The 144,179-nt window shown below is 38.0% G+C and overlaps 1 protein-coding gene across 1 annotated transcript; it reads right to left on the reverse strand.

Annotated features, from left to right (window-relative positions):
• Nucleotides 1–21,613: 21,613 nt before the first annotated feature.
• DHX15 (DEAH-box helicase 15) lies at nucleotides 21,614–91,899 on the reverse strand. The gene is made up of 14 exons (XM_037829511.1): nucleotides 91,667–91,899; nucleotides 85,169–85,595; nucleotides 80,083–80,276; nucleotides 65,665–65,824; nucleotides 55,888–56,106; nucleotides 50,927–51,094; nucleotides 34,806–34,892; nucleotides 33,566–33,715; nucleotides 32,913–33,021; nucleotides 32,169–32,360; nucleotides 29,217–29,339; nucleotides 25,673–25,863; nucleotides 23,298–23,467; nucleotides 21,614–22,181 (listed from the first exon to the last, which is right to left on the reverse strand). The coding sequence occupies exons 1-14, from the start codon at nucleotides 91,735–91,737 to the stop codon at nucleotides 22,064–22,066; spliced, it is 2,379 nt and encodes a 792-aa protein (XP_037685439.1). The 5' UTR covers nucleotides 91,738–91,899; the 3' UTR covers nucleotides 21,614–22,063.
• Between the last annotated feature and the right edge of the window lie 52,280 nt (nucleotides 91,900–144,179).

Consider the following 144,179-nt stretch of genomic DNA (forward strand, 5'->3'; position numbering starts at 1 on the left):
CACCCCATCAGGGGTAAGCTAACCTCCAAGCTGCAATGGCCTCATTGGTGGTCCAGAGAGTTATGGCATTTTTATGCTTTAGTTTATACCAGGGGAACTCTTTGCAAGGCCAAGGTCATTGAGAAAGGTCAAGGTGCAGTAGAGAGACTTGGATTTTTCCCCATTCAGTCCAGAATAAAAGGAAGTAACCCTTCAGCAAGTGAGTAGACCTACTTCTAGGTTTAAGCTGAAATTGGCACTTCATGTTAAAGGAGCATTTTGCAGCACTTAGCAGTCTAAAAATTTTTTTTCATCTGATATTAGCAGTGTCTCTATGACCTAATTTAATATCTCAGCCTTACTTTCTATATTGAGTAATAGAAATAATACCCAGGGTTCTTCCCAGGGTTGCTGTTAGGACTGAATGAGCTCTTCTGTGCCAATAAGTCCAGCACAGTGCCAGAAACAGAGGAGGGGCTCACTAAATATCAACTCTTTAACTTTCCTATGAATGTTATTAGTGGAAACAAGCCAAGACTCAAACATATCCTTGAGGGATCGTGGAGCTTTTTTCTTCTGAGAGTTCAAAAAGATTTGTTTTAAATACAATTTACAACTGTATCTCCACCATAAACCTTATTGATTAGGTTAGGCCTATGTGTCAAATAGCACAAGAGCACAAAAGACCTGTAGGTCAGGATGGGTTAAGTTATATTGTAATAGCAAAAAGCCCCGAAATTGCAGTGGCTTCTACAACGTAGATTTATTTTTCGCCCATCTCCATCTTGGGTCAGCAGGGGGCTCTACTCTGCACTGCCTCACTCTAGAACACGCCATGGTACAAAAGGAGAGAGAGCTCAAGGAACTGCATATTCACTGTGCTCTTAAGAGCTTCCACCCAGATGTGACCCTTGTCACTTCTGTTCAACCCCACTGGCTTCAGCCAATCACATGGCCCTACTTCAAAGGGGAAGTGCAATCCTACCGCGTGCCTGGAAACAGAACCAGAAATATTTGGAGAACGGCACTAATGACTTCCACAGGGGTCTCACAGTTCACAAAGCATGTGTCACAATGATTACCCAATTTAATTCTCATAATATTCAAGGAAGCAATTAATTAAATACAATAATTCAATTTATAAGGTATCAGCAAACACCAACAAAAACAGAAAACTAATATAAACACTTTGAGTAACTCTGTCCCCAATTTTGAGTGAAAGTGCCTCGGTGAATGAGTTGGAGGGTGTGACTCTGCTGGTGACTCATCTCAAGACTTGCCTACCACTGGAAGTACGTCTTCTATGAGCAGGATGCTCCTTTGGATAAAGATACTCTTTTTTGTACAGGTCTCTAAATGAAAACCAACTACATCAATTCTCAGCTTGAGAAACAGTGACTTTTCAATGAAAAACTGGCAAAATTTTTCTTCTCAAAACAGTCCAGGGGCAAGACGGCAGACTGGTGAGCTGTATGTTTTAGTTACTCCTCCAGGAAAGTAGGTAGAAAGCCAGGAACTGCGTGGACTGGACACCACAGAGCAATCTGACTTTGAGCATAATTCATACAACACTCATGAAAACGTGGAACTGCTGAGATCAGCAAAATCTGTAAGTTTTTGCGGCCAGGGGACCCGCGCCCCTCCCTGCTAGGCTCAGTCCCGTGGGAGGAGGGGCTGTCAGCTCCGGGAAGGAGAAGGGAGAACTGCAGTGGCAGCCCTTATCGGAATCTCATTCTACTGATCCAAACTCCAACCATAGATAGACTGAGACCAGACACCAGAGAATCTGAGAGCAGCCAGCCCAGCAGAGAGGAGACAGGCATAGAGAAAAAAAAACAACACGAAAAACTCCAAAATAAAAGCGGAGGATTTTTGGAGTTCTGGTGAACACAGAAAGGGGAAGGGCCCTGAGGCGCATATGCAAATCCCAAAGAAAAGCTGATCTCTCTGCCCTGTGGACCTTTCCTTAATGGCCCTGGTTGCTTTGTCTCTTAGCATTTCAATAACCCATTAGATCTCTGAGGAGGGCCCTTTTTTTTTTTTAACCCTTTTTTCTTTTTCTAAAACAATTACTCTAAGAAGCCCAATACAGAAAGCTTCAAAGACCTGCAATTTGGGCAGGTCAAGTCAAGAGCAGAACTAGGAGAGCTCTGAGACAAAACGCAATAATCCAGTGGCTGAGAAAATTCACTAAACACCACAACTTCCCAAGAAAAGGGGGGTGTCCGCTCACAGTCATCATCCTGGTGGACAGGAAACACTCCTGCCCATCGCCAGCCCCATAGCCCAGAACTGCCCCAGATAACCCAGTGTGACAGAAGTGCTTCAAATAACAGGCACACACCACAAAACTGGGCGTGGACATTAGCCTTCCCTGCAACCTCAGCTGATTGTCCCAGAGTTGGGAAGGTAGAGCAGTGTGAATTAACAAAGCCCCATTCAGCCATCATTTGAGCAGACTGGGAGCCTCCCTACACAGCCCAGCAGCCCAGAACTGCCCTGGGGGGACGGCACTCACCTGTGACATAGCACAGTCATCCCTCAACAGAGGACCTGGGGTGCACGGCCTGGAAGAGGGGCCCAATTGCAAGTCTCAGGAGCCATACGCCAATACCAAGGACTTGTGGGTCAGTGGCAGAGACAAACTGTGGCAGGACTGAACTGAAGGATTAGACTATTGCAGCAGCTTTAAAACTCTAGGATCACCAGGGAGATTTGATTGTTAGAGCCACCACTCCCCCATCCCTGACTGCCCAGAAACACGCCCCATATACAGGGCAGGCAACACCAACTACGCACGCAAGCTTGGTACACCAATTGGACCCCACAAGACTCACTCCCCCACTCACCAAAAAGGCTAAGCAGGGGAGAACTGGCTTGTGGAGAACAGGTGGCTCGTGGACGCCACCTGCTGGTTAGTTAGAGAAAGTGTACTCCACGAAGCTGTAGATCTGATAAATTAGAGATAAGGACTTCAATTGGTCTACAAATCCTAAAAGAACCCTATCAAGTTCAGCAAATGCCACGAGGCCAAAAACAACAGAAAATTATAAAGCATATGAAAAAACCAGACGATATGGATAACCCAAGCCCAAGCACCCAAATCAAAAGACCAGAAGAGACACAGCACCTAGAGCAGCCACTCAAAGAACTAAAGATGAACAATGAGACCATAGTACGGGAGACAAAGGAAATCAAGAAGACCCTAGAAGAGCATAAAGAAGACATTGCAAGACTAAATAAAAAAATGGATGATCTTATGGAAATTAAAGAAACTGTTGACCAAATTAAAAAGATTCTGGACACTCATAGTACAAGACTAGAGGAAGTTGAACAGCGAATCAGTGACCTCGAAGATGACAGAATGGAAAATGAAAGCATAAAAGAAAGAATGGGGAAAAAATTGAAAAAATCGAAATGGACCTCAGGGATATGATAGATAATATGAAACGTCCAAATATAAGACTCATTGGTGTCCCAGAAGGGGAAGAAAAGGGTAAAGGTCTAGGAAGAGTATTCAAAGAAATTGTTGGGGAAAACTTCCCAAATCTTCTAAACAACATAAATACACAAATCATAAATGCTCAGCGAACCCCAAATAGAATAAATCCAAATAAACCCACTCCGAGACATATACTGATCACACTGTCAAACACAGAAGAGAAGGAGCAAGTTCTGAAAGCAGCAAGAGAAAAGCAATTCACCACATACAAAGGAAACAGCATAAGACTAAGTAGTGACTACTCAGCAGCCACCATGGAGGCAAGAAGGCAGTGGCACGATATATTTAAAATTCTGAGTGTGACAAATTTCCAGCCAAGAATACTTTATCCAGCAAAGCTCTCCTTCAAATTTGAGGGAGAGCTTAAATTTTTCACAGACAAACAAATGCTGAGAGAATTTGCTAACAAGAGACCTGCCCTACTGCAGATACTAAAGGGAGCCCTACAGACAGAGAAACAAAGAAAGGACAGAGAGACTTGGAGAAAGGTTCAGTACTAAAGAGATTCGGTATGGGTACAATAAAGGATATTAATAGACAGAGGGGAAAAATATGACAAACATAAACCAAAGGATAAGATGGCTGATTCAAGAAATGCCTTCACGGTTATAACGTTGAATGTAAATGGATTAAACTCCCCGATTAAAAGATATAGATTCGCAGAATGGATCAAAAAAAATGAACCATCAATATGTTGCATACAAGAGACTCATCTTAGACACAGGGACACAAAGAAACTGAAAGTGAAAGGATGGAAAAAAATATTTCATGCAAGCTACAGCCAAAAGAAAGCAGGTGTAGCAATATTAATCTCAGATAAAATAGACTTCAAATGCAGGGATGTTTTGAGAGACAAAGAAGGCCACTACGTACTAATAAAAGGGGCAATTCAGCAAGAAGAAATAACAATTGTAAATGTCTATGCACCCAATCAAGGTGCCACAAAATACATGAGAGAAACACTGCAAAACTAAAGGAAGCAATTGATGTTTCCACAATAATTGTGGGAGACTTCAACACATCACTCTCTCCTATAGATAGATCAACCAGACAGAAGACCAATAAGGAAACTGAAAACCTAAACAATCTGATAAATGAATTAGATTTAACAGACATATACAGGACATTACATCTCAAATCACCAGGATACACATACTTTTCTAGTGCTCATGGAACTTTCTCCAGAATAGATCATATGCTGGGACATAAAACAAGCCTCAATAAATTTAAAAAGATTGAAATTATTCAAAGCACATTCTCTGACCACAATGGAACACAATTAGAAGTCAATAACCATCAGAGACTTAGAAAATTCACAAATACCTGGAGGTTAAACAACACACTCCTAAACAATCAGTGGGTTAAAGAAGAAATAGCAAGAGAAATTGCTAAATATATACAGACGAATGAAAATGAGAACACAACATACCAAAACCTATGGGATGCAGCAAAAGCAGTGCTAAGGGGGAAATTTATAGCACTAAATGCATATATTAAAAAGGAAGAAAGAGCCAAAATCAAAGAACTAATGGATCAACTGAAGAAGCTAGAAAATGAACAGCAAACCAATTGTAAACCAAGTAGAAGAAAAGAAATAACAAGGATTAAAGCAGAAATAAATGACATAGAGAACAAAAAAACAATAGAGAGGATAAATATCACCAAAAGTTGGTTCTTTGAGAAGATCAACAAGATTGACAAGCCCCTAGCTAGACTGACAAAATCAAAAAGAGAGAAGACCCATATAAACAAAATAATGAATGAAAAAGGTGACATAACTGCAGATCCTGAAGAAATTAAAAAAATTATAAGAGGATACTATGAACAACTGTATGGCAACAAACTGGATAATGTAGAGGAAATGGACAATTTCCTGGAAATATATGAACAACCTAGACTGACCAGAGAAGAAATAGAAGACCTCAACCAACCCATCACAAGCAAAGAGATCCAATCAGTCATCAAAAATCTTCCTACAAATAAATGCCCAGGGCCAGATGGCTTCACAGGGGAATTCTACCAAACTTTCCAGAAAGAACTGACACCAATCTTACTCAAACTCTTTCAAAACATTGAAGAAAATGGAACACTACCTAACTCATTTTATGAAGCTAACATCAATCTAATACCAAAACCAGGCAAAGATGCTACAAAAAAGGAAAACTACCGGCCAATCTCCCTAATGAATATAGATGTAAAAATACTCAAAAAAATACTTGCAAATCGAATCCAAAGACACATTAAAAAAATCATACACCATGACCAAGTGGGGTTTATTCCAGGCATGCAAGGATGGTTCAACATAAGAAAATCAATCAATGTATTACAACACATTAACAAGTCAAAAGGGAAAAATCAATTGATCATCTCAATAGATGCTGAAAAAGCATTTGACAAAATCCAACATCCCTTTTTGATAAAAACACTTCAAAAGGTAGGAATTCAAGGAAACTTCCTCAACATGATAAAGAGCATATATGAAAAACCCACAGCCAGCATAGTACTCAATGGTGAGAGACTGAAAGCCTTCCCTCTAAGATCAGGAACAAGACAAGGATGCCCGCTATCACCACTGTTATTCAACATTGTGCTGGAAGTGCTAGCCAGGGCAATCCGGCAAGACAAAGAAATAAAAGGCATCCAAATTGGAAAAGAAGAAGTAAAACTGTCATTGTTTGCAGATGATATGATCTTATATCTAGAAAACCCTGAGAAATCGACAATACAGCTACTAGAGCTAATAAACAAATTTAGCAAAGTAGCGGGATACAAGGTTAATGCACATAAGTCAGTAATGTTTCTATATGCTAGAAATGAACAAACTGAAGAGACACTCAAGAAAAAGATACCATTTTCAATAGCAACTAAAAAAATCAAGTACCTAGGAATAAACTTAACCAAAGATGTAAAAGACCTATACAAAGAAAACTACATAACTCTACTAAAAGAAATAGAAGGGGACCTTAAAAGATGGAAAAATATTCCATGTTCATGGATAGGAAGGCTAAATGTCATTAAGATGTCAATTCTACCCAAACTCATCTACAGATTCAATGCAATCCCAATCAAAATTCCAACAACCTACTTTGCAGACTTGGAAAAGCTAGTTATCAAATTTATTTGGAAAGGGAAGATGCCTCGAATTGCTAAAGACACTCTAAAAAAGAAAAACGAGGTGGGAGGACTTACACTCCCTGACTTTGAAGCTTATTATAAAGCCACAGTTGCCAAAACAGCATGGTACTGGCACAAAGATAGACATATAGATCAATGGAATCGAATTGAGAATTCAGAGATAGACCCTCAGATCTATGGCCGACTGATCTTTGATAAGGCCCCCAAAGTCACTGAACTGAGTCATAATGGTCTTTTCAACAAATGGGGCTGGGAGAGTTGGATATCCATATCCAAAAGAATGAAAGAGGACCCCTACCTCACCCCCTACACAAAAATTAACTCAAAATGGACCAAAGATCTCAATATAAGAGAAAGTACCATAAAACTCCTAGAAGATAATGTAGGAAAACATCTTCAAGACCTTGTATTAGGTGGCCACTTCCTAGACTTTACACCCAAAGCACAAGCAACAAAAGAGAAAATAGAAAAATGGGAACTCCTCAAGCTTAGAAGTTTCTGCACCTCAAAGGAATTTCTCAAAAAGGTAAAGAGGCAGCCAACTCAATGGGAAAAAATTTTTGGAAACCATGTATCTGACAAAAGACTGATATCTTGCATATATAAAGAAATCCTACAACTCAATGACAATAGTACAGTTGGCGCAATTATAAAATGGGCAAAAGATATGAAAAGACAGTTCTCTGAAGAGGAAATACAAATGGCCAAGAAACACATGAAAAAATGTTCAGCTTCACTAGCTATTAGAGAGATGCAAATTAAGACCACAATGAGATACCATCTAACACCGGTTAGAATGGCTGCCATTAAACAAACAGGAAACTACAAATGCTGGAGGGGATGTGGAGAAATTGGAACTCTTATTCACTGTTGGTGGGACTGTATAATGGTTCAGCCACTCTGGAAGTCAGTCTGGCAGCTCCTTAGAAAACTAGATATAGAGTTACCATTCGATCCAGCGATTGCACTTCTCGGTATATACCCGGAAGATCGGGAAGCAGTGAAACGAACAGATATCTGCACGCCAATGTTCATAGCAGCATTATTCACAATTGCCAAGAGATGGAAACAACCCAAATGTCCTTCAACAGATGAGTGGATAAATAAAATGTGGTATATACACACGATGGAATACTACGCGGCAGTAAGAAGGAACGATCTCATGAAACATATGACAACATGGATGAACCTTGAAGACATAATGCTGAGCGAAATAAGCCAGGCACAAAAAGAGAAATATTATATGCTACCACTAATGTGAACTTTGAAAAATGTAAAACAAATGGCTTATAATGTAGAATGTAGGGGAACTAACAATAGAGAGTAATTAAGGAAGGGGGAACAATAATCCAAGAAGAACAGATAAGCTATTTAACGTTCTGGGGATGCCGAGGAATGACTATGGTCTGTTAATTTCTGATGGATATAGTAGGAGCAAGTTCACAGAAATGTTGCTATATTAGGTAACTTTCTTGGGGTAAAGTAGGAACATGTTGGAAGTTAAGCAGTTATCTTAGGTTAGTTGTCTTTTTCTTACCCCCTTGTTATGGTCTCTTTGAAATGTTCTTTTATTGTATGTTTGTTTTCTTTTTAACTTTTTTTTCATACAGTTGATTTAAAAAAGAAGGGAAAGTTAAAAAAAAAAAAAAGAAAAACAAGGAAAAAAAAAAGATGTAGTGCCCCCTTGAGGAGCCTGTGGTGAATGCAGGGGTATTCGCCTACCCCACCTCCACGGTTGCTAACATGACCACATACATAGGGGACTGGTGGTTTGATGGGTTGAGCCCTCTACCACAGGTTTTACCCTTGGGAAGACGGTTGCTGCAAAGGAGAGGCTAGGCCTCCCTATGGTTGTGCCTAAGAGTCTCCTCCTGAATGCCTCTTTGTTGCTCAGATGTGGCCCTCTCTCTCTGGCTAAGCCAACTTGAAAGGTGAAATCACTGCCCTCCCCACTACGTGGGATCAGACACCCAGGGGAGTGAATCTCCCTGGCAACGTGGAATATGACTCCCGGGGAGGAATGTAGACCCGGCATCGTGGGACGGAGAACATCTTCTTGACCAAAAGGGGGATGTGAAAGGAAATGAAATAAGCTTCAGTGGCAGAGAAATACCAAAAGGAGCCGAGAGGTCACTCTGGTGGGCACTCTTACGCACACTTTAGACAACCCTTTTTAGGTTCCAAAGAATTGGGGTAGCTGGTGGTGGATACCTGAAACTATCAAACTACAACCCAGAACCCATGAATCTCGAAGACAGTTGTATAAAAATGTAGCTTATGAGGGTGACAATGGGATTGGTAAAGCCATAAGGACCACACTCCACTTTGTCTAGTTTATGGATGGATGAGTAGAAAAATAGGGGAAGGAAACAAACAGACAAAGGTACCCAGTGTTCTTTTTTACTTCAATTGCTCTTTTTCACTCTAATTATTATTCTTGTTATTTTTGTGTGTGTGCTAATGAAGGTGTCAGGGATTGATTTGGGTGATGAATGTACAACTATGTAATGGTACTGTGAACAATCGAAAGTACGATTTGTTTTGTATGACTGCGTGGTATATGAATATATCTCAATAAAATGAAGATATAAAAAAAGAAAAAAAAAACAAAAAAAAACATACACACATGCTTCCAATAAAATTTGAAATATGTAACTGCAAAAAAAAAAAAAAAAAAGGGAAGATTTTGAGAAACTTATTAATGTTTGTGCCAGTTTGAATATATTATGTCCCCCAAAACACCATAATCTTTGATGTAATCTTATGTGGGCACATGTATCGGTGTTGATTAGATTGTAATTCTTCGAGTGTTTCCATGGAGATGCAACCTCCCAACTGTAGGTGATAACTCTGAGTGGATAGTTTCTATGTAGGTGTGGCCCTGCACATTCAGCATGGGCCTTGATTAGTTTACTCAAGCACTATATAAGCTCAGACAGAAGGAGCGAGCTTGCTACAGCCAAGAGGGACACTTTGAAGAATGCACAGGAGCTGAGAGAGGAGCTGCAAATGAGAGACAGTTTGAAGGTGGCCATTGAAAGCAGACTCTTGCTCCAGAGAAGCGGAGCAAGGACAGAGACCCCAAGAGCAACTGAGAGTGACATTTTGAAGAGGAGCTGCAGCCTAGAGAGGAACATCCTGGGAAAAAGCCATTTTGAAACCAGAACTTGGAGCAGATGCCAGCCACGTGCCTTCGCAGCTAACAGAGGTTTTCCGGACGCCATTGGCCATCCTCCAGTGAAGGTACTCAATTGTTGATGCGTTACCTTGGACACTTTATGGCCTTAAGACTGTAACTGTGTATTCAAATAAACCCCCTTTTATAAAAGCCAAAAAAAAAAAAAAAAAGTAGTACAGGGTAACTTGAGGGACTGACAGCAGGGGTGGCCAGGTGGTTCTCTCTGATGAGGGGATAGTTGTGTGAAGACCCAAGCATGGTAAGGAGCTGGCCATGCAAAGATCTGGCAGAACATTCCAGGCAGAGGAGATGGCAAGAGCCAAGCCTTTGAGGTGGGAATGGGCTTGGTATTGGGGAAAAGCAGCACGAAGGTTCCAGACTCATGGGTGGTGGAGGTGAGGGGAGGCATGGGCAGGAGAGAGGGGGTAAGAGCAGGCTCCCAGGCTTGCTGCAAGCCTTCAGGTGAGGGAGCCCAGGGGCCAGGAAGTGACCAGAGGCCTCGCCATGGAGGGTCTGCCCGGGTGTGGAGAATGGAAGCCCACTTGGGCTCAGGCCTACCAGGTGGGGGGCAGGTACTCCGGGGGGCTTCCTGGGTCCCTGACTGAGACCCACCTTCCCCCTGGACACATGGATCCAGGCACAAAGTGGGGTGAGTCTGGAGCTGAACATGTCTCTCCCATCATCTCAACGTCCTTCCCAGCCATCAGTGGGGATCCCCCAGGTCTGAAACCAGGGGACCATAAGAAACCTATCCCTGCTCCCAGAAGGTGACTGAGAACAAAGAGGCCGGAGGCTCAATCCCCCAACACTGCTTCTGACAGATGGATTCCATCTGCAGGGGCTGCTGGTCTCTGGACTGGAGGGGGCAACCCTCAGAGTTGGGGTGAGGTGGGTCTGGAGGCTTGCCCAGCTGAGGCTTGCCTCTTGTTCCTGGTGTGTGTATGTGTGTGTGTGTTTGTGAGTGTGTGTAAAGGGGGCCTGGGTGGGTGTGGGTTGATGGGATTTATTCATTCTTTCAGCAAATATTTATTGGGCACCTGCTCTATGCTGGGGATTGTTCTAGGCCCTGGAGATACCATGGCAATGATGATAAATATATACATACCTAAGATAAGCTCGGGTTGTGATGAGTCCTCTGAAGAAAATAATACAAGATTCATGGAGCAAAATGATGGGGTGGGGTAAGGAGCATTTCAGATAAGGCGGTCAGGGAAGGCTTTACTTTGAGGAGGTGGCAGTTGAGAGCTGGGCTTGAGAGCTCACCAGCCATGTGACATCAGGAGGAAGAGTGTGCCAGAGGGGCTAGCAAAGGCACTGAGGTGGGAAAAGGCTGCGTGTTAAGCTGGGTGGCTGGAGCAGAGAAAATGGGGGTGGAGGTTGGGGTGGGGGGGAGAGGAGAGCAGATGAAGCGGGGCCTCTGTGCCAGTTTGGATGTACTATGTCTTCCCAAATGCCATGTTCTTTAAGGCAGTCTTGGGTGGGGGGGCTGACGTATTAGTGTTGATTAGGTTGGAATCTTTGGATTAGGCTGTTTCCATGGATATGTGACCCACCCAACTGTGGGTAATACCTTTGATTCGATTATTTCCATGGAGGTGTGGCCCTGCCCATTCAGTGTGGGTCTTGATTAGTTTACTGGAGCCCTATAAAAGCTCACAAACAGAAGGAACTCAGAGTGCTGCAGCCAAGATAGACGTTTTGGAGATGGCTGTTGAAAGCAGACTTTTGCTGATGCTTTGGAGGTACTAGCCCAGAGTTTGCCCTGAGAAGCTAAGCCCAGAGACATTTTGGAGAACGCCACTTTGAAATGCAACCTAGGAGCAAGGAGAAGGCACATGGCCTTCCCAGCTAACAGAGGTTTTCCGGACGCCAACGGCCTTTCTCCACTGAAGATATACTCATATTGGTGCCTTGGTTTGGACACTTTTATGGCTATAGAACTGTAAATTTGTAGCCAAATAAACCCCTTTTATAAAAGCCAAAAACAAACAAACAAACAAAAAAAACAGTCCAGAATGCATCTCTAAGACAACATCTTCTTAGAGAGATTTAATTAGGACTACATAAGATTTTTGCCTTAAAGGCTGTCTTTAAGAGTCTGAACCCTGGTTGAGACATCACTCCATGTTATCTTTCTCTAAAAGATGAGAGAATGAACAGATGCTCATGGTCAGGTAACAAGGACACTGGGCAAGGAAGGGGCTCAAAAGTAGGTCCTCTGAAAAACAAGGTGGGGATGGGGGGAGGGGGATAATACGGGTGTTCTTTTTAACTTTTATTTTTTATTCTTATTTTTAGTTTTTCTGGTACAAGGAAAATGTTCATAAAATTGATTGGGGTAATGAATGCACAACTCTGATGGTACTGTAAACAACTGATTGTACACTTTGGATGACTACATGGTATGTGAACATATCTCAATAAAATTGAATTTAAAAAAAAAAAAAGTAGGTCCTCTGGCTCAAAATCTTCATCTCCTCAAGACAAGTCCTACCCACTGTGAAGGGAGATGCAGCTCAAGAACTGTGTGGCTCTCCCTGTCTGGCCCTTGGCTCAGTATTTCAGCTACCTCTTCCACAGTGAAGATAAAAATAGTGTGAAGCAGGAAATAAAAAACAGTCTTCACTTTTCTCAGTTAACCCTGGGTGAAAATGTTTTGGTTTCGAAGCTTGACCACTGGTTGTCAGGTTTCAGGGGGAAAGAAAATAAAGAGAGTGTCTGTCAATCCCATTTCATTATGCCAATAGAACTTGTGAGATTTGCTAAACGATAGAAAATCCTTTGCCCTAAGTATGTCAGTATGTCAAGAAAAGCTTACTAAACTCTCACTGATCTGACTACATCAACAAATATTTACCTTTTCTACTTTTGTACATAGTTATTAGAAGGTACAGTGATATGACTTCAATTCTTTCTCTTAAAGATGAACAGGGAGGTGGGAAAGTGGTCACTTCTACATCCAGCCATTCTGGAGACAGATAACCTGAAAGCTTTCCTGCCACAAAACACGAGGAAATCCAGAAGAAAATACATCTCTAAATGTGTAACTGAGCTTGACAAGAAACAGGGGAAACCTCCAGAATAGAGATGGGAGGAGAACTGAAAGTTCAAACAGTACGGATGACATCACCAAGGGTGTGCTTTTAGATTGGCCAAACTTGGACAGGGGCAGAAGGATAGGGGAAAGGGGTAGAGCAGAACTGAAATTTCTAGATAAGGCCTGGGCCTTCAAAGGGCTCGCCCCAGGTGGTACAGGGATGTGACAACAAAATTAGTCCCTGTACTGGCTGGAAGGTCAGGGTGGGGTAGATTAAGGGAAATAACATGCTACGGAGAGAAAGTTAATGGGCTTTACAGCTTGCCCCCACCCCACACCTTGGACAGGGTTACACATCCTCACAGCACCTCATTTTCCTTTGCTGGGTTATGAAGAATTGATGAATTAATGTATGTCAAGTGCTTAGCACAGTACCTGGTACATAAAGTAAGAGTTTGAAAATGGCTGTGGTAAATCAAAACGGGAAATGTTTTTTTCCCTCGAGTTCAACCGATTTTTCCTTAAGAAAGCTAAGAAATGGTAGGTAGGCATCATCTTCAAATTCAATGAAAAAAGAAATAAACTTCACTTCTAGGTGTAAAAAACCAAAATTCCACAGCCTTATCAGATACTAATCAAGTGATTTTTAAAAATAATCTGAAATTAGCAAAGGTCTACATTTCCTCCAATTAAATGACTGAAATAACACTTAAAAATATTCTTTTGATAACCATCACCCATGTTTTATATCCTCATGCTCTTAAATGCCACAGGCATAAGTTCAAAATCAGTTTATTTGGGGAAAGCAGGAAATCCAGTGGAATTATAAACAGCCACCGGGTATATACTGCATGAGGGAAAAGTCCTCGCTTGGAATAAGGAGACAAAATAAACTGAACGATCATGAACAAAACCTGGGTTATCTCTAGGCCTTCGTTTTCTTTGAAAATGACTTCACAGGCCCCTTCCAGCACTTTCTCTGATTTTATGAGTTATTCCAATTGCATCAGAAACAACCCACTTGGCCTTCCCATTCCACATAAACAGAATACTGTATTATTTGAAGAGCTTCAAAGGGGCAAATTCTTGTTTTGAATTTTAACTGCTAAGGTTAACTCTTCTCTTTCAAAAATCAAAAAGGTTGAATCATCAGAGGATAAAACCCATCACCACTGCAAACCAAAGTGGATTTTCAACCTAGTAGAAAATCTGAGTTGACAAAGCATGAAAAAATTAGCTCAAATAGCTACTACCTTCCTCTACAGTGTCCTGGTAAATGCTTAGTGGTTTAAGTGCTTCTTGTTTATGCTGCAGGAACCAATGAGACTGGAAACACGAATGTGGTATCTCTGAAAACTAGAATCATCATCCGAAAGGGATGTGGTCTTCTTCAAAGAGAAATAACACAATCGAAAAATTACACATTCATAATCAGAATCGTTTAATTGTTTTAACGGGTTTCTTGTTTTTAATAAATCAACAACTGTCAATTAGGTGTTTGCAAATTTCTATTTTTTATCATCACTGGATTGATACACAATCTTAGGTGATATTTCTCCCTGTACACATACAGTTTAAAGACATTTTCCAAATAACTTTTGACATGTAGCAGAACATAGGGAAAAAATCACTTAAGAAATCAAATCCTATAGTAATGGAAACACTTTAACCACGGTATTCACATATGTGACTGTGGATCCCAAATGCTTATCTAAACAGAGGCAATGCAATTAAACCACCCTTCATTCAAAACTGTGTCAGAAGGCAACTATCCTATTTATTAGCCACTTATAAGTTATGAAAACACTATTTCATAGCCTGTCACTGTATTTCTTTTAACCCTCCAGCACTAGGATTCTGGATTTCCTTAACACTAAGGGCTTATCTCAAACGCTTTAGTGCAGAACAGCAAAAAAAACTCAGAAATTAGGTGATGACTTGGAAATAGGGTGGGAAAAAGCCACTTATCTGTTTTTCTAATTTTTCTATTTCCTAATAAAGAACAAAACTTTAAACACTAAGTACAAAAATAAATTTAATAGGTCTAGAAATCTCTCTGAAACTCAATGACCATGGATTCCTAAGTGGAAAAACTCTTAAGTCACTACTTAGATCTTTTTATTGTTTAGATAAATAATTCAATAATACAATGAAACCAATATTTATAACTAAGTAAACAAAAATTGGCGAAAGACATGCAATATTCCTTTTCATAATGAAAATGAGTTTAAAAGAAAAAGGATTCCCTAGATCTGAAACCTACAGAAAAGCCATCAGTATTACTTTTTAATGTAAATAGCATGTTAACTTCCTTACTTATACAATTTAAATGCTATTATTAAAAGAAACTATTGAAGAAAAACTAGTGTATGCCAAATAGTTCAAAAAGTTCTCTTAAGCCTAACCACCTGCTCCTGCTTGTCTAGCTGTGCCCAAACCCCCTCATGAGACTAAAAAGGAAGGTCAAAAAGAATAAAGATCTTCCCTAGGAACTTGAACTGGATCTTTAGTAGGTGTACAAGCTTACATTAATACAATTAAACTCAGGAAAATGATTACACAGACCAGTCAAATATAAAGCTTTAAGAATTTTTAGGTCAATAGTTTACAAAAAGAATCTTCAGCATGTTATTTTTATACTAAGCAGAACTATGACTATACGCTAAAAAGGAACTATACTGAAGTAATCTTTTACACTATGACAATTCAGAGATGAGATTCTACTCATTTCTTTTATAACTTACTGCCCAAATTTATTCCTTAAATTTAAAATGTTTCCCCTCTTAAGATTAGAACTGGTAAATTCTGTGTATTAAAGCCTAGGTTCTTTGATAAGGTACTAAATAGTGATAGTGACATAGAATATATGAAATACTTCCCAGCATTTAACCTTAGCGATTCTACCTCTTCATATAATCTCAAATAAGACAACATACCACTGTCATCATTAAAATCAACTTCCATTCATCAATGATTTTAAATAAGTCATTCTCTATTGATAGTATGCCTAATTTTACCCTGATCATGTGCTGGATTTGGTTAAGACCAAATTTCTACTTTGAATTGTGCAACAATTCCTTGTTTTGAATAGCAAACCTATAGGCTGAAATGAAGACACCTTTCAGCCAAGACATCAAAATGCAGAACATGTTCACCACTGCCAATAACCAAGAGTCACAGGGGCACAAGAAACTCCAGTTACTAAATGGGTTAATGGATACAGGTACTATCCAAATCCAAACACAGAGTACGTTAAACCCTAGGTTCAAATAAAGTAGTATTTGCTTTTAAACGGCATGATCTTAAAGACTGTACAACTATTCTCTGTGTCTACTATACCCACCTTCTGTTTTCAGTTCCCAGGTACAAAGCTGAAGAATCTGAGGTGACAGAATTACTAGCAAAATCCTATCTAAACATGCCCTTGATTTAAGGCAACCCCTTTGACAAACTCTTGCTTACTCACCATCAAGCCATTTTTCAGGCCTCCTTCATACATCACATTTCACTCAAGCCTGAACTTGATCCATGTCCCATTGATATCAACAGATACCACATACTTCCTCAGAGTAAGAAGGTCATTTAACTTGAGGTACCTTAAACCTTCCTTTTCCTTCCTCACTCTGCTCTTTGTAAGAGTTTGCTCTTTATTTCGAAAGTTAGCACAGTGCAAATCTTTCCTAAGACTGGTCTAAGTTCTGCCTAAACATCCCTTATCTTTAAAAAAAAAATGGTGTCCCTACTCTTGGTCTCATTCCTTAGAAAATGGCCATGACTGCGCCATGCTAAATAAACTTCAGATAGGCCTGCTCTGCCAGATACATGCAGATTTTGAAAATTTCATGTGAAATATCTCCATTTTTAAACACTGGCCCTAATTAGTTTGAAACACCATGTAAAGCACCAGGCACAGGCTGCACTGGGCCTTTGGCTACCTGCTTGAAGAAAAAATGGATTAAATTGGACTTCATCAAAATTTTAAAGTTCTGCTTTTTGAAAGACACTTAAGAAAATGAAAAGACAGACTAAAAAATTTGCAAAACACACATCGCATAAAGGATTTGGATCTAGAATACATAAAAAACAAACTCAACAATAAAACTAATTATAAAGACAGTGAAAGATGTGACTGGTCACATCATCAGAAAGATACAAATGGTAGAAGTTATCAGTGAAATGCACAATGAAACCACAATGAGATACAACTACTTACTAAAATCTAAAAACAAAAATAGATCACTATAAAGTGCTGGTGAGGATGCAGAGCAACTGAAACACCCACACATTGCTGATGGGACAGCAAATAGCCACTCTGAGAAACTGACTGGCAGTTTCTAATAAAGTTCAACATATACTTACTATACAACCTTGCAATCTCATCCCCCTAGGTATCTTACCCCAAAGAAATAAAAATATTATGTCCACATAAAGACCTGTATGAAAATAGCTGTATTCATGATAGCCAAAAGTTAGAAATAACCCAACTTTTTAGCAAGTGCTAAATACACAAAATGATACATACACAGAATGGGATACCACTTAGCAATAAAAAAGGAATATACTGATATATGCAGATGGATATATCTTAAAAGCATTATGCTGAGTGAAAGCTAGACACACATAGTGTGATTCCATTTATGACTTTCTGAAAAAGGCAGAACTAAAGAACACAAAACGTTCAGGGGTTGCCAAGCACTTGGGGTTTAGGGAAGGGGCAGGAGGTAGCTTTTGGGGGTTGATGAAAATGTTGTATATGACGATTTGGTGATGATTATACAACTGAACATATCTGTCAAACCTCAAATGGTAGACCTAAAAAGTAAAAATTACTTTCTGCAAAGTATACCTCAATAAAGTAGAAATTTAAAAGCTGTCACTGAACCTTGGCTCTTGACCTAAAATGCTGTTAATCTCAGACTGTTGTCGAAATCCTAATCGTTTAAAGCCTGACTGAATTACTACCTCCTCCACTGATTATTTTTCTGAATTTTCTTGATTATTTATTCTGAAGCTGCAAATGGCTGCCCAGAATCCAATGTGAAGAGTTTAAAAAAGAAAAAATTAAAATTTCAGTAGGGAGATTTCACTTATAAATTTGGAGTTCCAGTATTTTGAAATGCCATAGCCCTCACCATGTCCAATGTCTCACACTTGTCCACTTCAATTACCTGGCTTTTATTTACATCACTTTCCTGGCAGCTGTAGGGATGAGTTTTCAATACCTGCTAAATCTAACTGATCCTTCCTTTCTGGTTTCTAATAGCTGTTTATATCTTTCTTACAACATTCATCACATCTTGCTTTAAATTACAAATCTCTGTGTACGTTTTTTAACCCCAATCAGACCATAATTTGAGGACAAGTTCCCTAACTCGTCAATCACTTTTATAGCCCTACACAATGCCTCAAGTTGGTGCTTAATAAAATGAATAATGTTCAGAACACCTCCAAACAATTCATACAGAACTTCTAAGAAGGAATACCACTAACAAGTAAAATAAAACTGCTCATTGAAAAATGTTTAAAAAAAATATGAAGTTACATGAATGCAGTTTTTTGAGTTCTCAGTCAGGTTCAATTTAGCAGTCTACTATTAATTATAAATGAAGAACTTACAAGAAATAAGAAATAGCACCATTCAAACGGGATAAAATAAACCCAGATATTAATAAAAAAAATAAAAACTTCCAAACATATGTAGCTCTCAGGTTTGACGTAAACTGAGGCGATCATTAGAAACGGAGGTGGCTAGAGCTCCTTTTGTTAGGTTGAGTCCCCAAACCCCTAGATATCCAGATAAGCCAGAGAATTCAATGAGTAAATATGAAAGTATCCATGATCTAGGCAGTGCTATACCAACATAAGTAATTAAAAGTCACTGCAGTAACATGCAGCTCTCAATAAATACATTTTTGTTGTCAATAAGACAAGATGAACTAACTACTTGACCACTTGTGCAATGGTTACCTATGGAGCCATTTTATCCATAAGGCCCCATAAATACAATAGGGCATGAGACTTTTTTTTTAAGGACCAATAAAAATGTCTGAGACCAACTGCTTTCTCTAATACAAAGAAAAAAATGTAAAATTCAAATAGTTAAATAAATATCCACCAAACTACAGTCAACTTTATTGTTGAATATAACATTGAGATTAATGAGCCAAAAGTGTGATATGGTTGCCTGAAAGGTTTCAAAGACACATCAGATCCCCTGGGAAATACAAGTTTCACTGCAATCTGCCATTTAGATCATAGTACTGGCCACAAACTAGAGAACACCTGGACGAGGTTAAGGAGGAATGTTCAGGATAGCTAGAAACCATGCCAAACTGTAAGGTTGAGGGGGAAAGAAGGCAGTCTAACATATTCAGCCTACAGAGAAGTAGGGAAGATCTGACATTCAAATAGCTAAGTGACCATCAAACAGAAGAAGAAATATTTGGCCTTATCTAACAAACTTCACTCTAGAAGGAAGAAATAGAATCATTAAAGTCCCAAAGGAAAAAGATCTTAAGCGCAGCATTTTTATAAATAACTATAAAGCCACCTTCAGGAATTATTTTCCTTAAAGAATCTGGGCAGAAGTGAAGGCCATTAAAATTATCTAGGGGATGAATGTACAACTATGTGATGATACTGGGAACCACTGATTGTATACTTTGGATAGACTGTATGGTGTGAATATATATCTCAATAAAATTGCATTAAAGATTATTCATGAGAAACTCAAGTGTTTGCAGGTATCGTATAAACCTAAAATTATATGTGTAAGTCATATGCTACATTAAAAAGTTCAGCGCAGAATGCTTTGTTTTCTTGGAATTTTAGCTAAATGGGTTTATCATAGGGCATGGCATGCTTTATCCTGCCCCATTCCTCCTAAGTTGCATTCATTTCCTCACCCTTTGCAGGGTCAATGGTTCTAATTGCTAATGATGGTGTTCCATCTTTACCCCTTACTAAAAAACAAAAAACAGCTGAAGGCAGGTGTCCACTTCAGAAAATCTTCAAGAGCTTTTGAGTATTATCATTGAAGGGAATTTCAAACATTAATTTTCTCATTCTGTACCTAAAAAGTCTTATCTAGTCTTAGCCGCCTACATAAACAAGAGAAACTGTAACCATTCTGGCATTCAATACCCAAATCTATATAAAGAGGTTAAAAACATGAGTTCTAAAAGTCAGACCTTTGTCAATAACGCCGATAAGAAGCTTTGGTCAGATACTGCCAGCCTAACAAATCCGGAGATCCTTGGAGAAGGTATCATGATAGGGAATAAAAACTGGGCTTGTTCTACTAATTCCAAATGGCCACTCTCAATGCACACTTGTTACGTGCAAGACAGAAACTGCGCTCACCTTTCCTAGAAGCTGCCAAATACCACCCTGTGTTCTAGGTATCTAAAGTTCTACAAGTTAACAGCTGTTTTGCAAGAAAACCTAATGGCCTAACTTCAGACTTTTTTTAATTAACTTTATTAAAAAAAAAAAAAAAAAAGAAAATTAAAAAGAAAACATTTCCAGACAACTGGAAACTTCAGATTTAAAAAGGCACAACATCAAGCATTACATTACACTACAATGAGACCTATTTAAAATCAGATAGATGGTCAGATTATAAAGATATGCAATTGACTTATAAACTCTGTACATGTGTGGCATGAATTTTGACAGACAATATATTCCTTTGGCAAGAACTGCCTATGAAAACAGTCTGACCAACTGCTTCTATACTTTAACCAAAAAATATTCTAGTAGATATCTAGTAGATAATGTTTCCAATACTTAACATGGGAAATGTTTCCAATACTTAAAATGTTTCCAATACTTAACATGGGACATGTTTTTAAACAATTAAAATATAACCTGAAATAGTATTCTAATGGGTAAATTACTCTATAGAAACAAAATTAGGTACTTAAAGAAACTCATTTTTTCAAGCCACTAGGCATTATGAGTTAATTTGTTCAATTAACTCCTTAAGCCTCTGATCTGCCTCTCCATAAATTAGAAACTTATGCTTCAAAGTATTTAAATCTCAATGTACACGTAAAAATTTTATTTAACATTTTAATGAAAAAAGATGGGGGGAGCAAGAGGGATGAGGATAGTTCAAGCATTACAACAGGAGTCTTCAAAGTGAAAATAACTGATTTATGACATACTTTGCTGGTCACATCAAACACCCTCATTGTGGTTAAGAAAGTTTTTTTTTTTTTAATGCATAAAGGAAATGCAAGGTCAAATTCTCAAATTCACATTTAGTCACACTAAACTCCTTTATATATTGCACAAAACAACCTACACCGAAAATTTAGTAAAATCTATTAAGATCTATAATGTAATATCCTTCTCTCTCATATCTACTTAATACAAATCAACATTTGTTTCAGAGAGTGTTCAGAATGTTTATCTAGGTATACTGAAAGATCTGCCAAATTGTGGGAACAAGATAATAAATTATCAACCTTATAAAATGAACTTTAAGAAAGAGGAGGAGAAGATATCCTTTCTTCATTATTCTGTCTTTTGGGATCCAATTTCAAATGAAACTACATTAGATCATATCCTGATTAACCTAACAAAGGGCTAAGCTATGCTCTCATAAATGATGCTTTAATGACTACTTTATCCAAGAAGTAGAGTCCTTGTAGACAGATGTTAAATATGAAATCAGAATTACAATAACAATGAAAATAGAAAAAGTCCCACATTCAGGAAGAGACGATGCCATCCTTAAAGAGACTAGAAAAAAGAAACCAAAGTGCTTTGGCCGAAATTAGTATAAATAGACTTTATTGAAGTCAGTGCCTCTGTACTGAGACAGAAGATTGTGTCTACATAAGCACAAGTTGTAACATTTCACAACTTCTAAAAGGAATGTCAACAATTACAACGATCATGCATACCATGGTCGATAATCACATTTTAGAAGCATTTTCAACCATTTCTAAAGAAATGCTTATAACATCGTTATATATATAGAACTACTTTCAATAACTGCAAAACATTGATCGACTTTTCCAGTATGAGCTACAGTGTCAACACAAAAGGGAGGCATAAATGTTTAATTTATGAAATCAGAATGGAATATTTACTGTAAAGAAAAATTAAAAAGCTTTCAAATAAAGGCCATTATTGAACCAACGTGAAGAGCACAACTTGAACTTTTGAGTTCATTCATCTTTTAAAGCTGTCCTCTGAGTAACTTCAGTTCTAAGCATTGAATTCAGTACTGTGAATATTCCTTGGATTGAAGTTTGGCAATGATGCGGTCCAACTGTCTCTTTGCTTCACACTGTGGGAAATTGCTCATGTCATAATACTGAGGGGCAATTTTCACCAACCTGTCCAGAAGGGGGGAAAAATTACCAAATTAACATTTAATTAAAGTACTGGAGTTGCTAACTGGATAGGCATTATGCATTAATATACTGGTGAACAAAAGGCAAGCCTACAAATCCCTATCCATAATAAACTTAACAAATGTCTAATCCTTACAAACATCACTTTTAGAAATGTGTCATTTTGGTAGGTTGCAAATTATCTTTGAGGGTGGACATTTCATAGACTTAAAATAACAATGTCAACTGATTTTTTTTCACTCTAGCACACTATTTTGGCCTGCCTCTCCAAGGTTATAGTAAGAATACAAGTACTATAAAAAACAATTGATATTCAAATTAATTGATTCTTCTCATTTTCAATGTTTTAATAACTATAAATATAACCCAAAGAATACACAAAAGACTAAAATCTTTTATAAAATTTAGCCATACAATTTTTTCTCAACAAATCATTTAAGGTAAAATGGTTGTGTCCTACACAATCTAAGTGTCAAAGTCATAAATCAGTGTAGGAAAGAAGCCTTACAATATGCAGCAAGAGACACCACCTAAAATAAGCAATATCAGCTTTCAGTCCCACCATTCTTGGCTGGCATTTCCCATCATGTTATAGAACAGATTTAAACAAAAATAAACAAAAGGTCTTACTATGTTTTGTAAAAGCTAACTGAATTTCTATGAGAGCTGTAGTTTTTACACTTGCATAGCTCTTCAAAGCATGAACATACAAATGATAAATAACTGAAAAGTAATTGTGAATGGGACGGATAATATAAAAAGGCTGACTTCTGAAACCAGGGGACAATATTGACTTGAGTTAATCACAACAAGACAAGATTCCAAAGAAACTCTTGGTGCTAGTCAACTATAACTTTATATTCTGCTCCAAATCTTGCCCATGACCACACCAACGATCCCACTGTCCTCTTAGAAAAAGAAATATGATGCCAGGTCAACCATACCATCAGATCAACTCCCCATATCTATAGTAGAATGTATGTTCCCATTTAAGAAAACCAACAAGTTTGCCTATGAATGAAGGGAAAGACATGTCTCTTGCAATGGATTCAAATTCCACTCTGAGCAAAATGCTAACCAAACAAAAGGATTGCTTACCATTCTGGCTTGATATCTGTACACGTCCGGATGTAATTCTTTGTTGTAAGGACAAACTCATTATAAAGCACCCATTCAGGCTTGTGATCAAGAACAGTAGAGGGATGCAACTGAACCACCTGGTTGTCTTTCACAGTTAAGTAATGCCCTGTTCGTTCTAAATGTGCCACCTGAAACCAAAATCATGTAAATTAATACAATGGTTTTAATGTGGTAGTTACAAAACAAAAGCTACCTGTATCATTAGCAACTGGCAGGCTTCACTTTTGGCTTTTATTCTAAGGCTCCACTTATTTATCACTGCCTGACAAAAGTAGGGCTCAGCAAACTACGGCCCACGGGCCAAATCCAAACAGCCTGTATTTGTAAGGCCCCTGAGTGAAGAATGGCTTATGCATTTTTAAACGGGGAAAAAACAACTCAGAATAATATTTCACACACACAAAAAAAAAAAAAAAAAAAAAAATTAAAGAGTGCCCTAAGTGTCAATAATAGTGGGAGATAAAGGGTAAGGCACATGTTTTGGTGTTTTGTTTTGTTTTGTTTTCTGGAGTAATGAGTGTATTCTAAAATGGATTGCCCTGATGAACGTACAACTGTGTGATGATACCATGAACCAATGATTGTACACTTTGTATGGACTGTATGATACATGAATTAAAAACAAAATATTTTGTGACATTTATGAAATTCAAATTTTAATGAATTTGAAATGTCTTTTCAGTTAAATGAATTATTATTTTAAAAGATTTTAAGTACAGTTTTACTGGAACAGAGCTATGCCTCTGTGCCTATGGCTGCTTTTACACAACAGCAGGCAGAGTTGAATAGTTGCAGCAGGGGCCCTTATGGGCCTATATAGCCTAATATTTCCTTTCTGGACCTTCCAGCCTTAGATGATCCATAGTGAGCTCTTTAGCTCCAGATGTCAATTATGGAGCAGACAAACAATTAGAAGATTCATGTCTAAGGCAGAAAAATAAAGAGCCAAAAAGAGCAAAAAACAAAAGGCAACCTACACAGAAAAGAGAATGATACGAAAGAGAATGGGAGGGTGGGTGAAGGGGGGATGTGTATTTGCATCTTTCCCGTACAATCAAATGCCTAGATTGGTAGCCATCACAGAACAATTAACAATTACTGAAGCAGATGATCTGCCTTTTCCAATTCTTGAACTGTGCCTGTGAAGAATGTGTGTGACTAATAACAAAATGAACTCAATTTCATCCAGTAAATATTTATTAAGCACCTACTAGATGCCAGGTACTTTGCATGATCTGCTTCTTACAGAAATTTTAATCTCAAGAGAAAACTTGGGAGCTATAATGCTTGAATGCTACTTTTGTCAATATTTTTTTTGAACAATTAGAAACAAATTAATGAAAAAAAAAGTAAAAAAAATTTATGAACGTTATGTCAAAAGGAAGCTAACATATACTAGTATACAGTAAATAAATATTAAGAATATAATTAGGAGTCTGTGGAAAGAATTTTCATATCTAACTCAATTAAGCAAAAGAAGGTGTCAGAATTAACATTCTTACTGTTAAATTAAATTTCAAATACAGACACCACCACATCCCACCTCTGAACTGCTTTGATTTTGCCTTTCAAACTGAATGAAACTGAGGAGAGAATTAAAATCAATCCTATCCCAAATAATGAACCATTTGTTTTCAATTTTATTACCACCAATTTTTTCTTGAGCTTTTATCAAACCAAAACTCTTTAAAATTACTATTTATTTAACTGAAAAGACATTTCTGGCTTTTGCAGCACCCAACGAAGGGTCTTAGTTACAAATATCACTGATCACCCTATAGGACTGTAAATGAAGTCTAATTACTTGAGTATTTGAATTTTGGGGCACTAAAAGTATTTGAATTTTGGGGTATTTGAAGAGGAAAGTTAACTGTACTTGTAGATCCATCCAGACAATCACTTACTTTCAGTACTCTGTTTATGGTGATACATTTCCAATTAATATCCATATTCAGAGACACTCTTTAAGACAGCTCACCAAAGTCAAGGGTTGAAATTCATATTACTCAAGAAATAGATGCTATCATACCTAAAAAATGGCCACGAAATTCATTTGGTACACAAACACCATTAATAAAAGGTAATTCTAAAACCAATTCCTATACAACTGGACTACAAACTTTGCCATTTATTTAGTAATCTGTTACTCATCAGTCACACAGTTTCTTAGTTTATGAGTTCACTAGAGAAACCTCAAGTAACAGCATTTAGGATAATTTCCATAGGCGTTCTTAAACTCACTTTTGTATGTAAAGGGATTCAATGGACCATTAAGAGAAAGCAAACAATATCATGTAAACATGTAATTACATGTTCCTGTGTTATCCACATACCTGCATAAAATACCCAGTAACCAAAGCTTTTCTTATATTAATATAATAGTCCCTGCTTGTAAAGTCAGTACTTCGACGAGGCAAATTAAATCTGTCCATAATTCTTGATAGCTGCTGGCGTACATTGTCTGCAGACATCAGGGACCTGTAGTTAATGAAGTTGTCATAACACCACTGAACCGACTCATGATCTACAAAGTTAGAGGGAAAAAAAAGGGATCATGAACATCCAAATAGATACACTGTCTAATTATAAAGGAAAGAAAAGCGAGCCAAATAATCCAAAGAGGGGATTTACCCAACTCATTTTCTTTAAATGAACTGCAATATTAGGGTCAGGGTTACAACTTCTCTAAAAATCTGTAGTACGGCTCAAAGTCAAAATAAAACACTAAGGTTTTTGGCATAGAATGCCAAAACATTCATGATTTAGTGTAAATTATTTTTAGTGAAGCAAGTCATTTTATCCATTAACACATCTTTTCAGAGGGACAACAGAATAAATAAATTGTTACCAATTAAAAATGCATCCACATTTCAGAAACAGAGTGGGTAGAATCGAGTAAGAAATGCGGATCTTTAAGGAAACTCGGTAATTTACTGACATCTCCATTAAGACAGCATTAACTAATTAATCTAGAACTAAAAGATGTACATCTGAAGTTGTCGCCATTTAAAATAAAGCACTAGAGTATCTTCAGAGGAGAAAAAACCAAGGAAGCATGCTTAAGAGGTATTTTTGCTTATGCTGATGTTCTGTAATATGTTGAAAGGCAATAAAAGCTGTCCAAACAGAAATTAAAAGAGGGATTGTAGAAAATGGGTGTTGACTTACAGCTTCTAATCTAGGGTGACTTTTTTTTTTTTGAGGTTCTCAATTTTAAGAATTCATAAAGAGTAACAAAATGGCAATTATAAGTGGTTTGTCAGGATAAACAACTAATGTCTGATGGTTCTGTATTTCTAAATTTGTAAGAAATAATTTAAGAGTGAAGACAAAACCTAGAACTGGGAACATTTTATTAAAATACAAATTCTAGCTATTCTCACCAACAGTAAACCACTCTTAGATCTAACATACACACAGAGGCACTGCAAAATAGTTTACATTGAAGGTTTTCTCTGAAAAATGTAATTTACACAAATAGTATTAAGATGACATTTTAGCAACATGAATTTTTAACTATATTACACAATCACCCATTGTCTCTAACGAAATACCGATATCTGAAATATGTGACACTTGTCAAATACCTCTCTCTTTTGACTGAAGTGCATAGTTCTATTTAATGTCTTCATTTTGTTTCCTTTGACTTTATTTAAGACAAACGTATAGAGCAGAAGGTCCCAAACCAGTCAACAGTTTACCACCCCTCTGGCAGTGAAAAGCGTTTATTAGAAGATCATGCATTTTTAACTGATTAAGCTCCCTCTGACTGCTTATCCAATTCAGAAAGAGATGGGATACGATGTCTACTGCCCAATATTTTTACAGAGAGTTCCTAACTATTAAAGATGTGCATAAAGAATAAGCATCATTTAGTAACTTTGTTTTTAAAACCTCAGTTCCTCTATAGTATAAAATATATTAAATTTTTATTTAAAATTGAAAGACACCTCCACAATATATCAATCCTAAATTTCATTTTCAAAGCACAATTAAGAAATGCAAATAGTTACCAAATGCTTAAATGACAAAAAGAATACAATACCCTAATTTTAAAAGGATTAACTAAAATATCTTATGAGAGAAATAGGATTAAAAAACCCATGCTATTCCTTCAGATATCCTTATCAAGGACCTCCTCCCACTTACAGGAGTTGTGGCTGTTGGTCACCCTGGTATCACCCAGCATATCTGGCCCACAATAGAAATACAGTAGGCTTCTTGAATGGACCCATCCAACAGGGATAAAGGCTTTTAACATTACACATTACCAATATCTTGGACACAGGAGGGAGAAGAAAAATGTTCTCAAGTGAATCATGTACTGATTTCCGGCTCTTGGTTTCTCGACCACCTTTTCTTTTGGACTCCCATGTATGCCCATATTTGTTAGACCTAAGCAGAGAAGAGCTTTATCCTTTTCCTCCACTGATAATGCATCAATTCTATTTAAATCATACTAGGTTTCTGCGTAAGAAAGATACATGGAGCGCTTTAGCTTCTGTGCCCTTTGTTACGTGTACTGGCATTCTTGGACCCAGACAAATAAATTCATCTCATCTACACAGATGTCAAAGTCAAAAGGCACTGTTTAGAAGTGTTTAGAAGGACTGGCATGAGACAAAAATGAGTTACGAATAAAATAAGAGGAACAAAATTTGAATGTCAACTTTACAAATTAGGAAACTAGCTTCTCATTAGCAGAAACTACAAACTTAACAGAGAAACTCAGAAAGACACATTTTTAGCAAAGGGTGATCATATAGGGCTATCAATCTCTTTATATTAAGTGCCACCCATCAGCTTAGTCTACTAAAATGCAAGACACCTAACCTTTTCAGATTCTTTTCAATTATTTCAGCATTTTTTCCTGTTATTTAAAAGTTGTCTTCTCATTTCATTTTTATAAATGGTGCATTTCAACAACAGCATCTGGCAAGAACTTGATTGTTTCATCATTTTCAAATAATTGACAAAAATTTTTCATGTCACTAAATACTCTTAGAAAACAAGATTTAAAGCTAGAGTGATATTTTATCACGTGGCTATAGCATAATTCACTGAACCATCTTTCTACTAGTAGGTACTTCAGGTAGTTCCCATTTTTTTACTATCATAAATAATTCTGGGATGAAAATCTTCAAATACACCTGCATCCACCAAATTCTAAAAAGATAACTTCCTAGATTATTTCTGGGTCTAAGGTATGACATTGTTACTGTTCTTGTTAACATAAAATCTACTGTTCTTCATAAAGATCAGTCAATTTATATTCCAACGTCAGGTATAAATTGTTCCACTAAACTCACTCCCACACAACAATAGACTATTTTCCTTTCATCTCTGTCAATTTTATAGGTAACAAAATGGTACATCTCAATAATATACATTTCTTGGATTAACAGTAGGACTGAAATATTGCCCCCCCATGTTCACTGACCACTTGCAGCCTGAGAAGTGCCTGTTCAAATTTGTTGACCCCTTTTTTCTTTTGTTAGTTTTACTTTTTTGCAAGAGTCATTTACTAGTAAAAATAACGACAGTAATGATTCTATAAAGGACACAAAGCCATTCAGAAAAAATAAATATATGGAAATGAAAGTTAAAGAAGTATAGCAAAATTTGTATATTAGTGGTAAATTTTATGCAAATCTTTCATTTTTATAGTTTTGCATTTTCCCCCCTCTGATTATAAAAGTAAATGACTGAGAAAGATCGGCAATTTCTATTTTAAATGCCAAGTCAGTTTTCTGGAAGAAACTCTGGGTTTCTAATGTAAAGTAGACACAGATAATAAGTGAAAGTGAGATGAAGAAACATCTTATATGCTGCAAGTGACATTTAGACAAAAGTACCTTCAATCTAATTTACACTTACTTTGTTTAAAAGCGTGGTAGACATTCAGCAATGTCAGATGATCTCCATCTATGTGGGCAAACCTCATCTTGGCCTCATCTGCGGCTTTCTTGGCCTCCGTGGGGCGAACAAAACACTGTGGGACTAAACAAGGTTGGTATGGGCCCAACACAAACGCCCATATCGATGAGTCACGCATTCACAGATAGAGGAACAAGGCCTAGCTAGGTCAGTTCACAGAGCATAGGGCAGGGCAGGATGGCCTCCAACTGCATCTTGGACTGTTTACTACCTTGATTTGGTACATCAACACCTAACCACATCTGTAAGACAAGAGGGTTTCAAAGCTACAGAGTACCTGATTATTTTAACTAGATCTAAAAGTAGGCATGAAAACAGCTATTCTGAAGGCCATCAATATACTAGAAAATTCAACTTATTTCAAAAACCAGTGCTGATAGCTCTACCAATAACCAGAATTATGGTGTCAATAGCCTTTCAGTTAAATGTAATTTTTCAAAAGGCCACCCACTGAATCCACTGAATGGCTGTCAAAGTTATGAGGCTATACTTGCACACTGCAAGACTAAAAACAACTTGCAACCATTGTACTGCCAAAATTCGATTACAATTTTTCCCTAGTGCTATGGCTATTACCAACTGGTAGGTATCACTATTAGCACCGGTGAGCAGAAGCATATGTGAACATAAAAATATCAAGAAATCTCGGGTTTTGATGATAGCAGTAGTGGTGGAAGGTTAAACCGCCTTTGAATTAAGAAAATTCAAAAAGGCTGGGGATATTCAGCCTAGTGTTCCAGCATTTTCATAAAAAGATTAATAAATAAAGTCCCAAGTTTAAAAAGCTATTATTTGATCAAATTTCAATACAAAAGTAATCCAATATTTAAAAAGTTGACAATTAGTCATGAGATAGGCATTATTTCAAGGATCAAAATGTGCAACTACAGTATTTTAGAGCCTCAATATTAATCCACATAATTCTTTAAGTTGTTACAAAGTGTGCACTAAATTTTTTGCAATATAGCTTTCCTTAATTCACTACAGCAATTCCATAGTCATAAAAGCAATATGAGAATAAAAATACTTAACAGCTTGGGACTTTTCGACACATTTTTAAAGCTCTTAAAACCTTGTCAATGAAAAAATAAATTATCAGTGCAGATAGAAGAAAATGGGAATTGACAATGAGATCAAATACAATATAGTTACTCTTTCCCATACCACTTCCCCCTTTAAAAGATGTCAAAGTAGCCAAAAAGACAACAAAACACGATCACAGTAAATACTGTCTTGCTTAATGTAATCAAAGCAAGGCAATTCATAAAAATATGCAAACTTCTCATAACTATGAAAGTAGACGTGATCTAGCCTAGCCACCAAAGTTAACTGTGGGAATGAATAAAGAGCACTCCCTAAGGTCCCTAACATGCACTGCTTATCAGGACCTCAAAATTTCAGTAACTATTTAAATGGAAAACAAAGCATTACAAGCTCAGCCAAATTTTTTCCATCACTTCTTCCTCACTCTTTAATACTTCTTCCCACAAATGGCCTGCTTAAAAACCACTGCATATAAATGTTCATTCTCTTGATCTGCTAAAGAAGACCACCAGAAAGCCCCATTTTTTTTTTTTTGCTTAACTCCTATTACAAATAAGACTGAGAATTAGTTGGAACAGTTTCAACTGCACCACAATGACCAATTTTTTTCAAAGACTGTTTCTCTTAACTCCAACAATAGCAATTACATAGTACGTTCGATAAGAAACTTGGGGGCTAAAAACTGGGCAGATAACAAATACACAAATAATCTATTAACTTTTGCCCCACACCTTCTCTAAAAACAACTGGGAGAATCTAACGAAACACATAGGAAAGGCAGACAACAACCTACCACCACCTCCGCACATGAGACTACAATTTAATTAAAATAATTCGATACTGCCCTGCCCATCTGCTCTGAGTCTGATCAATCATAACTGCAAAAAAGAACATTTTAGCTAGTTCTTAAATAAAAAATTCACAACATTAGAAAATGCCATACATCTAATCTAAGCCATAATTTTTATATTTAGAATTTTTTCAATTTATCCTTTAATTCCATGAGATATTTGAATTATTTGAGACATTAATTAACAGCAACAAACCATTCCGCGATTGGAAGCCAGTTCTCCCCAGTACTAAAACTAATATGGCAAGAGTACTCTCATAGTCAGTAAAAACTCAAGATTAAAAAAAATTACCTATAAGGATCAGCATTCACTTGCTTGTTAACAATATTTCTTCTCTTTTTTGGAAAATCTAATTTCCAAGTTACTACTCATTTGTGAATTAAGTTTTATTGCTACTTAAAAACAGCACCATTTCTTTTTGCTTAATGTTCCCATTTTCATAATTAGCGATTTTATCTATTAGGTATATTTCTTTTATGAAGTGCTTCTGCCATTGTAAAAGAATACCATTATCAGATCAGATTTTGAGTCTAAAATCATACCTCATTATTTCTATTTATTTGATTACCACTGGAATACATATTTATACATGTAGAAAAGGTTCAATTTAGCTTGGGTTTGTCACAAGCTCACTTTAAAGTGCCAAGTACTAGAACAAAGTTCTTGTATTTTTAGAAATAAAGCAAAATGATAGCACCGATGAACCTACCAAATAAAATTACAACTGGGTTTGATCTTATTCTTTACTTATTAAATTCTTGTTTGCACTCAAGAGAGCCAACGTTTTTAACTATGTTTTTTGCACAAGGACTAATGTTTACTTTTGTAAATATTGCCTTTATGAAACTATTTACAAGATTAAACAAAATGAGTTCTTTGAGACCATCTATAAAATCTATCATATTAAATATTAAAATAAACAAAAACCATCAACAAAAGTGAAGTCCACCCAAACTTTGAAGAGTTGGGCTCTTTTTAGTTCCTTTCCCTCTATTACCTGACAACATAGCAGTAATAGATAGGACCTCATTAGAACAGTTGTAGTCACAACTTGCAATAACCATTTTAGCGAGCTGTGGATCCAGCGGAAACTCTGCCATCATGGATCCCAATTCAGTCAGATCTCCATCATCATTTAAAGCAGCCAGATAATTCAAAAGTTCTAGGGCTCTCATCAAAGTTTCAGGAGCTATAGGGAAAGAAGCACTCTTATTAGTCAAGCTGCCTTTAGCAAGCAAAAATGTGACAAAGTACAAACTATTATAAGCAATCTCATTTTTCATTCTGTAGTGGATGAACTCAAAACTCAAACTATCATCTAATTCAATTATGGAAATCTAGCAAACAACGAATCACATAAAAGTGCAAAATTTTCTTCAATAGTAGAGTTAAAATGGTCAACTTTCCAAATGAATTAAATAATTCATCAAAGTGTTTACCATTTTTTTCCAAAGAAAAATTAGGGAATTTAATTCTCTCATTTCCATACCTGGATGACAAGTCAATTAAACCCAATCTCCCAGAATAACCTGGTTATTCTGAAGAAAGAAAGAGTATTTATTTCCTCATGTAACTGTCACCATTTATTTCTAATTCTTATACAAACGACTTATCTTGATGCATACTAGAGGAAAAAGGCAAAATGTATTTAATACATGTATTGCATAAGTAGCAGAGAAAAAGTAAAGAGTCAATTTTGGTTGAAAGGTCTTATTAAAAATATGCTTTGATCAAGTCATACCTGGTGGATCCATAAAATCAAAATGCACCAAATCATCAATACCAAGTTTCTTCAACTGTAATACAACTGATCCTAAATTAGAACGTAAAATCTCAGGATAGGTGTTGTCCTAGCAAAAAAAAAAAAAAAACCAAAAATATTTGTTATGTTAAGCATTCCTTAATTCTCTTGCTCCAGAAAATTAAATACACCTGTTCCTTGCCACCTTAACTATTTACTTTGGCATTGTTACTAGATCACTGTCTCAGAGGAGAAAAATACTTGTAGACTAGATGAGAGAGATCAGCCCTGAAAATGAATTACCTTTATAATGTTATAATAAGGTACAATATCAAATTATTATATAAGCTAAAGGAATTACATCTGGTAAACAGCTAAAGGAAACTGTATCTGGTAAATAAACAAGTTTTTCTATTAAGTTACAACGTAATAACCCTCAAAGAATCCATCAAGTGCTACTGCTGCTGCCCACCTCAACTTTGAACTGTAACAGAGTTATATTGGTAGATTATACCATAAATGTGACTCAGGGAAAAACTAAGGAGCTTATGGTCCCAAAGGTAACATTAAAGTAAATGAAGCAATTTTCTTCTAGTAACAAATTCAATTTAACCTTCCAAACACATAGGAAGGCTACAGCAATACTCCTTTACCTGCATTTCTGTTTTATAAGCTTTCTCTGTGTAAAGTCTGAAGCATTTCCCAGGTCTAGTACGACCAGCTCGACCAGCCCTCTGTTGAGCTGACGCTTTACTGATTGCAGTCACCAAAAGGGACTCAACTCTGATTCGAGGATTGTACACCTATGGGAATGGAAATAACATTAAGAATCATTTCTTCATATATATATATAACACAAAACTGTGACCTAACAGAGGTACCCAAAGCCCACAGTAAAATAAAATAAACAAAGTAGTATTGATGACTAGCATAAATAAAGGATGCTGTCACAGTAACACAATTTACCACCCTTATGCCTTAGCTTGCTTTTAGGCATTCTGGCTCCATCATTACAAAGGATTCACGCTAACACGGAAAGGTGCTTATCTAATACACAGATGGCACACATCCTGGTTACTCTTCCTAATTTAAGATAATTTCAGTTCTACCAATTTTTACCTCATTTTTTGTACTGGATAGTGCTGAAAGATTTTGCCTGAACAGAGCAAACCTGTCAATTTCTACACTTGATGTCCACTTGTAATTTCAAAGTCCACATTAAGAAATATATTTTGAAATTAGTCCATATGAAGGCAGACACAGGCTTTAAGTTTAAAGGTAAAGTTTTCACTCAAAAACAAAAATACTTAGTGTACAATTAATTCTCCCAATTATACCTGTAAAAAGTAATTAACTTACCCCAAAAATCTTTGAAAAATAAGACAGAGTAAATACTGAGTAGACACTTCGATTTGGTAAAAGTGCTTAGTGTTTTGCACTGCACAACTAAAGGCACACAAAAACTTTTTCCAAATAATGTGCCAGGCACAATCCATAACCTTTACACTGTCAACTGTAATACTGAATAAGTCTGCAGGGATGGTAACCCAGTATTCTTTATTACTAGCTCCATATTCCTTAAATGAGCAAACAAGTGAAAACACCCAACATCACTTCAAAACAACCATTAAAAAAATAAATTAAAAAGCCTATGGTTCAAAAGTAAGCAAAGGCTTAATTTCTAAAAGCTATCTAGGACACAATGGGCTCCCATTAGGAATCTGATAATGAAACAAAAGAATATAGAAAAAAAATTCTAAAAAGTAAATTTTAGCCATCAAATAAGTAGGTAGCAAGTACTATTAAGGTAACACTAATTTATAAAGAATCCAACTGAACCACTAAAATAGTGCTTGTTATTTAACATAAATAGTGTGTTGGTGTATCTGGTACCTTTTGTTTTGCAAATCCAGGATCTATCACAAACACCACACCATCTATTGTCAATGATGTTTCTGCAATGTTAGTGGACACAACAACCTGTTGAAAAATAAACAGTATAAATTATATTCCACTTCAAGTAAACTGATATTAACAGTCACTAACAACAAATTTCAAACCAGTAAATAAACAAGACAGCATTTGATCTTCAACAACCAATGCTGTGAATAGACATTAATATTTAAGAATTCAAAATTTCACTTAGCTCACAACAGCAGCAACTTCTTTTCCCAACAAAGCTACTGCTTCAGGTTATTACTCAACAACATTTGAACGTTTTCATTTTTCAATAAATGGGCAGCATCAAAAGAAAAATACTGATGAAGCAATAAAGCATATGCTTTATATGTCTCCCCAATAGAACACCATTTGGTTAACATCCAAATGCCAATATATGTGTATAATCTCAAAGGGGATGGCATGTGGCACGCTACTGCATACAAAGCAACTGCCAAGACGCATTCTAGCAGGAAATAATGCTTAAAGCATACACATGCTAACATGATTTGTGTTTTACTGTATTTGAGCATTTTAGGAAATTGGTTGAGGCCTTGGGATTGACACAGTAAATGCAATTTTTCCCTCTTAAAACAACAGGAAAACAGGGTCCTCCTTAGTATTTTTACCCAAAACATCTGGTTTTCAGGACTGGATTACTGACATTAAGTGGGAGATGCCTGTATATGCAAGCAGATGACAAAGAAGAATCAGATACAGCGTCTGTTCTTACAACTTTTACAGCTTGTAAGGAAAAATTAGACATGGATAGAACAGAAAAGTAGAAGTGACATCAAAGATGTGCTGTGAGATTTAAAAAGGATTTACTTCCACAGCAAAAACATGGAAAGATTACTGAGAAAACTGTATTTAGGAGAGCCCTTGAAGGTAAGGTGGGATCTACAGAAGAGAGAAAAAGAATAGTACTACAGAGTTCAATTTAAACAAAGGAATGTAGATAAAGACCACGGAAATTAAAGCATTTGTATTTATCCCTATTATTTTATTTTCTACTTTTACAAAAACATTAAATCTTATAAATCAATTGGCTTAAAAAATTCATAGGCTTTTGTTCCATAACAATTTATTCAAAATATTATTAAACATCATTTTCTGAGTTCATAACTACTGGAAGAGAAAATACTGGCAGGGAAACTTAAAAGGTTTAAAATTCACTAACAAGAAAATATTTCAGACTAATTTACATATCTAAAAACAAAACGTTTCCTGTTTTCATTGTGCAGCTGAAAAGCTGACAACTAGCAACTGGTTCAAAAACTATAGGTAGTCTGATAGTGATACATTCTATAGGACTTGTAGAAAATACAGTACTCAGTAATGAGAACTGAAGCAAAAACGAACAATATATATAAGGTTAACAGATGGTAGTGAAAAAGCATAAACCGAGTTTAACATTCTTCTAGAAAGTGTGTCTTGGTGGGAGAAGCAATGAATTTAAATGTAGGTGGCAGAGCCGGGAATCAAACCTATGTACTAGGTTTAGTGGAAAAGTTTCAACATCCCCAATATTCAATCTCCTTTTGCGACTCTTGTGTATTATATGGTCTAGATAACACAGGGTTATAGAAAATAAAAAATAATGGATGTAGAAATGCCTTATAAACTACACAGAACCTTAAGAATGTATACATAATTTATTAGGACGTACAATTAAAGCAACTAAAAGCTTGTGATTATATAAGAGGTTCTGGTTTTCTGGAATCTGGGATAAAAGTTATTGTGGTTCCAAATACATAAGTTATCTTTAGGATAGGGGAGGAAATCATATTGGGGAGGAGGGGGTGGCAGCTATCCTGGGGAAAAATACATTTCACATATTTCTTCCATAACAGAATACAGTCAATGTGATAAACATGTCCTGATGTTATCAACTTTATTGGCTGCTGGGATAAGCACGACGCCACTTAGCATCTACTATGATGTGCTAGCAAGCTTTTAACTTTTATACTACATGGTCTCAGACTGCTTTTTAAGATCTTTTCTACCCATTCTACCAATTTTCACTAATATCTGAATAGGAGCTAACTATTCCACTTCTTATATTTCTCTTCTGTAAACTATTACAGACTTAACTAACAATTTCCAAGTACACTAATAATAAGAGCATTCTCCCAGGTGCCATCAGACTATCTTTTTTTCTATTCTGTTTCTTACCAAATTCAAGCCTAAACCCCTTAAACATAAGGCTTTACCAGAATCCATCTGTATTCAGAGAATATATGGTCACCCCCCCCTTTCAATAGAAATATTCTGTAATTTCAAATTGAATAGTTATATTACCAATTATTTGATTCATAACTCTGAAAACAGACAAGGATATTTATGAGAGCAAGGTGTTTCATCACGGTTTTGAAAGAAAAGGTGATCTCATTAAGTTTCTCTATGATCTTCCAAGACCACAGATGTTTCTAGGTGCCAAGATGAATGAAATATTCACCTTTTCTCTAGAAATAAAAAAAAAGTTCTGATGATCGATTAGTAATATATTGTGCTCTGAAGCAGCTTCAAACGTAGCCAATATGTAGAGAATTAAGTCACATGGATGGTATAGTTTTTTTTTCAATCCACTTAAATGCAGTATGTAGTGAGTTCAAACTAAAGTTATTAAAAAAAAATTGTAGTCCACAAAATAATTTCATTCGTGTGTTCATGTGTTTTTCCTGGGCGTGTATGACAAATTCTACAGGACTTAAGGAAGAACGGAGTTGTGATTTCAGAAATGTGTTTAAGAATCAGGTGATTGGAGGCGGGGCAAGATGGTGGAGTGGTGAGGAGCAGAATTTCGTCTCTCCCCTAGAGCAGCTGGCAATTACCCAAGAACTACATGAAACAGTGTTTTCGGGGTCTCCAGTAACCAGTCACACATTGGACACAAGTTTGGAATTGGAGGAAGAGCTGAGATCGCAGCGAACATTGCTAAGTTTCCCGGACCAGGGGTCTGGCGCCCCTCCCCACCCAGACCTCACAGACTGTCTTGCTGCCAGCTCCCTGAAAGGGGGGAGAAAAAAAAACAAAAAAAAACAGCAATCTGCTGAGGGCAAGAAGGGAGGCTCAACCCAGCCTCAACTGCAGAATTAATTAACAAATTAATTAACTAACTTTGGGAGCTGGGGTGCTAAAGAAGGGCTGGGCTCCGAGAAGTAGGGGCACGTAAAAGCGGGCACCCATTCCCAGACTCCAAAAAAGCCATTTTTTTTCCCCTACATTTTGTCCCTTCTGGCTTCTCACTGATCCATTATCTTTTTGCATTTCAATAGCCCCCAGCAGGGGTGGAACTGAAGCAACTGGAGAGTAATTATCAGACAATAGCCCAAAGCATATCTTTAAATACTCTATTCTGACACTGACAAAACTTGCAGGCTGGGGAAAGACTTTTAAAAGAGACTCTTTTTTTTTTTTCCCCTTTTTCCTTTTTCTTGATTTCTTTTCTACTTTTTTTTTTTTTTTTAATCTAAAAGTAATATATGTAGTTATTTTCTATCCGAAAGCCCAGGCTGAGGGACTAGGCGGGGCTTGGGGGAGACAGAGTAGCCAGTGTCTTTGAATTCCATATTCACTACTGAAGGCCTCCACCCCCGTCTTTAATTGGCAACTCAGGCTGACCAAGGAATCTACCTGGAGAGGCCCCAAAGAGGAGAGAGGAGAAGGGAATAGTGCCCCTGAGAGACAACTGGAGTTCTGAGGATTGGGAGAGTGGCAGGAGGCCCAGGTCAACTGGCAGTCCTCCTTCTGGGAATTCAGACCCCAGGGGCTGGAATTCAGATTCCAGCTTCAGTCAGCCACGCCCCTGACAGGATCACAGTCATCAGGAGAACTAAAGGCTCCATACCTCCTTTCACTGGTGGGGGAGCTGCGGGCTGGCCAGCGCCACCTGCTGGACAGGAGAGGAAAAGCACCAATTCTAAAGGCCTCATAGGAGGGTCTCATTCTCAGGAAAACTCCATACCCTCCCAATGAGACCTGGGCCTCACTAGACTGGGAAAATCTGACTAGGGTCGACCACATCTGAGGAGACCCACTCACAAAAAGGTTACATAGAGGCAGAGCAAGAAACAGAAAAAACAAGAGGGGAAAAATTCTGATCAACTAAATAGAACCTAAGTTAGAGGTCTAGAATAAGTTGAACTGAATAACAGAGGCCAGAAAACAAAGCCAACCAACAAGAAAACCACTAAGTAAAAGACAGAAAACAAGCTCCAAAATAAACTAATCAAGAGAATCAGATGCCTAGAAAACTTAAGATAACAAGCCATACCAGGAAACACGAAAACATGGACCAGTCAAAGGAACAAACTAATAGCTCAGCTGAGACACAGGAGTGGAGGCAACTAATGCTAAATAAATTTGATGAAATGAAGGAAGATATAGCAAAAGAGCTGAAGGATATAAAGAAGACACTGGCTGACCATAAAGAAGAATTCATAAACTTAAAAAAACAAATGGCAGAACTCATGGGAATGAAGGCCACAATGGAGGAGATGAAAAACACAATGGAGGGACACAACACTAGATTTGAACAGGCAGAAGAAACGATCAGTGAACTGGAAGACAGGTCATTCGAATTCATACGCACAAAAAAACAGATGGTGAAAAAAATGGAAAAATATGAGCAGGGTCTTAGGGAGCTGAGTGACAACATGAAACGCACAAATATACGTGTAATGGGTATCCCAGAAGGAGAAGAGAGGGGAAAAGGGGCAGAAAGAGTAATAGAAGACATATCCACTGAAAATTTCCCAACTCTTATAAAAGACAGAAAATTAGAGATTCAAGAAGTACAACGTACCCCAAATAGAATAGATCCCAATAGACCTACTCCAAGACACTTACTGGTCATATTGTCCAATCTCAAAGACAAAGAGAGGATTCTGAAAGCAGCAAGAGAAAAGCAATCCATCACGTACAAGGGAAAGTCAATAAGACTATGTACAGATTTCTCTGCAGAAACCATGGAGGCAAGAAGACAGTGGCATGATATATTTAAGATACTGAAAGAGAAAAACTGCCAACCAAGAATTCTATATCCAGCAAAACTTTCCTTCAAAAATGAGGGAGAGATTAAAACATTTTCAGACAAACAGACGCTGAGAGAGTTTGTGAATAAGAGACCGGCACTACAAGAAATACTAAAGGGAGTGCTACAGGCTGATAGGAAAAGACAGGAGAGAGAGAGTTGGAGAAGAGTACAGAAATGAAGATTATCAGGAAAGGTAAAAGGAGAGGAAAAAATAAGATATGACATATAAATTCCAAAAAAGAAAATGGTAGTAGAAAGTACTGCCCTTACAGTAATAACACTAAATGTAAATGGATTAAACTCCCCAATAAAAAGACACAGACTGGCAGAATGGATTAAAAAACAGGACCCATCTATATGCTGTCTACAAGAATCTCACTTTAGACACAAGGACAAACATAGACAGAAAGTGAAAGGTTGGAAAAAGATATTTCATGCAAACAACAACCAGAAAAAAGCAGGAGTAGCTATATTAATATCAGACAAGTTAGACTTCAAAAGCAAAACAATTAAAAGAGACAAAGAAGGACACCATATATTAATAAAAGGGTCAATTCATCAAGAAAACATAACAGTCATAAATATTTATGCACCAAACCAGAATGCCCCAAAATTCATGAGGCAAACACTGCGATCACTGAAAGGAGAAATAGATACCTCTACAATAATAGTTGGAGACTTCAATACACCACTCTCATCAATGGATAGAACATCTAGACAGAGGATCACTAAAGAAACAGAGATGTTGAATTGTATGATAAATGAACTAAAGTTGACAGACATTTATAGAACACTACATCCAACAACAGCAGGATACACTTTTTTCTCAAGTGCTCACTGAACATTCTCTAGGATAGACCACATGTTGGGTCACAAAGCAAGTCTCAACAAATTTAAAAATATTGATATTATACAAAACACTTTCTCAGACCACAATGGAATGAAGTTGGAAATAAATAAAAGGCAGAAGGTCATAAAATTCACAAACATATGGAGGCTAAACAACACCCTCTTAGAAAACCAGTGGGTAAAGGAAGAAATTACAAGAGAAATTAGTAAATACCTCGAGGCAAATGACAATGAAAACACAACTTATCAAAACTTATGGGATGCAGCAAAGGCGGTGCTGAGAGGGAAATTTATTGCCCTAAATGCCTATATTGAAAGAGAAGAGAGAGCAAAAATTGAAGAGTTAACTGCTCACCTGGAGGAATTAGAGAAAGAACAGCAAACTAACCCCAAAGCAAGCAGAAGGGAAGAAATAACAAAGATTAGAGCAGAAATAAATGCAACTGAGAACAGGAAAACAATAGAGAGAATCAACAAAACCAGAAGTTGGTTCTTTGAGAAAATCAATAAAATCGATGGACCACTGGCTAGGCTAACAAAAAAAGAGAGAGAGATGCAAACAAATGCAATCAGAAATGGGAAAGGAAATATAACTACCGACCCTGCAGAAATTAAGGAGATAATGAGAAGATACTATGAGCAACTATATGCTAATAAACTAGACAACTTAGATGAAATGGACAACTTCCTAGAAAAGCATAAACAACCAACATTAACTCAAGAAGAAATAGATGACCTCAACAAACCAATCACAAGTAAAGAGATTGAGTCAGTCATCCAAAAGCTCCCAAAAAGGAAAAGCCCAGGACCAGATGGTTTCACACGTGAATTCCACCAAGCATTCAAGAATGAATTAGTACCAATCCTGCTCAATCTCTTCAAAAAAATTGAAGAAAAGGGAAAACTACCTAACTCTTTCTATGAAGCCATCATCACCCTAATACCAAAACCAGGCAAAGATACTACAAAAAAAGAAAATTATAGACCAATTTCTTTAATGAACATAGATGCAAAAATCCTCAACAAAATACTCGCAAATCGAATCCAGCAGCACATTAAAAGAATTATACACCACGACCAGGTGGGATTTATTCCAGGTATGCAAGGCTGGTTCAACAGAAGAAAATCAATTAATGTAATACACCACATCAATAAATCAAAGCAGAAGAACCACATGATCATCTCGATTGATGCAGAAAAGGCATTTGACAAAATTCAACATCCTTTCCTGATGAAAACACTTCAAAGGATAGGAATAGAAGGGGACTTTTTCAATATGATAAAGGCAATATATGAAAAACCCACAGTTAACATCACACTCAATGGGGAGAGACTGAAAGCTTTTCCTCTAAGATCAGGAACAAGACAGGGATGCCCACTATCACCATTGCTATTCAACATTGTGCTGGAAGTTCTAGCTAGAGCAATTAGGCAAGAAAAAGAAATAAAAGGCATCCAAATTGGAGAGGAAGAAGTAAAACTTTCACTATTTGCAGATGACATGATTCTGTATGTAGGAAATCCAGAAAAATCTACAGCAAAGCTACTAGAACTAGTCAATGAATACAGCAAAGTAGCAGGCTACAAGATCAACACGCAAAAATCTGTAGTATTCCTATACACAAGTAATGTGCAACAAGAGGAGGAAATCAAGAAAAAAATCCCATTTACAATAGCAACCAAAAGAATCAAGTATTTAGGAATAAATGTAACCAAGGACACAAAAGACCTTTACATGGAAAACTAAAAGAAACTGCTAAAAGAAATTGAACAAGACCTGAAAAAATGGAAGAACATACCATGTTCATGGATTGGAAGACTAAATATAGTTAAGATGGCAATTTTACCTAAACTGATTTACAGATTCAATGCAATATCAATTCAAATCCCAACAACTTACTTTACAGAAATAGAAAAACCAATAACTAAATTTATTTGGAAGGGTAAGGTGCCCCGAATAGCCAAAAATGTCTTGAGAAAGAGGAATGAAGTGGGAGGTCTCACACTACCTGACTTTGAAGCATATTACAAAGCTACAGCACTCAAAACAGCATGGTATTGGCATAAGGACAGATATACTGATCAATGGAATCGAACTGAGTGTTCATAAGTAGACCCCTACATCTATGGACAACTGATCTTTGATAAGGCACTGAAACCGAAGCAACTGGGAAAGAGCAGCCTGTTCAATAAATGGTGTTTGGAGAACTGGATATCCATTTCCAAAAGAATGAAAGAGGATGTCCATCTCACACCTTATACCAAAATTAACTCAAAGTGGATCAAAGACCTAAACATTAGCACCAAGACCATAAAACTCTTAGAAGAAAATGTAGGGCAATATCTTAAAGATCTTGTGAAAGGAGGTGGTTTCTTAGACCTCACACCGAAGGCACGAGCAACCAAAGAACAAATAGACAAATGGGATCTCCTCAAAATTAAAGACTTTTGTACATCAAAGGACTGTCAGAAAAGTCAAAAGGCAACCTACACAATGGGAGATGATATTTGGAAACCACATATCAGATAAGGGTTTAATATCCCGAATATATAAAGGAATCTTCCATCTCAACAACAGAAAGAGAAACAATCCAATTAAAAAATGGGCAAAAGATATGAACAGACATTTTTCTGAAGAGGAAATACAAATGGCTCAAAAGCATATGAAAAAATGCTCAACTTCACTGGCTATTAAGGAAATGCAAATCAAAACCACAATGAGATATCATCTCACACCTACCAGAATGGCCATTATCCAAAAAACAGAAAATGACAAGTGCTGGAGAGGATGTGGAGAAAGAGGCACACTTATTCACTGTTGGTGGGAATGTAGAATGGTGCAACCACTCTGGAAGACAGTATGGAGGTTCCTCAGGAAGCTAAATATAGATGTGCCTATGACCCAGCTATTCCATTGCTGGGTATATACTCAGAGGAACTGAAACTTAAGACACAAACAGACATTTGTAAACCAATGTTTACTGCAGCATTATTCACAATTGCCAAGAGATGGAAACAGCCCAAATGTCCATCAAAGGACAAGTGAATAAACAAACTGTGGTATATACACATGATGGAGTATTATGCAGCTTTAAGACAGAACAAAGACATGGATCACGTAATAATGTGGATGAACCTTGAGGACATTCTGTTGAGTGAAGTTAGCCAGAAACAAACGAACAGATTCTGTATGGTCTCACTAATATGAACAGACATTAATGAACAAACTTTGGGAGTTAAAAGCTGACAACACAGGCGATGAGGAGATAGAAAGAGGGCAGAGATCAGCCATTTGATGCTGAAGGACTACAGAATGTTTAGGACTGATTGCATAGATCCAAAAATAGATAGCATAATACTGTGTGATGGTAGCAGGGTATTGTAAGTACACTGAACAAAGATGTCTGTGAGTAAAGCTGAAAGAGGTGGGATAGGAGAATGTATGACACCAGAGGTAAAGATAGATGATAAAGACTGGGACTGTATAACGTGGCAAAAACTGGAGTGGCCAATGACTGTTACTAAATATACAAATATAAAAATGTTTTTGCATGTGGGAAAGCAAATGAATGTCAACCATGTAGAAATTTGAAAAAGGGATGGTATTCAGGAAAAAACATAATCAAAGCAAACTGGAGTCTATGGTCAACAGTAACATTGTAATATACCTCCATTAAATGTAACAAAGGCAATACGCCAATGCTAAATGTATATGAGAAGGGGATATAGGGGAGTAATATGGGATTCTCGGTAGTGGTGTTATTTGCTGTCCTTAGTAGTATATTGTATTGTATGACATGTTATTTTTCTTTTTATCATTTTTTCTTATTGCTAAGAAAAAAAAAATTTTCTTGTAGTAATCAGCATGTTCAAGTGGTGATTGTGGTGATAAATGTACAACTTTATGATGATACCATGAACAACTGATTGTACACTGTGGATAAATGTATGGTATGTGAATATAACTCTGTAAAATTGTAGGAAAATATATATATAGGAGTAAAAGTGTTGGAGAAAACATGGTGAGAGGGATGATGCCTCACCAATATGGATTAACTACAATGTGTAAACTCAGAATTGTATCTTAGAACATAGCCTAATATGGACACAATAATTTTAATAGTCCCTAGATTGTAAGCTCTTACAGCAGTTAACTCTATCCCTGAATTGTAAGGCCTATCTCTAAACTTTGAGATGCTGATCCCCTAGCGTATAATCTGATTGGTCTCTTGAACAATGCATATCTCTGAGACACCTGAAACTCAGAGCTAGAGCTCGGCAGATATGAATGTCAGTATTAGTGCATACAGCCACTGTCAAAAAAAAAAAAAAAAAAAGCTGAAAAAGAGCCCAGACTTCAATTAGTGATATGAATGAAGCAGGTCTGGTTAAGACCAGGGCAAGCCAGGCCAAAGGATAAAGGTTGAAACTGATTGTGTTTTAAAACTTCAACTTTCATATGAGACCAAGGGAATAGATATCTATTTGGTACAGGATCTAAATTTTCTAAACGGTACAACTCTACAGTCGATTTGTTCAAACACCACAATTGCATGGAACTTTGAATAGGAAGTGAGATACGGTAGGTTAGTATAGGCTGGAGTGAAATAGTGACACATCCTAGAGTAATTTGGGCAGATAATAAAATATATTTACAGCCTCCCCCTCCCCAGCCCCGAGGATCTGGGGGAAGGTGCGGATGTGTTGGACATCCTCACCTGGACTGGTGTTGATGTTGTCACAAACGTTGGGACTGGCGGTTTGATGTGCTGAGCCCTCGAGCATGGGACTTGCCCTTATGAAGCTCATTACCACAAAGGAAAGTCTAAAGTTGTATGTAATGGTGCCTAAGAGTCTCCCTCTGAGTACCTCTTTGTTGCTCAGATGTGGCCCTCTCTCTCTCTAACTGAGCCATCTCGACAGGTGAACTTGCTGCCCTCCCACCTACGTGGGACCCGATTCCCAGGGGTGTAAATCTCCCTGGCAATGCAGAGTATGACTCCCGGGGATGAATGTGGACCCGGCATCGTGGGACTGAGAGTATCTTCTTGACCAAAAGGGGGATGCAAAATGAGACGAAACAGTTTCAGTGGCTGAGAGATTTCAAATGGAGATGAGAGGTCACTCTGGTGGACATTCTTATGCACTATATAGATAACACCTCTTAGGCTTTAATGTATTGGAATAGCTAGAAGTAAATACCTGAAACTACCAAACTCCAACCCAGCAGTCTGGACGCCTGAAGACAATTATATAATAATGTAGATTACAAGGGGTGACAGTGTGATTGTGAAGACCTTGTGGATCACACCCCCTTTATCTATAGTATGGATGAGTGGAGGAATGGGGATAAAAACTAAAGGACAACAGGGGTGGGATGGGGGGATGATTTGGGTGTTCTTTTTTCACTTTTATTTTTTATTCTTGTTCTGGTTCTTTCTGATGTAAGGAAAATGTTCAGAGATAGACTGTGGTGATGAACGCATAACTATGTTATCATACTGTGGACAGTGGATTGTATATCATGGATGATTGTATGGTGTGTGAATGTAGTTCAATAAAACTGAATTTAATAAAAAAAAAAAAAAACTGAACCTAAAAAAAAAAAAAAAAACACAAAACAAAAGAATCAGGTGATTATGCCAACTTTGCAAGCCCCATTTCATTACTGATGAAGTCTACTGCCAATCCAAAAAGTCAAAACCTAAAACACAAGTGTTTTCAAACCCTGAAATAAGAGTGTTATAAAAAAAGACCTTAAAAAAACCATTATTTAGGGGCTTTTCCAAACATTAAAAATAAAAAGGTAAAAAGTTACAAAAACTATATATATTTTTTGAGTGGGACCGATCTACCACATGGATTCAATGAAGTGTCTATAAGCATGAAGAAAACAGCAGGGATCTAAAACCATGAGGGTTAGGTTTTGGGGCAAAAAAGGGAAAAATTAATAGAATATTTCTACTGACTCTACCACGAGAGCTGAAGACATTAATACTAGCTAAGGTGAAATGAAACACACACACATAAATAATGCAAAAGATTGAACAAATACAGTTAAATAATAAAAGGTGTCTAGCTGCCTTGGAGCCTCAGCAATGGAATGAGGCAAACTCAAAAGAATATTCTAGATGCAAATGTCAAACCACCTCATTGGGAACTGGTCAAGAGATATAAGTGATTCTGTTTGTCAAGGGACATACACACGACTGATGTGAGACTATGTATCTCGTACAAGCTTGCTATACTTTAACTTGGCAGTCCGTGTTCAAAGAGCCTTAAAAAGTTATGTGAACCCCACTGAACAAGTAGATATTTTGGTAAATCACAAATGTAGAAAAAAACCCATTAATAAAAAAGTTTGACATCATTGCCACTTTTTATCTCTTTTTATATTAAATGTGCTATGGGTAAACAATTTGCATCTAGATTTGTCCCCTTCCTCTTCAATAACCTGCCTTCTAATGGAACCTCCACTTTGATTTACTTCAATAATTCACTTCAAAGTAGTCAAACTCAGAGTACTGGGGCTGCCTTACTTGACTACTCCTTGGACACAATAGTGTGTTTAGGTTTAACTAGTTTGGAGTTTTACTCCCCAGGGAACTCTACGGAGGTCTCCAATTCAGTAAGGAGATTAACTTATTTGCTTGTAAATGTCCCAGCAGCAGCACCTGAGCTATCTTCAGATTAGATCCTGGATCATTAAGTCCCTGTTTAAAACTACAGAACCACCTCTACAAGGGCCACTTCCCCTTTTTCTTGAGTAATGTACTTGAGCTGTATCAATTAGTAAACTGTAGGATAAGCTACAGAAAAACCAGGTATTTACATGGACAAAATTAACAAACACTAAGTATTCTACGTTAAAAATGGTTGCTAGGTTTTTATAACACCAAATCTATATACAGAAATTATGTCTTAGTTAAAACACACATAGTAATTTATTGAATAGTAAATGTTAATGCATGTTAAAAAACAAACATCCTACTGTAGCTATTAGCTTGAAGACAAATACTTGAAGAAATTTCAAAGGATTAAAACAGTAAAAATATCCAACACATAAATACATGTATTACATTCTCAATCTTCCTTGCTTGCTAAAAACTTCAAATGTTCACCATCAGTGCTCTATTATACGTCTACATATAAGGAAGTCATTGTAAAAGGAATGCCAGTTAAGTTCCCAGATGCCCATGAAACTTAACCTCTAATATAATATGCATTTTATAACTTTAATACTAAAAAGGTCTTCTGTTAACTTTAATACTAAAAAGCTGTTCTATTAATTTTACCACAATCAAGTTATAAAATCTATGTTGCACAGGATAATAAAATGAAAAGTAAAAAATAAGAGACCACTTTACAAAAAGGTACTCAAATATAAAATTTTATAAAATTATAATTATTGTTGTAGAAATTAAAAATTGTATTAAATATTCTATTTGTTCAAAAACTTCCAATACCTACTGTATGTCCACTATATGCTAGCTACTATCCTCATGAGAACAAAATAAACAATCGCTTTACCAAAAATGAATCAAACTGTATATTGTTTTAACATAATTAGAAGCAGACAGTAAATCCACTCCTGTGTAGCATTAAATTAATTGTCAATATCATAATCAGTGGCAATTAACACTCTTGAATGAACGCTCCATTCTAGTAACTGGCACAGTAATTGTTTAATTAGTGAATTAATGAGAGCAGAAATCAAGCCTTGGCCATCAGGCCTTACTTTCTAACATAAACTGGAAATTATAAAAGTTGGTGACATTTTCTTAAAAAAGAGAATAGGAAAACAGCAACTGAATACAGAGCTTTCCTGTTCCAGTACCACTTAATTTCCCTGTGCATACCTTAATTCTTATACTTCCTCACAATTCACCAGTCCTTTCTTTCTCCTGTTCTAACTGGGCCTAATGGCCACCTGCCTATCTTGCCAGTGAGGAAGTGTTGGCAGGACTTCAGTTCTCCCAGGTTTTCAGGAGGCACCTCCACTCCAGTCCAGGCAGCTACCCTACCCAGCATCAAAGACAGATGACTTGAAGTACTGACCCTCCTCTTAACAGCTAGCCTTCCAGCTAAAACTTTTAATTTTCCCTTACACATTCTGGGCTTCAGAGTGTTTTTTCCTCATAATGAAAATGATGTACTGATTGCCAAAGAAATCCTCCTTCACTATCCCTGGCATCATCCAGGGGAGGCTATAACAGTGTTCTTTTCGACCTTTGAGATAAAGGTGACTCATATCAAGAGATAACAAGACTTCCCAGCAAGAATTCCTAAAGCTTTAGCTTGAAGAATCACCACCAATAGAAGGTGAAGTGGCATTTCTTAATGTTTACTATGAATTAAAAACCCAGAATGGACTCAAGCCCTGGGGTCACCTCATTAGCCAATGCTTTCATCACATCACCACAGCATCACATCCACCTGCTGTGGAGTCACTTTTCAGTAAGACATCTCTTCAATATCCTTAGGAATTACAAGAGCACAGAAAACAAGAGATAAAAATGAACTAATAATTCTACTCCATGGACTTCAGTTGTAAATTCTACAAAATGCTGGAATGGCACCAGATTGAACCTAAATTTCTAACACTAATAGTAACAGTAAAGAAGAGCTCAGAAATGAAATAAATTTTAATAAGTGTGGGCCAATACTTTCCCAAAGTAATTCAAAATGGAATAAGGAGAACTACATGAAAACATGGAGAAGTTAAACATAATGAAGCTATGGCTTCATCAAAGATGATGGGACCTTTCTAAAAAGTTCAAATTCACTACAATTGCTGATCTGTGAAAAGCTCAGAAGCTGACTTTTGTTCCTAAAAATCCCCTGTTAATTTATATTCCACTAGGCTGGCACTGCATAACCATTCAAAAAATTCTTTCAATATGAAAAGCATGTTTGGCTAATTTAACTTTTACATACCCAAGTAAAGAAATAATTAGATATGATATAGTTAAATATTTCTTTATAATTTGTAATTTTTCAGTAGTCATTGAAAATTTTGAGAACTGAAAAACTAAAGCTGAAAAAAAAGATATGAAGCTGTTAGTCTTGAATATAGAAACAAGAAACTGATATTCCAAATTAATTGACAAGTAAATTATAAGTGAGGTATACTTCATGTAACTCTTTCTTCCTACATGAATAAACCTGAGGAAATTTATAGCAGCTACCATGAGGGCCTAGTTTATTCTAGACATGTTGGTACCTTTTAACATTTTATACATCAAGTATAGTCCATGACAATCACCTTCCAAGGTGATGAAAATAATAAATTATAACCACTTTAAAAGATGAAAAAAAAGATGAAGAATCTTAGCAAAAGTCATATGAAGCTTTTTACATAACCTAGTAGGTAGCTGGGGTTGGCTATAAAAAAATCAAGTCGACTCCACTGTTCTAGCGGTTTTTAAACCTTTTACAAGAATGCAACCTTATTTTTGGAGAAACCATGAGAACACCCATATCTTAAAAAAATAAAAACTTAAGTGCTCTGTTTCAAACTGGGACTCAGACTCTGTTCTCCCCAAAAAAGGAACTCTAAGACGGTGCTGGAAAAACCTTGCTCCCTCCCTATACTGACAACTACTCTTTGTCAAGCACCCACCCATCCCAAGAGGATCCAGCCATAGGTTCCACCCTCAAGGAACTCACATATATGTGCAGCGTGACTAGTGTTACTGTCATTAGAGATCTGTGCAAAGTGAACATTTCACACTTACAGACATGACATTTAGTTAGGTCGTGAAGAAAATAAGAGGAAGAAGCCAAGGTACTACATCAAGAAATACTTCACTTATTTTTGCCAAATGACTTAATGGGGAGGGGGGAGGTGATGGGATGCAGCACTTTTGCCAGCTTCCTCTGTTTTTTACCGGCACTAACCAATCTTTCATTTCTAAGGAGGAACTTGGGGGTGTGAGAAGGAGAACAACTATACAATACGGTGATAATGGTCAAATGGCACAAGCTCTAATTTACTCTAGGGACAAAGTTTTTGCATAATTCCACCTAAATATTTTTGTTTAATCTGAAATGCTGTTTATTTTGCTGTGTTCAATCCAGATCACCATCACCCATAACTTAGTCCTTTATAATTAAATTCAGTTTGATATCTCACAAACAATTCTTCCAGTGTTAACAGAATGTTTATAGAGAATGTTTCTAAAATTACCTTTCTTCCAATTGCCCCATTCTGTTTTTTTGGAGGTGGAGGCTCAAAAATTCTTTGCTGCTGCTGAGGTGGGAGTGTAGAGTACAATGGAATGATTTTAATGTCACCAACTTCAGGACCCAAATCATCAACCTCACGCTTTATTCTCTTACAGGCTTCATCAATTTCCTACAAAATAAAAGTTTGAATCTGAAGACAAAACAAATATATACTGGAACGTTTTAAGTTTTATTTTATGTATACAAACTGCTTTCATTTCATGGATACCCTATTTAGAATTTAGTAACCAAAACAGTCCTAGAAACTTTGATTTCTGCATTGAAGTGAACACGTAACTGCTTATTTGCATTCTACACCCTTTTTCCTAGATTCAAATTTCCTAATTAATTCTCAACAAATTGTACTAAAATTGAAATTTCTCACCCAGGAATATTAAACTGCACTCATGACCTTTTCAATTTTCACAATCTAAAAGAAATTGATGTGCTAGATATTTTAAATAAGCCAATTAGGCTTTAATGTCACGTATCACTAATGCAATTATATGGCAGATTTGCTTCATTGTGCCTAATGAGAACAAACACCTTTACAGTACCAACATATTTAAAAACTAGGCTAACCCAAATATCTTAGATCATCTTCAAAAATTTCCTTACCACAGAAAACTATTCCAATGCATTTACATCCAAATGAAAGTTTAAAAGGAGGAGATATAATGAATATTGAGTGAGAGGGTGGGTGATTGGGTGGTGGTGGTGGTGGTGGTCCTAGGGGTAACAAAAGGACTTAAAAATGGGAGAGGGACAAATGTATTCTAAATTTTACTGGTACATTAATTCAATTAAACCCAGGATATGTTACACACATGCTTAAGTAGCCTGTTCAATGAACAACCCAATCAAAAGCTATCCTTATCAACAATTTATCTTGTATTATTCAAAACACAGAAAGATATAAAAAACAGGAAAAAAATGTTCTCAGGTAAAATAATTTTATATTTTTATTATATGAAAATAAAATAATTTTCTTTGAAATGATTTTAAATCGAAGTACTAATTTGTTTCCAAATTAAAGAATACAAAGTACTTGAGTACAATTTCAAACATACTCGTTTTCTTAAATAACAGATCAGGTCTTGAAAATTTTAACAGACAATGACTATTCAGGATTCAATATTAACAGTTCCCTTTGTGATTTCAAGTTCTAAAAGAAAATGGAAGGAGAATGCTTCTATTTATTGCAGGCAAAAAAAATATAACAATGGAAACAATATTTTTAGAAAAAACTGCTTTCAAATATCTAGATTAGAATGCCCCCTGCTGGCATGCAAATACAAAATTGTTTTAACAGCTCTTTTTAATTAAAAAATTTTAATATAAATATTAAACATTTTTCTTTAAAAACTGTATATAGGGGAAAACTGACACCAATAACCAGTTATTTGCAATTTTGTTAGTATTACCATATATATTTGTTAAATAAACGGCCAGAAAACACCAAATGTCTACTGATTTTACATATTTGAAAATTAAGTGCCCAAACCATACACTTGCTTTCCATTTGTTTAAAGCAAATGACTTTAAACAATATGACTTCCTTATATGTACCCAATGAGTATTTTGAGAAGAAAATAATTCCAACTTTACTGGGATCAGATCACCGAATCCGCTTAAATCAAACAAATATTCACGGGATATGAAGACATCTCTGAAGTGTGTGGAGTGTGGGGTAGAGGAACACCACAGAACACTCTTGGTTTCACAAAAGTGTGGTTTTAAACACTAAGTTTTTAAAACTCCAAGATAAATATTCTCACTTAAGATTAAAAGTTCCATAGAATTCCATAAAGTCCGTTTAGAATGCTATAAAACTCATCGACATACATCAGAAAAATAAACATAAGCAGGTAGAACTCCAGAAGGAAACACAAGGTTCACTTTCAAAAAGCAACCATGAATTTAGTCAACAGTACCGAGAAGTAATTTAGACAGATGCCCCCGAGTTTCTCATTTCAAGAAAGAATTTCAACTCTGAAAAGTAACAATAAGTTAGCAAATTAATGTGGACCCTACTAATTTAAAGGGCTGAACTTACTGCATGCTGAAAAAACATTTTTGCTAAGCAAAATTAAAGATAAAGCAAGAATTTGAGCATCTTCAAGTACCCACTTACAAACAACTGATATTGGAATTACAATCACTTCTATCTAATTCAGTAGTGTAGCTCCCCTAAGGACTTTACAAGGCAACACTTAATTTTAAGCAAAGGTCCAGATACTTTGCATAACATAAAATACATTAATTAAGTTCTAGAATTCAAATGTTTCCCAACCTTTGTTTGATTTAAACAGGTCTCCCTCCCTCACAAATTAGCCCAGAAGACTATAGAAGCACTACTGTTTAAGAAAAGTGGTCAAAATGGTAATATGGTCTTAAAAATCAGTTTTAAAATTTCATGAGATTATTAAATCCCATGGAGACTGACTACTCCAATTTATGAAGACAGAAATACTGCTTTTCCAGAATCTACCATTTAACTGATTAAGTACAAATAACAAAGGTACACAGAAATGAAGAACAGTAAACCATATACAATATTTTATATATCATTTAAATCAGCTCTACTAAATGCAATCAATGAAATCCATACAAAAATACATTACTCTGTCACCTTCTCCCCAAGTCTTCAAATTCCAGACCTGTTGTAATCTAAAGGAAACTTTAAAATGTATTGGGGAAAAAAAGAATGTAATGGGACACAAGTAATCTATTTAATAAAAAGCATATACTTCCACACACATGTGAAAACCTTGGGACTCCCTACCTTTCCTGATCTATGGGGTTGATTCTCAGTTGAGAAAATATCAACTGCATGAAGCTAACTCACAGAAAAGCTTCTCAGGTCCTCACCATGAGGCCACCTGTATTTCTGATAGAACTCTAAAATGCTTGATTATCTGAGCATAATGACTATTTACAACAACCTCAATACAGCATTACAGGATAACTGTTATTTATATATGCCATCAAAACCCATTTGGTACCAATGCTTACAAAATATAGAAATTCTTCTATTCAAAATGCATAAAAAGGAGACTAGTACACCAAGAGATAGCAACTTGGCTCATCTGGAAAACTGAATTCGCAATACATCTTATTTCCCAAAAAAACAACTATGGTTCTCTACCACAGATGATTTGCGCCCCCCCCCCCCCCATCTCAGAGGACATGTGGCAATTTTGGAGACATATTTGGTAGTTACAACTGGGGGAGGCGGTCCTACTGGCATCCAGTTGGTAGAGGCCAAGGATGCTGATAAATGTTCTACAATGCAGAGGGCTTCCCACAACATAAATAACACCAAGGTTGAGAAATGCTGTTCTACAGAAAGGACATGGCCAATAGGGCACAACAGTAATTAAATCCTAAAGAAATCCAAGGATAAAAAAATTACTCAGTGTCTATAATCTTGAACTCAATAGCAGTAAAATACTATATACCAAGCACCCTCAGAGAGTATGAACACAAGTAAAATAGTTTACATTCTAGAGGAGGGAGGCAGATGATACAACATCTGGGAAAGACTAGGGCAATTTCCCACAACACTGCTCAGGGTGTCACTAATAGGTGTACCACAGGCATTATACTGACCCATAAACCTGAGAAAATAGAAAAATCGCCTGAAGAACTTATTAAGAATGCAGATGCCTATATTTTCACTCCCAAATTACACATATTTCAGCAGAACTGAGACAGGACCCTGGAACCTGCAATGTTTTAACAAACTCTCCTCCCCCAAGCAGGCAATCCACTAGCCATACTTACCATATTTTTTACTGTAAAACAAGGCAAAATATTTTAGACTGCATCCATATACCATCTCAACTGTCTATTTTTGTTTTTATTTACAAATCTTTAAAAATGTAAAAACTAATCTTGAATAGCAGGCCATATAAAAACAAGAGGTGGCCATCCCATGTAGCTACTTAATTAAAATTAAGTAAATTAAAATTACAGTTCCTCATCACACTAGCCACATTTCAAATGCTGAAATGCTGTATGTTGCTAGTGGTTAACAGCAGAGTTAGAGAGCATTCTCAGCACTGCAGAAAGTACTACTGGTCAACACTGCACTAAAACCTTGTTACTCAACCACTAGAGGAGGAGCATCAGCATTACCTGCAAGTTTGCTAGAAATGTACAATCTCAGGTCCTGCCTAGACTAATTCAATGAAATTCTGCATTTTAACAGATTTTCTAAGTGATGTGCATACAAATTTCAGTTTGAGAAGCAACAATCTAGAAAATTCACAGAGCCCATAAGAGCAAATGAAAAGCTTTAAGATGCCCTTTAGTAAAAGGCTTTCTAAACCTGTTTTATCCAGATACTTTCCTGAATTTATTTTCAAGAATTTCACAGCATATCTATAAACATCCTGTTGGAAACAAGTTTAGAAAATGCTGTACCTGAGAATGAAATTCAAATCTAAAAAAGAGGTAAAGTCTAACACTTCCACCGAGCTCATGGAAACAGACAAGACAGAATAGATGTGTTTTGGTGGTGAATGGGCACCCAAGATCATGCACAAGCCAAATAAATGACTACAGTAAACCAACTGCAAAAGTGACGTGATTCAAATTCATGCTTCAGCAAAATTACAAAGTATCACAATACCACACAGCCATCTCCAGAAGCTGAAGTTACAACTGTTAAATCTTGAAATTCTTAAAGCATTGAACAGTTTTAACATATCTAACTATAACACAAACACTAGTGGTATAAAAAGGTATATAGATAAAAGAGTTCTATAGTCTATGTACAAATGCAATCATGTTGAAGAAAAACTTTAAACACTGGGATAAGAAAAACGTTTAATCTATGTCAAGTTCTTAAGTTTAATGGTATTGCATAATACATGTAATATACCAAAAGTTTCATAACAAATCAAATAATGACAATACCTCTTGCCCAGTTAAGAAAAGTAGAAGATCTCCCTCCTCCTCTTCACACATATGAATTTGGATCACCGTTCGGATCGCTGCTTCAAGATAATCTCTCTCTGGCTCCGGAGTATAAAAGATCTCAACAGGATGTGTACGCCCAGGAATAGTTAAGAGAGGACAATTATCAAAGTAAATCTGGAATTTTCCTGCATCTAGAGTAGCACTCATAACTATAACCTGAAACAAAAAAGTAAATCATTTGAAGCTGTCTTCTTGGGTTCTCATGTGGTCTTACACATAGAGCATAGTAATATTTACTGCTCTAAATATCAGTTATAAAGAAATCTATGAACGAGTCTTCAAACAAATAAACTGTGATTGAAAAATCAAATACAGAAAGGCTAAGTTGAGTAAGAGCTGAGTTACTTAACACTTAAACAATGAGAAATAAATAAGTAAATCACAACATATCTTCATGAAATACCTTAAAAAACCAAGGTTTACTTGTGGCTCACACACCCCTTACCCAGTGTATGGACAGATGATTAGAAAGATGTGGACAAAAAGCAAACGAAAAATAGGGTGGGATGGAACACTTGGGTGTTGTTTTTGTTTGTTTGTTTGTTTGTTTTTGGAGTAAGGAAAATATTGAAAAATTGATTGTGGTGATGAATGTACAACTATATGATGGTACTGTGAACTGATGGTATATCATGGATGACAGTATGGTATGTGAATATATCTCAATAAAACTGAATTTAAAAAAAACCACCACCAAGGATTACATAATATGTGTGAAAGGCTGGGGAAAACACATTAAAACCTAGTATGATAACTGTTACATTTACTAAAACAAAATACAACAACCTTACACATGGGAAAAACAGGAAGGAAATGCAAAAATCAATGGACCAGGAGGCGGGGCAAGATGGCAGACTGGTGAGCTGTAAGTTTTAGCTACTCCTCCAAGAAAGTAGGTAAAAAACCAGGAACTGCGTGGACTGGACACCACAGAGCAATCTGACGTTGGGCATACTTCATACAACACTCATGAAAACGTGGAACTGCTGAGATCAGCGAAATCTGTAAGTTTTTGCGGCCAGGGGACCCACGCCCCTCCCTGCCAGGCTCAGTCCCCGGGGAGGAGGGGCTGTCAGCTCCAGGAAGGAGAAGGGAGAATTGCAGTGGCTGCTCTTATCGGAAACTCATTCTACTGATTCAAACTCCAACCATAGATAGACTGAGACCAGACACCAGAGACTCTGAGAGCAGCCAGCCCAGCAGAGAGGAGACAGGCATAGAAAAAAAAACAACACGAAAAACTCCAAAATAAAAGCGGAGGATTTTTGGAGTTCTGGTGAACGCAGAGGGGGGAAGGGCGGAGCTCAGGCCTTGAGGCGCATATGCAAATCCCGAAGCAAAGCTGATCTCTCTGCCCTGTGCACCTTTCCTTAATGGCCCTGGTTGCTTTGTCTATTAGCATTTCAATAACCCATTAGATCTCTGAGGAGGGCCGTTTTTTTTTTTTTTTTTTTTAATCCTTTTTGCTTTTTCTAAAACAATTACTCTAAGAAGCTCAATACAGAAAGCTTCAAAGAATTGCAATTTGGGCACGGCAAGTCAAGAGCAGAACTAAGAGAGCTCTGAGACAAAAGGCAATAATCCAGTGGCTGAGAAAATTCACTAAACAACACAACTTCCCAAGAAAAGGGGGGTGTCTGCTCACAGCCACCATCCTGGGGGACAGGAAACACTCCTGCCCATCGCCAGCCCCATAGCCCAGAGCTGCCCCAGACAACCCAGTGTGACGGAAGTGCTTCAAATAACAGGCACACACCACAAAACTGGGCGTGGACATTAGCCTTCCCTGCAACCTCAGCTGAATGTCCCAGAGCTGGGAAGGTGGAGCAGTGTGAATTAACAAAGCCCCATTCAGCCATCATTTGAGCAGACTGGGAGCCTCCCTACACAGCCCAGCAGCCCAGAACTGCCCTGGGGGGACGGCACTCACCTGTGACATAGCACAGTCATCCCTCAACAGAGGACCCGGGGTGCACGGCCTGGAAGAGGGGCCCACTTGCAAGTCTCAGGAGCCATACGCCAATACCAAAGACTTGTGGGTCAGTGGCAGAGACAAACTGTGGCAGGACTGAACTGAAGGATTAGACTATTGCAGCAGCTTTAAAACTCTAGGATCATCAGGGAGATTTGATTGTTAGGGCCACCCCCCCTCCCCGACTGCCCAGAAACACGCCCCACATACAGAGCAGGCAACACCAACTACACACGCAAGCTTGGTACACCAATTGGGCCCCACAAGACTCACTCCCCCACTCACCAAAAAGGCTAAGCAGGGGAGATCTGGCTTGTGGAGAACAGGTGGCTCGTGGACGCCACCTGCTGGTTAGTTAGAGAAAGTGTACTCCACGAAGCTGTAGATCTGATAAATTAGAGATAAGGACTTCAACTGGTCTACAAACCCTTAAAGAACGCTATCAAGTTCAGCAAATGCCACAAGGCCAAAAACAACAGAAAATTATAAAGCATATGAAAAAACCAGACGATATGGATAACCCAAGCCCAAGCACCCAAATCAAAAGACCAGAAGAGACACAGCACCTAGAGCAGCTACTCAAAGAACTAAAGATGAACAATGAGACCATAGTACGGGATATGAAGGAAATCAAGAAGACCCTAGAAGAGCATAAAGAAGACATTGCAAGACTAAATAAAAAAATGGATGATCTTATGGAAATTAAAGAAACTGTTGACCAAATTAAAAAGATTCTGGACACTCATAGTACAAGACTAGAGGAAGTTGAACAACGAATCAGTGACCTGGAAGATGACAGAATGGAAAATGAAAGCATAAAAGAAAGAATGGGGAAAAAAATTGAAAAACTCGAAATGGACCTCAGGGATATGATAGATAATATGAAACGTCCGAATATAAGACTCATTGGTGTCCCAGAAGGGGAAGAAAAGGGTAAAGGTCTAGGAAGAGTATTCAAAGAAATTGTTGGGGAAAACTTCCCAAATCTTCTAAACAACATAAATACACAAATCATAAATGCACAGCGAACTCCAAATAGAACAAATCCAAAAAAACCCACTCCGAGACATATACTGATCACACTGTCAAACACAGAAGAGAAGGAGCAAGTTCTGAAAGCAGCAAGAGAAAAGCAATTCACCACATACAAAGGAAACAGCATAAGACTAAGTAGTGACTACTCAGCAGCCACCATGGAGGCAAGAAGGCAGTGGCACGATATATTTAAAATTCTGAGTGAGAGGAATTTCCAGCCAAGAATACTTTATCCAGCAAAGCTCTCCTTCAAATTTGAGGGAGAGCTTAAATTTTTCACAGACAAAGAAATGCTGAGAGAATTTGCTAACAAGAGACCTGCCCTACTGGAGATACTAAAGGGAGCCCTACAGACAGAGAAACAAAGACAGGACAGAGAGACTTGGAGAAAGGTTCAGTACTAAAGAGATTCGGTATGGGTACAATAAAGGATATTAATAGAGAGAGGGAAAAATATGGCAAACATAATCCAAAGGATAAGATGGCCGATTCAAGAAATGCCTTCACGGTTTTAACGTTGAATGTAAATGGATTAAACTCCCCAATTAAAAGATATAGATTTGCAGAATGGATCAAAAAAAATGAACCATCAATATGTTGCATACAAGAGACTCATCTTAGACACAGGGACACAAAGAAACTGAAAGTGAAAAGGATGGAAAAAAATATTTCATGCAAGCTACAGCCAAAAGAAAGCAGGTGTAGCAATATTAATCTCAGATAAAATAGACTTCAAATGCAGGGATGTTTTGAGAGACAAAGAAGGCCACTACATACTAATAAAAGGGGCAATTCAGCAAGAAGAAATAACAATTGTAAATGTCTATGCACCCAATCAAGGTGCCACAAAATACATGAGAGAAACACTGGCAAAACTAAAGGAAGCAACTGATGTTTCCACAATAATTGTGGGAGACTTCAACACATCACTCTCTCCTATAGATAGATCAACCAGACAGAAGACCAATAAGGAAAATGAAAACCTAAACAATCTGATAAATGAATTAGATTTAACAGACATATACAGGACATTACATCCCAAATCACCAGGATACACATACTTTTCTAGTGCTCATGGAACTTTCTCCAGAATAGATCATATGCTGGGACATAAAACAAGCCTCAATAAATTTAAAAAGATTGAAATTATTCAAAGCACATTCTCTGACCACAATGGAATACAATTAGAAGTCAATAACCATCAGAGACTTAGAAAATTCACAAATACCTGGAGGTTAAACAACACACTCCTAAACAATCAGTGGGTTAAAGAAGAAATAGCAAGAGAAATTGCTAAATATATAGAGACGAATGAAAATGAGAACACAACATACCAAAACCTATGGGATGCAGCAAAAGCAGTGCTGAGGGGGAAATTTATAGCACTAAACGCATATATTAAAAAGGAAGAAAGAGCCAAAATCAAAGAACTAATGGATCAACTGAAGAAGCTAGAAAATGAACAGCAAACCAATCCTAAACCAAGTAGAAGAAAAGAAATAACAAGGATTAAAGCAGAAATAAATGACATAGAGAACAAAAAAACAATAGAAAGGATAAATATCACCAAAAGTTGGTTCTTTGAGAAGATCAACAAGATTGACAAGCCCCTAGCTAGACTGACAAAATCAAAAAGAGAGAAGACCCATATAAACAAAATAATGAATGAAAAAGGTGACATAACTGCAGATCCTGAAGAAATTAAAAAAATTATAAGAGGATATTATGAACAACTGTATGGCAACAAACTGGATAATGTAGAAGAAATGGACAATTTCCTGGAAACATATGAACAACCTAGACTGACCAGAGAAGAAATAGAAGACCTCAACCAACCCATCACAAGCAAAGAGATCCAATCAGTCATCAAAAATCTTCCCACAAATAAATGCCCAGGGCCAGATGGCTTCACAGGGGAATTCTACCAAACTTTCCAGAAAGAACTGACACCAATCTTACTCAAACTCTTTCAAAACATTGAAGAAAATGGAACACTACCTAACTCATTTTATGAAGCTAACATCAATCTAATACCAAAACCAGGCAAAGATGCTACAAAAAAGGAAAACTACCGGCCAATCTCCCTAATGAATATAGATGCAAAAATCCTCAACAAAATACTTGCAAATCGAATCCAAAGACACATTAAAAAAATCATACACCATGACCAAGTGGGGTTCATTCCAGGCATGCAAGGATGGTTCAACATAAGAAAAACAATCAATGTATTACAACACATTAAAAACTCGAAAGGGAAAAATCAATTGATCATCTCAATAGATGCTGAAAAAGCATTTGACAAAATCCAACATCCCTTTTTGATAAAAACACTTCAAAAGGTAGGAATTGAAGGAAACTTCCTCAACATGATAAAGAGCATATATGAAAAACCCACAGCCAGCATAGTACTCAATGGTGAGAGACTGAAAGCCTTCCCTCTAAGATCAGTTACAAGACAAGGATGCCCGCTGTCACCACTGTTATTCAACATTGTGCTGGAAGTGCTAGCCAGGGCAATCCGGCAAGACAAAGAAATAAAAGGCATCCAAATTGGAAAAGAAGAAGTAAAACTGTCATTGTTTGCAGATGATATGATCTTATATCTAGAAAACCCTGAGAAATCAACAATACAGCTACTAGAGCTAATAAACAAATTTAGCAAAGTAGCGGGATACAAGGTTAATGCACATAAGTCAGTAATGTTTCTATACGCTAGAAATGAACAAACTGAAGAGACACTCAAGAAAAAGATACCATTTTCAATAGCAACTAAAAAAATCAAGTACCTAGGAATCAACTTAACCAAAGATGTAAAAGACCTATACAAAGAAAACTACATAACTCTACTAAAAGAAATAGAAGGGGACCTTAAAAGATGGAAAAATATTCCATGTTCATGGATAGGAAGGCTAAATGTCATTAAGATGTCAATTCTACCCAAACTCATCTACAGATTCAATGCAATCCCAATCAAAATTCCAACAACCTACTTTGCAGACTTGGAAAAGCTAGTGATCAAATTTATTTGGAAAGGGAAGATGCCTCGAATTGCTAAAGATACTCTAAAAAAGAAAAACGAAGTGGGAGGACTTACACTCCCTGACTTTGAAGCTTATTATAAAGCCACAGTTGCCAAAACAGCATGGTACTGGCACAAAGATAGACATATAGATCAATGGAATCGAATTGAGAATTCAGAGATAGACCCTCAGATCTATGGCCAACTGATCTTTGATAAGGCCCCCAAAGTCACCGAACTGAGTCATAATGGTCTTTTCAACAAATGGGGCTGGGAGAGTTGGATATCCATATCCAAAAGAATGAAAGAGGACCCCTACCTCACCCCCTACACAAAAATTAACTCAAAATGGACCAAAGATCTCAATATAAAAGAAAGTACCATAAAACTCCTAGAAGATAATGTAGGAAAACATCTTCAAGACCTTGTATTAGGCGGCCACTTCCTAGACTTTACACCCAAAGCACAAGCAACAAAAGAGAAAATAGATAAATGGGAACTCCTCAAGCTTAGAAGTTTCTGCACCTCAAAGGAATTTCTCAAAAAGGTAAAGAGGCAGCCAACTCAATGGGAAAAAATTTTTGGAAACCATGTATCTGACAAAAGACTGATATCTTGCATATACAAAGAAATCCTACAACTCAATGACAATTGTACAGACAGCCCAATTATAAAATGGGCAAAAGATATGAAAAGACAGTTCTCTGAAGAGGAAATACAAATGGCCAAGAAACACATGAAAAAATGTTCAGCTTCACTAGCTATTCGAGAGATGCAAATGAAGACCACAATGAGATACCATCTAACACCGATTAGAATGGCTGCCATTAAACAAACAGGAAACTACAAATGCTGGAGGGGATGTGGAGAAACTGGAACTCTTATTCATTGTTGGTGGGACTGTATAATGGTTCAGCCACTCTGGAAGTCAGTCTGGCAGTTCCTTAGAAAACTAGATATAGAGCTACCATTCGATCCAGCGATTGCACTTCTCGGTATATACCCGGAAGATCGGAAAGCAGTGACACGAACAGATATCTGCACGCCAATGTTCATAGCAGCATTATTCACAATTGCCAAGAGATGGAAACAACCCAAATGTCCTTCAACAGATGAGTGGATAAATAAAATGTGGTATATACACACGATGGAATACTACGCGGCAGTAAGAAGGAACGATCTGGTGAAACATATGACAACATGGATGAACCTTGAAGACATAATGCTGAGTGAAATAAGCCAGGCACAAAAAGAGAAATATTATATGCTACCACTAATGTGAACTTTGAAAAATGTAAAACAAATGGTTTATAATGTAGAATGTAGGGGAACTAGCAGTAGAGAGCAATTAAGGAAGGGGGAACAATAATCCAAGAAGAACAGATAAGCTATTTAACGTTCTGGGGATGCCCAGAAATGACTATGGTCTGTTAATTTCTGATGGATGTAGTAGGAACAAGTTCACTGAAATGTTGCTATATTATGTAACTTTCTTGGGGTAAAGTAGGAACATGTTGGAAGTTAAGCAGTTATCTTAGGTTAGTTGTCTTTTTCTTACTCCCTTGTTTTGGTCTCTTTGAAATGTTCTTTTATTGTATGTTTGTTTTCTTTTTAACTTTTTTTTTCATACAGTTGATTTAAAAAAGAAGGGAAAGTTAAAAAAAAAAAAAAAAGAAAAAAGACAAACAAGGAAAAAAAAAAAAAAAAGATGTAGTGCCCCCTTGAGGAGCCTGTGGAGAATGCAGGGGTATTCGCCTACCCCACCTCCATGGTTGCTAACATGACCACAGACATAGGGGACTGGTGGTTTGATGGGTTGAGCCCTCTACCATAAGTTTTACCCTTGGGAAGACGGTTGCTGCAAAGGAGAGGCTAGGCCTCCCTGTATTTGTGCCTAAGAGTCTCCTCCTGAATGCCTCTTTGTTGCTCAGATGTGGCCCTGTCTCTCTGGCTAAGCCAACTTGAAAGGTGAAATCACTGCCCTCCCCCCTACGTGGGATCAGACACCCAGGGAAGTGAATCTCCCTGGCAACGTGGAATATGACTCCCGGGGAGGAATGTAGACCCGGCATCGTGGTATGGAGAACATCTTCTTGACCAAAAGGGGGATGTGAAAGGAAATGAAATAAGCTTCAGTGGCAGAGATATTCCAAAACGAGCCGAGAGATCACTCTGGTGGGCACTCTTATGCACACTTTAGACAACCTTTTTTAGGTTCTAAAGAATTGGGGTAGCTGGTGGTGGATACCTGAAACTTTTAAACTACAACCCAGAACCCATGAATCTCGAAGACAGTTGTATAAAAATGTAGCTTATGAGGGGTGACAGTGGGATTGGGAATGCCATAAGGACCAAACTCCACTTTGTCTAGTTTATGGATGGATGTGTAGAAAAGTAGGGGAAGCAAACAAACAGATAAAGGTACCCAGTGTTCTTTTTTACTTCAATTGCTCTTTTTCACTCTAATTATTATTCTTGTTATTTTCGTGTGTGTGCTAATGAAGGTGTCAGGGATTGATTTAGGTGATGAATGTACAACTATGTAATGGTACTGTAAACAATCGAAAGTACGATTTGTTTTGTATGACTGCGTGGTATGTGAATATATCTCAATAAAATGATGATTAAAAAAAAAAAAAAAAAAAAAAAAATCAATGGACCAGATATAAATTTTCTTGCTTTAACAGGCAAGACTTCTTTTGAAAAAATTCCTGAAATTGAGCAGGAGTCATTCATACTGTTGTAAAAGTCATAGTAATAAAAGATGCAAAGGTCTGCAAGACTGTAATTAACCCATTAAAATTTACTTCAGTAGAAGACTTTCTTATAAAACTTTCTAAAAGTTTACAACTTCAGGTTTAAATTGAGTTTCTCCCTAAAACCTTAATAATTCATATAAGTGTAATCAATGGTAGCACTCATAGTTCTTCACATACATTCTTCAAAATCATAAATTTAATTTTTATAAACAAACACTCTTATACATACACAGACCTCAATTTTTTTTGTTAAGGTCAAGAAGCTTTCTGCCCAGTCAGGAAGGATAAGAAATTTAAAGTCACAACAAATGTTAAAAACACAGACAATACACTAAACATTGTAAAAATGGGAATTTCATAAATTTTGGGGGACAGAAATTTTAGAAAATATTCAGTCAGGTTTAAGCCCTTATCAACACAGTAACACAGGCCAGTGTTCAAAGAACAGGAAGAAAGCAAGGAACTACAGCAAGCAAATGCATTTCAGGAGCTGCCAGCTCTGGGTATAGTTACTCCCACTCTTCGGCATTATAACTTATAATGGATGTGTATGTGTTGGGACAAGGACATAAATCTGAAGGACAAAGATTTAATCCTTAAAGAAGGAGGCTTCTGGACTTACTAAAGGGTACAGTGAGCACTGAGTTTACAAAAATACTGTGCTACTAGATTAAAAAAACTGGATGAGTTAAAAATTCAAAAGATATGGCTTTAAAATACATTATTAAAAAGTGGGAGAAGGATACTTACTGTCTAAAATGAAGACATAAAAGTAAAGAATATATCACCTTAGGTATATGTTAGTTGCTTCTTTTACAATTGAAAAGATTAACTATAAAGGTCCATGATTAGAGTAACTGGTCTGTGTTCCTATATATTTACATATAAATCTATTTTATTAACTAAATGGGTGAAAGAAATTACTTCACCTTTAAATCTGATCGCTGTCTTACAACTTCCTTCAGAACACCCATGAGAATATCTGTAGCCAATGTCCTTTCATGAGCCTCATCAAGAATTATTACACCATAACGTTCCAGCAGGGGATCATTCATAGCTTCACGAAGTAACATTCCGTCAGTCATATACCTATATTCACAAAGAACACCTCAGTCAACGTTCATTTAGGCAGTTTTAAAACTAAACATCATGACATAAAGACGTTCGGTAAGCCAAAATTATCTAACATGTTAGGTAAGCCAAATTAAACTTTTGCTCATAACAAATCTGCAATGATTTCAAAATCAGTTGCAAAATTAGAAAACTTTGTAGTATACATCAACCAAGTTATGTACATCATCAAGTCTTGCCAAGAGAGGCTGTTAATACTGAAATGTGTTGAGAAGATAAGCTTGATTATGGAATATAATGATTACACGGTTTCACAGAAATGCCAAAATAAAAATCATTTTTAAAAAATGGATTTCTTAAAAAAACTTTTTTAATATTCAATCTGCAAAAGAAAACCAAAACATCATTTAAAGTTATTTTATGACATCATACCAATAAAATGCCAATGTACATTTTTTTAAAGCCCTAATAATTCCTCATTTAATAACTAACAACAGGCTCCTAGGCTCCCAGAGCATGTGGGTCTACCAGCTCTCCTTTCATCCACCCTAACAATTCAATGAGATGACCATAAAGAAGCACAAAAAGGAATACGTTCATAAAGTCGCTGGGAACAAGAGGGAAGATTTCAGTACTCCAGAAATGTTTAGTACTGGAAGATACTCAGCATTTAGAAGAAAAAAGGTGAAGGGCATCAGATTGATGAATGAACCAAAAAGAGATGGAAACCAGGCTTGCAGATGGCTCAAGAAAAAGCACAGCACAGAAGAGGGAGAGGCACCCTGCAGATTCAGACAAGAATCCAGGCAATCAGTTGAAGGATAGTTTGCAGAATGGCTATGTAGTCTGCCGTCTTCTCTCCATTCCACTCTGGCCACTACTGTCAATACAAAAGAACTATCCTTCGTTTGGCACCTGAACAAAGCAGCCTGCCTTTAAATGTGAAGACTTAGCTCAGATTTTACTTACAGATCTAAAAGCTTTATAAAAATCAGAAGTCAACATTTATGACTTCATCAGCTTGGCTCTCTTCTTTATGAATTAATATAATCTAATCTTTCATGGATGAACTTGGTATTTTTAGCTAACGCCATCTGTTGGAACAATAAGTTTAGCAAACAGCCTACAATATAAGTAAATCCTTCTCTGTATTTCACCTAAACTTAATTCTAAATTTAAGAAGACTTTTGGCAAACAAATTCATCTTTACTTAATTTATGTTTTATGCTTTTCCTCTTTAGCCATATTTTTTAAAATAAACTACCATATTTCTGGAACTGAAAACAGCATTAGCTCCAAGATTATTTTAAATAAGACTATGAAAGAAAAAACACTGTCAATTAAACTATGACTAAATGCCTTAACGACAGTCCAGCATAGTACATGAATCAGCTACACTTTAGCCTCTAAGTGCTTTGATTTAGCCTCTAGGTGTTTTGAAATTTCTCTATCTGTTTGGGGCCTTTGGTAATTTCTTCTACCTTCATATCCACTACCTACAAGTGACAGGTAATTCTCTTTTACACATTACTTCAGTAACAAAACATAATTGTTTCATCCACTTACTGGTAACTTCCTTTGACTAACAAGGTACTTTGCTGCTTTGCAAGAAAAAAGATTGAACTGTTCATTCTTCTAAAGTCAAAGATTCTCTTAACTACTATCAAATTTACATGCTGCTACTCAGTTTCCAGGCCTTTCTGGATACTCAATAACTATTCATTTCAACATGGAATCCTAGTGTAATCTCTTGAAGGCATTTTAATTAGCAAACTTTAAAATGTCAATATATGTAGTTTCAACAACGCCGAATGACTTACCTGAGATAACAATATGTACAGCTACATCAAATTCAAGCATGTACAGGCAATGGCAATGACCAAACTGCCATCAATTACAAGTCCTTGCATATGCTGCAAGAAGCATCCCAATTTCAGATCTTAAAAATGTGAGAAAAGTCACAGACCTATTGAAATAATCAGACCTCAACTTGAAAATTCCTTAAAACTCATTAAAAAGATTGCTTTCTTCACTTTGACCTTTTCTCTTTGCACTTTCCTCAAGCCTGGATAGCCACAACAGTATGAAGGCATTCAAAAGAATGACTGACCCAAAAAGCCCTTCTTTTATATTTTTCTGAGAAGAGCGGAAACATTACAAATGGCAGATTATAAAAATCATGAATTAAATTAATGGAATTATTTGTCATGCTTTGACAACACTGCATATTACGTTAAATGGTCAACAAAACCTGAACATCTGTCTTCCGGGTTCTTAATAGTGCCTCAATATTAATTGGATCAACACCCAGTGATCCAATTCCATTAGAATGCTACAGTTAAGTATCTCCTGCATCATCAGTTAATGTGGGAAGTTGGCCATTTGTACCAAAGAGCTTTTGCAAGTTGGATGGTCTCTTAAAAATATAGCCAAATCTGCTTCTCTTTCAGCTGAAGAAAACTAATTACTGGCAGTTTAATGACTCTTCTAGGGTCTCAAAACAAGTTAGCTTACCAAGACTAGGTATCAGGTATACTGACCCCTGGGCAACTCCTACACTAACACATGCTCTTCTTTAAAGTTCCAGATAAAAGAATAATTGTATGTACAGATAAAATAGCAAAAAGACCCCTAATGATTTGCTGAATAGTTCTGCTATAAATCCAAGGTGATCTGACAAAGAGCAGAGGAAATACAGAACCATGTTCTAGTGTCCTATAAAAACCACAGACCCTTTTCCTTTATCTAACTCAAGTTTTACTAACTTTCAAAGTAGTAATGAAATATCAACCTAGACTAAAGAGTGAGTCATGAGAACAGGGAGTCAGAATAATAAAATTGCTATTACATAGTTTTAACGGTTCAATAACAAATAAGTAAAATGTCAAGAGAGCCAACTCTACATTTTACTGAGTGCCCTCTTATCTGGTTTTTCTGTTTCAGTGAAGAGACTCATTTTTCAAAACCATCAGCATCACCAAGCAACTTGTTACCAAAAAAATAAAAAATAAATAAATAAAAAATTCGTGTTAGAAATACAAATCTCAGACCTACCTGAATCAGAAATTTGGGGGGTGAGGCACAGCAATATTCTAACAAGCTTTCACATGTTTCTAGTGCTTACTAAAGTTTGAGAAGCACTAGTCTACATCAAGTTAAATGAGAGGCAGAATAAGCAATGTCGATGTGCAAAGCAGTAAAAACAACCTTGGAATAAGTTAGAAACAGTTCAAGTTCCCAACCGTAACTTTAACAGGGGGAATAGTGCTGTTGAGTATTAATAAAATAAAACAAAAAATCCAGTGTGCTAAGTAGTGCTAACCTAGCTTGCAAGTATGTTTTGCAATGAGCACACGCAGATGGCATAGCACGACAACCAACCAACCAATCACTAACTCTTGACCCCAGCCAGCGGACATCACCTGATGCCACCACTTCTCATCTGAACAAAGAACAGTAATACATTACATACAAAATGTGTTATTTATAATTTTTTAAACATGCAAGTTGTCTGGCTCAAAGAAAAATCACAAAGACAGGAAAAAAGGAGAACTACACAAAGGTGAACAATGTTTTCCCAAAATTAAAGTCATTTTAAAAAATTTGAATAAGATAAACTATATATCTGTTATTCCTAGCTTTAATGAATGTCAATGACTAGTGTTCATTACGAATGATGAAAAAACAATATACGTGGGGAAGCAATCACCGATAACTTAATGTCATGTTACTTGGCACAGGTGGAGGAGTTGTGAGAGAAACTTCCTGAATCCCTACCTCAAACCTTCCATGCATGCCCCCTCCCCAATTCAAGACTGATCAAAAATTTAAAATGAAAATGAAATATTAGAAAAACATGGATAAAATATTTAAAATAATCTTGGCCAGGGGATGCAAAACTTAGACCAAAGTTAAGTGGTTAATTCAAGTACTCATACAAAATTCAAATTTCCACATGGCAGGAAGTATCGCAAACAAAAGCAAGAAACAATAACAAACTAGGCAAAAAACTGCTATTTATAGCCAAAGTGCTAATTTTGTTGAGCTCCTATAAATCAAATAAGAAAAAAGGTCAATCAACCATAGAAAGATGAGCAAAGATTATGAACAGATATCAGATTTCATCAATTCTATCACTGTACATTTTTTTCATATTTTACTTCCCTGAAATTGGGATGCATTTTAAAATAGAACCTTACAGATGGCTGTCAACCAGGTAGCAGTAATCCTTCTGGAAAGATGAGGAAAGCACCAGTCCCAGATTCCAAACAGAAATACAAACAGCTCATAAATTACACTCAATCCCATACAAAAGAAATGCAAATTAAAACCATGAGATTCCATTTTTCCCTTACAAGACTGACAAAGATAAAAAAAATTTCACAATGCAGTGTTGGCAGGGGTAAGAGAAACAATGCTCGCTTATTCCTTACTTGTGGGAGTAAATAAAATCCCTATGGAGGGCAATCTGACAACCGCTGAACAAAATTTAAAAATACCCTTTGTGCCGGTTTGAGTGTACTGTGTCCCCCAAATGCCATTATCTTTGTGGTCTTGTGTGGGGCAGAAGTTTTTGGTGCTGGTTGGATTTGCTTGGAGTGTGCCCCACCCAGCTGTGGGAGATAATTTTGATGAGATGTTCCCATGGAGGTGTGGCCCCACCCATTCGGGGTGGGCCTTGATTGGTGGAGCTATATAAATGAGCTGACTCAAAGAGAGAAAAGAGAGTGCAGCTGGGAGTGATGTTTTGAAGAGAAGCAAGCTTGCTAGAGAGGAACGTCCTGGGAGAAAGCTGTTTTGAGGCCGGAGCTTTGGAGCAGACGCCGGCTGCCTTCCTAGCTAGCAGAGGTTTTCTGGACGTCATTGGCCATCCTCCGGTGAGGGTACCCGATTGCTGATGTGTTACCTTGGATGCTTTGTGGCCTTAAGACTGTAACTGCATAGTGAAATAAACCCCCGTTTTACAAAAGCCTATCCATCTCTGGTGTTTTGCATTCTGCGGCATTAGCAAACTAGAACACCCTTTGACCCAACCAATTTCATTTGTAAAGATTTCAAAGATATACACCTGCATGTGTGAAAAAATGTGTGCACAAAGCTGTATGAAGGTACTCAGAACAGCAACTGTTTCTAATAGTAGAAATGGCAAATGTGGATGTCCATCAATAAAATTAGTCATATAAACCAGTGTACAACCATAAAGTGCTTCCCAGTCATTAAAAAGGAGGCTGCTTTATATTTACTCTTCTGGAACAACCTCCAAGATACAATGCAAGTAAAAGCAATAAAGTGCTGAATACTGTTTTCATACTAACTAGTATGGGGGGGAGGGGAGGTCCCATATATATAAATATGTTAACTGTACATATTCTAGAGATTTTCTAAATATCTCTAAGGAATTGGTTAACAAAGACCACAGCCAGGAGGGTAACTCGATGGTTAAGAGAAAAGAGAAGCAGAGAAACTTATTGTGTAACATTTTTATCTTTTTAATTTTCTATCAGACATATGTCTGAAAGAACTGTTTTAGTAGGCAAAATCTGAAGTTAAAATCAAGCAATAAATCCGTATTTTGAATCTGAATTATTTTTAAAGGAAATACACACGTATCTCCACTCCCTAAAAACAAAGGGTGAATAATGCTAGGAATATATTTAAATGGGAACCAAATTCAGTGTACCAGTTGCACCATGTGCCTTTTATAAGCCCTAATTTATACCCTGAAGAACTTAAATCTGTTGTGAAAATCCTGGTTATATGGTGCTATTTCAATACTGTTAGAGTTTGGTTATCTTTCAAAGTATAGGTTTTATTTTGCCATAACTAAATATGCAGATAGTTCAAAACTGTGTTTCTAAAGATTCAACATGACCCAAAGAAATTCTATCTTCTTCAAAGGTTATCTTATAAATGATTTGCTCTGTTCACACTGAATAATTAAGCTTACTGTTTTCCATATCCTCTAAAAAGCCTTTATAAGTACTTAGAGATCAAGAAGTACAGGAGATGAAGAACAAGGATGGAGGAAAGGAATAATTAAACACATAGTGCTTAAGGACACACACTTGTGCATATGACATAATGGCTAGCACTATATTTTCCAGTCTATGCAGTTCTATGAAGTTATGTCAAGTGGATTTTAAGCAAACCTGATTTCCCATGTCAACACAGCAGCTTAAAAAAGCAAGACATTTTATTCTTCAATATTAAGGTTTCCTGTGTGTAATCCCATAGCCATTGTATAAGCATTCAAACAGTCCAAGTTTAGATTACTTTATAACCTTAACTTCTATGTGTACAGCCAACAGAAGAATAAACTACTTACTTTGTATAAACAGGTCACTCGAGATGGTACAGTAAATTGCTGGTTCAACCTGTTAAATGATACCTATTTCCAAGGCAAAGTAAATATGTACTCGCCTTTTTCAAAACAAATTTATATTATTGTTTTCCATACTCAACATGCAGAACATTACAGAACTATGAGCTTGAAGAGGGTGTTTCAACAGCTTACACTACATTCCTTTTGATGTCATCTTTGAGAAGCTGAATTTTTGGTAGTTGCTGTGATAAAACATATAAGACAAAATCACTGAAGAACAGAAAATAAGGGTGGCAGTGTCCAATCTAATTCCAGTGTTTGAGAAATTGAACAATGGTCAACAGGCACATACGTCACATTATCAAATAATGGTGGTTATTGAAGAATGACATAAAAATATTTTTTCTTTAAATGTATGCGTATTTTTTTAAAGGTTAAGCTGTCAGGACATAAATACAATGTTGTTTGGACTTAACTACTTAATTAAATAGAATTCCAAGGTATCTATTTTGGCCTGTGGTACAATGAAAACATTACCGAGACATTAAAGTATCAACAACTGAGACAACATGGGAACTTCTGCCCTACTTAAAACCTAGTTCATCCACCTAAAGTACCCAGAAATGATTTATACTATTTGCTACTACCCTTCTAGTCAGAAGAAATACCCCCTTCTGTGTGAAATTATACATACCATTCACATAACACTCAAACTACCTTCTTGTTTCACATCTTACCTCCCCAACCACATCAGGGAAGAGCCAGTGATACTATATTAGAACAGCCCTTTATACACTTATTGTTCCTTTTATTAGTAAAGGAATGAAGTTCAATTTAATTATATTCTCAGCACCAATATCACACACAGTATTAACTCCAATCTTGTTACAGTCACAATGGAATTATATATATAGCATAATATTAGTCACAATGACAACAAAATACTAGATGTAAATAGTCACATGGAAAGGCAATATAGTATTTTGAATAAACTGGAATCTACAATGCTTTAATGCATGTCTAATTCAACAAACTGGGTAAAAATAAAGGAAAAAGAAAATATTAAAACCACATCTGTCATACGTACAGCGTCATCGTTCTTATGACAACCAAAATACTTAAGACCAGCAGCCAAAACACACAGCTTTGTTTTGGTTAAAGGGCTAATACATTTGCTGTGTTTCAAACTTAAGATATCTAATCAAGTAAAAGAAATGAGAACAGAAGAATAAACTACTTCCTTGGTATAAACAGGTCACTCAAGATGGTACAATAAAGTGAAAACAAAATACTAGAAAACATGGATAAAATATTTAAAACAATCTTGGCCAGGGGGTGCAAAACTTGGACCAAAAGAAAGGGGTTAATTCAAACTTGTATGAGTACTTGAATTAAATGGCTAGGAAACTAACAATGAAAAATAAAGTAAACCAAATCAGTTCTTTTTCAAAACACTGCCCATTCTTCAAATTTTCAGAAGTTTTGAAGGAAATGTTCTTCCATCCTCACAATGGAATTCATAGGAAGCTAGGATGAATGTGCAGGTTCTATTTAATGAATAGAAATGATCATTTTTTTAAGATGCTGACACTGTAAACAAAGAGCCTTCTATAGCTAATCTCTTGCATATATGCAAGGATAAGAAGGTAAAATATATTTAAAATATAAATAAAATATAAAACTAAATTTTGAAAATCAAGTTAGTGTTTATAAAAGCCAATAGAATTCCACTTCCAAAAAGGGCAACTACAGTGATTTATAAGTCTCTCTGGTAAGACCCTTTCAAAGGGTCCAGTAAAATTACCTGAATTGGAATGAAGCCTTCCACATAATAGATGTTCAATAAATTAGTTTATAATTACTGTTTGCATAACTAATGTTCTTCAAAATACCACAGCCTGTTTCCATCTTTACCCTGGGCCTTAAACGAGTATCTGGATTCATTCATTTCATAGTGACAAGTAATGTCAAGGTTTAATTCAAGTTAAAACCCCAAAATTGTAATCCAATTATTATTGTGTTAAAAGGAACTTTATTAAAATGGTTTTACAAGTCTCCTTTTAATTGGGTTAACTGGTGAATAAGATTCAATAAATTCTTTCTCAAACTGAGAACCTACCATTCCCACCAGCAGCAGCATGAGTAGCAAGTTTAGTGAGCACTGGCTGGGTACCAGGAATTACTCCACAGGTTACACATGCATTAAAGCATTTGCTCTTGGAACCCTAGAAAGTAGCTACTATTATCAGACCCATCTTCTGAAAAGTTAAGAAGCACAGGAAAGTTAATTTACGCAGCCAAAATCACAACTAATAAGTGGCAAAGCCAGGAGATTCAGGCACTAGGATCTGAGAGCTTGTGACCTAGAATCCACTTTCTTTTGGTTCTCTCTCCAAGTCATCTGTCAAAACCGAGGATGACTTACAAGAAAACCTACTCTGGAATCTGATTGGTTCTTAGGCACTTAGTGTTTCAGTCTGTGCCCAGAGAGTCCAAGGAATCTGGTATGGCAGGGCCTGTTTACCCTCCCCAGGGTCAACCTTAAACTTTATGTACCATACTGCTCTGTGATGCAGCCATGTTATTAGGCTCTTACACCTGTTTAAATACTTTTGGATTCCCTTTCATCTTCTTGCCTACATTCCTCTTTAAAAATCAAACAATTCTACAAGTTTGTTATCCAGGGTGGGTGGAGCAGCACTTCTTTTGCTGGTTTGTTCAAAACTTCTCTCCCTCAAGCTTTACAAGGGACAGTTCATCACACCCTAAAATCAAAGACTGCACATTCATTCCTGTCACTCAATTACAGATTTCAGCCATGCCCTCTTTGCCTTTACCTCTTCCAAATGAATTCCAACTGATTTTAATGTAACTCTCACTAGCCTCCTTCAGCCCTATCATTTTAATTGACCTCCAGACAAATTTCACTTTGAGAGGGTTGAAAATCAGAAACACACTATTTTACACTAGGGTAAAGAATTTGTTTAATTTTGTTTCCAATGTCATTCTTGCTGGTAGGTCACAGCAATAAATTGGGCCAATGTACTAAAAAAATAATCTATGACTCCTGTATAATTTCTTCACTTTGAGTTCATAACTCCTCACTGGAGGTATGAAATTTTTATTTAATTCCAAAAATTGTTAAAGAAAGCAAAATGAAACAACCACTTACCCATTGCAATACCTATGCAATACTTCTAAAACTTCCTACAGGCTTAGCTCTCTAGCTAGAAAAGTTTCATGTCACTTACTGTGCTTGATTCAAAAGTATAAAGATGTTTCTAACATTTATCACCAAGGAGCCTCACTCTCTATACTTTGCCATCCAGAAAACATCTCAATTTACTGTTAGCCTTTTTTTCTTGTCTCCAATTCAATTTTCATCTATTTCTAACATCACCCCTAATCTCTCAGTGACATTACCCTTAACAGTGTCACACAGTAAGTGAAGGTAACATGAAATAGTTCTCTTCTTCATATATACGTGGCCCATTTATACCTCTAAATTCAGGGCATTAAGCCAAACATTCACTGTTTTTTTTTCTGAAAACCAACTATTACATCCAAGTGAAAATTTAGGTTGAGAAGCTCTTCATTTTATTACAAACTAAATAAATTTGCTCAGACAAAATTTAACTTACTAACGTGTAAACTGCCAAGAAAACCCCTGCCCTATAAATATAAATCACATTTGCAATCTGCAGTCCACCAGAACTCTACCACATTTTGAGTATGTCTGAAATATAATTACTTTAAAAGTTTCATGTTTTGACTTTCTTGTAGCTTCCCCTGAAATTATATGTAATATAAGCATTTCAAGAAAGTGCTGGGTCTCACAGAGCTACCAGACACATGTTCTCTAAAGACAGCTAAATATTTTCTCTGTTTCATAAATATTACCCAGATTGGGTCCTCAGCCTTGTGACAGATTCCAAAAGTAAGGTGGATTTGATACCCGTAAGTGAAAGATTTGGAGTAAATGAATAATTATGAACATCAACTTACCCTATCACTGTACTCTCTCTACCAAGAAGTTTCAACAAAACCAGGAAAAATGCCTTTTCAGGGAAAATCCACCCTTTCTTCAACATTATGCTGAGGAATACATGCTCATCCATGCTCTAAACTGTCATGGCAGAAAAATTCCACACTTCTGCTGCTCCTTCCATCTCCTTCACTTTAAAAAAATGCAGGTTCTGTGTGCAAGACAACTGCACAGGTAGACACACAAACACTTTTTCCAAAGAGTGTATGGTCAGTTAGGCAATAGACACAAAGAAACCAAACTTTCATCATCCATACTGTCTATAAATCAGTCCTTTAACATCTCACAAGATTGTGGTATGGAAATGACGACTTCTTTTAAAAGTCAAATGCCAGATGAGTAACAAAATAATGACAAAAATATATAATAGAAGGGTAAGAGATGTGGGATGATTTGAGTGTTCTTTTTTATTTTTTTATATATATTTTTCCTTTATTTTGGAGTAATGAAAATGTTTGAAAATTTATTGTGGGAATGAATGCACAACTATATGACGACACTGTGAGCCAGATTGTATACTTTGGATGGATTATATGGTGTGTGAGTATATCTCAATAAAATTGCATTAAAAAAACTCAACTGCCAAATCAGCTGGAGGCTTAAGGAATATACAGACAACTGAGCCTTCTCAAGTAAAAAGGATTTTTCCCTTCAGAAAAGAAAGCTGACAACAAAAAAATGCTGTTCCCTCTGCCTGAGAAGCTCTTCTCCCTGTGCCCCAAATTCCCTATTTTGCCTAAACATTACTTTCGACTCAGGCCTTGACTAAACGCCACTTCTCTAAAAGTTGTTTTCTCTGACTTTTTTTTCCAATTTAAACTGAATTCTCAAATCACACTTTCATGTAAACCCGAGTGTTCTAAGAAGTCCAATCACAATTTGAAACTTTATGTTTTCATTTGCTATACAAGGACGGTAGTATTTTTTAAAATTATACCTAGCACTGTCCAATATACAGAAAGCACTCAACTATTGGATACTGAATGATTAAGCATTACTAGTATTAAAAATTAGATTCCTTCAATATCAAATTATCTCTGTAATTTTGAAGATTGGGAAAAAACAAAAGGGGGATCATACCGCCTAAAACAACTGTGAAATTAGCTACCAATTTAACAATTTCAAATTGCACAGGTACAAGACTATCAAATTGTTTTCATCCCTAGGAAACATTTAGCTTCCTCAAAAAAACTGAGGAAAAGAACAATTTTAAAAAATTTGTTACAGCTCCAACCATAGACAAAGTAGTTCTTAAAACCCATTGCAAAAGTTTTATGCTAAGAGTCATCAGCTGCTTCTTCCTTGTATCAAAATGATTTCAGATATTTTTTACTGCCTAACTTGTCTGTCAACTACCCTACTTTTTTCATGATTTCCACTCCAAGATAACAATAGGAACATACACTGCAAAAGGAATGCTTCACACAAAAAAAAGGGGGTGGGTGGGGAGGAGGACCAGTAAACATGCAACAAACAAACATAAAAACCATTTTAGCAGTGGCTCTGTAAACCAACTTGTCCACTGGAAGGGGGTGGCTATTTAATGCTGTCAAAGAGTGTTGCACTACCTTATACTACATCCAGTTTCTGTGTAAATAGCATATTAGTCCTAGAAACTAGAATTTATGCAATAAATCAGAACTTCTGAAGCAGGATGTATGCCCCAAATACGGAAGAAATTACCTTTGGTCCCCTAACTTCTACAGAGACGATTTAAAGACACACTAATTTAGCTAAAATACTCTTAAACTTCTTTAATTAGTAAATAATCCCTATTTACTGCCAAGAGCATACCAAGCAGGATATGGTTAAATTATGTGTACCTTATGCAGAATCTTTGAAAGTAAATCCTTATTACCATATGTCTGTGGTAAATATTACAGAACAGACGCATAACCATTTTATATGAATATATGAAACATCTAATGAAGGGTACTGATAGTGTCTGCTATGTTCACTCTTCCTAATCAGCAAGGCTTTAGCTGTTTTTAACATCTGGGATCTCAAAAGAATGTGTTGAGAAATGACTATACAAAATGTATCTAGGGTGTAATAAAACACTAAACTCTCATCAGTTAAAACTACCACTGGCCCCCTACTATTAAATGGAAAACAGAGTCAGCCTTGAAAATATGCCCTTTTTCTAGAAGAAACCCCAATAAGCTTAACCTGTCCGGCAGATGTTTAAAAAAAAAAGTTTAGTTTTAACCTCTGGGAACCATTCCACAAGAAAACATCACGCTGCCAAAAATACTATCACTCTGAACTATAAAAGCTATTTATATATAAGCCACTTTTCACTCCCCAAAACTGAACCAAAATCTTTCACAAGATACATCTTTTGAAAACCTAACCTCTTCCTATTTTCTACTATACAATTACTCTATCCCAGTATCTCATACAACTCTTTCATCTTCCAATTCCCAAACTCTGTTCACCTTATTCTGCTGTGGCCTACCAAGAGAAATTTCAATACACAGTGAATCAAATGTCGGAATAGTGAAATTACTCCTCCTAAAGATGAGTAAAATCTGCCCTCTATTATCCTCAAGTACATAACTGCTTTTTATAAAATCATGAGCTGTGGAATAACTTTTGCCAATTATACTATAATTACAAGTGATCAATAATGTGTTATAAACTACAAGATTTATTCAATGAAAAGATGAAGGTTAAGCCAAAAATTATGTCCCATTAAGTCAAAGACAAGCTGACTTACATATTTTAAAGTTCAACAGCTATTATAAATGTTACTGAATTCCTTAATATGAAGTTCTAATAAGACCTATATCCAAAAAAAAAAACCCAGAAAAAGTTGTCATGAAACCTGAAGTGACTGCTAATTGAAGTTGTGATATCAGTTATATTTTAATATATTTTAAAGCGTATCTTTTACAGATAAGCAGCAAAATATTTACAAATGAAATTATGTGACATCCAGGATTTGCTTCAAAATATGGGACAGTGGAAAAGGTTGGTGTATACATGAAAGTTTGGCCACAGGTAAAGATGGGTGATAAATATATGGAGTTTCATTATACTATTCTACTCCTGTATCATTTGAAATTGTCTATAAAACAGTTAAAAATCAAATGACAAATGAAACTTTTGTCTCTTTTATCTTGTACCTCTGCATTTATCTCTGCCAAAGATTCATGTTACTACCTATATAATGTTTGGTTCTAACGTTATCTTTTAAAAACTCAGGGAGAAGATTGCATAGTGATAAAGAAATCATTCTCAAAATGATTTAGTTGTCAAATACAGAATAAGCAGAGACAAGAGGGAAGTAAGATTTTCAAAAGAATTACCATCAGGTTACATGTATCACAACTTAGGCAAAATATAAGTGTTAAGATGAAGAATAAAAATTAATAAATTAAAAGAGCTCAATGCTACAACTAGAATGAAGAGGAATGAAGATCTTGAGAGGAGTCTGCAACAATATCTTACAGAACAAACGATGCCTCCTTTTAGCTAATAATGACTGTATAATCATAGCTGATTAAAATTAACATTAAAAGCCCTCTCTTCCCTAAATAAATCATATATCGTCCCACACATCATTCTTTTTAAAAGTAGCTGTCTTTATCACTTTTCTAACACATTTAATTGGTATATCAAAGTGCTTCTACTAAAAATCACACTTTTACATTATCCATAATTTTTCACCTAAGATACGGTACTAAGTTACTAAAATCTGAACTTTGGATTTCAATTTCTACTCAATAGTGATATATATTTCTACCAAAAAAAAATAATAATTCATGTTTAAAGTCATCTGGTAAGTGTAAAAAGGTTGTACTATGGATGATGCTAAATTTAGATAACTTGAGGTTCTACCTAGTGGCAGGAAACTAAAAGCAGAGAAAGAAAAGTGTCCATTTTTAAACACAGTATAGTACTTACTTAAGAATGGTTTTTGCACTACTGCAGTCTTCAAATCGAATGGAGTAACCAACTTCCTGGCCCAACATCACATCCATTTCATCAGCAACTCTCTGAGCCACACTCATTGCAGCCACTCTCCTGGGTTGGGTACAGGCAACTCCTCTCTTGGGTCCTGGTAATGATCGCATGTACTCCACACACCACTGTGGAATCTATCAAATAATTTCACATTTACATTAATTCTGCCCTGCCTGCATATCAAATATATTTAACATAAAGTGTGTTATCTCATTCCAAAATGTTTAATAAGATTCAGTTAGGCACATGACAGAATTATTTGTGTCTCATATTTATAATATGAGCCTAGGAAAGGTAACATGAGTGGGCTAGGTCCACTGAGGCTTTGCTGAGTATGTTCTACAGTAGGAACTAAACAATCATCAAGCATTTCTCTATGCATTAAAGAAAAATGTCCAATTTCTAACAAATTCTACTTTATAATAAATGTTAAGTTTCCAAAAACATTCTAAGAAATTATAACCTTAAACATTTCTATACAATTTGAGTAACACAAATGCAGGTAAAAATAGAAATCATACCCTCCCCCCCTTGTAGTTAGAGCTGTATCTTTTAATTCAATTCACATTTGGTTAAACCAGCAGAATAAACTCCTAGAACCTAGCCCTTATATTCCCATTCTTCTCTCAGGAGAGGGACACACAATGGCAACAGCTTAGATACCATTTTAGAAGTCAGTAAGTGCCAATCTCAAAATTCAACAAGACCTAGAAGAGTAGAAGTACCAACAACACTTCCTTAAAAAGAGGAGGTCAGGCAGGAGGGAGGAGCACAAATTGGCTGCCATGATGACAGTGCATTTCCTCCCTGTTCCAGGATCAAAAGCTAACAGATACTCTCTTTCATGGCTCTTCTCCAGTCTCCTAACTGGAAAACACCCACGAAAACTACTAGGTCCACCACATTAAGAACAGGAATCCACTGTTACAGGAAGTTAAGACTGAGTATTCATCAGTCTCCAAAAGCCAATCAGACTCTAATGCTACAGAAAACATGGCTTATCCTATACAGTGTTTTTACAACACCTGATAATGAATATCAGCTACTGCACTACTATGACTATCTTTTATTCAGTTCACTTCTGCAATTTTGGGATAAGCAGTTGTTACTGACAAAGAAGGAAGGGAAAGATCATTACGCTGTCTCTCTACAAACCCAACAATACCTATCTACAGTGGATTGACTAGTCCCCTCCAAAAATTCTACCAAGAACCTCAGAACATGGCCTTATACAGAAACAGGGTCTTTACAAACATAGCCAAGATGAGGTCTTACTAGATTATTGTGGGCCCTAAATCCAATGATCAGTATTCTTAGAAGAGAAGACACACACAGGGGAGACACAACAGGAAGAAAGGCCATGTAAAGACAGAGGCAAAGAGTGGAGTTATGATGTCACAAGCCAAGGAATGCCAGGAGCCAACAAGAGCTGAAGAAAGCAAGGATTCTTCCTTAGGGCCTTCAGAGGGAGCACGGCATTGCCAACACCTTGATTTTGGACTGCTAGCCTCCAGGGCTGTGAGAAAATAAATTCTGTTGTTTTAAGACACCCAGTTTGCAGTGCTTTGTTACAGCAGTCTTTGGAAATTAACACAATACCTTTAATGGGTTCAAAGCCTTCAATGAACAAAAATACTAAACTAAAATAGCATTATCTCCCTGGGTCTATAGAGTCACAGATACAGGTTATATGGTTTTCCAGCAAAGCTTTATACATTCCATTTCAGCAACCCTCTTATAAGGCCGAAGCAAAACGAAATTCAAAAAACATTCATTTTGAATTTGATCCAGTACAATGGATAGCTTACCCCCATTCTAGAAACAAGACATACACAGTTTTGGTTAAGGCAGCAGTTCTCCAACTTTTGATTTCAGAATCTCTTTACATTCTTAAAATAACCAAGGACACCAAATAGCTAATAAATTTACCACATTAAAAATTAAAACCAAAAAACTGCTAAAATATGTATTAATTCATAACTAACCCCCCTTCCAAGTTAACATAAAAAATATTATATGAAAAAAAATTTCCAAAGCCCCACCAAAAAAAAAAAAAAAATTTTAGTAAGAAGAGTGCACTGTTTTACAGTATTGTAGATCTCTAATGTACCTATTTCTACATTCAATGTTATTACAATAAATTGTTTTGGTTAAAGCACATAAAGAAAATCCTAGGACCTTATGGACCCATGAAAAGGTTTCAGGAACCTTCAAGAGTTCTCAGACAGTATCTGGAGAACTGCTGACTTATTGCATCTATTCACATTTCTAAGGAGAATAGCAATGAAGAAGGTAAAAGGTTTCTGAAATATGCAATATCCTTTTTCAAGCCAGGAATCAGTTGTAAAGCTCTTCTTCCCTTCTTCCACTTGAGGCCACCTTCCTAAATACTGATCTGCAGCCCTCTAGCTCTCTTGTTTTACACATTATCCTGACAGGTCTTACTTATTTCCCTCACTTCTAATACAATCCATACATCAATGCCAATCCTAACTCTAGTTTTCATCCCCGAATTAGTGATCGTCTCTACCCAAAGAACAAATTTTATTAGTATGCCAAATTCAACAAGTCCAAAAACAACCATTTTATACCTTCCCTCAAATAGCTGTAACTCCTCCTGTGTTCCCTTACTCTGTAATAGTGATTATTTTCTCTAATCCAGTCCTATCAGCCTTTTCAGAGTCAAAAACTTTTGTTTTGACTTTCTAAATGGTCTATCATCAACGTCCTCACTATATATAGGACATGCTTTTAAAAATCCCTATCACTCTCCTCCAATTAAAAAGCTCTGATGACTCCTGGATCCATAGTAAAATATATTAAGGTCTAACACATTAGTACAGTCTCACCAGCGCCCCCCCCCCGCCCTTCACAGGCACTCTACACTCTGGTCAGGGCATATGATACTTGCCTCTCCAAACTCCCTTGCTCATGCTGTCCCTTTGCCTGAACTACCTTCAATTTCATAGACATATGCCTAATACGTGCCTACAAAGTTGTACCGCAAAATATCTTTTATATATATATATATATACATGTCTAAGTCAAAAAACACTTAGATTGTGCTCTGAGGGTTTTGTTTTGATAGACAAAAACAGATACCCAAAAATCTGGCTGATTATTCTTAATGGTTCTGAGTCAAAGCCTTAAGAGTATGACAGAAAGCATTTAGATAAAATTCACTATATTCAGCTGCTGTTTCCCTTCAACGCCCCCCCCCCTCCAAAGTATCCAAGCATCCCAAGCATCCAAAAATGCCAAACATTAATCCATATCATCACAAACCTCTCATTTTCAGTTGACTTGACCTCCTTCTACAGTTAATAAACAAACTCATCTTAGAAATAAGGTTAACCATATCAGACCAGAGTAGCAGCATGAATAAAAGTTTGTGTGACAAAGGCACAAAGTTTTAAATGGTGAACCCACCAAAATCCATAAAATTGTATAATCCAAACCAATCTTCTAAATCTAAGATCTTTATAAATTTAAACTTTATTTTGCTCATCTGTAATATCGTGATTAACATCTTTGCAGAGTTGTCTGAAAAGCTTAAATAAGATAATACATATAAAATACACAGTGTCTGGCTTTACCCAAGTGCTAATTCAATAGGTTCTGTCAATACCATGCACAGTGGTTAAACCATTTGAAATAATTATCAAAAATACTATGATAATAGTAAGTTTAGAATTGTGTCCTTTCAAGTATTTCTTTAATTCCTTAAATTTCAATAAAGTGATAAAAATAAACCAACAGTTTCAGATCCTAATAGCAACACTAAATTTTTCCTCATTTATAAAGAAAAATTGTACTCACTAAGCCTCAGTCTTTAATAAGAGCCTCCTATTTTGGCTGCTATGGTAGCCTTCAAAATATCTTCATAAATACTCAAATTGATAAAATTTATGGCAAATGTAACTAGAAAAATGGATAAATTGTATAATTTATAATAATCATGTATCATGGGTACCTTACCATGGAAAAACAGGGCAAAAGGAAACACAACATATTAATAATTATCTCTGTATTGCAAGATGAGTAGTTATTAAATGCATTTCGACACTCCTTTATATTCCAAATTTTCAACAATGGCCAGGGATTATTACTTTTGTAATAAAAAGAAAATTTAATCTGCTCAGATTCAAGCATATGAAAAGATAGTTAACCTTACTCACAGCCAAGAAAATGGAAATTAAAAATTACAGATATCTTTCTTCTATCCGATTTGTAAAAATCCAAGTGTGACTATTGAACACAAGTGTGCTCATGCATGCTCATGGGAGAATAAACTGATACACTATCTACGGATGGCTATTTGGCCATTTATGTATCACAGTTATAAATGATCCCTACAGAAAAACTCACCCATTAAAATAACCATTAGAAATAGCATTCATGTCCATTAACAGGGACCCAGTAAATAATGGCCCATGCATGTTTAAACAATTTCCTAGATATATTACAGACAGGACATTAGTTCTATATGTGTGGGGATATAACTAGATGGATAAAGGTATGAGTAATGAAGGTACATGTAATGAGGGTTTACTATATGGCTTTTAGCTCGCTCATTTTTTGAAAAGTAATATTCACATGGTTAAAAAAATTTTCTAAAAATGAAACAAAAAAACCCAAAAGATAAAACAACCACAAAAAATACTCCAATGGTTCAGATCTCTCCACACAAGCATGGAAAACAAACCTTACAACCCTAAATCTACAGTGTCCCACAGCCAAAAGTGGGCGGCCATGCATCACTCTGCCATACTTGAGGTAACAAAATGGGGGATGGGGGAGAACTCAGCAATATCATTCTTCACTACAGACTCAAGGAAACTAGGTATTCCCTATAAGACACCTACTACGGATGTCATTAAAAAGTGATAAACATCAAAGCAACTATTCTTCAAGGTGTTCTACAAAGCAGATAATGGGAATGACCACCAAGATCAAATAGTAACATCTGGTAAACTTAAAATGTCTAACATTAATAAAATATGTACAGTGGTATACAATAACTCACCTGTGTTGTCTTACCAGAACCAGTCTCACCAACCAGCACAAAGGACTGATGTCTAACTAGAATATCTGTAAATCTATCTTTGTATTCCCAAACAGGGAGCTGAAGCCGTTTCTTTAGAATTTCATAGTATCGAGGAGTATGCGGTAAGTTGGTGAATGGATTAATGCATTGTGGAAGTGATGTGTGTCCTGCATGTCCAGTGTGTGCTGAATGAGCAGAATGTGTTGAATGTGCAGAGTGGGTTGAGTGAGCTGAATGAGAAGCTTTTAAAGGCGGTAATCCAGCACTGATAAGCATAGCATTAGTTGAAGCTCGCAATTCCTTCTCCTTCTCCTTCTCTCTCTCTCGCTCTCTATCTCCTCTATCACGTTCTCGGTCTCGGTCTTTAGACCGATCTTCACGATCCCGGTCACGATCTCGATCCTTCCTAAAAATAAAAATTTAGAATTCAGATTTTAAATTTTATGCAAAACTTTCATGGCAGCACTACAATCATAAAAAACAACCTAAATATCTGACAACTGAAAAAAAAACTGTTATAAAACACAATGAAGCACACATAGCTATCAGAAATAATGCAAAAGAACTTATAATGATGGATTCCCTAGGTCCCACCCATAAATATCTTTCCCTTCCTTAATGATGCCTGATTCTTTAACAGTCTCTTTCCACAACCTTTAACTTCCAACTGAGATAACTTAAGAATTCAGTTTCCTGTAAGTGAAGTTCCTTCCTAAGACAGCAGAAGTTAGACTGAGGGTGGGGTGGGGAAAAGGAAGGCCTAAATCTGGCAAAGAAGAATGACATCACAATTTTTCTCAGATTCTCCTTTGAGTTTTGTGGGGAGGTATTTTTTTTGGTACTGAAAGTATGTTTAAAATTTAGCAGAAACACTGCTATTGGACACAAACACCTTACACTAGTTATAGCAAATAGCGGTATTGCCAAATACTTTCTATTACAATCTACTTCTCATAAATTACTTTCATATTCCTTTGCCAAGGGAAAATGTATTGTTGTAATGCTATGTGGAAAAAGCATATTACAATATTTTACATATATCAGTACCTCAACTATGTAATATAAATGTAAGTTAGAGAACTGTTGGCGGGTTTTTCCTTCCTTAGTTACACTTTCCACATTTTGCTCAATAAGCATATATTGCTTTATGATCAGAAAAACTAAAATTAAAACTTTCATTCTTTTCTTTTCACTTCTCTTTCTTGCATTTAACCATTATCACTTCAAACCTAAGTACCTTGGTCAAGTATAAAATGAAATACAGTCAAATCAAAAACAAGCTTCACTGAACATTGTTTAAAATGTTAAAATTATACAGATAGCCACAATATTAAACTCAGTTGAGGTAATTTTAAATGGTCAATTCTGATATCTACTTCCAATTACTAGAGATGGCAACTAAACACAATCACGTGAGAGTGGTCTATGTTCATTCTACTCATCTGGTTTATTTCAGATCCAGTCCTGTAGTTGACAAACTTGCCACAATGTATTTGAACCCAAACTTGAATTAGGCAACATGGTAGCTATGACAGAGCCCCTAAACATGTCATTGTTCCTTATCCATAGCACACAAAAGGAGTAATTTCCTTTGCCCCCAGTATCACTAGCAGAGCATGAAAGAACAATCATTCTCTATAATGGACATCAAATGGGCAACAGTTAACTTCCCTTGGTGAGGTACAGCTAAATTGCTAGACCCAACATGAGTGAGGATGGCTCCCCAATTACAGAAATGGTAAACTGAACATATCCTTGCCAAACTGTATAATTACAGAAATAACTGCAGTTACATAAATAAATAAAAATATATAAAGTGATTCTCCCTTCTACCGTTCCAGTGTTCACCTTCTACAGAATCACAGAACATACAAGCTAGAACCCAAAAAATAACCTAAGAAATACAAAATTAACTCTCACAACCAAAACTTGAGGGCTGTCCTCTATCTTTGAAATATGTGGTCAGAAAAAATTAACAATCTTTGTTTCTCTCATTCTGTCTGATTTAAGGTGCTTATTAATTAAATAACCATTCATATTGCCCAATAATGCAAACAAGGAATAGCTTATAATAGGGCACACAGAAATGTGTCCAGCAAAGCAAGAAGCACCGTAGCCACAAATGGTTCCAAGACTAGGCATCTTAAAAGATCACAGAACACAGAGCTAAAAAAGAACTATTAAAGAACATCTGGTCCAAATAAAAATGAAGGCCAAAATGATGTCACAGGGTTTAAGCTCACACAGCTGGAAAAAAGAATTCGTGATATTCCACCATGGGGGGAAGGGGGAAGAGAGCATGAAAACAAAAGTTTAAAGAACTCATGCTTTACTTCTAAGCACAGTACCAGGACCTAAGATATGGGCCTAACCTTTCCAGAGTGTACCTAACTGGTGGTGGAGGGGGACAACAACGATCAATTGTATTGCCTTGCTTTTTATAGTAATACCTCTATTAAAGATTTTTTAAAGACCCACTTTATCAGAAACCCATTAGCAAAAATAGCTACAGCATAGGAAGCACAGAGTATCTTCTGAAGACACAAAGCATAGCTGCTGACCAACAAACATGGGTAGCTATGATGTAACGATAAACTGAGCACTGGGATCACAGTTGTATAATCATGGGCAAGCCATTGCCTCAATTTACTAATCTTTAAAGTGGAACGTATTAATTAAATAAGTCTCTTAGGTTAAAATAAGAAAGCCAACAGAGAGAATGCATAAGACAAACTTCAATCACCTAGAATTGCTGTCTATGGTTCAAACCGTCTACCTTCAGTGTGGTCAGATATACAAAAATAGTTCCATTAAATGGGGCTCACCCCCCATTTCAAAAACATGCATTCACTATTGTGAGTATGCATTTCTTCTTTTTTTAAATCGGCACTATAAAAGTTGTGTTCTTAAAAGATTTACTAAATGAGGTGTAATGCTTAAAAAAAAAAAAAAAAAACTAATATCAAACAGTGTTTTATAATCACTTAGCCACACTAAGCCACACCATCGCCAGGAGTAGAAACACAGTGACAGTTGTCAAGCACATAGTCCTGTTTTCTATCTCATTTCAATCCTGGCTCAGCACTTAAATTAGCTGTAAAAAAGACATTATCCAATTTCTTATGCCTGTTTCCTCGTCTATAAAATGTGGCTATTAACATTTGCCTTTGGGGGTATAGCAAAGATTAAATGAGTTAATATATGTTACATGGTACCTAGCACATAGTGAATACCCAATACACATTAACCATCATGAATAACTTTTTAAAACTTACAATACTATGTTAAGATGCTATGCATAATAATAAGCAATGCTGATGAATTAATAAATTGGTCAACAAACTCAGTTTATTTTAAATAAGCATTTCTTTCCATCTGGCAATCCCACTTGTAAGTTTACTCCTAACCATATAAATTGTGCAAATATGTATGTTAGTAAGAAGTTCACCACTCTTTTTCATTTAAAATAATGAAGCCTGGGAAATTACCTCAACACCAACAAAGAGGAAATAAATAAGTTATGATGTATCTTTACAACTGGAATACTACACGGCCAATGAAAATGATAATGTATACCTACAGTTCATGACATTTCGGAGAGGAAAAAAAATGAACCAAAAACGACTCATTAAGATCGCACTGATGTCAGATATTTGTGAGTAAATAGGTAGAGATCTAAAAAAAAACACTGATCAAAGGATTAATAATAGAGATGAGATCTCGGGGAATTTTTTTGCCTTTTTCTTTATACCTCTGGGTATGGACAGTTCTTGTGTTGCCTAGGACACGTTACTTAACCTCAGCGATGTAGAGAACTGTGGGGAAAATGTGTTTGTACCTATAAAGTACTTAAAAACAGGGCCAAGTGGGGAAAAGTCCCCATTCTGAAAAACCATTTTTCCCTACTTAAACAGTGAATTGTCTTTTTAGTAATAATTCTATATAGAAGATTTTACGGAATGATGGAGAGGAACAAGGTCAGAGTATGTAACATAAACCTGCAACTTCTCTGACCTCAAGGTTAAAATATGCTGGAAGAAAGTTACATACAGTTTGGAAGCATGAATATGAGCATTATCTACCACCAAACTACACCCCCCTTCCCAGCATTGGGGGAGTGGGACAGTCCTGTTGGTTAGTGTGCTCACAAAATTGACAAGCCTATGCTCTCAGATACAACCACTTGTGCTAACAGGGCTTTTAAAAAATTGCAGGATTGCATATGGAAAGGCAGTCGATAAAAGTGACTTTTTAAAAACTTACCAAGTCTGAAAAAACCCTGAGCACTAAAAACACTGTAAAACCATTACTAAAGAAAACCAGTTCCTTAAGAAATTATTTATTTAAATGAGAAAAATGAGTATAAAAACTGCCCTCCAGAATTTGTTTCTTAGAACTCCGACATTATTTCAAAGTTGAATTCTTTTTCAACTACAGGTAGATATCAAACACTATACAGGGGGATCATAAGGTCACCACCATAGGCCCAAATAGTAGGAATTTTTATTAAAGATATTTGTTTTGTAAGAGAAAGGGTACAACCACATTAGACAAACTATGGGACCACTAACCCCCAGGAAAGCATCTTAAACGGTGCACATACACACAAATATACCTAAATGAATCCGTTTCCTCCCAGTATAAATGTTTTGCTCCAATGTGAAATCTTGTGAGACACAAGCCAGATGACAAGCAATTTATTTTTGCTTCACAGGAATCAGGAACCAAGTGTCCCCTACTCTACCAACCCATTATAAATGTCATTAGAATAAACTGTAATGACTAAACTATAACCATAGGCTGTGTGCTGTAATGAAAAAAGCAACAGGTTAAGAATTAAAATGAAAAGGCTAAGGTCCTGGATACAGCTGTTGTAAACTTGCAAAAGCCACCTTTACTCTGGGTCTCCACTTCTCATCCATTGAGTAGAGGAGATTACATGTCTCTCAAGTCACACTGAGGTCTAAGGGTCTGTGAACTTATAGCTCAAATATGCTCAAGTTTTGGTGTGTGTGTTTTGCCGGGTGGGGCAGGAGTGTAGCCTAGGGGGAGAGAAAACTAATGCCTAATGCCGTCAACTGAAGAATACACAAAATTAAAATAGACATACCTCTGCTTTCGAAATTAAATATATGGAAAGACACCAAAAAGTACACTCTTACCTGGCTTATCACCACACTGACACTACAGATATCTGGAAATCAATCCAGGTCAAGGACTTCGGATTAAAAAAATTCACAAAACTATATAAATAACCTGACAATAATTCCATACACATACACAAAATTATAAAATTATGCAAAGTATTTGAATATCCAGGCTTTCCTGTTGTTGCCTCAATTATCTAAATACATCTTTGTACTTCAGGTATGAACACACACTGGGTAGAAATAGCTCTGATGCAATTACTCAAGTTAACTGTTAAATTCCTCTGTAGCTTTAGAAAACGCGAAGGGAAAGGAAAGTAAGCTGAAACACCAAGACTCTGTATATAAGTATTTAAACCCCAAACAATCTCCCCACAATCGATATTTTGCCATAATAAAAAAATCATTTTTTGAAAAGAGTCTCCGGATTACAAAAGTGTCGTATGAAAGGAGGGAAAGAAAACAATTAGAATTCATAGGATAAAAGAATGCCTTCTAATTCCCACCCCTGAGATGCCCAATAACCAAGATTTTAGCCAAAGCAGGAAATAAAGGAGATGGCGGGAGGGTTAGCAGACAGCGGAAGTTTGCTTAGTATCTTCTTTGAAGTGTTTGAATGGACCGAAGCACGCTCTCTCCCGCCAAACTGTGAACTGCAGCCTTCTCCATCCCACAAGCTTTACAAGCCCGCCAGGTATACTCCACGTTTTCCTTTCTCCCGACAGGCCCTCCACTCTCCCTTCCCCTGAGAACTCCTCTTCTACACGCCTCACACACAACTCCCGCCACCCCCATCCCAGCCTACACGAGAACCCACGCGCTTCTCTCACCCACCCTCCTCTCCTCTCCCCTGCCTTAGCACTCAGCTGCCCCCAAGGCCCTCTCCCCGACCCTTCCGCCTGAGAATGACCAAATGCCCTTGGAAGGGAATTCTCCCGCCGCGCCCTCCCCCCACCCCTCCAGCTCCAGGCCCTACCCAGGAACCGAGGCCACGAGGTCCGCGGTTCCCTCCCGCCCCCCTCGAACTGACTCGCTCGGCTCGGTCCCGCGGAGGAGGTGCCCTCGTAACCCCGAAAGGCCTCTATCACCCACCCGAGAGGGCCGGGCGGCGGCCCAGACACACATACATCGTCTCGCGCCCTTGCCGGGCCGAACTCTGGGAGTGGCGCCGATCTCCCTGACCCGCCGCTGGTGAGCCAAGCTCAGAGGGAAACAAAGACTGGGGCTCCAAGGCCCGCTCGGTCAGCTTGGCCCTCGCCGGCTCCCCCGCCGGCCCGCCGCTACCCCAACAAAGCCCGAACCGCTGCCTCGCGCCCCGGGCCTGACTTACCCATCGGTCCCCGCACGCTTCTTGCCGGAGGGGTAATCCTCCCCCAGGTCCAACCGGTGCCGCTTGGACATCTTCGCACTCTGAGCGGGCGGTTATGAAGGAAGAGAAAAAAGAGAAGCTGGCGGCTGTAGCGGCGCAGTCGAGGACAGCTACTTAACTCTCGAGGACCCCCACCCCTCCCGCTACAACAGCTTACACCGTGCGGCCGGAACCAGGAGCTAAAATGGCGGCGGCGACGAGGGCTGGGCCTTGCGGGCGCGCTTCCGCAGCGAGCGTGCTGTGCGTATGTGCGTGGTGTGCGCGCACGCCGCCCTGAGGCGGCAACCCAAACTCCGCCCGCCGTTTCTCTGGCTTTCCTTTTCCCTCCCTCTTCTCCCGCCTTGACTATATTCCCTAGGCTTTTTCTCTTCTGTTCTGCTGCAAGGAGGTTAAGCCTTTACTCTCCACTTCGCACTCACCTTTCTCCTCCACATTAGGAAAGTCTAGATCTAGTTGGGAAATCCTGCACATTTAAATTTTCTGGCTTGGGAATCTGAGACCTGGAGAAGTTGAGAAACTAACCAAGATCACACAGCTAAGTGGCAGACTCGACATTGGAACCCAACTCTTTATAAATCCAAAGCTCGAGCTTGCAGCCACTGCCCACATACCCTTAATTGCAGTGAGGAAATTGAGGTAAGAAAATGCCAGGGCTTGCTATGGTCCATTTTTCCCATTCTTTACCCAGAACATGCAACATGTATTTGACCTATAGACATTTTGCTAGAATAGAGAAAATTGGCAGTAAGGGAAGAATTAGCATCTTTTACCTACATGGCTATTCTGTGCTTGCCACAGTATTAATCCTACCTCTATCTCTATTCTTACAGTAATCCTGCCAGGTAAGTGTTATTTTATAGATGCAGAAGCTAAGGCCTGGGGGGTTAAGAAGCATGCCCAAAATCACACAGTCATTTCAGCCATACCTAAAGGGATAGCAAATTGGTGGCACAAGATAACTCACCTTTTGTGTTTATCAGAGAGGGAGAGACAGGCATTAAACAACTAAGCACATAAATGACTATGTCCTTAGAGCTGTGATGAATGGTAAGAAGGCCAACTACAGATGACAAGTGTTGTGAAAGCATGTGACAAGTGTCCCTCATCTAGATTGAGAAGATTAAGGAAGACCTTTCTAAGAAAGGGACATTTACAAAAAAGACCTAAAAATGGGTATGAATTAGCTAAAGAGGGAGAAATGTGTTCCAGGCTGAGGAAACAGCCTGATCATGCCAGAGTGAAAACAGTTAATAAGGCCAGAAAACCCAGCAGATGAATATATTGCAGAAAAGAGTTCAAAGGATACACCGTTTACCAAATCAATACGGAATGCTCTGGTTAGTAAGCCATCAGCACCACTCAGAAATTCGGTGGCAGCTTTCTCAGTAGTCCGAGGCTGATGGTAGAAGATCCCATTACAGAACCAGGCTCCCTGAGAGCAAAAGGGATGATAGGATGTGTAACTTAGAGGTCATGTGGTGGCATTTAGACATAAGAAGCCCAGGTGGGTGCTACAAGGTAGGAGTGACAGACAAGGGGGCCTGAACCACAGAGATGATAGAGACAATAAATAGAGCAAGGCATCCCAAAGGCAAATAGGTGGGCAACCATAAAAGAAAGTCCTCAGTCTGTACAACCAAAATAAATCAAGAGTGGATGATCAGGAGATTGATGGAAGTTGCCCCAATAAAAAGTCATGATCCCTTGCTCTGTTTCTGAACCTGAACCAATGTTTGGATCTGGAATACATTGACTGAAGGAGAGGCCAGGTCCCCAGGAGAAAGGACACTGCAACACCGTAACAAGTGTACACAGGAACAATTTCACCGATCCTTTCCTAAAGGCTGCTTAATTAGGTAGCCATCCACCGGGGAAAGGAAACACCCAAAGATTTCAGGGGCAGTTGGATAGAGAATCAGAATCAACACTGATATACTGTGAGACCCGAAGTGTTATTGTGGGCATATGGTAATGTGGACATATAGGAGTCCTGCATGGAGCTCTGTCTCAGGCCCAGCTCGCAGTAGGTCCACTGTGTCCTCAAACCCACCCAGTTTTCATGTACCCACTCTCCAAATGTATGCTTCGAATAGGCATCCTTGGTAGTTTGTACAACCCACATACTGAATTCTTGACCTGTAAGGAATAAGAGCTATCACAGTGGGGAAGATCAAGTGGATGCTTATGAAACTGTTCCTCCTCCATCCCAGCCAAGATATGAAATCAGAAAAAACCTGGGGAGGGAGTTCTGGTTTCAGCTCCAATTGTTTAGAGCTTTAAGTCATCACTCCTGTCTTTACCAGAAGAAAAAGCTGAACAAACCAAAAATCAATGATTTTTCTTGAACTCATTAGAAATTGAGGTTACAGGGTAGACCGCCACCCTGAAATCTGGAGGGATGGGCAAAGCCTAGATCCATTTACCTAGAGTAGAAGCTGCGGGAACCATTAAATGTAGAAACACTTAAATGACAATTTTCGAAAATTGTAGAGGTTGAGTGTGGACTAGCTTGAGAGTGAGAAATTCCTGAAGACTTCATTCTTAGGGCGGTCCCACACTTCTGTAGGTTTTATCTCTGGAAACATCCTAGGTTGTCACAATGAAGATCCAAGAAACATGCCCTTGTGACTCTGGCAGGGTCAGAGAAGAATAACCATGGTGAAATATACCCAGAGCATTCTCCATAACAAAGGCCTACTCTCCATGGACAAGACTTTACCAGAGCTTTATCCCAGCTGGAGTAGGGCACTTCTCCCTCTGTTTACCTAAGGGGGGAAGGGAGCTAAGAAGCACATTTTAAGGTCACAGCTCAAGAATACAGTCTTACTAAAAAACAGATTTAATCATAATATTATAGAATGCTCCACCTTCACCATTCCTTACCACCACATCTGCATGGTTTACAAGAGTGAGTTACAACTGAAAAGGCTGCAAGATGCAAATTCTACCTGAGAAAGAGTTGCTGGGTGTACTGGTTTGGATGTATTATGGCCCCCAAAATGCCATTATCTTTGATGCACTCTTCTGGAGGCAGACGTATTGGTGTTGATTAAGTTGGAACCTTTGGATTAGGTTGTTTCCATGGAGATGTGACCCACCCAACTGTAGGTGGTAACTCTAATTAGATAATTTCCATGGAGGTATGGCCCCACCCATTCAGCATGAGCCTTGATTAGTTTACTAGAGCCCTAATAAGAGCTCAGACAGAAGAGCAGCTGCAGCTTACAGAGACATTTTGAAGATGGGCTTGAAAGCTGACACCTTGGAGAATGCCATTGTGAAACACAACCTGGGAGCAAGCAGATGCCAGCCACAAGCCTTCCCAGCTAACAGAGATTTTCCAGACATCATTGGCCATCCTCCAGTGAAGGTACCCAATTGTTGATGCTTACCTTGGACTCTTTATGGCTTTAAGACTGTAACTGTGTAACTAGATAAACTCCCTTTATAAAAGCCAAACCATTTCTGGTATTTTGCATAATGGCAGCATTAGCAATAAGAACACTGGGTGTGCCAGTTTGAATGTATTATGTCCCCCCAAACACCATTATCTTTGATGTAATCTTGTGTGGGCAGACCTATCAGTGTTAGTTAGATTGTAATTCTTTGAGTGTTTCCATGGAGATGCACCCCACCCAACTGTGGATGATGACTCTGATTGGATAATTTCCATGGAGGTGTTGGCCCTCCCATTCAGGGTGGGTCTGAATTAAATTACTGGAGCCACATAAATGAGCTAGCAAACAGAAAGAACTCAGTGCAGCCGAGAGTGACATTTTGAAGAGAGGAGATACAGCAAAGAAGGACACTCTGAAGAAAGCACAGGAGCTGCAGTTGAGAGACAGTTTGAAGATGGCCGTTGAAAGCAGACTCTTGCTTTGGAGAAGCTGAGAGAGGACAGATATCCCAAGTGCAACTAAGAGTGACATTTTTGAGGAGCTGAAGCCTAGAGAGGAACGTCCCTGGAGAAAGCCATTTTGAAACCAGAACTTTGGAGCAGACGCCAGCCACATGCCTTCCCAGCTAACAGAGGTTTTCCGGACACCACTGGCCATCCTCCAGTGAAGGTACCCTAATGTTGATGACTTACCTTTTACACTTTATGGCCTTCAGACTGTAATTGTGTAACCAAATAAACCCCCTTTTATAAAAGCCAATCCATCTCTGGTGTTTTCCATTCTGGCAGCATTAGCAAACTAAAACACTGGTAAGATCAAAAGTCAACAGGGGAGACTAAACAAGGACACTTGAAGCCTCTGGCACCTACAGCTACAGCAAACATTAAACACAGGCCAGCACATAGCCAGATTAACATAAAACCTCACACTTTAACTTGAGGCCTTTTTACCTCAGTTTCTATTACTTAATACATTATGCTGGTTTTTCAACAAAAAATTACAAGGCATGCCATAAGGCAAGGAAACAAACACAGTCTGAAGAGACAAAGCAAGCATCACAAGCAGACTCAGGAATTTAGAATTATCAGGCAAGAAATTTAAAACTACTATGAATATGACAAGGGCTCTAATGGAAAAAGTAGGCAACATGCAAGGAAGGACGGATAATATAAGTAGAATGTTGGAAACTCTGGGAGAGAATCTAAAGGAAATGCTAGAAAAACAAAAACAGAAATGAAGAATGCCTTTGATGGGCTCATTGGTAGACTGGACATGCTTGAGGAAGGAATCAGTGAACTTGAAAATAGGTCAATAGAAAACCCCAAAACTGAAATGCAAAGAGAAAAAAGAATAAGTAAGACAGAACAAAAAAGAATGAGTAAGACAGAGTTGTCCCAAGAACTGGGGGACAATTTCAAAGTGGGATAGATGCATAATGGGAATCCCAGAAGGAGAAGAAAGAGAAAGGAAAAGAAAAAGCTATAATGACTGAGAATTTTCCAGAATTAATGACAAACACCAAATTGCAAAATCAAGAAGCTCAGAAAACATCACCTAGGCATAGCATATTCAAACTGCAGAAAACCAAAGACAAAGAAAAATTCTTGAAAGAAGTCAGAGGAAAAAAAATTCACATATAGAGAAACAAAGACTAGATTACAGCAGATTTCTCTTCAGAAACTAGGCAAGCAAGAAGAGAGTGGAATGAAATAGTGTTGACAGAAAAAAACACAGCCTATATTTAGCAAAAGTATCCTTCAAAATAGAGGAGATATAAAGATTTTCTTAATCAAACAAAAACTGAGGGAATTCATTTCTAACAGACTTGCCTTGCAAAAATATACTAAAAGAAGTTCTTCTGGGAGAAGGAAAATTATAGCGGTAATAAACTCAGATCTACATAATGAAAGGAAGAACATCAAAAAAGAGTTATGAAGGTAAAATAAAATCTTTTATTTTTCCTATTCTTAATTGATCTAAACAATAACAGTTTTTAGAAGAATAATAGTAAAAATACATTGAGTGATTGTAGGATATGGATAAGTGAAATGAATGACAGCAATGTTATCAGGAATTGAAGATATTCTCTTTCAAGGTACCTGCACTACCCATTAAGCAGCACAGTGTTATTTGAAGGTGGACTTAAAATAGTTTATAATGTTTCTTGAGAATTTAAGGGCAACCACTAAACAAATTGAGAAAGATGTATAATTGACATGCTAAGAGAGGGGATAAAATACAGTCACATAAAGTGCTCAATTAAAACAAGAAAAGGCAGAAAAGGAGGGGAGAGTGAGAATGCAATGAATACAAAAGTTATAAAAACAACCTGGATAAAAATAGTAAAAATGAATGCCTCCCTTGAAGACCTAAAAGATAGATGGGTGGTGCTCCCTCGCATACCACGATTGATTTACCAATTTGGTCTCTGTAAAAACCAGACAGATCCTGGAGAATGAGATCACAAACCTAACCAAACAGTATCCCCAATTGCAGCTGCTGTGCCAAGAGCGGTATCTTTGCTACAGCGGATTAATGTGGACTTGGGTATATGATATGTGACCATTGATCTGGAAAATCCACTCTTTCTATCCCTATCACAAAGAGTATCAGAAACAATTCACTTCCCTTGGAATGTGCAGTAGCATACATTTAAAGTCTTGCCGAGGGCTATGTTAACTCTGCTACCCTCTGTCATAATCTAGTCTGAAGAGATAGACCAGCCGAACATGCTGCAATATCACGCTGGTCCAATAAATTGATGACATCCTGCTGGTTGGGCCAAATGAAGAAGTAGTTAGGAGATTGGATGTCTCACTAATTCACAGCACTCTATTTTTTTTTTTTTTTTTTTTAATTTTCACATGCACTTTTGAGGAGATAAACCTTAAACTGGAGCCTGTTTATATTATATAATAATATTTTAGAATACAGGAATCTGGGGCATGCTGGGAATCTTGTAGCTCCCATCATGAGCAAGACAGCATGGTGCTTGCCAGGTAGATCTCTTTAGATTCTGGAGGCAACATATTCTTTCTCAAAGGTACTGCTCCACCACATGGGACCTGATACCCAGGTTTGTAAATCTCCCTGGCAATGCAGGATATGACTCCTGAGGATGAATCTGGACCCGACATCATGGGATTGAGAACATCTTCTTGACCAAGAGGGGGATGTGAAATGAAACAAAGTTTCAGTGATTGAGAGATCCCAAATGGAGTAGAGAGATCATTCTGGTAGGCACTCTTACACACTATATAGATAACCCTTTTTAGGTTTTAATATTTGGAATAACTAGAAGTAAATACCTGAAACTGTCTAACTGCAACCCAGTGGCCTTGATTCTTGAAGACAATTGTGTAACAATGTAGCTTACAAGGGGTGACTGTGATTGTGAAAGCCTTGTGGATCACACTCCCTTTATCCAGTGTATGGATGGATGAGCAGAAAAATGGGGACAAAAACTAAATGAAAAATAGGGGGGTGGGATAATTTGGGTGTTCCTTTTTTACTTTTATTTCTTATTCTTAGTTTTACTTTCTCTGGTATAAGGAAAATGTTCAAAAAATAGATTGGGGTGATGAATGCACACCTATATGATGGTACTGTGAACAGTTGCTTATAAACCACTGATGATTGTATAATATGTGAATATATCTCAATAATACTGAATTTTTTAAAAAAAGTACTGCTCTAACACACATACCAAGTGACATAGAAGGAAGCCTATTCAGGTTGCAGCAGATTCAGCTTGTAAAGCAAGCAGCTGGCCTCTGGGACCACACAATCCAGCAGACCTTATGGTATTAGGGGTATTAGCAGGCCTTAATGGGGTAATCACAATATATAGCATTAGGGTTCTGTATCAAAGCCATGCCAACTGCAGCAGAGAATTATATACCTTTCAAAAAAAGCTCTCAGTGGGATACCAGGCGTGATAGAGACAAGTGCCTCCCCATGGAACATAAAGTGACCATGAAACAGAACCGCCTATCATGAACTAGGTTCTATCAGACCCACCAAGTCATAAGATGAGGTGGACCTTAGCTGCAATCCATCATAAGATGGAAGTCATATATCTAGGAAGAATAAAACCAGAGGGCACCAACAAGCTATATGAGCAGGTAGCCCATATCACAGCACCTCTTCCTCAGCTCCAGTGGTGTGCTGGAGCCAGTTTGTACCAGCTTATGAGAGCCAACTGTTAAATTTTCAGGTGTCTTGCAAACTAGTTGATGTCATGGTGATAGCTTGAAGTCTACCCTGGCATAAGTATGTACACCATAGGAATTAGAAATTCTACAAATCAGGGTTTTTTTTCCCTTTTCAGAAAGCTGGTTGTTAAATATTCAACAATGGCTGCATAGAAGAGTCCTTGATGATCAGTTGATGTAGGAGGGAAAAGCACGAAGTTGATTCACAAATGGCTCAGCTAGGTATGTGGGTGCAAGATAGAAATAGACAGTGGCTGCCCTGCAGCTCTGCTCAGGATGGCTTTGAAAGATAGTGGTGAGGGAAAATTCTCCCAGGGGTAAAATTTCAGACAGTGCACCTGGTCATCCATTTTGTGTAGAAAAGGGAAGTGGCCAGAAGTTAGAATACACATGGACTTGTGGGCAGTGCCAAGTAACTTGACCATCTAGTCAGAGGCCTAAAAAGAGAAAGCTTGGAAAATTGGGGGACAACAGGTCTAGGGTAGAGGCATGTGGATGAACATATGGAAGTGGGAACAAAGTGTGAAATATTTGTTTCACATGTTCGTGTCCATCAAAGAACATCCACCATAGAAGAGGCACTAAAAAATCTGACAGAATGACTTAGCCAGTTAATATCAGTTAACCTCTGTCATCACTGCTTCAGAGCTTGCATGATGGGCACTTGAATGGAGTTGCCATGGTAGCAGGGATCAAGGCTATATATGTACACAACAGTATAGGGTCCCACTTAAAGGCTGATCTGGCCACTGCCACCACGGAAAGCCTAACCTGCTAGCAACAGATGCCAATGCTGAGTGACTGATAAGACACCATCCTTCCAAGGAACCAAGCAACCACTTGATAAGTTATCTTCACTGGGCCCCTTCTGCCGTGGCAGCCATTAATATTGACAAGCGTAGATACGTATTCTGGGTATGGATTTGCCTTTCCTGCCCACAAAGCCCCAGCCAGTATATTATCCAAGAGTTATAGAATGTTTAATCCTCCAGCATGAGATTCCACATACAATTGGATCAGACAAAGGTACACAGTGTTAAGGAGGTGTGGGATTAGGCACATGACCATGAGATCCATTTGTGCTTCCCATTCCTGCAACTCTGCATCCTGAAAAGTTAAGAGTCTTAGGTCCCAAAGAAGAATACTTCCACCATGGCTGCCACCTGGGCACTTTAAGCTCCTCTTTCCAGGAGTTAAGAGGGCAAGAAGAGGAGTCACTGTCCTGGCTGAAGTAATTGGCCCTGATCACCAGGAGGAGATAAGGCTGCTGTTGCACAAAGAGGGCAGAAAGGAATATGTTTTCCACCCAGGTTATCCCTGTGAGCACATTCTGGTAATCTCTTGCCCAATGTTGACAGTAAATAGACAAATGTAGCAGCTACAGCCTGAGAAGAGCACAGTGACTAGAACTCAAGCCCTTTGGAGTTGAGGGTCTGGATCATACTACTAGGCAGATGCCAGATGAGGGTGAGGGTAAAATAAATGACTAATAGAAGAGGAAAATTATGAGTCTTGGTTGCACTACTAAGACTTTCTGCAGTGGTAGGGTCTGAAGGACATCCCACTCACCTTTGTACTCTGAGCTTTCTGCATGAAAAAAAAGGTGATCCAGACTCCTTGAAGACCTGTTCCTAGAACTTATATGAAGTGGATCTAAACAGTGCAAGCAGTGGACTGTAGTAGATCCTGGGATGCACCACCCAGTTCCCCCTTCAGGAGTGAAGGACTTACTCCCCCAGCAGCTGCAAAGAGTGCCACCAGCAGATAACCCTCATCCCTTAGCCCTCTTTAGGAATTTCCTTGGCTGAAGAGAGTCACCTCACTCAAGGTCACACTCCCTTCTCAGGGCAGTGACTGGTCATTGTGGGAATTTAAAGGCCAGGCCCCTCTTATCATCATCTGGGGCAAACTTGAAAGGCCATCCCAGCTTCCCAGTTTCCTTGGGGATCAGCTTAGGGCATTGTTTGTGACTAATAGCCAAACTCTTCCTTCTACCCAATCTTGCTTTCTTCCCTTCCACTGATGTTGATCCCAAGAGTTAATAAACTTCCTGCATGCTAGCCTCAGTTTCAGAGTCTGATATCTAGGAAACCCAGTTTAAGATACTAGAGTTGGTTCCTTTGTTTTCAGTTTAAACAAACTAAAAATTCCAGATAAATTGTCTGAAAGTTTGAAAACCATATATATTCATACATTCATTCATTCAGCAAATATTTATATAACACATACCATAGATCAGTACTATTCTAGGTGCTAAGGATATAGTGATGAATAAGAGAGACAAGGTTCCTATCCTTGTAGCACTTGTATTCTAATGGAGAGTAACAAACAATAAGCAAATAAAAAACAAGGTAATTTCAGATACATGATGAGTGCTCTGAAGAAAACAATACAGGGTAATGTGATGAGAATGACTGGAGGTGTGAGGGGCTGCTTTTTGTGGTTTTAAAAGTGACTATTCTGGTAACATACATGCAACCTAAAATTTCCCATTTTAACCATTTTGAATGATATAATTCAGTTGTGTTAATTATATTCAAAATGTTGTGCTGACATCACCAACATCCAATACCAAAACTTTTTCATCGCCCCAAACAGAAATTCTGATTCAGTTAAGCATTATCTCCCCATTTCCTACCCCAGCTCCTACAAACCTATATTCTGGTTTCTGACTCTCTGAATTTGTATATTCGAGTTATTTCATATCGGTGAGAGCATACAATATGTGTTCTTCTGTGCCTGATTTATTTCACTCAACATGATGTCTTCAGCATTCAACCATGTTGTACCATGTATCAGAACTTCATTCCTTTTCACAACTGAATAATATTCCATTGTGTGTACACACCACATTTTGTTTACCTATTCATCCATTGATGGACACTGGGTTGCTTCCATCTTTTGACAATTGTGAATAATGCTGCTATGAACATTGGTATGTAAATGTCTGTTTGAGTCCCTGCTTTCAATTCTTTAGGGTATATACCTAGAAGTGGGATTGCTGAGTCATATGGTAATTATTAACTCTCTGAGGAACTGCCTAAATGTTTTCAACAGCGGCTGAACCATCTTACATTCCCACCAAAAATGAACAGATATTCCTGTTTCTCAACATTCTCTCCAACATTTATTTTCCATTTTTTTTAACATTAGCCATTCTAGTGGGTATGAGATGATATTTCATTGTGGTTTTGATTTGAATTTCCCTAATGGATAATATTGTTGAGCATCTTTTCATGTGCTTATTGGCCATTGTGTATCTTCTTGGGAGATATGTCTATTCAAGTCTTTTGCCCATTTTTAAATTAGGTTTTTTGTCTTTTTGTTGTTAAGTTGTAGGATTTCTTTGTATATTCTGGATATTAAACTCTTATCAGATATGTGGTTTCCAAATGTTTTCTCCCATCCTGTAGGTTGCTTTTTACTTTCATGGTCAAGTCCTTTGATGTTAGTTAGTGTTTTCTTAGACTTCACACCAAAAGCATAAGCAACAAAAGAAAAAATACCTAGATGGGATTTCATCAAAATTGTAAACTTTTGTGAGGGGCTACTTTTTTTTTTTTAATTGAGTTTGTTCACATACCATACAATCATCCAAAGGTCCAAAGTGCACAATCAATTGCCCATGGTACTATCATACAGCTGTGCATCCATCACCACAATAATTTTTTTTTCAATTTTTAGAACATTTTCATTACCCCAGGAAAGAAATAAAGACAAAAATCTCAAATCCTCCAATACCCCTAACCACCCCCCCTCCATTATTGACTCATAGTATTGGTATAGTACATTTGTTACTGTTGATGAAAGAATGTTAAAATACTACTAACTGTAGTACATAGTTTGCAATAGGTATATTTTTTCCCTATATACCCCCTCTATTATTAACTTCTAGTTTCAGTGTCATACATTTGTTCTAGTTCATGGAAGAGATTTCTAATATTTCTACAGTTAATCGCAGACATTGTCCACCAAAAGATTCACTGTTTTACACATTTCCATATTTTAACCTCTAATTCTTCTTCTGGTGATGTACGTGATCCTAAGCTTCCCCTTTCTACCACATTCGCAGAGTATTCAGCACTGTTAGTTATTCTCACAATAATGTGCTACCGTCTCCTCAGTCTGTTTCCAAACACTCAAGTTCAGCCTAGTTAAAATTCTGCTCATAATAATCAATCGCTCTGCATTCTTTAGCCTCATTCTTTATCCTGGTAACTTATATTTCATGTTTATGAGTTTACATATTATAATTAGTTCGTTTCGGTGAGACCATACACTATTTATGTTTATGTGTCTGACTTATTTCACTCAATATAGTGCCCTCAGGCTTTCTTCATCAGCCTGTTTTTTTTTTGGAAGACAGTTTGTTCACCCACCATACATTCTGACCTAAGTAAACAACTGATGGTTCCCTGTATAATCACATATTTATGCATTCACCACCATCTCCACTATCTATATAAGGACATCTCCATTTCTTCCACAAAGAAGGAGGAAAAGTCAAAGCACATAGAGAGACAAAAGAAAAATAAAAAGAAAGAAAAAATGACAGCTAAAAAGCAACAAAAGGAAAGATAGAATTAAACTAAAGTAGAATAAAAGAGTCAGACAACAACACCTATGCCAAGAGTCCCACAACCCTCCCTTATGTCTCCCTCTTACAGCATTTAGTTTTGGTATATTGCCTTTGTTACATTAAAGGCAGCATAATACAATGTTTCTGTTAACTATAGTCTCTAGTTTGCATTGATTGTATTTTTCTCCCAATACCACCCCATTTTTTAAAAATTCAGTTTTCTTGAGATATATTCACATACCATACAATTATCCATGGTGTACAATCAACCATCAATAGTACCATCTTATAGTTGTTCTTTCATCACCCCAATCTATTTTTAAAAATTTTCCTTATATCAGAAAGAATCAGAATAAGAATAAAAAATAAAAATAAAAAAAGAACACCCAAACCACCCCTCCCATCCCACCCTGTTTCTCATTTAGGTTTTGTCCCCATATTTCTACTCATCCATCCATACACTGGACTGCGATCCACAAGGTTTTTTCACAATAACACTGCCACCCCTTGTAAGCTACATTGTTATACAATCATCTTCAAGAATCAAGGCTACTGGATTGGAGTTTAGTAGTTTCAGGTATTTACTTCTAGCTATTCCAGTATATTAAAACCTAAAAAGTGTTATCTATATAGTGCATAAGAATGTCCACCAGAGTGACTTCTCGACTCCATTTGAAATCTCTCAGCCACTGAAGCTTTATTTTGTTTCATTTTGCATTCCCCTTTTAGTCAAGAAGATGTTCTCAATCCCACAATGCTGGGTCCAGATTCATCCCTGAGAGTCATATCCTGTGTTGCCAGGGAGATTTACACCCCTGGGAGTCAGGTCTCATGTAGGGGGGAGGGCAGCGAGATCACCTGAAAAGGTGACTTAGAGAGAGAGGGCCACATCTGAGCAACAAAGAGTCACTCGGTGGGGAGACTCTTAGGCACAATTATAAGCAGGTTTAGCCTCTCCTTGCAGCAACAAACTTCATATGGGCCAGCCCCAAGACACAGGGTTCAGCATATCAAGCCGTCAGTCCCCAGTGTTTGTGAGAACATCAGCAACAATCCAGGTGAGGAAGTCCAACACCTCTGCATCCTCCCCCAGCTCTTCAGGGGGGCCCCAAATATATATTTTTATTCTCCACCCAAATTACTTTAGGATGTGTTGCTATTTCATTCTAATCTATACAGACCTACCACAGCTCACTTCCTATTCAAAGTTCCATGTAACTGCATTGTTTGAACAAACTGACTGTAGAAGTTATATTGTTTAGAAAATATAGATCCTACACCAGATAAACATCTCTTCTCTTGGTCTCACATGGAAGTTGAAGTTTTAACACACAGTCAGTTTCAACCTTTGCCCTTTGGCCCGATTTGCTCTAGTCTTAACCAGATCTGCTTTATTCATGTTTCTAATTGAAGTCTGGGCTCTATTTCAGCTTTTTTTTTTTCTAACAGTTGCTTTATGCATTAATACTGATATTCATATCTGCTGAGCTCTAGCTCTGAGTTTCAGGTATAACACAGATACCCAATGTTCCAGAGACCAATCAGCTTATACACTAAGGGATCAACATCTCTGAGTTTGGAGACAGCCATTACAATTCAGGAATAGATTTGACTGCTATAAGAGCTTACAATCTAGGGACCATTACAGTAATCATTTCCCTATTAGGCTGTGCTCTAAGATTCAATTCTCAGTTTACACATTGTAGTTAGTCCATATTGGTGAGACATTACAGTGTTTGCCTTTGTTTCTGGCGTACTTCACTCAACATGCCATCTACAGGATCCATTCCCTTTGTTGCATGTCTCACAGCTTCACTCCTTCTCATAGTTGCTCAATATTCCATTGCATGCATACACCACAGTTCACCATTCTGTTCCTCAGTCAGTGTACCCTTAGGTCACCTCTACCCATTGCAAATCATGAATACTGCCTCCATAAACACCAATGTGCAAATGTCCATTCATGTCTCTGCTCTCAGATCTTCCAAATACATACCCCATAATGAGGTTGTAGGACCTTATGGCCCCACATACTTAGCTTCTTGTGGAGCCACCACAGTGACCTCCAGAAAGGCTACACCATTCTGCCTCCTCATCAACAGTAAATAGGTATATCCCTCTCTCCATGTTTTCTCCAGCACTTTTACTTCTATTTATATCTTTTTCCTACAATCTTATAGAGATATAGCCACATAACATACAACCATTCGCAGTGTACAATCAGTTGTTCATGGCATCATCACATGGTTGTACATTTATCACCACAGTTAGCGCTTGAACATATTGATTATTATGAAAATGTATTTTTTTACCACCCCATTTTTAACACCTTTCAAGGTTGACATTCATTTGTTCTCCCTCATGTAAAAACATATATGTTCATTTTATCACAATTGTTGAACATTCTAGGTTTCACTGAGTTATACAGTCCCAGTCTTTAACTTTCCTCTTTCCTTCTGGTGTCCCACATGTTCCTAACCTTCCTCTTTCAACCATACTCACAGTCATTTTTGTTCAGTGTACTTATATTGTTGTGCTACCATCACACAAAATTGTGTTCCAAACCTCTCACTCCTGTCTTTTCCTATATGTCTGCAGTGCTCCCTTTAGTATTTCCTGTAAAGCAGGTATCTTGTTCACAAATTCTGTCATTGTCTGTTTGTCAGAGAATATTTTAAACTCTCCTTCATATTTGAAGGACAGTCTTGCCAGATATAGGATTCTTGGTTGGTGGTTTTTCTCTTTCAGTAATGTAAATATATCACAACACTTCCTTCTTGCTGCCATGGTTTCTACTGAGAAATTCACACATAGTCTTATCAAACTTCCTTTGTATGTGATGGATCACTTTTCTCTTGCTGCTTTCAGGATTCTCTCTTTGTTTTTGGCATTTGATAATCTGATTATTGAGTGTCTTGGCATAGGTCTATTCAGATCTATTCTGTTTGGGGTATGCTGAACTTCCTGGATCTGTAATTTTATGTGTTTCATAAGAGATGGGAAATTTTTGTTGATTATTTCCTCTATTATTGCTTCTACCCCTTTTCCCTTTTCTTCTCCTTCTAGGACACCCATGACATGTACATTCATGTGCTTCATGTTGTCATTCAATTCCCTGAGATGTTGCTCGTATTTTTCCACTCTTTTCCCTATGTGTTCTTTTGTGTGTAGGATTTCAGGTGTCTTGTTCTCCAGTTCCTGAGTGTTTTCTTCTACCTCTTGAGATCTAATGTTGTATGTTTCCATTGTGTTTTTCATCTCTTGTGTTGTGCCTTTCATTTCCATAGATTCTGCCAGTTGTTTTTTCAAACTTTAATTTCTACCTTATGTTCACCCAGTGTTTTCTCTATATCCTTGGTCTCTTTTGCTATATCTTCTCTGAACTGGTTGATTTGGTTTTTGATTTGATTTAGCATATTTCTTTGAAAATCTTTAATTGATTGTTTCATTAAAATGAAATAATATTTCAACTCTATCTTAATTGAGGTATAAGTTTATTCCTTTGACTGGGCCATATCTTTGTTTTTCCTAGTGTAATTTGTAGTTTTCTATTGTCTAGGCATCTGGTTTCCTTAGTTACCCCAATCAGATTTTCCCAGACCAGCACAGGTTCAGGTCTCAGAATGGGGTTATATTCAGGGTGTATCTTAGAAGAATGACAGACTTTCCTGTGAGGCCTCCAGCTGCTGTGCTTTTCCTAACCTGCCCAGCAGGTGGCATCTGTCAGCCTGTTGTTACCGACTGGTGTAAGGAAGTGTGGCCCTTTAGTTTCTGTTTTGGCTGTTTTCCCCTAGGCTCTGGGGTCTGAGTTCTGAAGGGAAAGTCCACACTAGAGCTGGGTCCCACCTCCTTCCTCTTAGGGAAGATACATCCTTTAGGGAGCTATCTTCTGCATTTGAATTGCTCATTTGACTTTCTGACTCTGTTATCTCCACCCCTCTCTGGGTCAGAGTGCTGTGAACTAAAAATGGCTGAGGCTCTCTCTGCTGAGCCACTCAGGCTGAGAGAGAGAAAAAGGGAAAGAAAGCCTCATTTAAGAGCCAGTCCACAGCCCTCCAGTTTCGCCCATCGGTCAGAGAGAGCACCTCATCTTCTGGGCTCCCTTTCCTGGGGCATAGGGGTTTTCTGTCTCTGTGTCAGCCATCTCTAAAAGCCTCTGTCTGTTTGTTAGGGGTTTGTCTATGTTTGTAGCTTGTATTCACCAGTCCACATTTTTTCATTAAAATCTCAGTTGGAGCTGGGCTGAACTATAGTCAGTTGCTCTGGGACTGCTGCTTTCTCCTACAATCAGGTCTTGTAGCTCAGCCTTCCTTGGGGGAAGGGGACTCCTGGTGTGGTTCTGCAGTTTTTACTTACAGATTTTATGCTGCCATCTTAGCCATTCCACCCAATCCCAGTTGGTGTATGATGTGTGGACAGTCATGTTTGTCCCCTAGCAGTTGTTCCAGATTATTTGCTAGTTGTTCCTGGTTGTTTATTAGTTGCTCCAGGGGACTAATTAAATTCCACTCCTCTCTATGCCACCATCTTGCCCATTGTCTTGCTTTTTTTCTGTGAGGGGCTACTTTTCATAAGGTTGTTAGGAAAGTTTTCTCTCAAAAAGTGGCATTTGAGCTAAGATAGATGAGACCAGCTTTAAAGAACTAGGTGAGGAGAATGTTCCAGGCAGAGAAAAGAGAAAGTACAAGATGGAAAATGATATATGTATAAGACTTAGGCTATATATAGTGAACAAGGGGTAGTGTTTGGTTTGCTAAAGCTACCCTTATGCAAAATATCAGAAATGGATTGGCTTTTATAAAGGGGACTTATTAGGTTACAAATTTGCAGTTCTGAGGCCATAAAATTGTCCAATCTAAGGCATCAAGAAGAGGATACCCTCACTGAAGAATGGCCGATGGCATCTGGAACACCTCTGTCAGCTGGGAAGGCACATGGTTGGCATCTGCTGGTCCTTTGTTTCAAAATGGCTTTCTCCAAAATGTTTCTGGGCATCTGTTTTAACTCTTCTCTCTCAGCTCCTCTGCGTCCTTGCTTATTTCTCCCAGGATGTTTCTTTCTAAGCATCTGGGGGTTCTCTCTTAGCTTCTCCCAGGCAAACTCTGGCTTCATCTCTTAGCATCTCCAAACGTCTTTCTGTCTGCATCTCCAAGCATCACAGGATCTGTGTCAGATCTTAGCTTCTCTTAAGAATGCCAGTGAACTAACCAAGACCCACCTTAAGTTGGCAGGGTCCACACCTCCATGGAAACAATTTAATCAAAGATCTCACCCACAGTTGGGTGAGTCACATCTCCATGGCAACAGTCATTCAAAAGTTTCCACCCTAATCAAAAAACTAATAAGTCTGCCCCTACAAGGTTGCATTAAAGAACATGGCTTTTGTGGGAGACATAATAGATTCAAACCAGCGCAGGGAGTGAGCTAAAATGAGGTCATTAGGGTAGGCAGGAGTCAGATTATATATGGTCTCATGCATTATTGTAAGGAGTTTAGGTTTATTCCAGATACAATGGGAATCTAGAGGATTTTAAACAGGGGAACAATATTACCTGTTTTACATTTTAACAAATCACTTTAGCTGCTATTGGAAATTAACTATGAGGGAAAAGAGGCAAAAGTGGCAACAAGGAGACAAGCGTGGAAGCTATTGAAGTGGTCCAGTTGAGAAATGATGTTAGATAAACCTAGGATGGTGGCAAAAAAGCAGATAAGATGTGGTTGGATTTGGGATATATTTTAGAGACAAAACTAAATGATTATCTCAGCAGAAGGTTGGGACAGCAGAAGGGAAAGAAATATATAGAATGTCTGATCAACTGAGTAGATGGGAGGACTATTTATTGAGATGGATAGGATCATGGTGGATGGGTTGGAGGAATCAAATAAAGAGTTCTGTTTTGGCCATCCTTGAGATGTCTATTACATATTCAAAGGAGGCAGCAGAATGTGTGTCTGGAGCTTTGGGCTGGAGATTGACTGTTGGGAGTAATTAGCATAGACATGTTATTTAAACACATAGAACTAGGTGAGATCACTTCATCAATATAGAGAAGAGAAATGAGAACCAGGCTTTAGGATCCTCCTAGTCTCCTCTCATTTACTTGCAAGAGCAACTAAGAAGAAACAAAACCAGCCAAGATGAAAGAACGAACTATCAAAACCAGTTCCCTTAAGCCAAGAAAAATTAACATATCCAAAAGAAAATGTTAAATGTTTCCAAGAAGCCCATAGGCAGGATTTTGGTCCCCATGATCTTGGTGCTTGAGTGCTATGCCTGTGTATGTTACATAACAAAAGGGACTTTGTAGGTGGAATTAAGTTTATACTCTAAGATATGGAGTTCATTCTAGATTGTCTGGGTGGGCCCAATGTAATAATATAGGTTCTGAAGGGTGGAAGAGGAAGGCAGAACAGTCAGAGGAGGCAGGAGGCATTCAAAGTGTGAGACAGACTAAACCTGCCATTGCTGTCTTTGAAGATGAAAGAGAGGGACCAAAACTCAGAACAACACTCAGTTGACAACCAGCAAGGATACAGGGACCTCAGTCCTACAACCACAAGGAACTGTATTCTGCCAACAACCTGACTGAGCAAGGAAAGATTCTCCCTGAGAGCCACCAGAAAGGAATATCGCCCTGCAGACACTTTGATTTCAGCCTGGTTAATTCCATGTCAGACGTCTACCTAACTGTAAAATATTAAATTTGCATTGCTTTGAGCTGCTATGTTTGTAGTAATTTGTTGTAGCAAAAATAGGAAACAAATACAGAAGTAAGATGAGACAGATATTTAGCTACTAGATCTGGTGACCAATGGAGATCATTGGTGACTTTTATTAAGCTTTTTCAGAAGAGTGGCAGGGATGAAAACCCAAATGAAGTGGACTGAATGAATGGGAGATTAAAGGACATATAGACAATTCTTTCAAGACATTGTTCTTTAAAGGGAAGTAGAGGCATGATACAGAGTGATAGGTAAAGCTAGGAGCTCTGATATACTGTTCAGATCCCTAGAGAAAGGGTTCAAGCTATTAAAAAAAATATTGGGTACACCCAATAAGTAGGGATGTGTACTAATATGCAACACAGTTAGGACACCTCCAGATTGCCAGACAGGATCTGGGACAAGGATACAAATGAATGCCCCTGTTCTTCCCATTTCTTCCTTCCCTGTAGGACACCCCAGCCCAATGCGATGGCTCTTGTCCAGCTCCCCAAAGCCAGGAGCTCTAAGTGGTCACATTCCCTTTGCCTTATAGACACCCCGCCAAGTGGTAAGTCTTGGCCTGAGGAGAGCCCAAATGGAGCCCTCTGTAGCCCAGGGCTCAGGCCAGAACCTCCATTGCCTGAGTCTAAGGGCAGTTCCTGCTCCAAGGTTTAGTAATTGTACCAGTTTGTGCCCTTCTCATGATAACTTTAAAAACAGAGACGTTGGAAGCTCAGGACAGTGCCTTGTTACCAGTCCCTGACTAAATTACTTAGAGTCAAGTAAGAAAGATGGAAGCCTATAAAGAAAACAGAAACACAAGTGAGGAAGGCAAGCACATCACACTGTGAGAGCCTTGAGAACAGGAACCACATTATCTCCAAGTTTGAATCCTCAGCACAATGCCTGAAACATATTAGGAATATGGACAGCTTCTCTTTCCATCCAGTTTTATGAATTTTTAAGGCACATCTTCTCCTTGGGGAAGTCCCTGGGAGGGAAGTCCCTGGGAAGAAGACTCCATCATTTCCACCAATCCCTTTCTCAGGGACATTGGACTGAAGGAATCAGTGGAGAGCCTGATCTCCACTGGCCCATGTTTCTCAGCTGGGTGGGATTAATGACTCACCATGTGAACCTGGCTTGGTTCTTGTTCTCTTGGTTCTGCGTGCCCACAAGTGAAGTCCATTCTCTTTCTCCACTCCTATACAGCTTGCCAAGGAAGAGCCTTCACCCTGTTCTCACCTCGTTCCACCAGCTAGCAGAGGGAGGCCTACAGTTGCCTAGCTGCGCTGCTTCCATTCAAAGAGGGAGGAAATATTAGCCCACTATCTGTCTCAGTCCCAAACCACAACTCTTGATCAGTTCTCCAAAAATCAATTTTCTAAAACCTTATTCACCAAAGGCCAATTTACTGAATGGCTCAGTCTCCAAAACCCAAGTCACCAAAGGCCAATTTGCCAAAGGATCAATTTACCAAACAATCAACTCAACCAAATTTGCCAAAAACACTGAATGGAGATAAATATATTTTAATTCACATGGTTATGAAACAAATAATATTTTCATAATAATTTATTTAATAGTTTAGAAAATTGTTAATCACTAAAATATCTTATTTTTTAATTGAGCAAGTGTTATTATATGTTATTTGCACTATTGTTAAAAATCTTGGATTACCACTTTGTGATGACAGCAATTCAAAGTTTTGATACTAAGTTCAATTCATTTCAATATTTGGTATAATTGGCTGTCAAGGTTGAAACAAAAGATTCACTGATTAAAACAGAAAAAGTGCATCATTGGCTACACTTATTAAATCATGATGTTTATTTTTCAATCCCATCTACCAATTTCCACAAAAACATTTGTTAAAATTTTTTTCATAAATTTCTCTGTTCTTAATAGAGAACCATTGTTAAAAAGCAATAAAATATAATTTATTTCTCATTAATTTAGAAGTTCTAATATTTTCTCCCCCCACCACAATGTGGTTTTGTGGATATTTTTTAAATAACTGGACCTCACTTTGGAGACCTCCAGAAAAGCAAATTAAGACAACATATGATTAATTAGGTCTCCTGATTTTCCATTTAGCTACTTAATAAATGCTGTTTAACTGAGATAATATACCATAGTATACAACCTAGTATCCACTAAAAAAATCAACTTGAAACTGCCTCAGAACCTTTATGAATTAGAGTGTGATACATATATATAAATCTAAGCCAGAAAAGAAAATAAACCAGAAGATGGAAATTCTTACTGCATAGACCTCAGACCAAGTTGAAAACAAAAGGTATCTTTTGAATCAGTAGGTTTTTCTTAAAACTTTTTTCTGATAAAAGTAATGTATGTTCATTTTGATGTTGCAGAATATTCTGCAGATATAATACATAAAAACAAAATTACCAATGATCCCACCACATAGAAATATATAAGTTGAATGAGTTACATAACAATGTTTCCCAATTACCGTGGAAATTGAAAGTTAGCAAAATTATTTCCTTTGTTTGTTGTTTGTTGTTGTTGTTGTTTTTACCACTATAATTACTGGCATTTTTAAGGGTCTGTCTGTACAGCATTCTACTTACAACATTAGGAATACAAAGATGACCGACACACTTATTCTTGTGTCTGTTCTAGATAAGAATGTGCTACTTGTATTCAAATAACCATTATTCAAAATTGAAAGGGAAAAGTGCCATAAAGAAGGTATAAAGAATCAAGAGAGGCCTAGGAGATGCTCTTCCCAGATAATACCAAAATACTGCACATACCTCTGTAGGCATGTGTTTTAAGTATTTCTCTAGGATAGATTTCTAGAAATGGAATCTAAAGGTTAAAAGGCAGTTATATTGAACACCTTGTTAGAAGTTAGCATATCGTTAACATTGTACATCATTTTGGCTCTCTAAAAAGCCTGTGTCAATGTTCACCCCACCAGGATGTGAGATACTTATTTCCCTATGCTCTCAACCATGTTGCATAATTATTAATCTTTTTAATATTTGTCAATCAGGAACGTAAAAATGTTTATTATTGCTTTAATTTACATTTCTCTGAATTTCATGTGTTATTAGCCCTCTGTGAATTTCCTATTCATAATGTTGCTCACATTTTAATTTGAGTTCCTTATATTTTTCTCACTGATTTGAAGAACTCTTAATATGTTAAGGATATTAATCTTTTTATATTACATGGTTTGAAAATATTTTCTTTATGGTTCCTTTTTTTCTATCTTTCATAGGATGGTCTTACACATATCAGGATTATAACATTCTCTACTTAATTTTCTTCTAATAATTTTATAGGATTCTAAGAAAATGACTTTAATTAATCAGGATTTTTGGGTCTGCAAAGAATGTCAAGTAGAAATGCAAAATATTTCATCTCTTTTTGAAAGCAGATTTGATGAGCTTTAACATATGTATGCACTTGTAAAATCATGACCATGCACAAAAAATAATGAGCATACCCATCACCCCCCAAAGTTTCCTCATGCCCCTCTGTAATTTTTCCTTCTCTGCTCCCCTTTCCAGGCAACCAATGATCTGCTTTCTGTTCACTATGGATTAGTTTGCATTTTCTCAACTTGTATATACAGAATCACACAGTGTGTACTCCTTTTTGTCTGACTTCTTTTACCCAGCATTAATATTTTAAGGTTTATCCATATTGTTGCAAGTATCAATAATTTCTTCCTTTTTATTGTTGAGTTTTCATTCCATGATATAGATAAACCACAATTTATTTACTTACTCTCCTATTGTGCCAGTTTGAATGCATTATGTCCCCCCAAAAGCCATTATCTTTGATGTAATCTTGTGTAGGCAGACCTATCAGTGTTGATTAGATTGTAATTCTTTGAGTGTTTTCATGGAGATGTGACCCACCCAACTGTGGGTGATGACTCTGATTGGATAATTTTCATGGCGGTGTTAACCCACCCATTCAGGGTGGGTCTAAATTAAATCACTGGAGCCATATAAATGAGCTGACAAACAGAAGGAACCCAGTGCAGCTGAGAGTGACATTTTGAAGAGGAGCTACAGCCAAGAGGGACACTTTGAAGAATGCACAGGAACTGGGAGACGAGCTGCAGATGAGAGATGGTTTGAAGATGGCCGTTGAAAACAGACTTTTGCTCCGGAGAAGCTAAGAGAGGAAAAACGCCCCAAGAGCAACTAAGAGTAACAATTTGAGGAACTGAAGCCTAGAGAGGAACATCCTGGGAGAAAGCCATTTTGAAACCAGGACTTGGAGCAGACTCCAGCCACGTGCCTTCCCAGCTAACAGAGGTTTTCCAGACACCATTGGCCATTCTCCCGTGAAGGTACCCGATTGTCAGTGTGTCACCTTGGACACTTTATGGCCTTCAGACTGTAACTGTGCAACCAAATAAACCTCCTTTTATAAAAGTCAGTCCATCTCTGGTGTTTTGCATTCCGGCAGCATTAGCAAACTAGAACACCTATTGACAGACATATTCTACTACTTGACACATACTATAAGAATCTTCCAACAATATCTTCCATTTTCCCTCTGCCAACCTTTTTGCAATTGTTGCTATGTATTTTTATCTATATATGTCATATATCCCATAACATATTGTTATTATTTTTGTTTTAAACAATTATCTTTTTCATAACAGCTCTACTGGGGTATAACTTATGTATCAAAAAAAAACACATTTTTTTGTGCGTGATTCAGTGATTTTTAGTAAATTTATAGAACTGTGCAACCATCACCATGATACAATTTCAGAATATTTCCATCACCCCGAAAAAGATCTCTTGTACCCATTTGCAGACACTCACCATTCCCACTCTCTTCTTCAGGTAATCATGAATCTACTTTCTGTCTCTATAGATTTGTCCTTTCTTGCATTTTATGTAAGTGGGATCATACAATAAGTGGTCTTTTGTGTGTGGTTCCTTTCACCTAACAATGTTTTTGAGGTTCATCCATGTTGTAACAGGTATAAGTACTTTGTTCCTGTCAATTACCTTTTAAAGAGATTTTTTTAAATAAGGGGGGAAATACGTTACCCACATATTCACCATTTTCAGTTTTCTTCATTCCTCTGTATAAATCTAGATTTCCACCTGGTATCATTTTCCTTCTTCCTGAAGGACTTCTTTTAACTTTTCTTGTGGTGATCTGCTGGTGATTAATTCTTTAGCTTTTTCATGTCTGAAAAGGTCCTCATTTTGTTTTCCTTTTTGAAAGATTTTTTTTTCTGGGTTTAGACTTATGTACATAAACAGTTGTTTTTTCTTTTAGAATTGTAAAGATGTTCACTTACCATCTTCTGACTTGTGTTTTTTCTGTCGAGATGCCTGTTGTTATTCTTTGTTCTTATATACATAGTGTCTTTTTCCTCTCACTGTTTATAAGATTCTCTGTCACCATTTGAGGCAATTTGAGTATGATGTGCCTTAATATATATTTCCTTTATGTTTATTCTGCTTTAAATTAACTGAGCTTCTTGAATCATTGGCTTTATAATTTTGATCTAATTTGAAAAATTTTTAGCCATTATTTCTTTAAACTTTTTTTTGTCTGCCCCTACTCCTCCTCTTCTGGGACTCCAACTATATGGATATAAGGCCACTTGATGTTCCACAGCTAACTGATGCTCTCTACAATTTTTTTTTTTTTGGCAGTCTTTGTTCACTCCATATTTAATATTAGATAGTTTCTATTGCTATGTCTTCAGGTTCACCAATCTCTTCTTCTGTAGTGTTTAATCAACTGTTTACTCCATCCAGTGGATTTTTCAACTCAGATATTATATCTTTTCATTTCTAGAAGTTTGATTTGGGCCTTTCTAGACCTTCCATGTCTCTCCTTAACATGCTCATGCTTTCCTCTACCTTCTAGGACATTCCCTCAACTCGTGTAATTTTCTCACATGCATATTCTGATTGGCACTCAGCTGAATACTCAAGGAGAACCCACTGCAGGTCTTCAGAGCTCTATCTGAATAGCTTTTTACTATCTGGTACCCTGTCCCACAAATTCTAGCTGCTTTGGCCTTCTCAAACTCTGCAGTCTGTCTGCTCAAGTCAGAGAGCAACAGGCTCTACTTGGGTGCTCCTTCCCTGTGTTGCAGCTGAGAAATTCTCTCCAGTTAGCTGGGCAATCTAGGGGTCACATTGTTTGTTTTCTTTCTTTGTGCTGCCTGTTGTCCAATGCCTGAAAACTGCTCTTTCATATATTTTGTCTGGTAATTTAGTTGTTGAGGGAGAAAGCTAAATCTGAGCCCTGGTCTTCATCATGGCTAGAAGCAGAATTCTTATAGTATGTTAGTAAGTTCTATATTATAGACTCTTGTAGTATGCTCCTATATCTGGCGGGGAAAGTGTCACTTTTTTCATTTCAAAATTTTCTTGGCCATTTGAGTCCCTTTTCTCCTTCATATGAATTGTATAACCAGCTTATGAAATTCCCTTAAAAAGTCTTGTTAGGATTTTGATTTTGATTTAATTAATTTAGATATTAATATGATATATAACATATCCTTAGATTTGCATATATACCTTTTTTAGGATGAGAAAAGTCAATATCATAAAATAACAATTCTCCCCCCAAAAAACAAACAAATAAATAAATACATTCATACATACATACAACACAATTCCAATTATTATCCCAACAGTTATATCTTTTTTTCTGAGGGAAAGGAGGAGTTGGATAAAATTATTTAAAACCCCATATGGAAATATGAATGCCTGAATAGCAGAGAAAAGTATGGAGAAGATAAATATTGAGAGATTTGCCTTCTACTGCAAGCCACTTATAAAAATCACTGTAATACAATCAGTGTGGTATTGGCATAAGAGTGGATAAATCAGTGGAACAGAAGAGTGGATCCAGAAACAGGTCTCAGTATATATCATAATTTAATATGTGACAAAAGTAGTATTCAATTTTCTGTGAAAGAATGGTTTATTTAATAAATAGTACTGGCATAACTAGCTATTCATCTAGAACAAAATGAGCTTGTGTCCCAATTTCACAACAAATCCAAAAATGAATTCCAAATGGATTAAATCTTAAATGTAAAAAATAAATCTTACTATACATGATCTCAAAAAGGAAACCACCACAAGTCTCATGGAGGGCTCTCTTAGTTTTTCTATTGCTATCTCAACTGATGTTTCATAATCAAGATTAAGGGCTGATGTTGCTGCTGCTGTTTAAGAAAGGAAAATAAATGGTTTTATTAAAAAAAATGTTACAAGAATGTTCAGGAGACTATGTGTAAATCTAGGTATGGGGAACAACTTTTAAACTAAAACCAGAAACTTGGAAACTATAAAATGTAAACGTATTTGATTATATAAAAATGTAAAACTTTAATATGACAAAAGACATATTAACAAAGTTAAGAGTCAAAAATGCATTTGGAAGAGATGGAAGAAGATAGCAGCATAGAGAGGAGTGAAAGTTAGTTAGTCCCTCTGAAACAACTAATAAATAACCAGGAACAACTAGTAAATAATCTGGAATAACTGCTAGGGGACAAATGTGACTATTCACACATCGTACACCAACTTAGATTGGGAAGAATGCCTGAGTTCGCAGCATAAAATCTGTAAGTAAAGACTACGGACACAAGCTGGGAGCCGCCTCCCCCCATGGCAGCCTGAACTGCAAAATCTCACTGTGATAGAGAGCAGCACTCTCTGAACAAATGAATATGCCTCAGGTCAGCTCCAACTGGGGTTTCAATTAACAACCATGGACTACTCAGTATAAGCTACAAATCCCCAACAAGCAGACAGAGGCTTTTAGTGATGACTGACCTTAAAGAGCTGGAGGACTTCTCTGTATCAGGAGGGGGAGCCCAGCGGACCAGGTGCTATCTCTGGCCAGTGGCTGAAGCTGGGGGGACCATGGACTGGCCCTGAAATGAAAAACCACCAACCAAGAATCCTTTATATCCTTTTTTCTGTCTCTCAACCTGGGCAGCTCAGTGGAGAAGGCCACAGCCATTTTCAGTTCACAGTGCTCTGACCCAGACAAGGGTGGGGGTAGTAGAGACAGAGATACAAAGACTCTATTTAAATGCTGATGATCACTCCCTAGGAGGTTATCTTCCCTAAGAGGAACGAGGTGGTGCCCAGCCCTACTACCAGCCTCCCATTCAGAACCAGATCCCAGAGCCTGGGGGAAAACAGCCAAAACAGAAACTGAGGGCCACACCTCCTTACACCAGTCAGGAGTGACAGGCTGACAGGTGCCACCTGCTGGGCAGGTTAAAAATAGCACAGCAGCTAGAGGCCTCACTGGGTGTGTCAATCTTCTAAGACACACCCTCAGGGAAACCTCATGCTGAATATTTCCCCCTTCTGAGATCTGAGCCTTTTCTGGTCTAGGGAAACCTGATTGGGTAACCAAGGAAACCAGATGCCTAGATAACAGAAAACTACAACCTACACCAAGAAAAACAAAGTTATGGCCCAGTCAAAGGAATGAATTTACACTTCAACTGAGATACAGGAATTGAAACAATTAATGCTAAATCAATTCAAAAAGTTTAGGGGAGATATGGCAAAAAAGAGATGAACTGTATAATGAAAACACTAGGAGAGCATAAGGTAGAAATTGAAAATTCGAAAAAACAGGCAGAATCTATGGAAATGAAAGGCACAACACAGGAGATGTGGGACACAATGGAGACATACAGCAGCAGATCTTAAGAGGCAGAAGAAAACACTCAGGAACTGGATAACAAGACACCTGAAATCCTACACACAGAAGAACAGATAGGGAAAAGAATGAAAAAATATGAGCAGTGTCTCAGGGAACTGAATGACAACATGAAACATGTGAATGTACATGTCATGGGTGTCCTAGAAGGAGAAGAGAAGGGAAAAGGGGCAGAAGCAATAATAGAGGAAATAATCATCAAAAATTTCCCATCTCTTATGAAACACATAAAATTACAGATCCAGGAACCTTAGCGTACCCCAAACAGAATAGATCTGAATAGACCTATGTCAAGACACTTAATAATCAGATTATCAAATGTCAAATACAAAGAGAGAGTCCTGAAAGCAGCAAGAGAAAAGCAATCCATCACATACAAAGGAAACTTGATAAGACTATGTGCAGGTTTCTTGGTGAAGACCATGGAGGCAAGAGGGAAGTGGTGTGATATATTTGAGATACTGAAAGAGAAAAACCACCAACCAAGAATCCTATATCCAGCAAAACTGTCCTGCAAATATGAGGGAGAGTTTGGAATATTGTCTGAGAAACAGACAATGAGAGAGTTTGTGAACGGGATGCCTGCTCTGCTTGAGATACTGAAGGGAGCACTAGAGACAGATAGGAAAAGACAGGAATGAGAGGTTTTGAACACAATTTTGGGTGATGGTAGCACAGCATGTAAGTAGACTGAACAAAGATGACTGTGAGTATGATTGAAAGAGCAAGGTTAGGAGCATGTGGGACACCAGAAGGAAAGAGGAAAGTTAAAGACTGGGACTGTATAACTCAGTGAAACTTAGAGTGCTCAACAATTGTGATAAAATGTACAAATATGTTTTTACATGAGGGAGAACAAATGAATGTCAGCCTTGCAAGGTGTTAAAAATAGGGTGGTATTGGGAGAAAAATCAATGCAAGCTAGAGACTATATTAACAGAAACATTGTATTATGCTTCCTTTAATGTAACAAAGGCAATATACCAAAGCTAAATGCATATGGGGTGGGGGGAGATAGGGGAAGGGTATGGGACTCTTGGCATTGGTGATGTTGTCTGACTCTTTATTCTACTTTAGTTTAATGCTGTCTTTCCTTTTGTTGCTTCCTAGCTGTCATGTTTATTTTTTTCCATTTTTTCTCTTTCTTTTTTCTTTTACTTCTGTCTCTCTACCTTCTTTGACTCTTCCTCCTTCTTTGAGGAAGAAATGGAGATGTCCTTATATAGATAGTGGTGATGGTGGTGAATACATAAATACATGACTATACAGGGAACCACTGATTGTTTACTTAGGATGGAATGTACGGCGTATGAACAAAACTGTCTTAAAAAAATGGGTTGATGAGAAAACCTTGAGAACACGATATCGAGTGAAATAAGTCAGGCACATAAGGACAAACATTGTATAGTCTCACCAGTATGAACTAATTGTAATATGTAAACTCATAGACATGAAATATAAGTTACCAGGACATAGAACAAGGCTAAAGAATGGGGAGCGGTTGCTTATTATGAGGAGAATGTTCAACTAGGTTGAACTTAAGTGTTTGGAAATGGACAGAGGTGACAGTAGCACATTGTGAGAATAACTAACAGTGCTGAATGGTGTGTGAATGTGGTGGAAAGGGCAAGCTCAGAGTCACGTATGTCACCAGAAGGAAAGTTGGAGGTTATAATATGGGAATGTATAAAACAGTGAATCCTGTGGTGGGCAATGTCTGTGGTTAACAAATATTAGAAATCTCTTTCATGAACTAGAACAAGTGTATGACACTATAACTAGAAGTTAATAATAGAGGGGCATATAGGGAAAAATATAACTATTGCAAACTATATACTACAGTTAGTAGTATTTTAACATTCTTTCATCAACAGTAACAAATGTACTATACCAATACCATGAGTTAATAATGGAGTGGAGGTGATTAGGGGTATGGGAGGATTTGAGTTTCCTTTTTTGTGTCTTTATTTCTTTTCTGGAGTAATGAAAATGTAAAAATTGAAAAAAATTATTTGTGATGATGGATGCACAACTGTATGATGTTACTGTGGGCAATTGATTGTATACTTTGGATCTTTGGATAATTGTATGGTATGTGAACAATCTCAATAAAAAAATTTAAAAAAAAGAGACAGGATAGTCCCAGCACTAAAAGAGTTTATAATCTAATTAAAGTAAAAGTACATGTAAAAAAATGCATTTGAAAAAAAATTTGTAATACAGATAGCAGATAAAGGGTTAACATTTCTTATATACAACACATTCTTACAAAATAATAAGAGAAAGGATAAATTTCCAATTTTTTAAAAGGCCAAAAGGTATAAACAAGCAATTCACAGAATAGCAAATCCAAATGGCTAATAAATGTAGTAAAAGATACCCAAACTCACCAGCAGTCAGAGAACTGAAAATTAAAATATTGAGATATTGCTCTGTACCCATCAGACTGGCAAAATTTAAAAAAAGAATGATAGTATCTGCGGGTGTCTGAGCTTGTACCTCAACTTACCAGGCCTGGGCCAGGGGACCTGATATCACCCCCTGGGGAGGGTAGTAGGTACGGGCGTGAGTGCCCTCTGCAGCCCCCCCGAGCCTGGGGAGCGAGGTCAAGGCAGCTCCCTTTTCCTCACCCAAAATGTCACTGGCAGGGGAGGCTTGCCGGAGGAAACCGCCTTTCTCCCAACTGCCCTTTCCCCACTTCCTTATCTTACCCACACACTCCCTGGTGCCAAGGCCACTCCTGCCACCGCCAGCGCGCATGCCCGTGGCCAGAACTACCCCAGCCCCGCTGCAACGGTTCCGGCATCCTCTCAGAACCAATCCTAGCCCCTATCCCTTCAATATTGCCATTTAAGGCTACTTCACCTCTTTTCCAGCCCTGCCCTTCTTACCAGCCTATATAACCTGTAATCACCCCTGAATAAATCTCTTTGGCGCATACTCCTACTGGATGAAGAGTGTCTTGTCCCTATCGCCGCCCTCCTTGCACGCCTCTCGCCGAGGACCCCGGCCACGTCCTCCGCCTCGCCCTCGCCTCCGGGAAAGAGCCCCCGCCGCCGGTACCCCTTGAGCAGCCCCGAGAGCTGAGGGCTCGGCTACCGGCCGCCTCTCCCCCTAGAAGTAGTAACCGCGACCGCAACTGGTGCCCCGTGTGAGGAACGTCTCCACACAACAGTTCAGCGGGTCGATCGCTCGCCCGGACGCCTCTCCAGCTTCCCGTTTCCTCGCCTGCAAGGTAGGGCCGCCTCTCCTTCGCCGCTTCTGGAGCCGTGGGAGGTTCCCTGCTCCGAAGCCGCTCATCCCTTCCCCCACGCTCTCTTCATCCAGTAGGAACTCCTCCCTTCCCCCACGCTCTCTGCGTCCTCTTGTATGCGCACTTCTATGACCCCTGTTCCTCCTAACACTCTCCCTCTTCCCCTCCATTACTTTGCTGTAGTTCTTTGTATTTTTATTTCCTCATTTGGTGCCGTGTGCCTCTTTGCAACCGCCCCCCCCAACTGCTCCCGTTGCCAAAGGGCACTGCTTTCTGCTCTCGCCGTCTCCTTCGGCCTCAAGGCCACAGTTTATCTCATTCTCTCTCTGCTCGGTAATCAACTCCTCCTCCTCCTCCCTGCCAGCCGGCCGGCCCGGCTCGGGAGTAACCCCCCTCCTCCCCCCTCAGCTATGGGTAATCGTATATCTACATGTCAGGCACCTCAAGTTCGTGCTCTAGCGGGTCTCCTAGATACGCATCGCTGTAAAGTGTCTGTCCGGCAGCTGCAGGTGTACTGGGACCTCCTGCTGCCTTTTAACCCATGGCTCACCACTTGCCATCTTTGGGACCCTGTTACTTATGATCGTCTTATTGATCGAGTCACTAATGCCATGGAACATGAGAGCAAGCGCTTCCCTCCCGGCTTGCTCCCCACCTTAATAACCATCCGCTCCTGCCTTCAAGGCTCCCTCCCCCCTGATCGAGGCCTCATTAAATCCAAGGAGGCCCTATCAACCCAGCCAACAGATTCAGATAGCGATACTAATTCAAATCATGACTCAGACACGGAGTCCTTAGTCGAGCAGATTAACAACGCGCTCGAGGTGACTCCCAAAAAGCAAAATAACACTGCGCCACGCCAAGATGGCGAACTTCCTCCTTCTTCTTCCATCGAGGGGAGGAAATGCTCCGGCGATGACATCAGCCCTAAGCTGAGCCGGAAACCGCATATGCTTTACCCCGCCCTTTCACAGGGCGGAGCTAGTCCGACATCTTGTGCCTTGGGCCCCACCCTTTCACAGGGCGGGGCTGATCCACCATCTTGTGTCTTAGCCACGCCTACCGCGCCGCCATCTTGCGACGCTTGGGGCCTCCCACTCCCACCTCCCCCTTCGGCGAGCTCCCCCTCGGAGCCGCTACCAGCCGCTGCCGCCGCTCCTTCCACCCCACCGGCTAACAACCCCTGGCTGCCTTCTACACCTCAAGGCAACCCTTGGGGCAACACTCCCCCTACCCCCACTCCCGCGCCAAGCCTTCTGCAAGCGCGTCCTCCTTTCTCTCGTGCTTTTCGTTGCTTTCCTCTTAACCTTGCCCCCACCCCACAGAAACCGTATGACTGGTATCCCATTGACTCAGATACTATCAAGCAGCTTCGCAGGGCCGTCAAGGAGGACGGGTTAGGTAGCCCATACGCTTCTCAAATACTGCAGGATCTCGGCATGGACTATTGCATCCCCCAAGACTGGGCCTCGCTTGCCCGTTCCATTCTTAACCCCGGTCAGTTTGTTGACTGGCGTGCTCACTTCCAGGCAGAAGCTGCTCAGCAAAGTGAGCAAGACGCAGCCCTTGGAGTCTATCATCCCCCTGAAGCCTATTTGGGCACTGGAGCATTTCTAAATGCGTCTGCTTATATTAATGTCCCTGCCACCTTCTAGACTATCCTCAGAGGCATCGCCTTACGCGCGTTTGCCAATTGCTCTGCCTGTCGGCCTAATAAATTCACCAAGCTCTTCCAGGAGCCGAGTAAGCCTTTCGCCACCTTTGTCTCCAGAGTCGAAGAAACCTGCGCTCAAAAGGTAAGTAATCCCCAGGCCCAATATTACATATGCCCATCCTCAAATCCTAGAAAATCGTACTGTAATTCCCCCAATGAGTACTACTGTGCATACTGGGGGTATGAAACATTAGCCACTAATTGAAAGCCTCCTGTTCCTAATCATTACCTTACCTTAAAGTGGGCCCCTACAGGGTGCAAACTCCCTACTGTTAACTAGCTCGGCCAAGAAAGTGAGAGATCCTGCACACATCTTAATCTTACAGTGCAACTCCCCACTGATCCCTCCTGGTTACTCGGTCAAACTTGAGGCTTCAGAATCTATAAAAAAGGAACCGACCGAGGATCACTTATTCTTATAAAAAAGGAGGCTGTAAACCAACCAGGCCAAAATACTGCATTAAGAACACCCTCTGGCATAGGTCCCAACCAAGTCATTAACCCCCTTTTTCCACAGCCCTCCAGCCGCACTTCAAGTACAAGCAGCGCATCCGGAGGCCGCACCTCAGCTGCAAACAACGCATCGCCAACCCCACCACCCCAGCTTCCTCTGCCCCCTTCTCGTTATTCCTCTCCCCTCCTCAGCCTCATCCAAGCCGCCTTTGCCTCAGTAAACTCCTCCAACCCCAATTTTACCTCATCCTGCTGGCTCTGCCTCTCCACCTCTTCCTCGCTATACGAGCCCGTTGCCTCCAACCTCTCCTTTTCAGAAAGCACAGAAAACAGCCCCTTGGAATGCAATTGGAATACCTCTGCCGTCCCCCTGACCTTTCATTCAGTCTCCTATACGGGAAAGTGCGTCCGCCCTCGCTCCAGTAACTCTCCCGACCTCACTGCCTGTGCCAGCTATTCATCTCCCAGCAGCTCTGCAAAATTTCTCATTCCTCATAACTCCTCCCAATGGTTCTGCTCCTCTACAGGACTTACCCCCTGTCTCAGCACGAATGTCATCAATGAATATAAAGAAACTTGCCTCCTAATTGTCCTTATCCCTAGGGTCTTATACCACAGCGAAGAAGACTTCTTCCTCCGTCTAGAAAAAACTGCAGCTCCTGCCCCATTGCAAAAGCGAGAGCCCATCACCGTCCTTACAATTGCCTCCCTCCTAGGTCTTGCCGGCGCTGGCACCGGAATCGCTGCACTAGCCAGTCAAGACTCCGCCCTAACTCACCTCAGGGCGGCTGTTGACGAAGACATTCATCACTTACAAAACGCTATTCACCATCTAAAAAATTCTGTCAATTCTCTCTCTGAGGTAGTGCTCCAAAACCGCCGAGGTCTTGACCTTCTCCTCCTCAAAGAAGGAGGCCTCTGCGCCGCCCTAGGAGAGGAGTGCTGTGTTTATGCCAATTCCACAGGTCTCGTCGAGGACAGCCTGAAAAGAGTCCGAGAGGGACTGGAAAAGCGTAAAAGAGATCGTGAAGCCACCAGTTATTGGTCCAGTTTTTTCACTCCCATCCTCCCTTACATCCTTCCTTTTCTTGGCCCCTTATTAATGATTATTCTAGCTCTCATCTTAGGACCCTGCCTCATCCGCAAAATTGTCCAGCTTGTAAGAAAACAAACGGATGCCATTTTTTCCTCGTTCGTGCAAATCCAGTATCAGCGACTCGCCACCTCTGACGCCCCCCACTCCAAGATGAAAGCCAACCCTCCGCGACCTCAACGCCACCGGTCGACTCGCCAACCGCGAGGCCCTTCTCAATCACCTGAACATCGCTCTCGCCTCGAGTTCCAGCTTCTCTGAACCCCTGAACTTTAAACCCCTCACCTTCACCCAGCCCGCTGCAGCGAAGCCATTGTCAAGCGCCCGGGCACCACACCAACACTGAGCTCCAGCCTCGCTGAGCCACCGTCAACCCCTTTTTCCCTTCCCTGACCTCCCCCTTCCCTCACCCTTAGCGGACCTCTCCGGTAAAGCCTCTTCCTCTAATTAGAAAAGAAAGGGGAATTGCGGGTGTCTGAGCTTGTACCTCAACTTACCAGGCCTGGGCCAGGGGACCTGATATCACCCCCTGGGGAGGGTAGTAGGTACGGGCGTGAGTGCCCTCTGCAGCCCCCCCGAGCCTGGGGAGCGAGGTCAAGGCAGCTCCCTTTTCCTCACCCAAAATGTCACTGGCAGGGGAGGCTTGCCGGAGGAAACCGCCTTTCTCCCAACTGCCCTTTCCCCACTTCCTTATCTTACCCACACACTCCCTGGTGCCAAGGCCACTCCTGCCACCGCCAGCGCGCATGCCCGTGGCCAGAACTACCCCAGCCCCGCTGCAACGGTTCCGGCATCCTCTCAGAACCAATCCTAGCCCCTATCCCTTCAATATTGCCATTTAAGGCTACTTCACCTCTTTTCCAGCCCTGCCCTTCTTACCAGCCTATATAACCTGTAATCACCCCTGAATAAATCTCTTTGGCGCATACTCCTACTGGATGAAGAGTGTCTTGTCCCTATCGCCGCCCTCCTTGCACGCCTCTCGCCGAGGACCCCGGCCACGTCCTCCGCCTCGCCCTCGCCTCCGGGAAAGAGCCCCCGCCGCCGGTACCCCTTGAGCAGCCCCGAGAGCTGAGGGCTCGGCTACCGGCCGCCTCTCCCCCTAGAAGTAGTAACCGCGACCGCAAGTATCTATTGCAATCTCATGTATTACTTATGAAGATGTTATTGTTATTGTTTTTGAGAAAAAATAGCAACATTTATTAAAATAAAGAACCAGATATCTTTCAACATAATAATTGTGCTCTTGAGACTGTAACCACTAGAGATAAAAGAAGTATGGAATTCTATATGTAAAATTGTTTATTGAAGAAGTATAGTAGTAAAACACTAAGCCCCAAATGAATATGCATCTATAAGGAAATGTTTGAATAAATTGTATGTGTAGCTGCATAATAGAATACCATGCAGCTACTAAAAAGAAGGCATTAGAGTTAGTCCAGGTGAGTTAGAAGGATTTCCACAAGGTGTTGAGTGAGAAATGCAAGACACAGAGAATTAAGTATATTATGGCTCTCTGTGATAAGTCAGTACATATGTATGTGTGTATGTGTAAATGTGTGTAATATTTTTGCTTATGATTACATGAGTTTAGGGAAGAAAACATGGAATGCTCTATAAGGGGTTGTTAACATGAGTGATTCCAGGTTAGGGATGGCGGATGAGATTTGGGTAGATGTTGAAAGGAGAAGGGTAAAAGAAAAAATCTGAAAAAAAAATTTTAATACATATTTTCATGGATGTCCATGATACTGTTAAATTTTTAAAAGCTAGTAAAATGCATGGATTTTACTACAAACAAACCTCTGTATCTGTGCACTGTATAAACTCTTGTAATAGTGAATGAGCCATGAAAAAGATGTGAATGGATAAATGCTAAGTTGTTAACATTTGTTACCTCAAAGGTGTGTGAGATGGGGATGAAAGGATGATTAACTTTTTCTTTAGAGATCTTTGTACTATTTTACTTGTGACAATAAGCCTTTATTGCTTTGTAGTTTGAGAAATATCAAGTAGAGAAAATAAGGAAATATATATATATATATTATATATATATATATATATATATAATATATATATATATATATATATATATTTAAGGACGGAAACCATATATATATATATATATGGTTTCCGTCCTTAAATGAAGTTTCTTTTTATTGCTTGCCTGCTAAGAGTTTGAAGTTTATCAAATCTTTTTTTGGCATCAATTGAGATGAACATTGTCTGCTAGAATAAATGGCATGCAAATAGATTGGCTTAACAACAGGAATTTATTGGCTCACAGTTATTGGCTCACAGTTTCAGAAGCTAGAAGGCTTGCTTCCTCTCAGGGTCAGTACCTTTAGGCTGACTGGCAATCATTAGGGTTCCTTGCTTGGCTTCTCCATCATGTGACAATTGACATTGTGACATCTTCTCCTTTCTCTTCCTGGTTCCACTGACTTCCAGCTTCTGACTTCTTCCTGTTGCTTCCTCTTACCTATGTCCAATTCCCTTTGCTTATGAGGACTTCAGGTATATTGAGTTAAGGCCAAACTTCATTCAGTGTGGTCTCACTTTAACTAATAACATCTTCAAAAGTCCTATTTACAAGTGGGTTCAGACCCACAGGACCAGGGGTTCTTTTGCCTTTTGTGGGGGATGTGATTCAATTCCTGACAATCATCCATTAATATCATTTATTTCTTCCATATCTACAATCTCTCTTTTGGTTATCTGATCCAGTCTCATAGCTTTAAATAACATCCATGTGCCAATAACCTCGGTTTTAGTTTCCTTGGCTGCTCAAGCAAATACCGTGCAAAGAAATGGCTTAAATAATGGGAATTTAATGACTCAAGATTTTGAGCCAGGAAAAAGTTCAAATCAAGGCATCATCAAGGCAATGCTTTCTCCCCAAAGGCTGTGACATTCTGGAACTGGCTGCCAGAAGTCCTTGGTCCTTGGCTCCTCTGTCACGTGGCAGTGCACAAGGTGTCTCTCCTGGCCTCTCTTTCTCTTCCAGGTTCCATTGGATTTCAGCTGCTTGCTTCCAGTGGTTTTCTCACTCTCTGTCTGAGTTTAATTCTGCTTATAAAAGACTCTTGTAAGAGGATTAAGACCCATTCTGATTGGGCTGGGCCATACCTTAACTGAAGTAACCTCATCAAAAGGTCCTGCTTAAAATGGGTTCACACCCACAGGAATGGATTTAGTTGAAGAACACATTCTTCAGCTCAGAACCACTACATGTGAGAACATATATGCAATTAAAAATGACAACCTTGAGCACACATGTCTTGTAGAAAACAGACTCTGGTCCTAAGGACTACTAGATGTTTCTAAGATGCCCTGTTGATATTTACTACTTGTTCCTTCACTTGGTTGTGACCTGCTGTCTATCACAGAAGCAGAAGCACGTTCTAATGGTTCATATGAAACTTAAATGAGAAGATTCTATCCATTTATGTGACCTTTTCTTTCAATTTAGCAACAACACACCTCCCTCCAATTCATGGGATAAGGATAAATAAATTGAAAACCATCCCTTCGAACCAATGTCAATTTAACTGTGTTACATGCACATGTATCATTAGAAACCTGACTAGTTTATAGTTTGTGTTTACTCATTCTTTTCACAGTATTTATTCAGCACACAACTGAATAAATGCACAAAAGCAGTGGGAGGACTGGTGTTTGCAGGGAGGGAGGGCATGCTCAGAGCAAAGGCCATTCACTAATTCACTCTTTTATGCAAGAATTATTTCTTAAGCATCTATTACATGCCAGGCACTGGGTCACATCAGTGAAAATGACATGGGTCATCCTTGACTTTTCTCTTTCTCTCATACCCTACACCCAATGCATCAGAAAATCCCATGGATTCCAAATGTATTCGTTCTGGTCAGAGCTACCATCCTCTCTCACCTGAGCCTTTTGTCTAGTCTCCCTATATCTATTCTTGCTCTCCTATACTCAATTCTCAACATTGTACCCAGAATAAATAATATACACACAACTACATGCTGGACTCAGGGTATATAGAGAAGAAGTAGAAAAAAATAGCACAACTGAGGAACTAATAAGCTTGCAAAGGAAACAAACACGGCAATTATCTTAATTTTATGATTGAAAATGCAAAATTTTTTTTAGTTTTGATATTTCTGGAAGTGGAATGTCTTTATAATAAATGTCAAAATGTATTTTCCTACCCACTGCCAGGTGAAAGTGTTAGTTCTCATTGCCTGCGATAATGACAGGTGACAAGACCTGAGCAAGGCATATTGAGTTATGTATTGTAAGTATATTTACCCTTTTCTCACTTCAGTTAGATTCAAACACCACAATCTCCAAATCTAAGTCTTCAGCCTAGACTTCTTTTCCAGACTCCAGACCCTGGATAGCTCTCTACTGATGTCCCCAGTTGAGTGTCAACTGAACCTCAAACTAAATATGTTATGATCACCTTCCCCCTTCTCCTAAATCTCATCAAGCCTGCTCTCCCTGCAGCCATCCTTACCTCAAGTGAGGGCAATCCCACCTAACCAGTTGCTCAAGCCAGAAAACATGGGTCATCCTTGACTTTTCTTTCTCTCATACCCTACACCCAATGCATCAGAAAATCCCGTGGATTCTAAATGTGTTCATTCTGGTCAGACCACCATCCTCTTTCACCTGAGCCTTTTGTCTAGTCTCCCTACATCTATTCTTGCCCTCCTATACTCAGTTCTCAACATTGTACCCAGAGCAAACTCTTTAACAATTTATGTTAGATCACATCACTCCTTTGCTCAAAACCTGCATTTCCTACTTCCCCTCTTTTTGCCCCTAACCCCACCCCCCTCCTCCCATTTCATTAGAGTAAAATTCAACTTCCAAGCAAGGACCTACACAATCCTGCTCCCTTTGACCTCTCTGACCTCGCCATTCTGGATCCCTTTTTGTTCCTTGAGCATTCCAGGCACACCTGCTCCCACCGGGTCTCTTGGCACTTGCTGCTTCTCTGTGGACAATGCCCAGCCCCACTCTCTCCTCTCTTCAATGAGGCCCACCCTGACCACCTTATTAAATGTCCTCCCCATCCCACACTACAAATCTCTCTTGCCCTGATCTTTCTCATTTCCCATAGCACTTATCCCTTTCTGACATACTGAGATGTTTATATTAAGTTTATCTTTTCTTATTTACCTTCTCCAAGAGGACAAGACCTTTTCTTCACTGATGTGACCCAGTGCCTGGCATATAATAGATGCTTAAGAAATAATTCTTGCATAAAAGAGTGAATTAGTGAATGGCCTTTGCTCTGAGCATACCCTCCCTCCTGCAAACACCAGTCCTCCCACTGCTTTTGTGCATTTGTTTTAAGTTGTGATATTCTCCAGGTATTTTTTTCCTCTTAAATTTTTTGCTTTCTCTATTGTAGGAATAATTCCCATTTTCTGGTTTGTTAATGATGCTTTTTATTGTTTCCCCAGACTGGTATAGATGTATACTTTTTAAAAGCACCTCTTCAGTCATATTATAGGATTTGTTGAGGAAGGGAAGGCAGACTTCTATGCTCAGTCCCCCATTCATCTCTACTTCAGTTAATTGAACATTTGTTCATGAGTCAGTTTCCCCAAGTCTGAGTGAATCTGACAAACATGAGTTCCTGGACATCGGGTACTAGTGACCCCACCAATACGTTGAAGCTTTGGGAGGCCTGGCTTGGCCGCCAGCTGGTCTTCCACTAATATCTGTAGCTCACCCCTTTAAAATGTAACATTTAAATATTTTTAAGTATTTTTCAATTCAGAGAGGAAATGAATTGCATAAATGCTAGATAGTAAAAATGAGGTTCTAATGCTTGACACCACATTTCCTTCCTACTAATCGACTCAATCTTAAAATCAAAGATACCCACCCACATCCTTAAGGAACTCATTGAAAATCTTATGCAGCTGAAAAAATTTCTAATCTCCTTTTACCATGACTCTAGTAGTCAATTAAAGACTTTTCAAAATGTAAAATATGCATTTTTATGTCTGTTTTCAAAGTAACTAAAGACCAGATTTTGACCATTGATTTATATGCTGAATATGCCTGCCCTACGAAAAGAAATTTGGTTAATTTGGGAGTTTGGGAATGTGCAAAACTATTTTTATCTAACTTTTCCTACAAGGAAAGCATTTCTAAACCACAGAAAAATATGCTTCTTTTTAACCCCTTAAACATTTTTATATTCTCAATGTTTTTGATTCTTCCAATATTTAATTTTATGATGAGGCTGGATTTGGGGTAGTTCATTGTAAGCCCATTTGTCCAAGGCCAAACATGAATTAATACAGACCACAAAACTGCAAAGCTGTCACCAAAATTGTTATTTTTTTATAATATGACTTGCATTTTGACTACTACTATCAGCCAATACTGCAGAGAAGGGACTTTGATCTATCAGCTGAGTCAGCACCTATTAGTAACCAGAGAACAGGGTAAACTGGTTTTTCCAGACTTCTGTTTATGTTTAACCTATAGACCCATGCCATAGGCCTCCTGCTAACAGACTTATCCCTTCCCCTGATCTTCCTCAAGGTGCTCCAAGTAATAACCCCAATTTGTAAACCATTGGTATATGAACATTGAGGGGAAAATGTTTCTGCTGTCTTGAGAACACTACTAGAATGGAGACGGTCATCTTCTTTTGGAGTTTATTCCATTGTTCTAGCACCCTGGTGGTTAATAAGTTCCTCCTGTAACAAGCTGAAACTTTTTTACTTTGCTGTAAACTCATTTTCTCTTTACCAAAATCATCAGCATGGAAAATCATTGCTTCTTATCCTCTTTATTATTCTTGGGGACAGTACACAAATTCTCTCTTTGGTCTGTTCTATTTTAACTTTTCCTCAGGAAAAATGAAAGCCTATTTTTCATTTCTCATCATTTTTGGATGCTATTCAGCAATTGCATGAGATTACTGAAATGTGGTGGCCAAAATGGGACCCCATTTACCAGATCTTTGTAGAGATTGTAGCTTTTGAAAGATTGAAACAATAAGAGAAATTAGACAGGAAATGGCAGATTTAACTGTCTAAAAATTTTAAGCGTCTGTACCATTAAAATTAATAAAGCTGTAAGGAATACTGGCTGGGAAAATAATTGCATCCTATTTAACAATGAGAAATTTGTATCTATACTATCTAAATTCACTCACACACATGAAATCATGCTTATATATATAATATCTAATTTTAATGAAAACTTTTGTAATAATTAGATAAATTGTTTTTAATGCCATCAACTCTTATGAATAATATTAAGATTCCAGTAGATACATGAATAGATGATACTCTTACTGGCCAATTCTCACTTTTTATCAAAATCTAATTGACATGTCCTGTTTTGGAAACTCCGAACAAACTTCAAGGGAAGGTGAGCTCTTCTTCAACAGGTCCCCCGTATTCTGTAACACATTGTATTGACCCTGTTATGGCAGTCATTATAATATTCTGAAGTTATTTATATGACTGTCCTCCTCTAGAATTACCACTGATAAGGAGATAGCAGAAAGCAGTGACCATATCTTTGCTTCTTTCTTTCTTCACTAACATGGTGCCTGGTACATGCAATAGGTGTTCCATAATTCCTTATAATGAATTAGTTCATATTAAAAGCAATGTAAACAATAATTGTAGAATTATAGAAAAGAGCTTCCTCCTCAAGCTCTCAATCAAAGAAACATAACGCTACAGCTACCATTGTACTTAATAGTGAAAAAGTAAATAGCTTTTCTCTAAGATTGGGGAGCAAGGCAAGGATCTCTGCTACCACCACAGTTATTTGACCTAGTGCTGGAAGCTCTAACCAATGCAACAAGGCAAGAAAAGGAAATAAAAGACATATAGATCAGAAAGGAAGATTTAAAACTGTCCCTATTTGCAGATGATATGATTGTCTATGTGGAGAATCTCAAGGAATCTACAAAAAAGCTCCTAAAAATAATAAGTTACTTCAGCAAGTTTTCAAGGTGCAAGATAAGCATACAAAAAATCAGTTGTGTTTCTATATGTTAACAATGAAGACATGTATTTGGAATAAAGAAATATAGTATCATTTATAGTTTCTAAAAATAAACAAAATACTTAGGTGTAAAGCTAACATAACATGTATAAGACACTCAACACAGTCAATTCTACCTGAACTGATATACAGGTTTAATGGAATTCCTTTAAAAATCTCAGCAAAAAGCAATTCAATGGAGGAATGATAACCTTTTCAACAAATGGTGCTGGATTAACTGAGCATCTGTGGGAACAAAAATGAACCTGGAACCTAAGTGTCACACCTTATACAAAAGTTACTTCAAAATGGATCACAGCCTTCAATGTAAAATGTAAAATGTAAAACTATACAAAGCTTAGATAAAACATAGGAGAAAGTCTTTAGGATCTAGGGCTGGGCAACAAGTTCTTGGATTAGAGAATAAAAGCATGATCCATAAAAGGAAAACCTGATAAATTGGACTCTATCAAAAGTAAAACCTTTGCTCTGTGAAATACCCTGTTAAGAAAATGAAAAGACAAGCTACAGACTGGAAGAAAATATTTGCACCATATATTTGATAAAGGACTTCCATCCAGAATATATAAAGAACTCTTGAAATTCAACAGTAAAAAACAATCCAGTTAGAAAATGGGCAAAATATATGATGAGACTGAAGATGGAGGCATAGAGAGAACTAGAAGGTAGTGTGTCCCCCTGGAACAACTAATAAAAAACCAGGAACAAGTAGTAAATAATCTGGAATGACTGTGGGGGGACAAATGTGACTGTCCACTCATCGTACACCAACCTGAATTGGGAGGAATGCCTGAGATCACAGCATAAAATCAGTAAGTAAAAATTGCGGATCCAAGCTGGGAGTCCCCTCCCCCAACGGCCCAAACTGCAAACCCTCGTGGTGCTAGAGAGCAGCACTCTCCCAGCAAGCAAATATAGCTCAGCTGAGCTCCAACTGGGGTTTTAATTAATAAACATGGAAGGCTTAATACAAGCTATGAATCCCCAACAAGCAGAGGCTTTGGTGATGACTGACCTTGGAGAGCCAGAGGGTGCCCCACAGACTGGCCCTGAAGGGGGCTTTCTGTCCCTTTTTAGGCTCAATGGAGAAAGCCTCAGCCTGTTTTAGTTCCCAGCACTCTGATCCAGACAAGTGTGGAGATAGCACAGGCAGAGAGACTATTCAAATGTAAATGACTTCTCCCTAGGGGGTGTATCTTCCCTAAGAGGAAGAAGGTGGTACCAAGCTCTACTACCTGCCTTCCATGCATAACCAGACCCCAGAACCTGGGGGAAAACAGCCATGGCCACACCTCCTTAACACCAATCCGGAGCTACAGGCTGACAGGCACCACCTGCTGGGCAGAAAAGCACAGTGACTCAAGGCCTCACAGGGTGTATTAATCTTCTAAGATACACCCTCAGGGAAACTGGATACTATTGGCTCCTTCCACAACCTGAGCCTGTTCTGGTCTGGGAAAACCTGATTGGGGTAACCAAGGAAACCTGATGCCTAGACAACAGGACACTACAACCTACACTAAGAAAAATGAAGTTATGGCCCAGTCAAAGGAACAAATTTACACTTCAACTGACATACAGGAATTGAAACAACTAATGATAAATCAATTCAAAATGTTTAGGGAAGGCAGGGCAAAAGAGTTGAAGCATAAAATGAAAACACTGGATGTACATAAGGTAGAAACTGAAAGTAAAAAAAAAAAACAAACTGGAAGAATCTATGGAAATGAAACGCATAACACAAGAGATGAAAGACACAATGAAAACCTACAACAATAGATCTCAAGAGGCAGAAGAAAACACTCAGGAACTGGAGAACAAGACTCCTGAAAGCCTACACACAAAAGTACAGACAGAGAAAAGAATGGAAAAATAAGAGCAACGTCTCTGGGAATTGAAGGACAACATGAAATTCAGGAATGCGCATGTCATTGGTGTCCCAGAAGGAGAAGAGAAGGGAAAAAGGGGCAGAAGAAATAATAGAGGAAATAATCAACAAAAATTTGCCATGTCTTATGAAGGACACAAAATTATGGATCCAAGAAGTGCAGTATACCCCAAACAGAATAGATCTGAATAGGCCTATGCCAAGACACTTAATAATCAGATTATCAAACATCAAAACAAAGAGAGAATCCTGAAAGCAGCAAGAGAAAAGCAATCCATCACATACAAAGGAAGCTTGATAAGACTATCTGTGGATTTCTCAGTAGAAACCATGGAAGCAAGAAGGAAGTGGGGTGATGTATTTAAGATACTGAAAGAGAAAAACCACCAACCAAGAATCCTATATCCAGCAAAACTGTTCTGCAAATATGAGGGAGAGTTTGGAATATACTCTGACAAACAATGACAGAGTTTGTGAACAAGATACTTGCTCTACAGGAAGCACTAAAGGAAGCACTGCATACAGGAAAAGACAGGAGTGAGAGGTTTGGAAAACAATTTTGGGAGATAGCAGCACAGCAATGTAAGTACACTGAACAAAGATGACTCTAAGTATGGTTGAAAGAGGAAGGTTAGGACCATGTGGGACACCAAAATGAAAGAGGAAAGATAAAGACTGGGACTGTACAACTCAGTGAAACCTAGGGTGCCCAACGATTGTAACAAAAGGTACAAATATGTTTTTTCATGAGGGAGAACAAATGAATGTCAACATTGCAAGTTGTTAAAAATAGGGTGATGTGCTTGTTTGAATATATTATTTCCCCCAAAACGCCATTATCTTTGATGTAGTCTTGTGTGGGCAGATGTATCAGTGTTCATTAGATTGTAATTCTTTGGGTGTTTCTATGGAGATGTGATTCAATTAACTGTGGACCAGACGTTTGGTTGGATAATTTCCATGGAGGTGTTGTCCCGCCCATTCAGGGTGGGTCTGCATTAAATTACTGGAGCACTATATGAGCTCAGACAGAAGGAGCAAGCTTGCTACAGACAAGAGGGACACTTTGAAGAATGCATAGAAGCTGAGAGAGTAGCTGCAGATGAGAGACAGTTTGAAGATGGCCGTTGAAAGCAGACTTTTGCTTCAGAGAAGCTAAGAGTGGACAAATGCCCCAAGAGCAACTGAGAGTGACATTTTTGAGGAACTGCAGCCCCAAGAGGAACATCCTGGGAGAAAGCCTTTTTGAACACAGAACTTTGGAGCAGATGCCAGCCACGTGCCTTCCCAGCTAACAGAGGTTTTCCAGACACCATTGGCCATCCTCCAGTGAAGATACCCAATTGCTGATGTGTTACCTTGAACACTTTATGGCCTTAAGACTGTAACTGTGTAACCAAATAAACCCCCTCTTATAAAAGCCAATCCATTTCTGGTGTTTTACATTCCGGCAGCATTAGCAAACTAGAATAGGTGGGATTGGGGAGAAAATACAATCAATGCAAACTAGAGACTATAATTAACAAAAACATTGTATTATGCTTCCTTTAATATAACAAAGGCAATATACAAAAGCTAAATGAACATGGGAATGGGATATAGGGAAAGGGTATGGGACTCCTGCAATTGGTGATGTTGTCGACTCTTTATTTTACTTTAGTTTAATGCTGTTTTTTCTTTTGTTGCTTCCTAGATGTCATGTTTTTTTTTTTTTTCTCTTTCTCTCTTTTTCTTTCTTTTTCTTTTTTCTCTCTACCTTCTTTGACTCTTCTCCTTCTTTTTGAAAGAAATGGAGATGTCCTTATATAGATAGTGGTAATGGAGCCAAACACATAAGTATGTGACTATACAGGGAACCATCAATTGTTTACTTAGGGTGGAATGTATGGTGTGTGAACAAAACCATCTTAAAAGAAATAGGTTGATGAAGAAAACTTGAGGGCACTATAATGAGTGAAAAGACAGACATGTAAGGACAAATATTGCAGGGTCTCACTGATATGAACTAATTATAATATGTAAACTCATAGACATGAATATAAGTTGCCAGGATATAGCATGAGGCTAAAGAATGGGGAGTGGTTGCTTATTATGAGCAGAATGTTCAACAAGGGTGAACTTAAACATTTGGAAATGGATAGAGGTGCTGGTAGCACGTTGTGAGAATAACAGTGCTGAATGGTGTATGAATGTGTTGGAAAGGGGAAGCTCAGAGTCACATATGTCACCAGAAGGAAAGTTGGGGGTTAAAAGATGGGAATGTATGAAACAGTGAACCTTGTGGTGGACAATGTCCACGATTAACTGTACAGATATTAGAAATCTCTCTCATGAACTAGAACAAATGTATGACATTATATCTAGAAGTTAATAATAGAGGGGCATATAGGGAAAAAAATAAACCTATTGCAAACTATATACTACAGTTAGTAATATTTTAACATTCTTTCATCAACAGTAACAAAGGTACTATACCAAAACTATGAATCAATAATGGGGGGCGATGTTTAGGGGTATGGGAGGATTTGAGTTTCTTTTTGTTGTCTTTATTTCTTTTCTGGAGTAATGAAAATCTTCTAAAAATTGAAAAAAAATTAATTGTGGTGATGGATGCCCAGCTAGTACTGTGGGCATTTGATTGTACACTTTGAATCTTTGGATAATTGTATGGTATGTAAACAATCAAAAAAAATAAAAAAAGCCATTGATTGTATACCTTGAATGGATTGTGTCTCAGTAAAACCACTTTAAAAAGTTATTTCATGTAACCGGAATATCATATAATACTATGTAAAGAACAAAGAGGCTTTGTATTTATCTAATAAGGGGCTAAATCAGAAAATATGATTACTATCAAAAGAATAAAAACATAAAAATAAAATCCTCTATAATTTTTCAAACTGGAAGACAGCTTCTATAAAACTGGTAGATGAATAAATTCTTCATTCTTAAAAAAACAGATATGATGAGACTGAAGAGGTTGTACAGACGGCAAATAAGCACATGAAAAGAGTCAACATCAGTAGCCATTAGGAAATTCAAAATGAAGCCACAATGAGATATCACTATACAACTATCAGAACAGCTAAAATAAAAAGAATATTGACAATGCTAAATGCTGACAAGGATTCAAAGAGACCGGATTACTCTTTTTATTATTATTATTTTTTTAATAATTCAATTTCATTGAGATATATTCACATACCATACAGTCATACAAAGCATACAATCAATTGTTCACAGTACCACCATATAGTTGTGCATCCAACACCAAAATTAATTTTTTTTTATTTACTTATTTGGAATTTTATTATTATATTTTAATTCTTTTTTATGTTCCATAAAATACAATGCGGACAAGCACAGTGCATATTCAGGAGTAGCCCAGCAGCCCCCTTTCCAAAAATTTGCAAGGATTTTATAAACAATAAAAATTGGCCAACAATGATTATAGCCCACAATGTGGAGCACTCATGGTAAGTTGCAATTTTTTTTTTAATTAAATTCAGTTTTATTGAAATACATTCACACACCATACAATCATCCATGGTATAAAATCCACTGTCCACAATATGATAACATAGTTATGCGTTCATCAACACAATCTATCTCTGAACATTTTCCTTACATCAGAAAGAACCAGAACAAGAATAAAAAATAAAAGTGAAAAAAGAACGCTCAAATCATCCCCCATCCCACCCCATTTGTCCTTTAGATTTTATCCCCATTTTTCTATTCATCCATACACTAGATAAAGGGGGTGTGATCCACAAGGTGTTCACAATCACACTGTCACCCCTTGTAATCTACATTATTATATAATTGTCTTCAGGAGTCCAGACTGCTGGATTGGAGTTTGGTAGTTTCAGGTATTTACTTCTAGCTATTCCAATACATTAAAACCTAAGAGGTGTTATCTATATAGTGCATAAGAATGTCCACCAGAGTGACCTCTCGACTCCATTTGGAATCTCTCAGCCACTGAAACTATTTCGTCTCATTTTGCATCCCCCTTTTGGTCAAGAAGATACTCTCAGTCCCACGATGCCGGGTCCACATTCATCCCCGGGAGTCATAGCCTGCATTGCCAGGGAGATTTACACCCCTGGGAGTCGGGTCCCAAGTAGAGGGGAGGGCAGCGAGTTCACCTGTTGAGATGGCTCAGTTAGAGAGAGAGAGGCCCACATCTGAGCAACAAAGAGGTACTCAGGGGGAGACTCTTAGGTACCATTACATGCAAGTTTAGACTCTCCTTTGTGGTAATGAGCTTCATAAGGGCAAGTCCCATGCTCGAGGGCTCAGCACATCAAACCGCCAGTACCAATGTTTATGACAACATCAACACCAGTCCAGGTGAGGATGTCCAACACATCCGCACCTTCCCCCAGATCCTCGGGGCTGGGGAGGGGGAGGCTGTAAATATATTTTTTATTATCTGCCCAAATTACTCTGGGATGTGTCACTCAAAATTAATTTTTGAACATGTTCATTACCACACACACAAAAGTAATAAGAATAAAAATTAAAGAGAAAAAGAACAATTAAAGTAAAAAAGGTCACTGGGTGTGTTTTCTTTTTTTGCCCCCATTTTTCTACTCATCCATCCATACACTGGACAAAGGGGAGTGTGATCCACATGGCTTTCCCAATCACATTGTCACCCCTCATAAGCTACATTTTTATACAATTGTCTTCAAGATTCAAGGGTTCTGGGTTGTAGTTTGATAGTTTCAGGTATTTACTCTACCTATTCCAATTCATTAGAACCTAAAAAGGGTTGTCTATATTGTGTTTAAGAGTGCCCACCAGAGTGACCTCTTGGCTCCTTTTGGAATCTCTCAGCCACTGAAACTTATTTCATTTCATTTCACATCCCCCTTTTGGTCAAGAAGATGTTCTCCATCCCATGATGCCGGGTAGACTGGATTACTCTTTAATTGTTGGTGGGAATGAAAAATGGTACAGCCACTCTGGAAAACAATTTGATATTTTCTTTAAAAAGTGAAACATGAAATTACCATGTGACCAGGCAATTGCCCTAGTGGGCATTTATCCCAGAGAAATGAAGACTTATGTTCACATAAATACCTGTAAATGAATGTTTATCTCAGCAATACATAATAAGCCCAAACTGGAAACAATCCAGATACCCTTCAACTAGTGAATGGTTAAATAAATGGGCACATCCATAGCATGGAATGAGACAGCAATTCAAGGAAATGAACTACTGATACATTCAACAACCTGGATGAATCTCCAGAGAATTTTGCTGAGTGGAAAAAAAAAATCTCAAAATGTTACATACTATATAACTCCAGTCATAGATGACAAAATTCATAAAATAGAGACCAGATTAGTGGTTGCCAGGGGTTACAGAGGGCTTGAGGTGGGTGGGAGGGAAGTTGGTATGGTAATAAAAGGGATACTCGTGATGCAAATATTCTGTATCTTGACTGTTTCAATGCAATGGTTGTGATATCATACTACAGTTTTGCAAGATGCTAACCACTGGGTGAAACTGGCTAAAGGGACATGGGATCTTTCTGTTTTATTTCTTTCAGCTGCATGTGAATCTACAATTATCTCAAGATAAAAAGTTTAACTTGAAAAAGACACAAAAAAAAGATACATAACATAATGCAATATCATTTTGTTCAAGAAGACTAACAAATTGATAAACGTGTTCTTTTTGACTGAGAATTTGAGATATGAATATGATCATAAATTTATTAGAATATATTAATTTCTTTGAAATTAATCTATAAATTCAGTAATGCCAATCAGAATGTAGGATTTTTCTTTTAATTTGATGAAATTATTTTAAAGTTCATCTAGAAAAACAAACATGTAGGAATAACCAGGAAAATAATATGGGGGAAAAAGTAATAATGAGAAGGAAATAGCCCTTCAAATATAGAAATGTCTCATTAAATTACAGCAGTTAGCATAGTATGGGCTGATATTGAAACAGATTCCACTAATAAATAGAATGGAAAGTTGAGAAATGAACATAAGTATATGAACATTATTATGTGGCAAAACTGGCCTTCCAAACATTAGTTAAAAGAGAGTCTGTCAGATAAAGTAAATCACAAAAACTGGAAAGCCATTTGACAAAAGTCAGCTGGAATTCTTCAGAAGTTCTTTCAGCAAAGCAAATTCAATGACTTAAACTCAGGAAGAAATACCATAATAACAACAACAAACCCTAGGGGAAAATGTGATTAAATTAAAAAAAAAAAATTGAGTCAGGGAAGACAGTATTCTAAGCATGGCATAAGATTGAGAAACCACTAATGATAAAATTGATGGTTCAAACATTAACCCCCTTGACATTTCCTTACAACAAAAACAACAAAAATACCCACCTCCAGGGCGAAAATCAAAAGACAAACAAGAAACATAATGAAAAATGTTTGTAATACGTGATACACATGTACTTAATCTCTTTAGTATGCAAAGAGGTTATACCAATCAATCTGAAACAGATCGTTTTTTCTACTTTACCGTTTTTATCTCCAGGGGTACATATTTCCCCTTCCTGTCTGCTCTGGTCCATATACAGAATTTAGGAACATGGTGAAGAACAAGAGAATTCAACAGGAAGAAACCCAAGAGAGTCTGCTTTCCCCGTCCATTTGCACAGCCACTTCCCTGGGAGAGGTTCTTATCAATTCTATCCTGGAAATTGCAACAGCCTCCAACTGACGTCTCTGCCTCCAGCTTTATATTCTGTAATAGCCTCCCAGGGTTGCCATAACAAATCACCATTGGGTGGCTTAAAACAACAGAATTTTTCCCTCTCACTTCTGGAGACCTGAAGTTGGAAACCAATGTGTTAGCAGGGTTGGTTCCTTCGGGAGGCTCTGATGCAGGAACTGTTCCTTGTCTCTCTCCTAGCCTCTGGCAGTTGCTGGGTTCTTTGGCATGCCTTGGCTTGTAGCTGCATCATTCCAATCTCTGCCTCCTTTGCCACATGCCCTTTTTCTCTGGGTATCTGCTTCTGTATCTCTGTGTCCAAATCTCCTTCTCTTTTCTGTTATAAAGAGACCAGGCATTGGCTTTAGGGCTCACCTAATCCAGTATGACCTCGTCTTGATTATATCTTCAAAGACTCTATTTGCAAATAAGTTCACATCCTGAGGTTCCAGGTGGACATGAATTTTGGGGGGACACTATTCAACTCAGTACACCTTCCAATCCATTTTCTATAGGGCTACCACAGTTACACTTTTTAAAACACATACAATTGATAATGAAACTTCCTTATTTAAATCTTTTCATGATTCTCCCATTGCGTCTAGGATCAAGTCTAAATTGAAATATCAGGCACTTCATATGGCTCTGCCTCTCTTGCCTTGTACTTTTTCTATAGCTACACTTGTATGTAAACTCTAGCCACTGAATTCAGTGTTTCCTGAATAACCAATCATTATGGGACTTTTATGCCTTCATTCATGCTATTTTCCTCTAGTTTTAACTGTTTTCACTTTTTTTCTGACAAAATTTACCCACCTTTATAAGACTCAAAATAAAAACAAAATCACCATTTCAGAAAGCCAGATTCTTTCTTTCTTCCCTCTCCTATTTCAAACAGTTAATCATTCCCTTTCTCATGTTGCACAGCATTTATTCCTATCACTGGTGATCTTATTTTCCTAATCAACAAGTGTAACACATTTTCTGATAAATAGAAGTTATACCACTCAGGGCCATGGGAAGCCCTAAGCACATTTGACAATATATTATAATTACAGCATATTAAAATACTTTAAATCATGTTCTCCATTAGCATACTTGATAGTATAATTACCATATTTCCTTATTTTATTTAATAATATTGTATTAAACAGATTATTAAAGTAAGGAATCAGATTTTTTTAAACTGCAAAATTTGTCCAGATAATTTTGTTCTCTGTGTGTGTGTGTGTGTGTGTGTGTGCATGTAGTATCACAGATTTAAGTGTAAGTCTTCAACATATTTAGAATATAAGGATCCTTCTAAAGCATATCTCACCGTGTAGTTATGCATAGCATCATGGCTTCACATCATGATGATTATTTGTAGTCTGTAGTGGTGATAGTGTCTCATTAGCACCTTTTGGATAGATGGATGGTTTGTTAAAGACTCTGAGTTTTGTCTTTGATTTTTGTTTGGTTAAATTCAGAGTCTTGATTGTTCCTTGGTTGAATGACATATTGCTGGAAGTTAAATAGCTTCTCCTTAAGTGGCAGGAGGATTTGAACAGAGAGAGTTCTAGAGTCTGAGTGATCACACCTTTCTCTCCCAGCTTTGAAAATTCTATCAGCTATTCCTGAGAGACTTGGCTGTTTCTACTTCCTTTAATTGCATTGCCTGGCTGAAGAGAGGCGTTCTTTTGCATTATCAATAGTTTTTTATCTTAATGCTTCATCA

Source organism: Choloepus didactylus, chromosome 3 (assembly GCF_015220235.1).
Source record: "Choloepus didactylus isolate mChoDid1 chromosome 3, mChoDid1.pri, whole genome shotgun sequence".
NCBI lineage: Eukaryota > Metazoa > Chordata > Mammalia > Pilosa > Megalonychidae > Choloepus > Choloepus didactylus.

Coding starts and splice junctions, on each gene's coding strand:
- DHX15 (XM_037829511.1), bottom strand. CDS start 91,737: ATGTCCAAGCGGCACCGGTTGGACCTGGGGGAGGATTACCCCTCCGGC. Junction 25,864..29,216: donor CTACCACGCTTTTAAACAAA/GTAAGTGTAAAT, acceptor CTAACTTTGTAG/ATCATGAGTCGGTTCAGTGG. Junction 23,468..25,672: donor TTACTGGGTATTTTATGCAG/GTATGTGGATAA, acceptor TTTTGGTTTCAG/GTGGCACATTTAGAACGAAC.